The 125,191-nt window shown below is 34.6% G+C and overlaps 9 protein-coding genes and 2 long non-coding RNA genes across 19 annotated transcripts; 7 read left to right on the top strand and 4 right to left on the bottom strand.

Moving 5' to 3' along the window:
• Positions 1-11,227: 11,227 nt before the first annotated feature.
• LOC113732013 (uncharacterized) lies at positions 11,228-15,676 on the top strand. Its single transcript, XM_027257594.2, has 5 exons — positions 11,228-11,769; positions 12,678-13,118; positions 13,327-13,419; positions 14,718-14,857; positions 15,126-15,676. The coding sequence occupies exons 1-5, from the start codon at positions 11,365-11,367 to the stop codon at positions 15,565-15,567; spliced, it is 1,521 nt and encodes a 506-aa protein (XP_027113395.1). The 5' UTR covers positions 11,228-11,364; the 3' UTR covers positions 15,568-15,676.
• A 187-nt stretch (positions 15,677-15,863) lies between these two features.
• LOC113732014 (mavicyanin) lies at positions 15,864-17,017 on the bottom strand. The gene is made up of 2 exons (XM_027257596.2): positions 16,724-17,017; positions 15,864-16,385 (listed from the first exon to the last, which is right to left on the bottom strand). Exons 1-2 carry the CDS (start codon positions 16,878-16,880, stop codon positions 15,979-15,981), a joined length of 564 nt encoding a protein of 187 aa, XP_027113397.1. The 5' UTR covers positions 16,881-17,017; the 3' UTR covers positions 15,864-15,978.
• A 7,635-nt stretch (positions 17,018-24,652) lies between these two features.
• LOC140036912 (uncharacterized) lies at positions 24,653-28,654 on the bottom strand. Its single transcript, XR_011840506.1, has 4 exons — positions 28,281-28,654; positions 25,981-26,356; positions 25,230-25,766; positions 24,653-25,130 (listed from the first exon to the last, which is right to left on the bottom strand). It is a non-coding gene; the product is annotated as an uncharacterized lncRNA (long non-coding RNA).
• Positions 24,817-26,634, top strand: LOC113722755 (flavanone 3-dioxygenase 3-like). The gene is made up of 3 exons (XM_027245998.2): positions 24,817-25,071; positions 25,525-25,772; positions 25,883-26,634. Exons 1-3 carry the CDS (start codon positions 24,817-24,819, stop codon positions 26,451-26,453), a joined length of 1,074 nt encoding a protein of 357 aa, XP_027101799.2. The 3' UTR covers positions 26,454-26,634.
• Positions 28,655-35,450: 6,796 nt separating the features above from the next.
• LOC113732012 (ras-related protein RABD2a) lies at positions 35,451-40,464 on the top strand. Its single transcript, XM_027257593.2, has 8 exons — positions 35,451-35,636; positions 36,481-36,553; positions 38,644-38,691; positions 38,791-38,838; positions 39,194-39,265; positions 39,358-39,513; positions 39,616-39,719; positions 40,178-40,464. Exons 1-8 carry the CDS (start codon positions 35,623-35,625, stop codon positions 40,272-40,274), a joined length of 612 nt encoding a protein of 203 aa, XP_027113394.1. The 5' UTR covers positions 35,451-35,622; the 3' UTR covers positions 40,275-40,464.
• Positions 40,465-43,624: 3,160 nt separating this feature from the next.
• On the bottom strand, positions 43,625-48,170 carry LOC113732011 (RGG repeats nuclear RNA binding protein A). Its single transcript, XM_027257592.2, has 7 exons — positions 47,739-48,170; positions 46,535-46,850; positions 46,355-46,420; positions 46,086-46,218; positions 44,677-44,832; positions 44,509-44,565; positions 43,625-44,103 (listed from the first exon to the last, which is right to left on the bottom strand). The coding sequence occupies exons 1-7, from the start codon at positions 47,923-47,925 to the stop codon at positions 43,924-43,926; spliced, it is 1,095 nt and encodes a 364-aa protein (XP_027113393.1). The 5' UTR covers positions 47,926-48,170; the 3' UTR covers positions 43,625-43,923.
• Positions 48,171-54,120: 5,950 nt separating this feature from the next.
• LOC113732010 (glycine--tRNA ligase, chloroplastic/mitochondrial 2-like) lies at positions 54,121-80,190 on the top strand. 3 transcript variants are annotated; one of them, XM_027257590.2, is made up of 36 exons: positions 54,121-54,559; positions 56,166-56,216; positions 56,724-56,791; positions 57,491-57,572; positions 57,691-57,754; positions 58,131-58,186; positions 58,455-58,532; positions 58,698-58,772; positions 58,848-58,918; positions 61,016-61,132; positions 61,234-61,335; positions 61,652-61,778; positions 62,014-62,097; positions 62,402-62,488; positions 64,372-64,473; positions 64,960-65,023; positions 65,310-65,365; positions 66,075-66,146; positions 67,031-67,113; positions 67,858-67,906; positions 68,032-68,094; positions 68,204-68,293; positions 68,380-68,466; positions 69,089-69,160; positions 69,270-69,328; positions 69,480-69,573; positions 70,043-70,261; positions 71,053-71,147; positions 71,373-71,463; positions 71,537-71,641; positions 71,844-71,882; positions 75,792-75,881; positions 76,821-76,922; positions 77,739-77,820; positions 78,012-78,097; positions 79,820-80,190. In XM_027257590.2, the coding sequence occupies exons 1-36, from the start codon at positions 54,263-54,265 to the stop codon at positions 79,916-79,918; spliced, it is 3,258 nt and encodes a 1,085-aa protein (XP_027113391.2). In that variant the 5' UTR covers positions 54,121-54,262; the 3' UTR covers positions 79,919-80,190. The 3 variants fall into 3 exon arrangements, 2 of the variants coding, with proteins under 2 accessions (XP_027113391.2, XP_027113392.2); XM_027257591.2 differs by lacking the exon at positions 62,402-62,488; XR_011840505.1 differs by lacking the exons at positions 76,821-76,922; positions 77,739-77,820; positions 78,012-78,097; positions 79,820-80,190 and adding an exon at positions 73,649-74,166.
• A 1,835-nt stretch (positions 80,191-82,025) lies between these two features.
• Positions 82,026-86,644, top strand: LOC113732009 (uncharacterized). Of its 2 annotated transcripts, none has more exons than XM_027257589.2 (7): positions 82,026-82,311; positions 82,599-82,637; positions 82,741-82,878; positions 83,146-83,285; positions 83,407-83,513; positions 84,297-84,409; positions 85,978-86,644. In XM_027257589.2, the coding sequence occupies exons 1-7, from the start codon at positions 82,168-82,170 to the stop codon at positions 86,362-86,364; spliced, it is 1,068 nt and encodes a 355-aa protein (XP_027113390.2). In that variant the 5' UTR covers positions 82,026-82,167; the 3' UTR covers positions 86,365-86,644. The 2 variants fall into 2 exon arrangements, with proteins under 2 accessions (XP_027113390.2, XP_071936139.1); XM_072080038.1 differs by having other exon boundaries at positions 82,174-82,311; positions 82,585-82,637.
• A 13,706-nt stretch (positions 86,645-100,350) lies between these two features.
• LOC113728781 (phospholipase A(1) DAD1, chloroplastic-like) lies at positions 100,351-102,104 on the top strand. Its single transcript, XM_027253146.2, has one exon. It carries the CDS (start codon positions 100,467-100,469, stop codon positions 101,886-101,888), a length of 1,422 nt encoding a protein of 473 aa, XP_027108947.2. The 5' UTR covers positions 100,351-100,466; the 3' UTR covers positions 101,889-102,104.
• A 9,910-nt stretch (positions 102,105-112,014) lies between these two features.
• Positions 112,015-119,623, bottom strand: LOC140036911 (uncharacterized). 6 transcript variants are annotated; one of them, XR_011840501.1, is made up of 5 exons: positions 119,481-119,623; positions 115,519-119,021; positions 115,208-115,343; positions 112,812-112,885; positions 112,015-112,313 (listed from the first exon to the last, which is right to left on the bottom strand). It is a non-coding gene; the product is annotated as an uncharacterized lncRNA (long non-coding RNA). The 6 variants fall into 6 exon arrangements; XR_011840500.1 differs by having other exon boundaries at positions 115,208-115,574; positions 118,923-119,021; XR_011840502.1 differs by having other exon boundaries at positions 118,923-119,021.
• Positions 119,624-121,569: 1,946 nt separating this feature from the next.
• LOC113728780 (glutathione S-transferase T3-like) lies at positions 121,570-122,565 on the top strand. The gene has a single exon (XM_027253145.2). It carries the CDS (start codon positions 121,570-121,572, stop codon positions 122,563-122,565), a length of 996 nt encoding a protein of 331 aa, XP_027108946.1.
• Positions 122,566-125,191: the final 2,626 nt, after the last annotated feature.

Genomic DNA, 125,191 nt, shown 5'->3' with positions numbered 1-125,191 from the left:
GCTTCCTCCCAAATCGGAAAGAAATGGGAAGAAAGTTTGGAGAAAGCTTGATATTTTTTATAAAACGCCTATTTTGTTCTTAAAAAGGTTTTGAACAAATATTTAATGACTTCTATGTCCAAAATCATTCCACTAATTCTCAAAACTCCCAAACAACATAACAATCTCTTCCCTTCTCTTCTCTTCTTTCATAACTTAAGCTTTCCGTTCTTTTCTTTTCTATCCTAAACTCCCAAACTAAGCCTAAAGGTTCTTCAAATGAAGAGCCATAATTCATTAATTTGGCCATTTTTATTTCTTTTCCCTATCTCAAAGTATTGAAATACTAACCTTTTATTTTAAAAATTAGAATTTGTATAGCGAATTGGGAGTCCGGCACTCGTGGCACATTGGCAACTGTGAAGGAAGACGGCAGTATCTGTGGCGAAAGCTACGGAGCTACAAGGTTCTTGGAGGCTCTTAAAAGTGTCAATATCATTGCGTTGAAATCAAGGGCCTCTGCAGCTGACCAACACTTTGGCCCCCACCAGTATACCACATTTAATAAAAAGGGGAAGAAAATGGAAAAACCAAAATCCCCTTTTCTTCTCCTCCTATTTACTGTTCCCATATACTATCTTCAATTTTGGTATAGTATTGTCGGGTATTGATCAATAGGTCCTCCAGCCTTTGAAATTTTTTGTTCATGATTTTGTTTATCAAAATAGGCAAACATCTTTTATTGTGTATATTTACCTATATAGAAACGTTTACAATTGAAAAGGGACAAAGTTTCAAAATAATTCGAGAAACAAATCAACATCATATATGTATAATAATTTTACGTCTCTTACAAAATCAAGTTAATAAAATTTGATTTCAACCTAAATTTTTGACAATTTTTTTTATCTTGAATTCATCACTTGACCAACAAATGATCATTTTTTTTTCAGGGGCAAAACAGTTTGATCCTATTTATTTGGTCTTACTTTTAATATCAGTACATGACAACTGTACGATAGAATTAATAATTATTTTTGAGAAATATAATTGTTATCTCATATCCAAAATAAGATTTCACTTAGAAAACAAGTGCAGAGCACCTTGCAATGCAGGGCCGCTTGGTAAGGCATTTTGCATATAGACTGAAATAATTAACAGGAAAGTCCTTGTAAAAACACATCGAATGCTTTGAATCCACAACCACAAAGGGTCAGAAAAGCATTATTGTATTTTCATGTAGGCTTTTGTAGACTGTTACACGGTATAAATCACAGGTGAAAAAAAAATTGCCAATGCATGTAATATGTCTTGGAGTTGTTCATGAGAGATTGTACTAATGTGTTAAAAATATTCCTTAAGAGTTTCAAGTACAAGAGGCGAACAACTTGTGCCATTTAAACTTTAAGGGTACGTTTGATAAATTGAAATTTGAAAATTGAAATTTAAAATCTAAAATCTGATTCTATTAAATTATTGAATTATTAAGTACTAAATCTAATATATTTGAGTGTATATCACATTAAATGATAAATAAATAACTTATCGCTTATTTAGAGAAAATTTAGTGTCATTTATGAATTCAGATATTCAATTTTTGGTTATCAAACGTTTAAACAGTTAAGATATGAATCAATTAAGTTTAAATATTAAATTAGATTATCAAACAAGATCTAAATCTTACTTTTCTTTAAGTACAAGGTCTTGTTTGGCGCCCAAGTTTTTTGCCATGTTTTTGATAGGTAAGTTTTTTTTTTTTTTAAAATATAATTGTGTTTACAATAACCTTCTAAAAACACTCCAAAATTTTTAATATACACACTCCAAATTTTAAAAATACACACAATTTTTTTCTTTCTTTTTCTTCTTTTCTTCCTCCCCCACCTCAATCCACCGCTGGCCGACACTCCGAATGGGGCCTAAGATTTATCTTAGACAAATATTAAGATTTTTTAGCGTCTAAGAAAATAGGTGTTAAGTGTTAACCCCGCACGATGTTACTTTTTTCCTTAAACCATTATGATTCTAAATCTTTTTTTTTTTTTGATCTATTAATACTTAGTCCGACAAAAAAAAGACTATGTAATAGACAGCGATAATGTATTGTGTAGTTTCAATCGTAAAAAATCCAGCATGACCGTTATATCCACTTTTAGTTTTACCAAACTAACTTTAAAGCAGCCTATTTTTCTAGTACTTCTTTTGGATCAACAGTTTGCATCAACTTTCCAAAAAGATTTAACAATAGGCATCACATCACTACTTTTCCAGTTTTCCTTGAAGAGACCAAACAATTGGGTACATCTAATTTCCATATATATATATATCATGAGATCTCACCAGAAATATATTCTTCCTATAGGGTGGTATAAACCAAAATTAGGGGGATTACATAATAATTAATTGGCTACAGATCTCGTCGTAGTAATCGAGTCTGATGAATTAAACAAAGCACTTCGTGGATTCTTGGATCCTAGTATGATCCCTAGCAAGCTAAGAGTGAGATTTAAAATTTTGGAAAAAGGTAGGAGAATTAAAACTCAAAACTTTTAATTTCTGGCCTAAGTACTTGAATTGAACGCTCTTAGTAAACATTTCTTCACATTCTCTCTATTCATGCACATTAGCTAATCAATCGAGTGCCGACACTCTTAAAGATAAAACGTCTCATGGGAGAGTCACATCAAATAGTGACACCTCAAAGTATTAAGAATTCCAAGTACTACAATTCTTCAAATACATTCGCAAATTTATGAATCGGGTTACAATTCCAAAACCCCCTAATTTAGCTTACAAGATCATATTAATGATAAGTTTTTAGTTAACTCCGAAACCTTTTCTTTCCCCCCCCCCCCTTTTCTTTCCATTTGTAATATTTGAAATATCTCATGAATAAATTTTTTTAAAAAAAAGATCGACATAGCTGAATTAAAGGACGTGATATTTCAAACCCAAATTAAAAAAAAAAAAACTTTTTCGCTACTGTTTGGATTGTAAGTTATTTGGGATTATTTGGGATATTTTTACTGTAGCACTTTTTGTGATGTGATGTATGTGAGATAAAAAGATATTGGGAAGATAAAAAGGTGTATTGGAAATTGTAAAGATGATGTAAGTAAATAAAATTGGGGAAATATGAAGCAATCCAAACAAACCACTAGAGCAGATATTGAGAAAATAAAAAGGTGTATTGGAAATATGCTCTATTTGGTTATAGAGCAGCTTATGAGCATCCAAGAGTATCCAGGCTTTTGGGGGAAAGTAGGCTAGTTTTTGGGTACAAGTACAACCATTTATATCTAACTGGCAAAATACGACACAGTTTAAGAAAAACATATATAAGCTTTTGAATCTGGATTAGGTATTTAGATTCAGTCAAACTGATGAGATTAATTAGATGTGCCCCTCATGTTTGCTTGCACCTACTACCAACAATTGAGGTCTTGGGATTTTCCATTCTATATATATTCTGTTGCTTTGGACAGTGAGAAATGCACCTGGTGGCCAACATTTAACGTGGTGAAGTGGAGATCATCAATTCATTCCTTAAAAAATTCTCAGTTTTCTTTTCTAGTAGTTAGTTTTGAGTCAGATGAAGAATGTCCAACACAAAGCACTAGAATTTTGTAAGAAGAGATGAGTTTTAATACCAATGACCTAATTTAGATGTCCAAGTCCACCACATATCTGTCAAACTATTTGACCACGTACAAGAACAGCGGAGAAAATGAACCGGATTCACAGTCTTCTATGAACTAGAATTAGCTAAATTAAGGTTCCATTGATCTAGTATAGGAATTAGCTATCCAATCTCAAATCCTCTAAACTCCATAATCTTTTGTAAATTCGTTTAAAAACAAAACTAGCTACAACGATCCCTTTTTCTTTTTTTTCTTTTTTTTAAACTTCAAAATTATCATTCATGCTAGATACTAGTCTCCAAACCACTTGATAACAAAATTCTCTCTTTCCCTTTGCACGAAATCAAAACCTTAGCTAGAAAAATTCGTAAAGGAACTATAACAAATTGGATTATCCCTTCCTATACCATCTATGCAAAAGTTTTTATATTAATAGGGGCAGATGTAGGATAAATAAAATTCATTTAATTTTCAAAATTTATTTTTATATATATACCATGCACCCAATATTACTTATATATTTATAAAAAAATGTTATATTGACAGTGTAAGAAAAGATTTTTTTTAATAGAAGAAATCATTTCATTCAATAAATCTGTACCAATGGCAGAAATCCAAATAAAGATCTGAAAAATCAATTACAAATAAAGACGCGTTCCAACATATCTTCCATTTAGATGAATCATTGTAACCCCGTAAATCTGTGTAAGAGTAATACATGTGTATTTTGGTTACAACTTGGCACTTGTTAAACAATCGCCATTTGATTCAAAACTCGTTGCAATCGAATCTAATTTCCCTTCCTTTATGTATAACACAATATTTTCTTTTCACTCTTGTCCACTTCCAGACAAAGGAAAATTACTTCATTCTCTTTTTCCTCCAAAACTCTCAAATAACACAGAAAGATATTAAAATCCTTTCTATTCTACTCTTTTCTTTTCTAACTTAAGGTTTCTATTCTTTTCTTCTTTTTTTCTTTCATAAACTCCCAAACCAGGGGCAGATTTAAGGTGGGGGCACGAGCCCCCACTGCCCTTAAATTTCTATGATACTTGTACAATTTTGACATAATTTTAAGTGTGCCCCTATAGTTTTTTTAGAAAAGATGTGAAAGAATTGGTCACAAAATTTAGTTTAGTTATTTATATTGAGAAAAATATACTTCGTGAAATTCAAAATGAGAAAGTTATAAACCATTATCAAAATACGAAAACTCGTCGTGAGCAATTGTAAATAGTTTAGTTTATTTTTGAAATAAAATTATTATTACATTAATAATTTTAAGTTTGTCTTTTTATATTTTTCATGGAATATACGTATCATTTGTACTTGTTGGTGAATTTATTTATTTTTTTGCTTAAAAAACTAGAAAAAGAATAGATAAAAAATTTTATTATTATTTTTGCCCCTACTAAGATTTTTTTCTAACTCCAACCATTAGTTTAGGCAACTTTTGAAGCCTAAAAAGAAATATGGGCCCCGATCATTAAAAATAAAGAAATTGTTGCCGGGCGGAGAGAAATGAGTGAAATTCATGTCAATTCCTGTTAACAGATGTCGCCTATAATCCGGGTATCAACAATCAAGCTGACAAGGCAGAAGACGACGACCGAGCGACCTATAAGGCCCTACTTCTGAGGATTTTGGGCATTAATGGATGTCGTGGACTCTTTCGATTCTTATGCAACTTTAACGGAGACTTGAGCCTTAAAGGGGATTCTTCTACCGTGGATCAAAGAAAAGGTGTCTCACTTTTCTAGATTACAAAATCGTTGGCTGATAATTATTAAAATTTAGAAAAAAAGGTTTGGCATGGGAATCTATGCCAAACACCTTTTGGAAGCTTATCAGAAATTCCAAGATAGGTTTCTGGACCAATCAACTTCACCTCTTTTCCTCATTTCCTTTTCTTTTCCACTGCCTGGAATCAGTGTCCTCGCAAAATCAAGCGCTTAAAATACTAACTTTATGTTCTTTATAAAATCAAGTTTTTAAAATTTAATTCCAATCTAAATTTTCAACGTGTGAAAGACGTTTTAAAAGAAAAAATGCATGCAACATATCAATCTACGTGCTTGCGCGAAGCTACTGACCGTACCTCTATGCGCTTGGAGCGAAGCTAACATGTTAATGAACCACTTACATATTGTCATCTACGCAACATGCTCTTATTAGGATGATTGTATACTTGTGTTGTATACCTTGTTAGGAAAATCCATAAAATTGATACAAAGATCGTTTATGCTACAAGTGATTGAATTTATAGAATTGTTAGTTTTTTTTTTTTTGCCCCTTTTTGCTCAAATGAAAAAGTACCCCATCAATTCTACTGGCTGGGCTTTCGAGGGAGCTCTCCACCTTCCCATTTTGGGCTTGGATTGAAATATCAATCATGCAGTCAATAATTTGGGCCGAGCTTGAATAAAGTCTATAGGAGCTACAGGAGAAGAAAATAAAAGCGGCAATTCTTTTCTGCACCAAAAAACTAGTGAACAGGAAAAGATCCACGTTTCACAACAAATAAGAACGAACGAACCAAACTACTTGCTAATTATTTAAGTTAAATTTGAACAGCGTTTTGATGTTCAATAATATTCAAATTCGATAGAAATCTCGTATAATCTCAATTCGAAAAATAAACAAATTAAATTTGAACAAAATTTCGAACTCGTTAAAATAATTAAACAAATTTGAACACTTGCGTGTTCCATTTGATTAACCTTGTTTACACGCCTAACAACAAATATGTTAACAGTGTTGCATGCAAGCTATTAGCATTTGCATGAAGCATGTCAAGTGATATCGACAGTTATAAGCGCTTCAAGAATGAATGTGGACAGAATTGTTTCATGAAGAATCAATGGCTTCAACTTGTCGAGTTCCTCAAGGCTATTTTTATGAAAGACTTCAAATTTCTTCTATGAGAGGAGGCGCATCCTGTCACCACAATGGAATAGGACTGTCAATGGGGCTGGGCCAGCCCGAGCTCGGCTCATTCGGCCCGACAGAAATTCCGATAGGCCCGATCATTTAGTGAGCTGGTCTGAACTTGAGCCTAAAAAGTAGGCCCGAATTAAATATGAGTCGAGTTTGGGCCTTATTAAGCTCAAACCCGATATAGGCCCGACCCTTTAATTACCTATATATATATATAATATTTATATTTTGATATTATGTATAATTATATATCCAAATATATTATTACTAAATACTAAATATATATATATAAATTATAAAACACAAAAATACATCTAAAGACTCTTTCATGAGCTTTCTTGAGAGCCAATATTAGTAATGCATAACTAAATCTCTAACTTTTCTTATTGGTTGAGTAAATTTTTATATTAGCATAATATTGGTTGATTTCTTTTTGGTCTACAAACACAAAAATCATCAAGCATATTTGGATTTAAATCACAAGATTATAAAAAAAGTTTCAACTTTTAAAGATATATTGGCTTATGATCACATGTTTTATTACTATTTTTCATGCATTTTGAACGAATTAAATATAAATATTGTTGAAAAAAATTTTGGTTTATATACTTGTTAAGAACTATTATTTGTTCATGTTTAGTTTTAATATTATAGTCTTGTAAATGTTAAATTAGTTTTACAACTTAATAGTTATAGTAATTATATTAAGAAAATTAAGGAGTAATAAGTGAGCTTGGGCTAAGCCCGATTAAGACTCACAACCCGAATATTATGTGAGTTGAGTATGAGTTTCACATTTATGAACCCGAAACTCATAGCCCGAAACCCGACAATGTATCAAATTAAATGAGTTGAGTTTGAACTCATCAAAACCCGACTCATTAGGCCGATTGACAGGCCTACAATGGAATAAGCTCCTCAGCTGCAACATATAACGCCACAAGACGTTTGCTATTTCCGTTAATGAGTGAAGTTACTGAAAAACTACAAATGCTCACCAAGATGAGAACCGAATGACAAAGAGCAGCAGAAAAAGTCGAGGAAAATTAATTATAACTGGATGACTGTGAGCCGTCCAATTATTCTTGGCAGAATGCTACTGCATACGACATCAATATGCTGCAGATGCCCCTACATTCCTACAATAGGTCTGCTAAGAATGACATAGTGTTTACTATGATTGACCATTACTAGAATCAATTGCAGCAAGACAGACATATACTATGATTGACGGAAAGGTCTGAGTCGTTTTCCTTGTGAGATATCCAAAGAGTGGAAATTTTGTTTTCCTTGTGACATATCCAAACAATGAAAAATTTGGAAAAGCAACATATTGTCTTAGAAATTTTTTTTAATGCAAGACATTTTAAAGTTCTAATTACCAGTAGATATGACATGATGTCATGCATTAATCACTACTTAGAAAATCTCAATACTTAATTCGGAGAGATTTTTTATGTCGATCCGTAGCAATTACTTGACACATGCATGGTAGTTGGTTCAGAATCAATGAGAAAGTTCCACATGATATGTGTATAAATATCTCACTTGCAAGTTCATATGCTAAGTGGAATCTATTTGATACGTTAAATGGAACTATGTGAAACCCTTACATATTCACGTAGAACTCTTGCATTGGTTTTAGAGCAACTACTCCGAACCAATATAAAATTTTCCACTTAACATGAAACAATATAGTGAAGTATATATGAGCTCCTGAATCTGTTTCAGTCTTGGTATCTGCATTCTGCGGCTGACTTTGTACGTAGCGGCATATAGCCAGGACATGGTTGTCCGTAACTGTAAGGATGGCAACCATTCACCACATCCTTTCAGCTTTTACACCGATTTTCTTTCCATTATTTACCTGTTGTCTTGCTGCTGGTGAGCATGTCTTCTTCTTTTTTTTTTTTTTACTTCTATTACTGTCAACCAAATCTAACAAACTAGCTGTATAATTAATCTAGGTACTACCATTTGTTGCACGTGACGAGGTTATTCAGCCATATATGATGGTGAAGGGGTGCATCACGGTGTACCTTGACTTTTGTTCTACTGCCATGGCTCTATAGTGTGGTTTTGGAGAGCTCAGATAGCACCAGTTTTTAGCATTTGAATCAATTTTTCCAAGAATTGTTTAGCACCACTCGAAGAAGCTGTAAACACGAATCACAAGCATGGTAAAATTGCTGATAAGTTTGCAAACAAATTGTCCTTTCTTTGAACTGTTGATGCACCTTTGGATACGATAAACAAATTTGTAGTGCTTTTTGTGTATTTCTCATACTCCCTCCGTCCCATTTTAATAGTCATGTTTTCCTTTTCGTCTGTCCCAAATTGTAATCCATCTTCCAATTGAAGAATGTAGGTGTCTTTTAATTTCTCTAAAATACCCTTATTCAATGTAAGTTGTTATTACTATAAACTACCTTATTTAATATAGATTGTTAATATTGAATATAACCTACCCCATTTAATGCATTTAGATTTTTCAAAACATGTTGATATATGAAAAGCCAACTTTATTTAATGTAAGAGTATTTTAGAAAAATAGCAATCTAAATTTGTTTTTCCTACAAAATTAATTACTTTTTCTTAAACTGTGTGAAAAAAAACGAGAACTATCAAAATAGAACAGAGGGTGTATATGTTATGCCCGAATGCCTGACTGTTTCTAGGATCGGGCCATGTCGTTTCTTTAGGTTTTCTTGTTCAACTTCATCCATTCAGATTGTTCATGAGAGGGTTGCTCGACTCACCATACCCATTTGTATTTAGCAGCCTAGTTCCTTTTGAATATCATATACTCAAGTTAAAATTTATATCATTTGATTTTCATAGCGAAATAAAATGTTTTTAAACCTTACATTTGTAACAACTTCAATCATTTAACTTATAGGCCATTATCATTATTGAATACATTTCAACCAGCTACTGGATATAAATTCTGAAAATGATTATCTAATGGGATTATAAAATATTTTAAAAAAGAAAAAAAATCTGAAAATCTTTTTTGGTGATATATATATATATTCTTCTCATGATTAATGCAGACACGTACATAGGCACAATGTGGTCGTGTCGCTAATTTACGGCATTAACATTTTCTTAGAAGACATAATTAAATAGTAAGGAGGGAAAAGTTTGAGATTAGGGATGCGTCTGATTATATTAACTGAAACCTTGTAATTTTAAGCAGTAATTAGCATCAACAGCCTGCAAATTCTTGCACCCCTAGCCCGCCGAAAGTGGCCAATACTGAAACCAACCGTTGTGTCCTCTCCAGGAAGAGGCACCAACTACATAAATAATCACAGGGTACCAATCAACCATTTCATACATTAACATCCATCTGATTAATTAGCAGCAGCTAGTCGGCAACCAATATGGGGAGAGCAGTGGAGCAGCGGCATGGTTGGGGGATGGGCTCCGTCGTGATTATGCTGCTGGTGGTGATGTGCCTGGTGTTTGTGCCGTTGATGATGGCTCCCGGTCCGCCACAACCGCCTCCGTCCGTTGTCTTTCTCGTCTTCCCGGTGTTGATGGCCGCCATTCTCTTTTACCTTTCTCATGCCTCCTCCTAATAGCATTAGCGGTTTTAACTTGCAATCATCCTTTCTGGGCTAGAGACAGTGGCTGTAACCTGGTTAATTTATATCTAGATATAGATAGGCAGCAATGTATTCAGGTATGTTCTATTAAGAAAGTAAAATAATTTTATCAAGTCTACGTGAAATGTGTTTGGTTGATGAAGTAGACTGTCGATTTTGAGATGTATCGAGATGGTGTTGGCATTCTTAACACCTTGTGATGGCAATGGCATGGAGAGGACAGTTTTCATGGCTTGTACTTTTACGATTTTCAATTGAAACTTGACTTGCGATGGACCATTTATTGGCTATTGCATGATGCAAATGCAAGTTCGCATGATGGCAATGGCATGATTGGTGCAATTTTTCATGGTTTTTGCAACATTTTCTCGAGTTTCTGTTTTCGTAGTTAAAGACATGTCTATCTTTCTACTTCTAAGTTGAAGGTTCAGGATTTGAATCCCGAGTCTGATAGTTAAAAGTGTTACAAATAATTATTACCTACACTTTTCCCTGATTTGAACAAAACAAAAATCTGTTCTTGTGCAATATACGTAGAATTAAAATAAAAGATACTACTATTTGGTTATTCTCATGTTATCCCAAAAAAAGAATTTTTTTTGGGTACTATTGTAGTATATTTTATTTTAAAATGGAATTGAGAAACATATATTTAAGCCAGCCCGCAGATCATTTGGGTTACTCCATAATGTAATTGTAGGATAATGAGAAATATGTGATCATTGTGTATTTTAATTCATGTAGAAAAGTATAAAACATAAGAGATATTATTGTCACTTGAATTGTAAAGAAACTGGATTTATTCCTCAAAAAAAAAAAAAGGAAGAAACTGGATTTAACTAAAGACATTAAAATTGAAAATTTTGTTTCACAATAATAGGCTCTTACTCTTTTTTTTTTTTTCTCTTTTGGATCATAAATAAATTTCAAATTACGCCAGTATTACTTGTGAATCCAGATAAACCTGTGGTCCCCATCACACACCTGCACCAGCGAAGACTGCAGAAAACTCATTTTTCCCTTTTTTTTTTTTTTTCGTTTTCTTCATTCCTTTTGTTTTTTTTTTTTTTTGTCAATTTTTCCCTTCAATGACAGTTCGAGAGAAGTCTCGCCACAACAAATTGAATTCAACTTTCCCAAAATCCTAAAACCCTAGAAACCAATTCAATCAATCCGATTAAATTCCTTGAGAAATGCAATCTCCTTGTATAAATGCCTGCAAAACCATCACTGGCTTCACACATCAACACCACGCTTTCTACCCTTCTTCCTCTCCTTCTTCAACATCATTTTCATCAGCTCGTAAATTCAATTCTTACCCCTCAATGTCGTGCAATTTTGATGGCAATGATCGGAAATTGAATGATAGGGGAAGATTGATATTAGTGAAGCAGGCGGCGGCGGGGGGGAAGGAGAATGTATGGAGTGTGGATAACGAAATGGCAGAAGCAGAGAAAGAAAAGGGAAAAATGAAGCGCAGGAAGAAGAAAAGAGGAGGGGTTGCTGATGGTAGGAAAAGAAATGTGGGTAACAGAAATAGTAGGTTTATGGTTTCTGGTGCTATGTTAGTGGAGGTTGAAACTGTTTTACAAACTCAGGTATATTCTACAAAACTAGCAGTATTTTATTATATCTCAATTACTGTGAATTACCTGCAGTGCACCAATAGATTTATCGATGATACAACAATTGGAATATTCATATGTTTTGATCGATATGTATGCAAGAATGTGGCTTGTGAGGGTGTCTCCATAAGTACCATATGATATATATGTGAGGTGGGGTTCCCTAGGTTTCTATTGATGGTATAGAATAGGTCATTTAGATTTGAATGACCCTGGTTTCCTTTTTTTCCACATTTCTGAATGTTTGCTGAATGGTTTGAAATGAACAATGGGCTGATGTACATTGTGTTTATGAAGGGTTTAAAGGGGTTATCTGAGCTTTGTGATGGTGAACGAATGTGTATGATAATTTGGTAATTTTAAAGGTCATATATCCTAGGTCCTTTAAATTTATAGTGGAGCGTGTTTTCATATGGTATTGTAGTGCATGTAGATTGCTAATGGTGGGACCTAAAGAAAGATTCTAAATTTTTATCTCCTCACCATTTTTACCAATTGTCTATAATCATTTATGGAGTAATCCAAGTACATTGTTAATTTTACATTGATTGGCAAAGTCTATTTTGCTGTTGGAGTTTGAGAGACAAAACTAGAACCAAACTTTCAAATGAATGGATTTCAGGCTATGACAACGAGGTGGAAGTATTGGTTGTCTCTGTTTCTCTAATTACAATCCAAGTTCGAAGCGATATTTAGTATGACACCATAACAAATGGGAATTCAGGTGATGTTCAAGATGTACTATAAGAAAATCACCTAATGGAATTTATGAAATTGGAGTTCTGAAGTCATGTGACAAAACGTGTAGCTGAAGGACCTAACTACTGAAATTTTGTTAGAATGTAGTGCAATATGCATCTTGATTGGTGTTCTTTTTTCAGGAACCTGTGATTCGCCCAGCATGGCATACATTTGCAAGTAGTCTCAGTGGGATATGGAAGGGAGTGGGAGCTGTTTTTTCTCCCTTCACTGCAGAGATGGAGCCAATTGACATTGGGAACAAGAATGAGAACCTATTTGACTGTTATACTTTGTCTCGTGTGGAAGCAGTCCCATCTGCTTCTGGGGAACAGACTACTCAAATCAAAAGGCGAATAAATTGGGTCACACTGAATCCTTATGGTGAAATTCCACAGTTAAATGAAGGTGAATATATGCGTCATGCGAGGTCTGACAATGGGCAGGCTTCTTTGTCCAGGAAAGAGACATCCAATAGATTTTCAACTCACAATTTGCCAAAATTTGAGGCTTTCAATTTTGGAAGGAGTGACATTATGGAAGAAGATGTCATGGGAATAGAACCTGGTCTTGTTATCTTTGAGGTGCAAATACCTTGGTTTTCTGCACTCCATTTCCTTCCCCTGTAAGAGCAAAAGAATTATGAAGTCCTCTAATAACATGAGAATAAACAAAAACTTCATTTTCTTTTCCTAATAGTGTATCAAACTGTAGTTGAATATTTAAGTTCTCGCTGTACAACTCTGTGATTTACTAATATTTCTGCGAAATTCTATGATGGTACATTGGCAGGATGGATCATATTCAAGAGGCCCGGTTGACATCCGGGTTGGCGAATTTGATGAGTCCAAATATTTCCTTTCTCCAACTTACAAATTTGAACAAGTAAGGCTGTCTAACATTCTTTTTGGATGTCTTGCTTGCTCAAACTTCTGTTAAATTATTACCTATAATGAGCTTCATCACTGTTACTCAAATAATAGTCTATCCAAACTCCATGCTTCAGTAAAACTAGTAAAGTCCTTTGATGTCCACAATTTTAATGCCAGAGGATTAAGAGATGTCAGTGTGGTTCCTTTGTCATAACAGAGAATAAGTTAAATCTGAAATTTGGTACTCATTGATAGTGTTGAAATGGTTGGGTGGCAACAGAAATAAATGACTGAACTCATAGAATGAACCACAAAGCCCATAACACATGGAGGAGGCATGTTTCCTGGTTTATGAAGCAAATATTGTGTAATGCTTCCTGGTTTTATAGAAATAAAATAATTCTCCTAACTAGTTTGGGATTAGCTTTCCTGCAGAAGACTTCCAGTTGCTTTGTTGGTTTAGATCTATCAGAGATTACTTTAAGTTCTGTTATAATTCTGGTTAGTCGAAGAAAAGCTAAAGAAGGTCAGCACAGGTCCTTTCTTTTTACCTAAGAATGATTTTTATAAATTCCAATCAGGGATTTGTAAATGAGCTTCTTAGATTTCATTGAAAATTCGGTGCACAAAAGATGATTTTTACCTGTGCTTTATGTGAGTGCCTGAATTTTGTTCGTCAAGGATGAAAATGATGCATTGGATGTTAATGGACTTCAAGAAGAAATAGGTTTATTGTGTAGGCTTGCAGCCAGAAAGACTTCTCCTAAACTCCGTAATATTTGCACGAAGTGGCGATTCTGTGCATGTTGTCACCAGTTGTATATCTACATTAGAAATGCTTGATGTTCTCTCTGAAGAGTAGGCTAATGCCCCTGCAAGGTTAAAGTGGATTCTGGTATCTACGTGGCTTAAATTGGCAGGTAATTCAATGTCAGATAGGCTCTTAGCTGGTGGTGAGATTGTTGGTTTTCAGTATATGATGGGATAATAACAGCTGCCTCACGGTGCAGGTCATATAATTGATCTTGTAGAGAATGATATATTTATGCTTCATCATTTTGCCTAAATTTTGTGTGCATCTTGTTTGAATTATGTACTTTCTGCTTTAGTGCCCTTGAAAAAAAAAAAGGAATGGTGTTCATTTTAGTTATTTTGAGAACGGATTATGAAACTCATTTTGCAGTATAGCATTATATCTCCTGTCTTCTGGGGAACTTTCAGCAGTCAATTCCATACACAACTTCTCTTTTTAGATTACTCTGCCACTAAGAAGTATGTTGATGTATTTTCTCTTTCCCTGCTTTCTTGTAGTGTTTGGTTAAAGGTTCCCATAAAAGATTGCGGATTGTTCATACAATAGAATTTGGTAATGGGGGTTCAGACATCCAAATAATGAGGGTTGCTGTTTATGAAGAACAGTGGGATAGTCCTGCTAGTATCCCTGATGAAAGGTAGCTTATATTCCACTTCTTTCCAGTTGTATTGAATTCTTAGTTGCACTTCTTTTAAGTGCTTTCTTGTTTTTGGGTTGTTCTGTTCCTATAATTACCGTTTGTCTTTTTTTCCCCCAAACTAAAGAATCTTTTGTAATCATAGCATAAGCCCTTTGACGCCCATTTCCACTTCTATGATCTTTATACATTTTTCCAAAAGGAGTCCATATTATGAATAAGAAATAGTGCTTTTTATGCCTTGTAATTTTTGAGTTCTGATTGGCAGTGAGCTGGAGGTAGACTTGCAGCCATTTTCTCAGAGGGAAAGAGTTCAACCATCAGAATTAATTGGCTCATGGAAAGTGTTTGAGGTGAGCGCCACACCTATCTATGGTGAAGACATCATGTTAGAGGAATGCCATGGTGCACCTTACGTGTACCTCTGCACAGAAACCCTAAAGAAGAGAAGCCTGCCTGAACATTCAGTTTACTTTGGGGAGGAAGAGATGCTAGACATGCAGGATGTTACCATCCTCTGGCTGCCAGGAGGCGTCACAGGCTATGTTGATGTGAATAAGGATGGCATCCTTTGTGTTGGAGTTGGGTGGTATTCTGACGAGGGGATAAATCTTGTGATGGAAAGGGATTACGGAACAGATGGGAAACTCAAGGAGGTCAGGTGGAAATCTGAAATGAAGAGACGGTGGTCTAATCCACCCCCCATGTAATTAATTCTATCTAATTTCAGTTTGGTGGGGGTGGCAATACTTGTATATATTTGAATCCACGATAATTCGATCCTCGTTTTATGTTGAATAAATTGAGGTGTTAATGTCAGATGATCATGGCAGTAATTTACTTTTTACAATTTGTAGACTCTATAGTTTCTGCGTTTTGGTCAAAGTTCAAAATATGCTCTAAAGGGCAAGAAATGTAGACATTGACATGGAACTGATCAACAATAGAATCTACAACAATCTCATGTGGTCCATACATGGCGCACTACCATGAAGATTAAGGAACATGAAAAGCAATCTTGACCGTGTCATTTATTGCCTAAATCATTACAATTACAAAATCAACAGAGATAATTTCACAATAAATTAACAGAGATAAAAGCACTGCCTCTTGCCTAGCCCTTAAACGCGAACGAACAGGGCTCCCAAGACAAGCGAAAGTCCGAGCATCAAATGATTTAAGCTGTCAAGACCACTGACAGCTCCATTGGACCCAGATGGTGAGCTTTTAGCACTTGGTGAAGATGTTGTTGGTGAAGTACTTGGTGCAGTTGAACCAGAAGGAGTTGAGGGGGTGGTGGGGGTGGAGCTAGAAGGAGGACTGCTGCTACCCTGGACATTGACAGCCAATTGCATACCCTGTCCGCAGTGCCCCAGTATTGGACAAATAAAGTACATTGAACCAGGTTTGGATAAAGTAACGCTGCTTTTGCCTCCAGTATAAGATTGAAGGGCATTTCCAGTATTGCAGTTGTCATAATCATCCTTGCTTACTTCGATAACGCCATGAGAGGTATCATAGTTGAAAACTGATAATTGAAGTAAAATGTCAGATTAGTTGAAATGCCTTATAACTGGTCCCTTGTGTTATGGGCTCAAAAACTGAATTTTACAAGACAGTTCTCCATAAGAACAAGTCATCTAATTCCTGTCCCTCTAAAGAACCTTTCAACATGAGTTTATGGATGTGTACATTAATAACGTTAATGACAAAAACAACAATAAACTACAAAAGTGAAGATTCTAACCCTGAGACAGATCAAACAACAACTACATGCAAAAAATTTTAATTTGTGGTACTAATTAGTGTAAAATTCATGCATAGCTGGCAACCTATTCAGACTGGAAAGCCGCGTAGGTAACTTACGGAGTGTATCACCAACATTAAAGGTTTCTCCAGCAGCCCAAGTGCTGTAACCTCCGGCAGTACTCCAGCTCCCGCCGGGGCCTCCCACAACATGTTGGACAGCATAAACTGCGGGGGTTGAAAGCAGGAGGAAAAGGGCTGCAACCCTTAAGGCCATTTCTTAGGTTTGATGATTGCTGTGTGCTTGGAATTTGGACAAGGATTAGAAGAAGCACAAATGCAGGGATTGATGAGGGAAAACCAATTATCTACATGTATATATATATAGCCGGCTCATAGTTGTGAAAATGGAGGAATATGGCATAATTCAAGGAAGGGAAAATCAAATTATTCGGTAGTAACTAATTTAGTCTCTTGTTTTTCCGTGCGTCTCTACAACTCCTACCTAACCTATTTCTTAAGGACATTGCCACCCAACGTCCCTCTCCGCTGACTTATGCTTAAAGTTTTGGAATTTACCCTCCTCCCTGTCTTAATTCTCAACTACTACTACTTTGAATCTTCACCCCCTTGGTACAGTTAAATTACTATTATTTTGCATGCTTAACTTTCTTGAATGTTGCTAAACATGTTCATAACTTCGAATTTAAAAATCCTATACGAAATGATATACGATCGAAATGACAGAAACAAACTAAAGAATGATGACACGTATTCTTGATTTTTAGAAAATTTCGTATTTGTGTCTATCGTTTAGAAATGTTGTATTTTATAGTTGCTCTTTATAGGTGGACTCTTTGAAATTAATCTATACTGCTGGCATGTAGAAGTGTAGGACCATATTTGAACAGGGCTGATAATTACCTGGATTCAATTGCAGTAATCAAAGATTGAAAGTACAAAGAGTTTTTAGTCTATTAATCAATCATATTCTCTTTTGCATGGTGTATATTTTCAGAAACATACCTTCCTGAAAAAATTGACGGTTGTATTGCCAACCGATAGGAAGCATGCCAAGCCAGCAAGGCTAGAGAGAATATGTTTGAACATGCAAGTATAGGTATAGCAATCGAGATGTTCATTTCAACGAATCTTTCATATTCTACAAATATTCTAATCTCAGTTTCTTGCCACCTAACACTGGGATTCGGAGCATGCATCTACATGCAATGATGCAGAGACAGAGAGAAGCGTTAGTTGGTAAGCACAATAGTATTTTTTTTTTCCGTGGTTATTATTATTGTCACTATTATCAATCATTGTATTCGAACTCTCTGAGAAATTGAGTGTCATGTATGGACTTTCAGAGTTTTAAAAATGGACGTGTTTGGTTAAGTTGTTGTGTCGTGCGTAACTTGATCTCCAACTAAAATGGCACGAGGCAATTTTAGGCCATTTTAGTCAAGGAACAGTTTGGATTTCTTGTTAAAAATTTAGGAAAAGGAAATGTTCCTTGATTGGTTTCTGCGTTGTTATAGTCAAGGTTTTGTAACAAACCTTACCAGAAAATTAATTTTTTTTTTAAATCATTCATACAACTAATCTTTGATTTTAGATTAGACTTGAGGGATTCGAACTAGTTGAAGATCAGCACGTACCTGTATTTGATCATGGACAACTCCAGAAGAAATGCATCTTTCAACTACTTTTGTGTTGAATTTTAATGCTTGAACATCATATCAAAGTCAATTAACACCCTACTCATAAGGGTCAAATACTTGAAGCTTATCTTGGCCAGGTATATTCAATAACATCAAGCAAATTGTCTTTCACGCTTTTCCATTGAGTGAATTTTTAGTATTATTCTAACTCGTTTTACCTCAAATTTTGAGAATCTAATGGCCTCAATTTAGACTCTATTCAGATCATAAGCTTCATAAATTTCATTTCAAACCAATTTGTCCCCGAGTTGTAAATAAGTTTAAGTAGAGTATAAACGATTGGGATTATAGTGTAAAACAATTACTAATAGCTATCCTACCCTCAAATCGGTTTAAAATGAAACTTGTGAGACCTGTGAGAGTGAATGATGCTCGCAAAGAGGGGGGCTATTCCAAAAAATAGAAAGCAAGAAGTGGGGAAAAAATAAAAAGCAAAAAAAAGAACCAGCAGAGGAAGTTCTTCAGCTGGACTAGTTAGCCGGTAAGCCCGCTAGGCTCTATAGCAAGCCGCTCCATGGCAAGTGTCTATATGATGGCCTGGGCCCATTTGTACTCGGAGAACGCGGATTGGGCTTGTAACTTGCATAGCCTGTGGTTAAATTTCTGATTATTGCAAACCGAATCCAACAAGAGGTGTATATTCCCCTTGAACTGGTGAACTAACAGTCCACTTCCTCTCCAAATCATTAAGGGTTAATATCAATTTAGCCCTTCAAAGTATGCAGAAATGTCCTTTGGCACTTTAAATTGAAAAAGTTTGAGCATGGCCCTTCAAAAAACATCCAACTCAATCCAAATTTTAACATTTGGTTAATCATGAGGGGTTTAATTCCGTACCAAAAGATACAAATGTGTACTTTTCTAATTTTGTTTTCTCAAACATTTAAATTGCTTTATTTTTCATCTCTTTCTAACACTAGAGTAATAACAATAGGAACCATTTTTTTCTTTTTCAGTTTTGTGTAACTACCATTTGATTTGCACAATATGTCACCAAAAATGTCACCTTGATCGTTGCTAAAATCATGTTGTACCTAGAAAATTTAATCTACAGCATGCATTTTGCTAAAAAAATAATAATCACTTAAATTGGCAGTGACCATGTCATATTGCCAACTTCCATACCCGTAATTGTTGTTCTTGTTCTTTTTTTTTCTCTTGTTCTTTTTCTTTATAGGGAAACAATGAAAAAAGAAATTGAAGAGTTTGCAGAAGTAAAATTGTAACGTACGAATTTACATCTTTTAATATTCAATTAGGTCCCTTATTGAGTAGTTACACGTTAGAATTTGTATGGAACACTTTTTAAGTTTGAGGGAACAAATAGAACCTTTTTTCAGTTTGGAGGGTCTAATTGAGATTTTGACCTCCTTTTGTGGGCCAAATTGGCATAAACCCCAATTGAATTTTTGGTGAACTACTACGAGGACTGAAAGTTTAGTTCTTGATTGCCTAAGGTCACCTGATTAGGGATAACTTTAGTTGTAAGATCTCAAGTCCCAACAACCAAAATGCATGAAATAGCTAATTAATCGAATAAGACCTTCGTCCATATAATTTCCATCTGCAAAAACACAGTTTTATCTGTCTTTTTGGATACAAAGATTTAAAACTAGGAAATGGTGTTTATTCAGGCATAAGAATAAATACCTTGATCCTAATTAATAAATATTCTACTTTTAATTTCTGCTTCTGAGTGTAATTAAGTGTCTAACAGCTCAAGCTCTTAGAGCTCGTTATCAAAGCCAGATGAGTACAACCATCAAATGCATAGATGCATCCATCAAATTCTATTTCTGATCGCATATATCTCCAAATGCCAGTCCCGATAAAGAAATACGTACCTTGCGTCATCAGATGAAAGCCAACAACTACTTTGCAGAAAATTTGTTTCCAGAGGATGATGAAATTTGTGATTTGCTATATTCCTGAAAAGTACAAATAATGGATCAAGTGAGTTCAATTCTACATGAAAATTAACCAAGAAAGTTATGATTGAAGAGATAAGTAGTACAAAATTTTTCCTCTATGGATGCACTTGGTCTGATTAGCAGGCTAAAGAAGCATAGGGGAAATTAACATCTTTTTGTTAAAAGTAAATTGGCTACTTGGAGAGAATTAAAATTTATTTCTAAGATATAAAAATTTATTTCCCTGCTACTCACCGTTAAAAAAATTCATAGGGTGTTTTAAACGCACTCCTCTAATATAGATGGTTATTTGCCCTCTTATCCCTTATATAATATAATATATGCGTTGTTGCTTGTAAACCAAACAAGAAAAAACGAATTATAATCTTTTAATTGCCTTTTTTATGTGAAAAAAAAAAATTTATGTGTCATTTTGGCGTGGATTTTACAAAAAAAAAAAAAAGAATGCATCAACTTGCATTTATTGGCTCTCCCAACAAACCAAGATAAGTCGGTGACATAAACAACACCTTGCTTAGCAAATATAAATTAAAATGAGAAGACTTGTAATACCTTTTTAAGTTCCACTAGCAAATTTAGGCCTTGTTTCGTAGTACAACTCTTTAATATTAGCATTTGTTGGTGAAATACAGAAGCTAGGACCTGGTCCTGTACTCGTCACAAACTGCCCCCTCTCATATCAACTACTACTTAAACTATATATCCTTGGCTTACATCATACATGATGGGTCGAAATAAACTTTAATACATAGAAAAGACAAGTATATATAATAGTGTCTAACAATTTAAGAAAAATTGTACTTAATATCAATGCATGCAACATGGGAATCAATAAGATATTAGTATCTCTGAATACAAACATGATGCTAAGAGAGGCGAATGACAATCACTTTCGAGTGTCTATAGATGTATACGGCTCAATGGGCAGGCTTACATAAGAGAAACATAATATCTCATTGCTTAATTCAGGATGTGACCATTTTCATTTTTGTATATTTTTTTTGTTTTTTGCATCTTGTTTCTGTTAGGCATAGTTACAAAATGACAGGTCGTGAATTCAGCCACTATCCATCATATTCGTGTATGTATATAGCAAGAATTGAATGCCTAAATTTATCCATTAATTGCATGTTAGCTGGCCTTGGGGAAAGGTATACTTTGTCATTTGAGGAGAATATGTATTTGGTCCGAGGGGCAGACTAGAGAAGGGATGACAATGAGTACGATAAAAGCAATACCTACGGCTATTTGATCCGATAGTTAATTCGATTATATGATCGATGGGTTTATTCATTAAGGTATGGTAATCATTAGAAGTTACCGACGCGTAACTCGATAGGATTTGATAAGAGAAACTTAAAAATTCAATACCCAATATCTTTGTGTGTGTATATATATAATGTTATTAGTTTTATAACCCAATAATAGATAACTCTAACTTAACAGAAATGAAGATAATTATGATTAAAAACAGAAGTATATTTATTTAGCCTTTCATTTTTTAGTTTCATAGCCATTTTTGCATAAAACGCTAAAATTAACCTTCTCAAGTCCGAATACGATTTGGACTTAGAAGGAATAGTTTTGTCATTTCAATATGAAGTTGCTGTAGACATAAAAAAAAATGAGCTGTGGCATTTTCATTTACTATGACTTTGTCTGTTTTGTTTGTGACCGAAATAGTGAAGCAGAAAAGTCAATCTTGTATTCGTCATTATCTAACGTTTCATGATAAGACCGAAAGAACTTAAATGATGATCATTAGGTAAGCAGATCTTATAATACTCATATAGCAGAAAACAAGAGTGTTTTGCCAAAGCAGAACGATTCCAACGAAACAAATGATTCGGAATTTAACCAATCATTGCGGGAAGCAAATAATTAATCAGGTTAGAGGTTGATAGTATTACCTTTAATTAATTGGTCTTCCTTGCAAGTACGTTTACACGTGTCCTCTTGCATAGCTTTTGCTATGTCTGGAAAGTGAGGTTGTCAAAATCGAACTGCTTATTAATACGTTACCCGTCCAACCATTGGTCCATTGGGCTAGTAGCCCAATATAATACGGACAGGATCCATAATAGCAGAAGAGTATTCTCTTAAACGACGTGGTTTTGTTCAAATGTCATTCAATTAATTTTGAAATAAGAAGATATGAATCGCTTGCCCACAAAAACCAAGGCTTAGTTTGGGAGTTTAGGATAGAAAAGAAAAGAAGGGAAAGCTTAAGTTATGAGAGAAGAGAAGAGAAGCGATTGTTATGTTGTTTGGGAGTTTTGAGAATTAGTGGAATGATTTTGGACATAGAAATCATTAAATATTTGTTCAAAACCTTTTTAAGGACAAAATAGGCATTTTAAAAAAAATTATCAAGTTTTCTCCAAACTTTCTTCCCATTTCCTTTTGATTTGGGAGGAAGCATTTTGATAACTATTCATCCTTCCATTTCCTTTCTTTTCTTTCCTACTTAAAACTAACAAATGAAGCAAAAGTAAACTTTCTCTTCTTTCCCTTTCTTTTCTATCCAAATCCTCCACTCCCAAACGAACCCCAAGGGTTGGTACGGTTAGGGTAGAAAGCCAAGTTCAATATAAATATAATTAATTTTAGCTTTATATTTGGAACCCTACTTGTATGGTCTAAATGAGAAAATATAGTGCTTAAAATAGAGTCAAATCGAGTCATTTTTCCTTCTCGAGCTTGACTCAAATTTGAATTTGGCAGTAGTCGAATCACATAAGCTTTTGTTGAAGAAACTTGTTGTACAAGACATACAATTACTTTTAGGTTTCAATAAATATATATTTATGATTATTTTTGCGGCTTTAAAATAGAAATTTGTTTTTATTCGCATCCTTTCGCGTGTCTGCACATAGTCGTGAAAAAGATTGCGTGCGCCGATTATTCTTGGATTACATGTTTTTTTTTTTTTGTTTCTCTTGGAATTTTATGGTATATTAGACTGATGAAAAGGAGATTGCAATATCCCTAAGGATGACACGAAAGTTTTTTTTATTAATTAATAAAAACACGTCAAAAAGCTAAGCAAACCATCAAACATAAAACATATCTCGATATGTATTAAAGAAGAAAAGTATGTGTGGAAGACATAAATATCTTTGTTAATTTTGTTGATAGCTTTATACATAGTAAATAAGGGTAAATTAGTCAATTTAATTCTATGTTATAATGAAGTCCAAAAAACAAAAACAAACACTCACTTTATAGGTGAGAATTAGGGCCATTCTGCATGGACACGTATAATTTTTGCAAATTCAAAGAAGTTGAAGGGAGATCTAAGTAATTCCTATAAAGATAAGGAGATTCAATGCAATTTATCCATACGTGTTGAATTTAGTATCTGCCAAAGAAACACAGAGCCAGTCTTTCGTTCAAAATATTATTATTGTATAAGCTCCCAAGTCTAACGTATATTACATGCATGTCCTCTTTTGAAGTATTTTTCCAACGGCAACCAACCAACCCTCTTAATTAGGCTAGATACACTCTCAAGTTTGAAGATCTCTTTTTCCCTTTGAGGCTGTGAGAACACTTTGAAATGGAATCACTTGTTTAATTGTTGCTTAGAATCGATCGTCTAGATTTGAAAATGAAAGAACTTGGCTTCAAGTAACCAACCGTATATGAATGGTAAAAACCTAACAACGTTATTTGGCAGTATGAAATTCAGGGGAGACATGCACAGATTTGCCCCTAACAACGTCAAAGCTGCCGTGAATGTAGTAACGGGCTCCATTCTCTACAACAATTCGGCATGAGCAGACGCTAGAGCTGTCCCAATTAATGATAGACCAAGTTCACAATATTGCCATTGGTTAAGTTTTTCATTTGAGAAATGCTTTTCTTATGTATTTATGGTCCAAATTAAAAAACCACAATAGAATAACTTATTCCCACTTCTGTGACGTACGTGAATTGGTTTAATCAACTTGCACCCTCTCTCTAGCTAGTAAGTGCGTCCCTCTCGGACAAGAGGGAAATATGGTTTCGTTAATAAGATACCTCACCTATAACTAAGAGATTATGGATCTACTACTCTATTTATAATTGAGAGATAACGGGTTCGAATTATCAGAGAATAAGTAGGAAATCACTATTTATTTTTCTTCTTTTTTTTATATTTAAAGAAAAATAGCATCCCTCTTGAACCATAACAAGGTGGATTTACCAGGATTGGAATAACAATCCTCTTCAAACCAAGACTAGGTAAACGGCATTCTGCAACTCAAAAAGTATAGTATTTGTAATTAATGTCCTACCAAAAAGGTGCATCTTTAACTAGCGTACCATGACATAGAGAAACAAATATCATCTGCCATTAGTGGACTGATGGCTGACTCCAAAGTGGAGACCATTCGTGTTGTTTTATGTAGGCGTCAGCACAAATCATTTTTATATCAAAATTCATTGAAACTGTACAGGGGCTGTGCAAATTGTCAAGGAAATATAAAGTTAATTTCTGGATGTACTTTTAGCTGTATAAATAGCAAGTAGGCCGCCTAGTTGAGGCCATTCACAAAAATAGGAAAGGGACAGTGTCATGGAAGACAAACGAGAGAGTTCTGCTGCTCCCACTTCATTCACTAGCGTCTTGAAACTCTCCCAAATGGGGGCTGCTGCTTCTGTTCCCAAACGCTATGTTCTTCCTCCATCGCAGCGCCCTAATCTTGGCCTTTGTCCAAATCCTGCCATCGTCTCGCCCATTATAGACCTGTCCTCGTTACACCATCCAATTCATGGGCTTCGAATCAAGGAGGAAGTACGCCTGGCATGCAAGGACTCAGGATTTTTCCAGGTATACATTATAGGCCGTTAATCCTGTCTCTTGCATGCACAAGAATCGCATGATTTTTCCTGAAGAGAAAGACAAGAAGTTTCTGAGAACACCATGCATGTACGGACATATATTTCATATTTTCAGATTTTTGTTGATTTTGCTAATGATTTACCAACCTCAATGGTATAACGTATTGGAGTGGTCATGCAACGAACATGCAGGAATTCATGTTCCTTGTGACATGCATGAGTAGCACCATTCACTGCCATTAACTAAGATCCCGCATGATTTCTGTGTTTCATCGAAATATTTACCTGGTTTTTGCAATAATGCAAAAACCTGGAGCAAAAAGCTCGAAGCTGTTGAGCAACAAAAAGAAGCTAGGCAGAATAGCAATTTCCATTGGCATAGGATTGGCATGCATGCATATGCCACGGTAATGCAACAATTAATGACTCGTATGTTTTGCAGGTCATTAATCATGGGATACCTCTTTCAGTCATGAATGATGCCCTAGACGCTGCAACTGACTTCTTTGAGTTGCCACACGAAGAGAAGATGTCACTTGCATCAGCCAATATCCGCGAACCTGTTAGATATGGAACCAGTCTGAATCATGTTGAGGATAGGGTTCTCTTTTGGAGAGACTTCATCAAACATTACTCTCATCCGATTTCAACTTGGATCGACCAATGGCCATCAAATCCAAAAACCTACAAGTAAGTAGATTTAGGGCCACTTGAAAGAAGCTTTGCAAAGCATCAATAAAGCTAATTAAATACCTAATTCTTTAACCTATAACATAACATCATGTTTTGCCATTTTGTAGGGAAAAAATGGGAAACTATACGCAAGCCGTGCATGCATTGCATAGAAAGTTGATGGGAGTTGTATTTGAGAACTTAGGGCTAAGCCCTAAGTACTTACATGAGGGCATTGATGAAGGATCCCAAGTCATGGCTGTGAACTGCTATCCTACATGTCCTGAACCAGATCTCGTACTAGGCATGCCACCACACTCGGACTACGGTTATATGACTATAATACTTCAAAATCATCAGGGACTAGAAATCATGAGCCATGACAAGAAATGGTATCAAGTTCCAGTCAGGAAAGGAGCCCTGGTGATTCAGATAGGAGATCAAATGGAAATAATCAGCAATGGTCTATGTAAGAGCCTTGTCCACCGCGCTACGGTTAACTCGGACACTGATCGTATTTCCATTGCGAGCCTTCATAGTTTAGCCTTAGAGAGGAAGGTAGGACCTGCCCCGCTGCTTGTGGATGATCAACATCCTTTGTCCTACGCAGAAGGGAGCTTCAGTGGTTTTCTTGACTTCATTTCAAATAATGACATCATGGAAGTGAGGTATATAGACGCTCTGAAGAAGAATCCATGAAGACTAATTCTGCATGCACCATGCCAACTTCCAACTAGCTAGAACTAGGTGTTTTCTTGAATTACCAGTAATACAGTATCGACATTATTCTTTTTTGCAGGATGTGAGCCATATAATATTGATTTCACTCGTAATTTACTATAGTATTAAGAATTGAGAATGAGCTATCGATTTTATTCCAGCCCCCTTAGTTCTTTCCATAGTCATGTCTTTGTTGCATGCATGTGTGCATACATGTACACGAAGAGTTGAAGTACAAGTAAACGCCTCAAAGGGGAAAATAAGCATTAAAACAAATTAAGGTGGTACAAGAACAAACCTGAATCAGCTCCAAATATACAACTGTCACAGCTGAGGTTGCCCTTTTAATAATGATAAAAAAAAATTTAAAAAAAAAACCATAGTTGGGGTTTTTTTTCTTTTTGTTTATCCCTGGCCATCACTTGAGTTTCTTTGAGCAGCCAAAAAAGAGGAAAATCATCTCATTTTAGCTTCTTTATGCTCAATCAGTCCAAATTAGGTAGAAATGACACAGTAGAAAGATATGCGTGAGTCAAGAAAAAAAAAGAGATATCAATTAAAGAAATACTTTGACCATAATAAGAGGAGAAATGATAAAATGTATGTCAATCCCCAATCCCGGAAAAACAATCCTTTACCAGTCTAGGGACAGGGCCAAACCTCAAATTTTTAAGGGACTTTCTAAAACTGGCCCATTTATAGAATTTGTCACTTCTCCTACCTCAGGGATATATGCCAAATTGCCAATTACTTCTCCTTTTCAAAACACAAAGAAAATCACAAAATTTTTGAATGATTTTCCTTTTTATGACTCCAGAATCTGTCTGTTTCACTGAATTTAGTCCTGGTACCACAAACTAAAATGAATGCAACATTAGCTGTGACAAAATCAAGGATCTAAGGGATCATTTGAAACAAAAAAGGATATTGATCATAGATGGAAAAATCCCTTTTAGTCATTTTTCCACTTGATTTTGAAGATATTTTAAACCATAACAGTAAGATTTCCATGCAAATAAATAAACACATGAGAAATCAGCTGTTTACTGATTATTGTTCTTCCGCTAGTGACACCATATTGCATTGGTTATCTCCATATGTATTTTGAGTTGGTTTGAAGCAAATATTATGCTTACAATAGTAACAAGTACTTCTTGGACTTACTCTACATTGCCTTTTGGAAACTACATGCAATGTTTTTTTTCCTTCTTCAACCAATTTGAAAAGGAACATTTTGGTATATAGAGATTTCTTGACTAAAAAGTCCTGTGGCATGTAATATTTAGTGAAATGAAACTTTTGATGGATAAAGGGGAATGGGCTTTCACTTTCTAAGCGGAAGTATATATAGGTTCCAGATCAAGTGCCTGATCATGGGCTTCTGTGACTGGATGTTTCTTGATTTACCTTAACTTTTTCTTTTCAAAAAAAATTTTTTTTTTTACCTTAATCCGTTGATCATTTGTTCACAATTATAGCAACTAGATTCAAGACTATCCTACGTTTTTTTTTAATTATTTCTTCCAATCAGATTCGGCAATTCACTTCCAAATCATTAAAAGAGTTGCCATATAGCTGTTTGTTGATGCTCAATATCTTACTCACAACATATTAACAAATAATTAACTTGGAATACAGAAAAGGAAAGATAAAGGGAAATTCTTCAACTCTCATCATTGATGATAGATTAGTAACAACAGTGGATCAAGGAGTACAAATTTACATGACAAAAAAAATAAAAAAAGAACTAAAATACAATAATTTAAAAAAAATGAATAGAAAATAATTGTGAGGAAAGTGACTTACATTAGAGAATGTTTATCCTAATCAAAAACTAGCCCTCTCCTCTTACTCTATCCCTCAAGCTTTTGGCTGAAAAGGTGCTCTTTCCGTTTGTTGCCTTCTCTGTAAAGTTTAATCCCAAATCCTCCATTAAAGTAGCTCGTGAAGATTTGATCAGAAACCCCCAGAAGAGGGCTTTGGAGAAAATATGGCAAAAACTGTGGGGGGCTATTGTAATCCAATGGTGCTCAATGATCAGCTCATGAAATATTTCATCTCAACCACAAAAATAAATGAGGTGTCTATTGCAAATGTTGGAGGGCCTTCCCAATCCAATGGCGGTGAAACCATCAACCCCAAAAGATATCTCATCTCTGCCGCTCGTATTAAATAACCCTTATAACATAAGTGTGATAAATACGACTTCGAGTGGGGCTACAGATATGCTTGCGTTAGCAGTTTTTGTTTGCATAAAGCTGGAAGCTAGCAGCACACTAGGATTTTTAGGCCTTTTCTTCTTCTTCTTCTTTTATTTTATTTTTTTGTCTGTCTTTTTCTATTTTATTAATTTCTTTCACTCCGAAAACATAATGTATGGAGTACTATTCTTGTACAAAGATAAATCAGATCCTGTATTAAGGTAAAAAAAAAACTCAATATTGGAGAAAGAAACTGATCACATCAAATTGCCCCATAGCTTCCCATATGATCTCTTTTTTCTTTGTTTTTGACCACCTTTCCACTGATCTTCTTGCTGCAACAAATGGATACATACATACATACATTACAGTAGTAGGTTTTAATAAAACATTCCAGGCCAAAAAACAAAAGTTTAAACTAAAAAAACAAAAGTAAGGTGTTTAAAAAGTAGTGTACATAAATAAGGTGTTTAATGAACAAAAGTAAGACGAAAGCAGTTGATCTTCTACTCTTGTGCAAGTTCCTTTTCAAGAATATGAGCAACAATGCCAGACATCAGTTACAATATCCCTGTGTCATGTTCTAATGAAGCAAGGTAAAGCATCTATCAATTCGTGAAAATAATAATAAAGTTGCAAAATTAGATCTTCAACTTACATGCACTATTTAACTCATTAATCTACTTTTTCAATCTTTTAAATAACATTACTCTGTGTGTTATGTCGAAAATTTAAACATTAGTCATTCTTAGGTTTGTGTTGCTTATTGCATCTGTATTCTTGTGCTTTTTCGGTCGTTTTTTGTAGTTGAAGTATTGTATAAACAACTGACGTCTATGTCAAATCTCATGCGAGAGAAAAATAACATAATGTATAAATTCGTATGTGCTGTCCGTACTCTGCATGAGTTGCTATTACACAGCTATTCATTGATTATCAAACCCAAACATGAAGAAAAAGGAGCCAATCTGAATCTTAATGGCTTTGATGCACTAAGAGTCACGTTAGTAAAGTTGGTTAGCTGACGAAGACATTGAAGGATCACAGGATTCTCAACCCATAAAAGAAAGGATTAATATCCCGACAGTATATTCACTGTCAGTTTTAAATGAATGATAACTATGCAAAATTTGAATTTGAAATTCAATTTTTACACATGCATCATGAATTTAACAATAATAATGTATGCACTGTCTGTGTATATAAGATTTACTCTAAAAGAAAAGAAAGAAAAAAAAAATGTTTTGAAGCTTTAATTGATATTTAGGACAAATGGCACACAAGAAACAAACAAGAAAAATTACCATATTCGCCAAATAATTAACCTCACATTACCTTGTTTAGATAAAAATTTGCGTTTGACATCATTCGACCTCTGCACATGTCATTCAGCTGCTTAATTTCTAAGGAAAAAAATAACATTCATTCTTGCTTTTGCTCTAACTGGGGCAAAAATTAACAAGAAGTTACAAAACAAGAAAGTTAATTTGGACGGGAAACCAATGTACAAGAAAGTGAAGAAAAATAAAAATCATTTTTCCTGCTAATGACTCTGCAAAACCCTTTTGACTAAAAATAAGATGTTATGGTTATTTGAAGTTAGCTTCAAAATCCATGTGAGCACATAAGAATTATCTGCAAAATCCTACAATTTTTGCAAGATTCTCAACTTTCATTTAGGGGTGGGCACGAGTCGGATACCCGCCCCTAACAAGATTTGGCTGACCCGACTCTAAAATATCGGATCAGCCATTTTGCGATCCTAACCCGCTCTTAATGTTTTCGGGTACCCGCTATTCGAGTACCCGAAAAAAAAGGGGCGGGTCATAGGATACACGCCCCTAAAAAAAACTATTTTCCAATAAAAAAATATTTTTCACTTAATATCAACATATTTTCCAATAAAAAAAAGTATGCTTTTCAATTAACATTGGTAGAGATATTATAATCAAAATCCATACATCACCATTCTCACACATTTCATCCAATAATCAAACCTATTTCATAAATTTAGTACATATTAGAATTATAATATCTAATAGATAAAACTAAATTTTATGAAAATTTTGAGTACATCACCATTCTCACGCATTTCATCCTTCTACAACATAACAAACACAAGGATAATAAGTAGTATATGGCAACTTTTCCAACTTTTCCAAGTATAACAAACACAAGGATAAAACGAAATTTTATGATAATTTTGAGTACATCACCATTCTCACGCATTTCATCCTTTTACAACATAACAAACACAAGGATAATAAGTATATGACAACTTTTCCAACTTCCTTAAGGATATTATGGTACAAGATTGCATCCAAAATTAGTCGATTGTGGAATCAAGGCTGGAAAAGAATTGAACAGAACTAATAATTTTTGAAAAAAGTATAACCAAAATAATCTTGAAAAATTTTCCCCAACTTTCTTACATCTTTGGAATAGACCTTGTTGCATTAAAGGTGATGAAAAAGAAAAATAAATTTCTTGCACTAAAATAAAGGAGACAAATTTAAGCGACACAATTGCAATAAAATAAATAAATAAATGAAAGACACAAATGTTTTAATTATCTAGCTAACAGAAATTGGAACTCCAAACACAAATTTTTGATTGAATTGGTGAAAAATTTGCAGGAAAGATCGATGGAAGTAGAATAAAAATGAAAAAGGATGAAAGGGATAAACAATTTTTGTGATAGAGTTTCACAAATTTTTCTTTGTTTTATTCATTTGGTTCAAGTTTCACCAAGAATATTCATTTTTTTTAGACAAGATAAGGAGAGGTGGATCATATGAGATTAAAATATGAGGTTGTAAACCACTTTACTTACACTTAGGATTAAAAATTATAAAATTATATAATGAACCCTTATTTTTTTAATATTTATATAATATACCTTGCAGGTCGGGTACCAGCAGGTTTTATTTTGCTGATCCGTATCCGTATCCATATTCGTTTTTGCGGGTACCCAACCTGCATCTGCCCCGCTAAGAAAAATCGGATCTGATATCCTATTTTTCGGATCGGAACGAATCGGGTTAGTCGGGTTTCCGATCGAATCGGATTTTTTGCCCACCCCTGCTTTCATGTAAACCGAAGACAATTGTAGGACAAAAACTCCACTTCAACACTAAGGGAACAATCCTTTGCCGGCAATAAATTGAACAAGACGATTCTTTTTGGAAATTAATCACATTATTTGAAAAAAAAAACTATAAATATAAAATTCTAACTATGTTGTTTAATTAGCTTTTTACATTTTAAATATCTTTTTACCCCGCATATATCATATTACAAAAACTTTTCACATGTCTTTTGTTAACCAACAAAAAAAAAAAAAAACTATCTTTCACATTTACGTTTTTGTCCAACTCTTGGAAACAATAAAGTTCAATAAATCATCCGTCACATGGAAAGTTCTCACAGTCATTAATGCCTACTCAATTAATCTGCATAGAAGAAATCTATAGCATCTGAACAACATAAAAACCATACCCCAAAAAACACAAAAGAAACTTACCTGAACATGGAAGCAAGAAATCAAATAAAACGATCAAATCATGAATTGGGGTACCAAAACATCTCAAGAAGGTAACTGACTCAAACTTAGTTTGACTATAACCCTGATATTCCAAAAAGAAATATTAATCGACAACAAAACTGAAAGAACTAATTAACGTGAGAAAAAAAAATTGTCTAGAAATGGTCGACCGATATATGTGCTACTGTAACATTACCGTTATACATTGTACTTCTACGAAGGATTGTTGAAAATTCTTGAGAAAATATAGTAACATTTTTCCCTTTGTCCCATTTTCTGTCATAGCCATGCATGCAAATGAGCCCCAACGGAAATCTCTGATTCTACTTATAAATAGTTGGCAACATCGACCATTTTGATTCATGCACCGAGACAGTCCATGGCCAGCTTAATATTTGGTATATATATTTTTTATTTTTCCATCTAATAAATGTCCTAACTCGAAAGGGTCCCTCTTGATATATTATATTAAAAAATGCTACTTAACGACGAAGAATTGTTAAACATTTATAGTTTTTATAAAAAAAAAAATTTTAAAAAAAGGACTTCTGCAGAACCTCTGAGAGTTTGGGATGCTTGAATTAAGGTACATTGATAGATCATCATGGGATAGACAGATTCATGTAATGTCATCTCTCTTTGCAGGGCGGTTTACAACCATAAGGTCAAATACCAACAACAAAAGAAAAAACAAGAAGACTGAAACCGCTGGCTGCTGGGTGGCATACGGTTTACAGCTTTTAATAATATAATTTCTAAAATTCGTGCGAGTCATCCGTCGGTCATGCCGCTAGCTAGCAGCATACTTCGGGACACAGAGATCTTCTTTCTCGTGGCTCTGCGTCTGTCTCTCCCGTTCCAGTATTCCTACGTATGTACGTGGTCATGATGAGATGAATAATTTTGATATCATTCCAAGTTTCCGAGGTTGGTATTTAACTATCAATGCATATTAGCTAGATGGTCGGTTCACTAGGTTAACTGATTGAACACCCAGGTTCGATCAGGAGTAATAACTATGGAAAATTGGAAATATGAAGTCTAAAATCTAAAGTGTATAATTAAAATCTGAATCTCCAAATTTATAAAGTCAAACCTATTGGATAATTCGTTGACTTTGAACATTAATTGACGTATTATGTTTGATGGCCATTATATATTTTAATACCAAAATCTTGTTTTACCGTTGTGTCAAATTAGTTTTTTAAATAATACCTTTTTAATATTTGTTTAATTAATTACTAATATATAGGAAAAGTGAATTTGTGTGTGTGTGTGTGAGAGTGAGAAGGAGAGAGGGTATGATTTTATGCGTGAAAATGTGATTTTTTTTTTTTAAAGAAAGATGTATGACTTTATGTTGTAATAAACAAATTATGTTTGATAATGTATGGTACATATAAAAGACGCGTGTATGTGCATCTACGTGTATGGGTCTAAGTATAGATGTGTGTGTAAAAGAGAAAGCACTCCATCCCGCCATACCACCCAACCCATTCCAATCCCCTATGAATTAACCATACATACTATACCTTTCACATACATAATATACTTTCATATATGTCTCCCACAGAATGCAATTGTTCATATTTTTTATACATACACACACTCATACATAAATTAATACTCCTAAACACCACTTCTAAGGAGGGAGGGTTGGTTGGGGTGATAAAGTGGAAGGGATTGTGAGGAGGAGAGTTTAGATTCAAAACCTCTCACGTGTACCAAAAAAAAAAAAAGTTAACATAAACCCCGCCTCTAAATTGTTTTTATTACTCTCTCTCTCTTTCTCTCTCACACACACTCTTTTCTTTCTCTCCAAACGCAAATAATGGCAGATATTTTTAAAGATAAAAACATAATATTTGTGTGACATTTTCACTTAGTATTATTATTTAATCCTTATTATTATTTTCACTCAGTATAGAAAAGATTAATCTTTATTTAATTAGTTATCAAACAGGTATGACTTTATCGATTTAACAACTTAATACTTTTTCCCCAAATAGTGGATGGTGGGATTTAAGAAAGGGGGAGAGAGAAAAGGAATTTGAGCCACAATTAACATAATACTTTATGCACTTAATTTTTAAATTTTGGATTTCAATTTTATAAAATAGGCCTTAATATCATTACACTAGTTTAAACATTCAACAAATCGAGTAATAACAATAAGCGCTTATAGTTTAGAATAAAAATTAAGCCACTCTTGAAAAATTCAGATGTACGGACAAATTTAATAGAAAAAAATACTTAATTCATTAATTTTAAATATTTAATGGGGTAATCAAACATCATCATTGTCAAAGATACTTTATAATGGCAATAAAAGATAAGATTTTTGTTCCCTCAAATTTTTTGTAGAAGTTTATTAAGTTACAAGTGTTTTTTTTTTTTTTTATGCAATCAAGTTACAAGTGTTAATATACTTATTTACACATCTCGCCCCTCACCCCAAACTCCCAATCCGCAGTATTGGGCACTGGCTTTTGAAGAATACACCAATATATACAAGTGGGAATTGTGAACTCCTTATTCCTGATATATGGGAAGGATTTTCTTTTTATCTTTTTCATTCTTGAAGGAAAAGGGAATCGGAAGGTACATTGGAACTTGAATCATCGGAAAGAAATTAGATGCCAACGAGATCCTTTTCATCCACTTCTATGACTAGAACATAATTTGAGTGACTTGATACATAATTAATGACTAGAACGACATTTAAGTCAATGAAAGCTCATTCGAGGTTGGATTCGATGAGTAATTAAAAAAGATTGAGACATAATTAATGAATATTTATAAAGATTTTAGGTTCAACATAGATAGATAAATAAATTAACTTCAAATTACATGCAAATAATCAAATTATTCAAGTTCAGCTAAATAAGATATCCTTTAAACTTAATAATGTAGACAAGTTTAAACACAATAATGTTAGCCTTGTTAAAATAAAGCAAATCAAGCTTAAGTAGAACATCTATGCAGAATTTATAATTTTTCTTTTGGGAGAAAGAAAGTAAAGAATTAGCATGATTAATGCAGAATTTTGTGTTTACTACCAATTTGACTTTTTTTTTTTGGGTACGAATTTAACCTGTTTGCCTCGAATTCAATAGAATTCGTCAACCCGGGTAATCATTTTCAAAATTTTAATTTTTTTTCCTGGTTTTTAGTTTTTCTATCTTTCCTGCCTAATAAACGTTTTTACTTCATCACACGATTCTTTTGTCATCTGCGTTTACTTTGAAAGTTCCTCTTCAACGACCACCCTTCTCTCTCTCTCTCTCTCTCTGCATTTCTTTAATTTACATCCGAATTAGCCGACAGATAGTCGTCAGATACCGGTCGTTTCTAGCCGGGAAATCGATCAGATTCCGGCAATCTTCCCTCCTAGTCAACCTCAATGAATCCGGAATAGTACGTTTGATAAGTCATGCTTGTCAGATTTCAATAGTTTTTTCTCGTAATTTCTTATAATTACTTCGTTGAATTCTGATCGATAACTTTGTAGTTCAGTATCTGGATAATAAAGTTCGAATGTGGTCTTATTTAACCATAACTTAGTTAAATTATTGTTCATTTGTGCTTCAATTTTAGGTTCTGATTATTTATTTTATCCGTGAAGAAACCCTAATCGGCCAATCTTAACCGAATTTCCCTTTATATGTTCAAATTTGTCTTTTCTACTGAGGTCGGTAACAATCTTTTGTTGTTTGCCTTGTAAAATGTTGATTGCGTTCAAGCATACAGATGTTATTCAGGTTTCGCTTGTCAAGGTAGAACTTTTAGCAACAGAGCCCGTTAAAAATTCATACTGAACTAACTACTTTCAAATCTAATTGTGTTTTAGCCTGTCTTTGAATCGGCGGTTGAGGACAACGGGTGGGATTGGGGGTGGGGGAGGTGGGCCAAAGGTGTTCTTAAGACTCTGTAGGGCTGTAGTTTGTAGATTCAATGATGTCCTTTTCGTATTTCATGGTTGGGAGTAGGTTGAGTGAGCTTGGTTTGTAGCTCGTGTGTTTTCCTCAATGTGATCGATTGTGATTGTTCTCTGGACTTTCATGAACTAAAATGTGGAACGCACTTCAAAAATTGTTTTTGACTGTATAGAATCTAGCTTCTCAGTGATTTTATTTGATTGTCAAGTATAATGCCTTGAGCTGGTTACTCTACTACTTTTTGATTTCTTAACACATATGCTTTATGTTTGGCGGTTTCTATGGCCTGCAAAAGTTATTGTGTTTGTCAATCTTATTTTCAGCGATTATTTGTTCAAACTGTTGCTTATTGGAGATTCTGGTGTTGGAAAATCATGTCTTCTTCTGAGATTTGCGGTAAGTTGTTGTGTTGTTGAAGATATGAATAGTGGTTTCTTTTCCCTTTTTGATACTTGTTTGGGCACTTTATCATTTTACCTATCCTTTTTCAAGCTTGTTGAAATGTTAAAATCTTAGTGTACACTTGAGCATGCTTTATCACGTGGAGCAGTTTTCTTTTTTCTGTTCCTTTTTTTTGGGGTTTTTTGGGTCTTCCATCTCATTTGTTTTATTCGCAGAAAAATGTTAACAATCTTTACTTAATCGATGGGTCTCATTTAGGAAGTCTCAACGTGTGTAACACAGTAAACCGGTATTGTTGAAATGGAGATGACCTTAATGTTAAGATGTTTTGTGCTAAATGGTTGTCATCCAATATGAGGGGTGAGTGTATGGGGCAGATCGGATGGCCAATTCCTTTAATCTCCTGAGCTTTTTCCATTCAATAGCTCTTTTCTGTCTTTTGTAGTTACAATCTGTACATGTGATTTTTTTTAAGGTAATATGTATCTATGGGTTTGACTGGTATCCCTTACTTTGTTTCATCATGTAGGAGATAGTGATTGTTACCCCTTTTTTGATAGAGCAACATCCATTAACGAGTATGGAAAGTTGGCTACATTTCATGAATCGCTGATTTATTGTAAGCAATATGGTTGAATCTTGTGAGATTAGTGTAGATAGTATATAATGATATTTAGTTTTGGAATTGCAGCAGACCTTCTGTTTCTGTTTGACACTTTTTTGAATATATATCTGTCGTTTCCGTGATGTTTGAGTTCAATAGATGTTACTTTTTAGTATGCATGAGGTGCAAACATTGTGCAAATAATTTAAGGTACCCTCTCTAGAGCAGAGCAACTTTTCTAATGACTAAAGGGTCCAGGAGAGACTAGGTGTATAAAGTTAAATACTTTAAGCTACATCTATACCATATATAAAGGGAGAGGAGAGGGTTTTGGTGTAAACATTTTATGTCACTTTATGTACTTTCATTTTTGCCCTTGTAAACACTAATTTTACTTTAATTACCCGAGCACATGTTGTCAAGATAACTACCATAAGCATTTCTTAATTTACTATTTAAACATACTTTTTTTCAATGTCACCACCCCTAAGCAGTAACTACTAACATAGCAATCATTTTTTCAAAATAATTTGGAAGATTAGTATCTTCTTTAACAATAAACATATGTATGTAAAATTCATTCACTATATATATTATGCATTTCTTTATTGCACACACATTGAGTGTGCATTTATCACTAGTGTCTATTGATGGAGAAACCTATATTTTATTCTAGTACCACTTTTTCAGCTCTGGTATCAACTATTTCCTGATGACTAGCACTTACGGGGTAAATTAAGAGAAAAAAATTTCTTGGGATTTCTCAGTTAAGCTTTGTTGCTGGGATTGCGTACCGTTCCCAAAGAGCACTACTAACTATCCCTATATGCAAATAAGTGGAATATAGTCTAATTCAATCTTTTAACTTTTAAGTCACTGAGGATATGAAGCTGCTATAAATCGCGTATGTATTAATTCTTATTTGGTTTTGGGATTCATCTTTGGTCTGAGTGCATATATTTAGACATTAGTTTTCCCAAGAGCTTTTGTCATGATCATAGTTCTTATGCTTGTGAGGTTATGTTTCTACTTTATGCTTCGCCGATTCTTTCATCATGAATATGCATTCTTTCCTAATCATAAATATTCAATCATTTCAGTGCTTTGTGTATCTTGAGGAACACGCTGCACTAAAGTATCCTCAAATAGTGTGTTATATTGCCATGCATTGTTAAATCATTCTAGAATGATACTTCTTGTACATTAACAGAATATTTTGTGTTTAGATTGTTTTAATTTTTTACTGCATATTATTTAGTGAATCTGAGAATATTGTATTGATGATTCGGATTATAGAGGATATATTTGGCTTTTGTCTATTCAAGGATACTTGTTGGTCTTCCAGTATCGTGTGTTTGAGCATATGCATGCATCTTTTGATCTCTATGTCTTAACGATGATATCATTTAGTACATTAAAGTGATCTTTAGACTGCTTTAATTAAAATAGAATCTGTAAAGCTTACTCCTTCCAAATGCAGGATGATTCATATTCGGAAAGTTATATAAGCACCATTGGAGTTGATTTTGTGAGTGAATTGCTTAATAATTTATCATATATAGTAATTTTTTGTGTTATCAATAATTCAAATCAGAAATTCACTGTGCTTTTTCCTTTCCTTTTTCAGAAAATACGTACTGTGGAACAAGATGGAAAGACTATTAAACTTCAAATTGTATGATCTTCTTAGATCTCCTGCTTCCTCTTGCGTGTCTTTAACTGTTTCCCCTTTCCTCTTTATTCATTTATGGGGATACAATTACTGTATGTTCTGTTGATATGGGTTCTATAATTGTTCTAAAATCCTGAAAGGTTTAAAATTTGTAAGTTAGTGATGATATTTGGTCACTGTAAGAAACTAGTTCATGTTGTTGCAGATACTTTGCAGGGGGTTATCAATAACAAACTCCTGTTCTTTTGGGTGCTTATTGTTTCAAGTTTTGATTTTATGGGCCTTTTGTCATTTTTTTTTGGGGGTTGGTGGTGAATGTATTTCTGTCATCACTAATTTTTCTTTCTGGCATATCAAGTGGGACACTGCTGGACAAGAACGTTTTAGGACCATCACTAGCAGCTACTATCGTGGAGCACATGGTATCATTGTGAGTGATGTATCTCTACTTTTTGACTTTTCAGTTGTCAAGTCCCTAATCATCTCCATTCTGGTTTTTCTTTTGCTTGGAATTTGGTTTAGGTGGTTTATGATGTGACAGATCAAGAAAGCTTCAACAATGTTAAGCAGTGGCTTAATGAAATTGATCGCTATGCAAGTGAAAATGTTAATAAAATTCTAGTTGGAAATAAGTCCGATCTCACTGATAAGAAAGTTGTTTCCTATGAGACGGCTAAGGTGAAACTAGTTGTACAGATTGTTTTGTTTGTCCAAGTAATTTTTGCAAAATTATCTTATTGATCAGATATTGACACTTTTCCGTGTTTTAACAATCCATAGGCATTTGCTGATGAAATTGGTATTCCATTTTTGGAAACTAGTGCTAAAGATGCTACTAATGTGGAGCAAGCTTTCATGGCGATGTCTGCTGCCATAAAGAATAGGTATATACCTTCACTTGCTCACTAAGTACAACTAGAAGTAAGGGTCTTAGACTCCTCAAGGTGACAAAATATCATATTCATATGGTAGTTGCTTTAGATGCCCTCCTGAATTTGTTGGCAAATGTGGAAATGAATCATCTTGAGATTAATCTTGCAAGTTGAGCACAATATAAATTGAATTGGGTTCATAATTGCTGCTTTGTGTTTTTGTTGTGTTCAAATTCATGACTTTTGTACGAACAATCATTGTCATTTTGGAGAATGAATTGGTCGGGACCTGCTTTATCATATTTTGCCTTGTCCAACTGGTCCTCTCAAATTAATTTTGTTTTTTCTTCCACGCAAAATGGTGTAGATTGTGAAGAGTTAGTCTCTGCTATTCTGTGCAAGCACCTATTGCTGTATCTGCATTTTGTAATATTTTACTACAGCTTCACTGGTTATAATTGTTAATGTAGGATGGCAAGCCAACCAGCCATGAACAATGCTAAGCCTCCCACAGTTAATATGCGTGGGCAGCCTGTTGCACAGAATAGTGGCTGCTGCTCGTCATGAACACAATGGACAAACAACTTCTGGATCATTGACTCTACTGCTGCATGTGAAAGCACCTTTATGAAGACCAACTTAATCAAAAGACACTTGATAGTTTATTATCTTTTCCGACTTTATTCTTTTCTGAACGTTTGTTTCATGTACTGATTGTACAAATTTATTGTAGTGGATGATAGAACAATTGGTTGTATTCGCTGTTGTCCTGTAGATGCTTGCCAGCCCATATGCTAGCCAAATATATGTTAATTTGCTTGCAGCAGACTGTCAAGAAGCACAAACGTTACACGTCCTAATAAATATTAACAGTGATCCAGCCATAGATATGCATATAACTTGTTTGTTGGTTGAAGGGGTTGACTTCTAACTGTCGAGAGGTGTTATGGTTCAGGAGTTTTGCCCGCAAACGGGGAGCCGAATTTGGAGTAAAAGGAACAGATAACATATTCTGCTCCTGAGAAAACATCATTGGCTCGTTCCGTTGTTGCCAAAAATTAAAAAAGAAGAAGAAGAAGAAGCCTTTATTGTAGCGAAAAAACCAGCAGATACATTTGTCGCTAAGATGTATTGTGTGCCAGGTTGCTTCAAACGTCACCAATTACACTACAGGTAAGTATAATCACAGTTAAAAGCCTTTAGTGGAGCGAAAAAAGAAAATTCTTATTACTTCACATCAATTGAATGAAATGCTCCTCGAATACTCTAATTAATGGGTACAGATCCCAGCCTGTAAAGTTGAGAGAGCTAGCGCTACCTTATCTTAAATCTGTGATTGGTGATGGCTTCTTGTTTGATACGTGGCAGCCTCTTGCCTCCTGGCGCTGTCTGCCAAAATTTTATGAAAGTCTGCAATATAGTTTTGGATTCAAGCACAAGACTTCTTTTTCTTCTTTTATTGAAGATAAACAGTTGGAAGTGGCCCCAAGGCAGGAAGGTAACTGCCGAAGTCAAAAGACTACAGCAGGAAGCTCCACAAATGTTCGTTACTCTTAATAGTCATCCTGATGACGCATATTGAATTGCTAGTACTCGAGGCATTTTCACTGTCCAGTCAGAGGTAACTGCTATGGGAGTAAATGTCACATTCCCTGATTTGCTTTCGTACAAGTGTTTTTGGATAGGGATTATTTGTCAAAAAAATTATTTATTTAGTATCATAAACACATTAATCTTTTTATCATATTTTTAGTATCACAATATTTAGTATTATAAATATATTTTTTAATACATCTTTTTATCTTCTCAATAATTTTCTTAATCTCACGCAACATTATATTGTAAAAAATACTACAGTAATTATTTTAAATAACTTTCCAAATAATCTATTATCCAACCACACATTGGTTGTTATGTAAAAGGAAGTTAGCAACTAAGGGTTGGCTGAAGAATTGGGGGGTTCCTGTTGAATTTGATCATCGAATGTTGTGTCACATTGCTGTTGAATATATTGAACAAAGGGATAATTTCAGAAACCTCCCTTGAGGTTTCTGACAATTTCACTCGGCTCCCCCGAAGTTTTAATAATTTCACAGACTTCCCTTGGTCCAATCAAATGACTAAAATGTCCTCCACTTAATAGTTAATTCATAAAGGGACATTTAAATTTGAAAAATATTTCTTATTATTCTACTTGCAATTTCCTAATCTCAAAGAACACTTTCCATTAATTTTCTAATTTTCATCTCTTCCTCCCTCCCTCCATCCCTCTTTCATACTCTTCTCTCTTTTTCTCCTGCAACCACTTCTCTCTCTCACCAAATGCCACACTCCATTGTTACCAACCACACCACTTTCAAGTTTTACCATCTCTGAAATTTATCTGTATTTTTTTTATCTTCCTATCTCTTTCTTACTCTAAAAATTTTAGACCTTTCTTTCTTTCTTTTTTTCCAATAGTTTTACTCTTTACAAATGTTAACCAATTGAAGTTACCAAATTAACAAGGTGCAGACTGTAAATTTTAGTCAAATTAAGGGAAAATGAAAAAAGTGGCAGTGATATAGGGAAAAAATGAAATTAAGAATTGGAAGATAAAGAAGTGACTAATATATTTGTTAAGCAAAAAAGTCTAGCAATTAAAAAACTCATTGATTCTCTCTTTTATGAAAATAGAATTTTATCTCTATTTTTAAGAGTGCTAGAGTAATGATGAATTATATTCTTAGGTACAAAGGGACATTTTTTGGTTTAGTATTGGTAGTGAGTTACATTAGGTAAGAATTAGCAAGTAATTAATTATGAGATGAGTTGAAATCACCGAACTCTTTGTTTTAGTGAGTATGCCGCATACAAGAAGTTAAAGATTAAAATCTTATTTTATTTTGTCTTGTTCTTTAAAAGAAGGATACTTTAAGATATTTGTGAAAAAGCAAGGAAGGTAGGTGTAATTTTTAAAACTTGAGTGAAGTTCTCTGTAATTGCTGAAAACCTCAAGGGAGGTTTCTAAATTTATCCCTCGAACAAAATGTTCACCTGTGTTATATCTACAGCTGTGTTACAAAAGATGCAGGGATTGTGTCGTACGTACGTACAGAGGACAGTACCCATTGCTGAAAAAAATAGCTGGCTATGTCGACATTGGAAGCTAGATCTGCTCTCTCTTAGAGCTATTGGTCTTTACTCTGGAGGGCTCGTAATCAGGCTCTTTTTATTAGGATAACTGTTTCTACTCTATATTTCGTGAAATGTTGCTGCTCTGCCTAATTCAGTACGTGAAGCTACTGCTAGTTGGAGCAAGGTTCCACGCAGCCAGACAATCCCAGCATACTTATGTGATAGCCTGTTTTTCACCCAGAAAGCAATAGGGGCGTAGATTGGTTGCCGTCCACAGGCCTCCATTCTAGTCACATTTTTAAAATACTCCAGTTCTAGAAAGCTTGAATCAAATTTGAAATTTTGAATCCAAAGTATGTTGTTTCCGTGGCAAATAGACAACCCTGAACCCATACTGACGATCCCTGTCAATTTCCCTTTATAACCAGGCAGCCTCCCAGCAATTGTCAACTGCTGCAACCTTATGAAAAGAGAGATGCAATCTCCAAGAAGCAAAATGCAAGGTTCATTTTTCATCACAAGCTGACGCATCTGTGCCCAACCCAATTAAAAACAGGCGCGGCCTTTTTCCACAATATAGTGACACAGCAATACTGACCTCGACTAAAACTGTTCTAGAAATGCGTGTGATCAACTCCAAAAGTTATATCCTAAGTCTGCTTCTCGAGTCCTAGGTGAATAATGGAATACAACACGTCAATAGACAATTATAAGCTAGCTTGTTCATCTACCCATTCAAGTGTGAAAAAGATGAATTATATCCCCCGTCTATTCCATCAATTTCAAGGCAAAACTGAGAATGATTCAGGTCATAGATCAGCTGTTTTCATAAGTTAAAAGAATTCAACAGTAGCAAACAGAAGACAATCAGGAAAATAAGTAAAGGGGCAGTTTTTAAAAAAAAATTTTATTTTTCGGGGGAAGAGAGAGAAAGGAGGGGGGGGGGGGCTGATGAAGAGGGGTGAGGGAAGAAATTTACATTCAAGAAAAAGACTCTTGATACAGAAATCTTATTTAGTCAACTTCCTGCCTCTTGCATATTAAAGGAAGATCACTTTAACAAGCAATCCCTGAGATTGATGGCAGGAAGGACAGCGCCTCACTTGCTGCCCAAGCTTGGGAATAGCACTAGATCTTCAATGGATGGGGTTTCCACATTGCCATATGAGTTGCCTCCACCATATCCTCTAGAGCCACGCCCACGACCCCGACCACGTCCACCAGGGTTGTAAAACTTCTCGCCTTCCGCAGGCTTAAGGAATTCATTAATACTGAGAGACTACAACCACCAAAAATAAAGAGAACAACATAGTTAAACATTTAGTCCAAAAACCTAGCACTTAGTGTAATATTCACATATTAGCAGACACAAGCTACTGGCACAGGCGACCCCCAGTTTCTTGCTCCATATATTATTACACACGTTCCAGATTGCTGAGCTCTTAACAACTTCATATACCATACATAAATGACATCAAGAAACTTATCCTTTTGTCACTAAGGTCAACAAGACTAAATGTTCTCCAGAAAGACCACATGATTCATAGTAAAAACAACAGAAGACGGTTAAGCTCCTCAAGATTCTCAGCCAAACAACTAATACAGGTACATTTCAACATGAGACTAGATGAACAATTTTGTGCACACACCCAAATTGACATATTTCAGGTAGAAGTTGCAATACCTTTTTGGCCTTCTCTTCTTTCTCGTTAGCCTCTTTCTTTTTGTCCTTATCGGAGCCCTGTTGACACCAATTTAAAACTATGGTTAGTCTACCGCATTTTAGCATATCTCAAATAGATTTACAACAGTAAGAGCAACTAGTTACATAGCAAATCCATAGGCATCTCACCAATTTGATGAAGACATCTTCATTTGCTTTCTTGTTTGCAAGCTGTTGCATGGATGCAAATGCTTTAGCATCAACCTTCCTCTCCTCAGTTTTAAGAGTCTGCAGGGCCTTTCTCTTTTCTTCCAGCACCTTCTCATATTCTTCAAGTGTCATCTCCTAATTTTCATAAATATGATCAACACCAGCAAAAAGAAGATTCAGCATGCAACTTCCTAATCCTTGTGCTTAAGGGTTTGGAAATAAGACTCAGTACCATACCTATTAGTTACCAAAATGCTCTCCTCCTCCATCCCAAAAACAATTCCATACTGTTCACTGTTTATACAGAGCACTTGTTTGCCTTTATTTGGGTAAAGCGTTTTCAACTCTATTGGCCATTGACTTTCAAATGAGATTTAATAAACAATACGGGCAGAAATTTTTGGAAAAGCAAACTGGATAAATGTCGAAAAAATATAGAATATATGTTTAGCTTTCAAACAAACAGCAATTTACAATTAATAAGATCCCGATTAACTACAGAGGCAAGATTTGTAGTCATGCTTTAGTAGAAAGATAATGATCAAATGCAGAAGCTACAACAAATGTGCAATATAAAAGTAAAGAAACAAATTATGGATTTGAGATAAGGGTGATAATAAAACTCTTTTCACATGGCGCACCTCAGCTATAGTGATCTGAGAGTTCCAGATATTAAGGTGTGGTAAGAATGGGGGACCTGAAGCATGTCTTAGACAAAACTATTACAACACAGGAATGTTTAAACTTGATAAACCCATACTGAGTACTAAACCATTATAAAGTCAAAGAACATTATTATGTACAATGGTCAAGTTCTTAGAGTCACTTTAAGAAACAAACACTGAGAAAATCTCATGGATGAAAGCACCAAGGACTTCAAAATCACAAGTAAATAAACAAAAGGTGTCTCTTATAAAATTAGAAGGCTACATGAACGTTCTCCATTCTGCCCTCCATTAAAAGTAACCTGCCATCCTTGTTTTGATACTTCATCCTCACACATTCTTTCCGTCCCATGACTACATTGTTATAATTTTTTTCCTTTTCCTTATATAAAAAAATGCTTTCCATGTCATTTTATTAAAGTACCACATCAGCTTATCTTTTAAGGAGGTGTCCAAACAAACCAAGCTGCATCTTTCTTAGTCTAGCCTATTGTGGCAAAGCAAAGCTCAATGAATAAAAACTCTAAACAATCAAGAATTGAAAAGCTCTTGCCCTAAGGCAAGTTACATAGGGCAACTAAACAGATTTATCAAAACAAAAAGCCATGATTCCACCAGCAATAAAGAATACAACTGGAAACAGCAAAGAAAATATTAAAAAAAGATTATCATCAAAAACCCAACCAAGTAAAACGCGCCATACATTCTACTGAAGGTACACACCTTATTCTCCGGCTCTTTCTCTTCAGATTCATTAGCCGGAGTTTCTTTACTGCCATCTGCAGTATCCTCCTCTCCTGGGGGTTGTTTCTCAGCATTTGGATTTTTCTCACCTTCATTAACTTCTTCAGCAGCCCTGGATAGGATAACAACAGGGTTGAAATTTTAGACTACAAAATTAAACAAGTAACATTTTCAAACAGACTATAAGATTAGCACTTTTATCCTAAAAAAAAATGCCACATGGCCAAAGGTAATGGGGAAATACTCACTGAGCAACTTCATCAGTCTCAGTTCCCCAGTTCCCTTGTCCAGCTCCTTCACGTTTGATCTCATTCCTGCACATAAATTGCAGCTCAGATACAAAAAGGATCCATCAAAGCATCGTAACAAGAAAATACAGAAAATAACATAGTATCTCATCTCGTCAACAGATAAAACAAAATGATTACCCTCGCCCTGTCCCACTGCGACGCTCAAAAACCCGACGTGGTCGTTCTCCATCACCCACTTCTCCATTGCTAAAACCACCTCGGCGACCACCGCGGAAAGGACCACGAGGTCCACCATAGCCACCTTGCCTTTCAGTAAATTTTCCAGCATCTGCATCTTCAGGTGCACCTTGACCACCAGAAAGCTCCCTATTCCGAAACACATTCTCATTGTTGGCTGAGTCCCTGTCAAATCCACGTCCCCCACGACCACGCCCATAACTGCGTCCACCACCACGGCCTCCTCCGCGTGCAGCTTCTACTTTTGCCTCTCTCACTATAAAAAGAAGCATACCGGCAGATATATTTTAAGTACATTTTCAAACACTAGAAAAGAATGCAATGAATAAATACCAACTCAAGATACCAACTACTATTTCCCATTAAGAAATAATGTTTTTGTGCACCTAAACTAAAAAAGATTTTTGCAACAACAAGCTTTAATGAGTTCCCATATGCAAATCAGACATTAATAAAATTAAGGTCAAACTATCGACAAAGCATGCATGTTCTTCTGTTCAGCGCAATCATCATTATTTCCTATTCTTGAGAAGTATTGCGTATGGTTCTATACAAAAAATGAAAATTTCCCATCCAAATGGCACAAAGATTAATCTATTGTAATGCCAACAATTCTAACACAGCACTAACTAAAAAAATTGCTTACTTGCACGAACCAGTTGGAACTAACCAACTAGGAAAAGTTAAGCTTAACTCAAGTGTAGAGAAATTGTATCCCATTCCTACTAGAAATGATGTTAAACAAGACAAAAACTTGTGCTAAAACAAATACTAGCGGGCATCTCCTGGAGCACAAATGCTCAATTTTGAAAAAAGTAAATAAAAAAGAAGAGAAAAAAAATCAACGGTAGCCAAAAATAACGTGTACAAATTAGAGCAAAATTCAAAATTTTATCTGTTCCTTTGCATTTCATATCAACTCAACGGCCAACAATTATCTTCTAAGAAAAAAAAAAGCTCTTCCATTTCAAATTCTAAAGAGAACTGTTATCATTCTTCCTTGTTGCTTTCTCACTAAATACCATTGAAGTACAAAAACCCCTAAGCCCATTAAAGCTTCAATACAATAGTGCGCAAAACAAATAAGATACTCAAAAGAGTTAAAAAAAAAAAAAAGATGAAGAAACGAAAAAGGAAAGCAAACCAGCTTGAGTTGGAGGGAGCGGCTTCGAAGGAAGCTTAGCCGCCGGCTTGGATTGCTGCTGCTGAGCAGCTGCAGGAGCCGGGGTTTTCTTAGCTGCGGCCACAGGAGCCTTCTGAGCAGCAATCAGCTGTGATGGGTCTTCAGTGTCATCATCTCCCAGTAAATCAAATGGGTTTAAAGTCGCCATTTTCAACTATCAAAACCAACCCACAAAAATCCCTCGACTTCCTTTTCAACCGGACCTTTTTCAAGAAAGATTAATGAACAGTATATCCATTGTGTATCAATATATTATCGATCTATACTATCGAAGAAGAGAAACCAGAGAAACAGAGGGAGAGCAGGGTTTGGTGAAACCCTAGCCGCAATACAGTGACTGTTTGTAGAGAGAGAGTGAAGAAGGGGAGCGAACCTAATCCCAATGTCCCGAATTTATTGTTGCTGTTATATGGAGTGGAGCTCGTGTGCTCCTGCTCCCCTGACTTTTTTCTTTTTCCCCTTTATTACCATTAAGTATTAAGTATTATTGACGCTGTCCTTTCTGTAACATTGGGCTCCACTGTAACAAAAACAGTAAAATTGCGTAGTGTCTGCTGTCAAACTGTACTCCGATTGATAACTGGCCATCATATGATTAATTATGCATGTAAATCTTTTCTTTTTGTTTTTTTTAATGCATTCCATCTTTATCCTTTTCATTCACAATGTGTTTGGATGATAATTTATTTGAAATAATTACTATAATATTTTTATGATGTGATGTACGTGAAATAAAAAAAATAATTAAAAAAATAAAAAAAGTGTATCAAATTTTGTATTTATGACACAAGTAAATTATTTTTTTCTCAAATCATCTATATCCAAACACAAACGGGACTTATATATCTTATTTGATATCTCTACAAATTAGCATGCAAATCACCTCGACCTCGTAGATCTTATTAATCGTTAGATAGCAAAATATATGTATAGTCTCAATTTAAACTATTGCAGTGAAATAATGGCCTTATTTGGATTTTAATTTTCTAGAAAAAAAACAATTTTACATTTTTCATAATTTTTTTTACATATTTCTCAATTATTTTTTGACCTAATATACATCACACCTTAACAATTGTCATAATAATTTTTTTTCAAAAACTCTTGAAAATTCGTAATCCAAATATCACGTAAATTATTTATGACCATTAAACTTAAATTTTATAGTAATCTATAAGGAGCGTTGTGTAAATTGCTACCGGTGGAAACTCTAGTGATTTTCCTCATCTTTCGGCATAAAGATAAGACTAGCAATTTTTTTTTAAAAATGTTTTAAGGTGTTGCAGATTCATTGTACATGGCTAGTTTCTTATCTTAGATGCATCTACAGGACCATGCGTGCTTCTATGAGATATCCACTAAAGAACGGTCTGTTGTGCAGCTTGGCCCCTCTCTCTCTCTCTCTCTCTCTTTTTTTTTTTGTCTTGAATCAGATTGTCAAAGTAATTATTGGCGGAGTACAAGGATATATTTTACCCACTTTGTCGAATAATTTTTCTTAGACAAACGAAATAGATTGTGGAAAGATTAATTATAACTAATGATGTGTTTGATAAAATTGAAGTATAAAATTTGAAATGTGAAATCTAAATTTATTAAATTATTGAATTGTTAATTATTAATTTTAATATATTTGAGTGCATATCACATTTAGTAATAAATGAATAGCTTATCACTTAATTTTAGGAACAAGTTTTGTCTAGAAAATTCAGTACCACTTAATTAATTCATATATTTAATTTTTTGTTATTAAACGGTCTAAAGGTCTGTTTGATAATATAAAAAAGTGTTGAATCTGAACTTTTTCAGACATTCAGATGTTTTGAGTGTTTGATAAATGAAAATCCATTTGCTGATTTTGTTAAGTAGTATTGAACTTGTATGTATTTTTTTCAGCACAATAATTCTAACTGAATGCTTAATTCTGATAAGAATCAATAGAATTATTTCAACTACCTTATTTTATCTACCAAATCTACCCTTGTTTGTTAATTATGTTCAAAATTTTTATCTAATTAAACAATTTAATATTCTCTATCTAATGATTTTCTATTTCTTTTTTTCCCTTTTGAATGACTTTCATAACTTTTCCATACTTCTCATATAATATATTTCATCTTTTATATTAATTTAATTTAAAAATAAATATTGTCATTTTCATACCTAACATTTTTAGCTAATTAAATCATAGGTTCTATTTCTTTTTTGGATGAAATGATATAAGGGCAAAATTGTCAAATTTAACTTATTAAGCATTCAATTATAAATATTTATTAAACAGTATAAATATATTTAGTATTAAAATTCAGACATTCATATATTTCTTTTCAGTGCTTAAAATTCAGTAAATTAATTGTTTCAATATTCAGATTTCAGAATTCAGACTTCAGAATTCAGATTCAATTTTATCAAACGGAACCTAAGTATGTTAATATCTAAGGGTATGTTTGATAACATAAAAAAATGTTGAATCTGAATTTTTTCAGACATTCAGATGTTTTGCGTGTTTGATAAATGAAAATCTATTTGCTGAACTTGTTAAGCAGTGCTGAACCTGTGTGTATTTTTTTCAGCACAAGAATCCTAACTGAATGCTTAATTCTGATAAAAATCAATAGAATTACTTCAACTACCTTGTCTTATCTACCAAATCTACCCTTATTTGTTAATTATGTTCAAAATTCATATCTAATTAAACAATCTAATATTTTCTATCTAATGATTTTTAGTTTCTCTTTTCTCCCTTTTTAATGACTTTTACATCTTCTCCATACTTCTCATATAATATATTTCATCTTTTATATTAATTTGATTTAAAAATAAATATTGTCATTTTCATACCTAACAATTTTAAACTAATTAAATCATAGATTCTATTTGTTTTTTTGAATGAAAGGAAATAAGGACAAAATTGTCAAATTAAACTTATTAAGCATTCAGCTATAAATATTTATCAAACAGTATAAATAGGTTTAGCATTAAAATTCAGATATTCATATATTTTTTTCAGTACTTAAAATTCAGCAAATTAATTGTTTCAGTATTCAGATTTCAGATTTCAGAATTCAGACTTCAGAATTCAAATTCAGTTTTATCAAACAGAACCTAAATCTGTTAAATTTAAATACTGAACTGAATTATCAAACAGGGTTTAAGAAACAGAAAGAAGCTTATAAGGGAAAAAAAAAAGAGAAAAGAAACCATAAAGAATATTTTTATTTGTTATGTAATGCTTTTACTCGAACAAATTGATTCAAATTTTGCTATGTAATTACTGTGGTCGATCCGGTAATCAGAGAATGCTCTTAGTGTATTTAATTTGCCATGCAAAAGGGTAGAAAGGGAGTTAAAGGTAAAAGCAAAAAAAAAAAAAACTCCAGGAACCTTCACACATATGACATTTGATTACGCGAGTGATGTATAGTGTTTTTTTTTTTTTTGTCAATACAGTGGGGTATCCGGGATTCACCCCGACTAATCCCCACTGCACCCCGAGACCGCGCCCCCCAAGAGCCTCGAAGCGGTAGTGAGCAAGATTCGACCACACGACCCAGGCCCCAAATGGGGTTGTCCCGAAGCGAGTGATGTATAGTGTTTGTTGCTATGCCTTTCTATGCTCAACTTATTTTGCATTTTTTGGTAGTAATACTACGAGTATAGGATTCCAAGCACAAGAAGTCTCAAAACAAGAATTACCGAGTTTTTTGGGGCTCTTAAGAATATAAAAGCTTTTAAATTGCCATATTAGTTTAAGATCGACCAGCTATTACAACTTCAAAGCTTTTCATTTTCATATGTATGAACGATAATATTTATATAATCTAACATCTCTTGTTTTACACGAAGGGGAAGGAAAAGTTTAAAAAGACTGTGACTTCATTTGTCAAGCAAGTTTTTGGCTAAGTTTGCCTACTACAAGTTTTTGACAACTTTAATTACAATAATCTCAAAAAATTTCTCAAAAATTTTAAACTGTACATTTCAAAATATCAAAAAAATTACACTTTTCAAATATGTTTTCTATAACTTCTACAGTAAAATTTTAGACAAACATTCAAAAAACTCACTTGTCAAACGACGCCTGTATAAGGAGCTAGCGGTTCTACGAATCCGACTAAATCAAATGGACGTTCTGTCACATCTTTTAATTTTTTTTTTCACTACAATAGAGTTCGAATTCCTAATTTATAACCCAAAAAAGAATTTAATCTTTTTTGGGTGACCCTCGGTGATTTCTTCCTTTTTGGTAGGAAGGAAACTTCTATTTGACATAGACAGGTAGGAGCATTTCATTGTAGAATCAAATTGTTCAAAAGGCACAGCATTAATAGTAGTCAAACTTGTGGAGACTGAATGATTAGGAATTCACACCTGTATCTTTAAATGTGTGAAAGTCAAAACCAAATCACGGGAGGACAAATTTAGTGAAAGGACCATATGGGTAGATAATGCTCTTTTAGTGGTAACAGCATCGGGATTGGATCACAATGCACACAGACAAGCAGATCCACTATTTTTGTTCTCATGTTGTGAGCATTGCATATTCTTGATCTTTAAATGACCCAAAAGATCAAGTCCAAATCTGCAAGTAAAGTATCCAGAGAACTAAAAATGGAAATGTAGGGTGGATTGGAGAAAATATAGACACGTAAACCTTCAACTGTTGTCAGCCTCGAGCAGCCTAAGCCACACTGCAGAAAAATGGCTAGCCTTCATTACTGCTTCGATTTTTCTGATAGACGATAGAATGGGCATCCATGCACGAAAAGAAAAGAGTGACTCTACCTGTTTTGCTATTCAGTCAGACTATTCGTACCCGTCTGGAGAAAAAAAAAAGTTTGTTTTATACAACTTTTATTGAAACCAAACATTCATGATGTAAGTCCAATTTTATATTTTAGGGATAATTTCAGAAACCTCCCATGAGGTTTCTGACTATTTCACTAGCCTCCCTCTAGGTTTCAAAAATTACACTAACCTCCATTGAGGTTAATTATCTTGTAATATTTAGACCCAATCAATAATTAAAAAGTGATATTAGGAGAGAAAAGATAACATGATTCCATCATTACCTTTGATCTACTATATTATTTAATTAATTTAATAGAAACCCATACATTTAAAAAAATACTAAAATTTGTTGTTTATCGTCAGGGATTTAATCATTTGTGGCATCAAAAAATAGTATATCATTCTATATATTTCACTTAATGTAAGATCAAAATTGCGCTTTTCAGTCACAAAATCTATTGTAGATTTGTCAAACAAGAACAATAACAAACAACCAATACAACATGTAACCAAAATATTATAAAAAGCGAGCTTTAATATTGTAAAAATTTTAGTAACTAGTCTTAATACGTTGATAAGAATATTTACGATATTAAAATTTGTTCTTTGTTGTATTTTGGTTGCAAATTTTTTGATTAGTTATTGTTGATCGTATTTGGTAATGGGCATATAACTGAAAAAAGTAATTTGAATCTTATACTAAGTGAAAAATATAAAATAATATACTATTTTTTGATGATATGTGTGATTTGATTTCTAATGGCAAACAGCAAATTTTAGTGTTTTTCTTTAATGTATGGGTTAGTATTAAATTAATTAAATAATGTAGCAGATGAGGTGAATGATGGAATTATATCATTTTTTCTCTTCTAATATCACTATTTAATTATTGATCGAGTCTAAATATTACAAAATAATTAATTTCAATGGAGGTTAGTGTAATTTTGAAATCTAGAGGGAAGCTAGTGAAATAATCAGAAATCTCAGGGAAAATTTATGAAATTATCTCTATATTTTAATGTATGCTCTTTGTAGTTAATCTATGGTTTTCTCAAACAAGCTGTCAAGAAATTTGTTTACAAAATAAAAAAAAAACTTCTTATAATAATGTTATGTCGTATCAAATTTGGATAAAAACAAAAAAAATATGATATGACACAGCATAGTAAAAAAAAATTGTAACACATAATGTGAGTGAGAGCCTTAACAACTAAATACAAATAAGTAAACAACACATAATATGAGTGAGAGCCTTTGTTATAATATTTATTTTCACCTTTTTACCTCTAGTCATCTAGACATGTTCAAAAACCTAAGCAACCTTGGGGAATTTCATACATAAAAGTGACTTTTCAATTTTTTTTTAAAAAATTAGATCCATATAAGTATTTATGCAGCTCTTAATTTTAAATTCAATTAACATGATATATATATGTAATTACCACTAAAAAAAGAGCATGAATTAGACCAAAGTAGATATTCACCACAATCCGAAGGGTTAAATTGAAAAGAACATCTAGAGGCTCCTTTTGACTGCAACGCCCCTCTTCTGTCGACATATCTTAAGATGAACCCGAAAATGCTTCCAGCCCCTTACCCTGCGGACCCTGCTGCCAGACCCCTTCTTCTCCCCCACTGCCCTCTCCCACCTCATCCTTTCAAGTTCGGTTACAGTTTCCCATAGAAAGGCAAGCATGGCTGTTCTGGCACTGCCCCTGGTAACCTGCATTCTCAAAGCCTATCGCAAACCTCACCTCTCTTTTCTTCTTACCAGAGCAAGCCCAAGTCGTTTTTTCACTAGCATCAGGCAGCAGCAGCAGTTCCTTTTCTTCAAGAGAACCATAGCTTCTTCTTCTGCGGCGTTAAGCAGCACCAATTATTCTTCCGTGTCTCAAGATTCCCCATCAACAGAACCTCCGAACGATTCACAAAACCATCCCAAGAAATCATCATCTGTTCCCACTTTTCAACAAGCCATTCAGCGCCTTCAGGTCAGCTTTACTTATTCTAACTAACAATGCCTATTATGATTCAGCATTTTCTTAATTGCAGTTTTATTGTCATTCTTTTGAATTTTAGGCAACTGGGATAGGAGGAGAAAGTTAAATCTTTTTTCCTTTCTTTGATCTTCTTATTTGCCGGCATTTTGCTGCATTGGGTTTTGGATTTTCAGGACAAAGGGGATAGGAGGGGAAATTTCTACTGTTTCATGCTTGCTTGATTTTTGCAGTAGTAGTGGAGGTTCAAGAAAAATGGGATAAGAGGAGAAATCGTGGTACTTTCGCATTTCTTCTCCTAAGAACAACTGGCATTCTAAAACCCCACAACCTTACCTTAGCTTCCTCCTGTGTACTGTTCGTTAGCTACTTCTTTTTAGTATCATTCTTTTAAAGCTCTAGAATAGTTCAGAATTTTCAAGAAACTAGGATCGAAGGATAAAGTCATCTTTTTTGCTCGTTTTTTATTTTTCAGTGTTTCAATTTTTCTTATTTTGATTCTTTTAAGAAAAGGCAGAGAATTTGATGGAAGAAAAAGTGCATTGGATTATATTCATTGCAATCTCTCGTTAACTATTTTGAAATCTGTCTTTTCTTTGACGGGATTCCAAGGAAGAAAGCTGGAAAATTTTCAGTCATTGAGAAATCTTTGATTATGGATTTATAATTGTTTATCTTTGGGTCTATGGTATTCTGAAGTCTGTTAATTAATTTTTTTTGGTTATTTTTGGTTATTTTTTCCTGATTTTGTATGAAGAGCAGTATGGATCAGCTAGAAGAGAGACTTTAATATTGCTGACCCAGGATTGAGTAGCAAATGCTTTCTTGGCGGGTTTCAAGTGGTTGCTTTGTTATTTTTTATTATGTTTCTCTACTTAAAGCTCCAAGTTGATGAGCTTTACACATAAGCCACAAGAGTTGAATGTGAATGCACACTTGATATTTGAGTGTAAAATGCTATGCGTTATCTGATTTGGTTATGTTAATGGTCAGTTCCTATGGTTGCTAAATGTAGACATAAAGATCAGAACAATGAGAGACACATTAGGATGATCAACATAAGCTGCTGATATGACTGACTAGTCAAATTTTGTCCCCTACCAGATTCAGCTTATTGTGAGCTTGCAACCAAAAAAGCTTAAACTATCAAATGGATATTAGTGGCAGTTTCCCTAAGATGGTAATTGATTATCACTTATGCTTTCTAAATATAAAGCCTGAAATGGAGATCACAGGTAGATGATTCTGGTAGGGATTCTGATGAATGGAAACAGATAAATTTTGGTTGTTGACACACTTAATGCTTTAAATAGGAATAGAGTCCTTTTTAATTTATGAGTTTAATATAAGGGATGAGGACATAAGGGACCTGTTTAGATTTCAAAAAATATATTGGAATTGGTAATTACACCCATCAATAGAACGATAATCATTCTTGAAAATGGATCTGGTGTCTGTTTATGTTTACTAGGTGAAAGTTTTTTTTTTTAATATTGAATATCTGATTTTGGTTTAGCATTTGCAGTGATGTAGTTGTTTGATTCCTCCTCTTTTTAGATCATTCATTTTTCTGGGTCCTCTTTTCTGTATACTCTTGCAGGAATACTGGGCTTCAGTTGGATGTGCTGTAATGCAATGCAGTAACACTGAGGTGACTATTTCAAATTTTCCGGGTTATTTAGCTTCTTCAACTTTTCTCAACTGTGAAAGTTTCTATCTTTTGATTCTTTTTGGAGTGGTTGTTAAATCTGTCTTTTGTTTGGGTCACTTTAATGGGTTTCAAATGCGATAGTCAGAGTTACCTGGCAGTTAATGTTGGGTTGGACATTATTTAGAATTACATTAGCGCAATAGTTGCCCGTATTTTTATCCACCTCAACTCCACTATTGTTAAATGACACAATACCCCCTTTTGGCTGATACTTCTTGGCATTCCTGACTACCATTTTACCGTAAGCAGCCAGCAAAAGTGCATTCTTGAATGTTATATATGTTAAACATACATTTTGCTTCTGTTGTAGATTTCTGAAAATGGGGATATAATTTTTGGTTCGGCACTTGAGAAGGGGGGTGTGGCAATGGGGAATGGGGCAAGTGATGTTTTTGTATAGCTCCTTGATTGGCACTTATCTTATTTATTTTTGGATGTATTGAGCAGGTTGGAGCTGGGACTATGAATCCTCTGACATTTCTAAGGGTTTTGGGTCCTGAACCATGGAATGTTGCGTAAGTGATCTTGTCTATTTTAGAAGTGAAAAGAGAAGCATGAGTTCATGATATCATGTTCTATGTACAAATGTTGGTTATTTCTGAGGAATGTGATTGACCTGCTTACACAATTGCTAATGAATCTGGAATTTTAACCCATAAAAGGTATAATCTAACACATAAGATGCAGATGTTCTGCCTTGCCATTTAGAGGCTCTTTTATCAAGTTAAGCGAATTGCATGCTTCTTCCAGTCTTTGCTCTGGGCTCTGATTATAAGTCATTTTTTGCATATTATGCATTTAGAGATAATTTCTTGGGCAAAGTGCCAGAAACTCATCTAATCAGAAGAAAGGCAAAAGCTAGGACTTTGAACTATCTTTATCTGATATAAAATTCAAGACTAAGCAGTTGGGGTTTTTGAGATTCAGGCTAGAGAGACTTCGAGCCACAAAACGTTGCATGATTGACACACGTTCACTCCTGGACTCAAAAATATGCTACTACCTTGATTTAAATTGAATCAGATTGGCTCGTGTGATTGTGCTCCTTCGGATGTACTTGTTTTTAACTTCTCTCTTAAACCTGAAATTGGATTGTCTGGAAATCTTTGCATGTTTTTCTACCTTTAAGCCTTTAATGTTGTCTATGATACAAATCTGTTGCTTCCTTTTCAGTTTGTTCTTCTGAGTACTGATGTTGTAGTTTCTGATGGAAGGTATATGGAACCTAGCATCCGGCCTGATGATAGTCGTTATGGTGAAAACCCAAATAGACTTCAACGCCATACTCAATTTCAGGCTAGTTGCCATTTACCTTACTAGATTAATATTGGATATGAGTTGGTTGCTTATACAAATTGCATGTTGTGGATTTCTTTTGGTTGACTCTGTAGTTTTTGGTTTTACTTGATATCAGGTTATACTGAAGCCTGATCCTGGGAATTCACAGGACCTGTTTATACGGAGCTTGTCTGCCTTAGGTTGTGATGTTAGTTGCAGTCATCATCATATTTCATGCTGATTCTTTGTGTACTTACCATTCCGGACATTTCTGGGTCTCTTTTGTTTCTTATGCTGACTTATTAATTGTCATGAAGATGTCCTATCATTTGCAGTCAAAATTCTTAATTCCTTGTTTGGGTCATGTAAGATACTTGTATGAAATTGGATTCTGCATGTCACTTGTATACCTAGTGGGTAATATCGAAAAGTGGAGAATGAAAAAGTTATGTTTTACTTTTCCTCTGCATTCAATAAATCTGCATCATACCTTGAACTTTCATGTACCATATACATTCTTGATGCTTCCTCAAATTCCCTAATTTGATTACGGCTTTGCTATTTTACACTCGGCAGGTATTGATGTTAATCAACATGATATTCGTTTTGTTGAGGACAACTGGGAGAGCCCGGTAGGTCTAATTCTTTCCAGTTTATTGGCTGTGATTTGATGCACATGTATATTAACTTCATATAAGTGCAGTTGTGCTTATTGCTGTTTGAGTGAATTTTTTTTATTTTTTAAACTTTGTATCTCGTTTTGGATTCCCTGACTTTGGTGGGACTGCATTTTGTTGGTCCTCACCGGAAGTGGCTCATGATGGATGTAACATCATACTTGATTTTGCCTTAACTATGGACTTTAGCTAACATATCTGCCTTATGTTGCACTACAATTAGGTGCTTGGCGCATGGGGATTGGGATGGGAAATTTGGATGGATGGGATGGAGATCACACAATTCACTTACTTCCAGCAGGTTCTTTTTCTTACTTATGTCGGGCAAGAGAGAATCAGTTGGTATTTTGATAACAATTTTCTATGCTTAATCACTAATAAGCTTCAAACAGTTATTCCATGTCTTATATTCGGCTTGACTGATAAGAATCCACTCTGTCCTTTGTTGTTTTTGCTGTGCTTCTAGGCTGGAAGTCTTCAGTTGATGCCCACATCTGTTGAGATAACATATGGTCTTGAACGCATCCTTATGTTACTTCAGGTCACACTTATGCCATACCTTATGTTTTATTATTCCCTTTCAAAATTTTATTGTATGTTTGCTATCTGTTTGCAGGGAGTTGATCATTTCAAGAAGATTCAGTATGCAGATGGGATCACATATGGAGAGCTTTTTTCAGAAAATGAGTAAATGCTACTTGACATAATTAAGTCTTCTAACAAGTAGTGCTAGAAAATCTGTGTAATACCAACTTTAATTTGTATTTTTTGAGTTTTAAATTGAAAGGGCACACTAACTGCAGAGGATGTAGAAGGTAGGAAGAAAAGAAGTTAAAAGTTAGCTTTGATTTTAATTAAGGTCAAGTATTCTTGTGAAACATTTTGAATTTTTAGTGGAGAAAGAAATCTATGTGATGTCTGTGATAGAATGTGCTATCAAATACATGCTTAATCCATTTTCTTTATTGAGATTTTTCACATCATTTTGGATTGATTCTTGGACTTTGGAATGTTCACCTCTTGGGCTTTTGTTTTCTAGACTCATAGCTTGAATTCAATGTGTAGTGTATGATGATATGTTTATGATAAATATTTTGGTATATAATTACATTTTAGGGCCTTTACTTTAGAATTCTCACTTTCTCTTGTTTTTATATAGAAGATGTTAACTTGGAATGGGGCTCGTACATGATAATGCAAATACATGTTATCATGACAAAATAACAGGGTGTTGTTGTCATCATGCTACTTTATGTCAATGTCAATATAAATCCAGTATCTAGAGTGTCTAACTAGTTTGGCGCATAAAGCAATGAAGAAGGTTTTTGCTGGGGATGAGATAAATATTATGTGACTTCCATAGTGGCAAGTATTCAATGCAGAATGGATAGATGGAATGCTGGAAAATTATTATATCTAACATAAAAGGTCACTATTACTTTGTGTTAGGATTATTAACTTTGTAAGGAAGTATGGGTTATTCTTTTAGAAGTTTTTAGTTGGGGTGTATTAGTCTTCTGTGGATACTACAGTGGAGTATCCTGTAGGTTTGCTCTTTATTAGAGCTTATTTAAACCCTCAAATTTGCCTATGTTGGTCATCATGATATTAATCGTATTTTGTGGCTGTGGAGTATATGGCTTTATATTCTAGTATTTTGTTCCTAATTAATTGAAAGTGTTGTGTTATTTTTAAGGCACAAAATGCTGTTACGCCTTTCGGACTGCTTTAGTCCTTCGCTATTCCTTTCGACTGATTAGCTTCAGCTGTGCTATTTTGACATACACAGAATATGCTGGAAACCAACTTAACCTCTAGGACCTCTTAGCATTCTATTCATTTTAGGCCTCAATTGGGTAGTAAGCCTTTTAGTTCTGCCAGCTGGTTAAATTATTGCAGAGTGCTTTGCTTTATGTAACTTTAGCAACAGGGTTTAAAATGATCTTGGTACATCATGGAACAAGTTCGATCCAAAATTCTTGAACCAAATTGATAGTTTATTACTTCTAGCTGTCATGAATTTTCTGGCATTTGAAGCAATTGACTGTAATATGTATGCTTAAAATGTTTAACTTTTCTTTATAATGGAATTTATGGTCGAAGAAGCATCTAGAAACATATTAACTTGATCAGAAATTTCACAAGGCTCGTAGGTGGGAGTTTCTGTTGGTTTTTGGGATAATTGGGCTGACTGCTTTCTGTATAAATTAGCCTTGAGTACCATATAGAGGGATATGGAAGATCAAAGCAGAGAATATTGATGTGAGATCTAAAAAAGAATAAACTATTGGCTGCGCGTGAAGTTTCTATATGGTATTGGTCAAGGAAGCTCTTTGAATGGTTGCATGAAATTGTTAGCAGTTTCTAACTTTGCAATTAATTTATGCTCTCTTCCAAGTATAATATTTAACAAAGAAAGGAGAGTAGAAGCCATAAAAAGTTAGATGGTAATCACCTTTAATTTGTTTAGCTTTGGGTTCTTTTAATCCATTGGACCATATATCAGGAAATTGACTGGTATTATCTTTAGGTATCTTAACTATGCTTCATGAATTACAACCTTTTGAAGCTCCAAATTTCTAAAAAACTTGTATCCAAAATTTTTCCTTTGCGCATTATGGTTGTGATCCAAGTATGTGGTATTTAGTGCTTTTATGTGTCAGAATATATTGTCTATTTTCTTTATGTTGAGGAGATTACCTTCCTTAACCCTAATTTGCATCCTATTCAGTCTTGACTTTCATAAGAAATAACAAAGCTGACGACCACTGAATTCTGCTTTAGGAAGGAAATGAGCGCCTATTATTTAGAGCATGCCAGTGTTGATCATATTCAAAAGCACTTTGACTTTTTTGAAGCAGAAGCACATTCTCTGCTTGACTTGGGCCTTGCAATACCTGCGTAGGTTTTCATTTTTTGCAATTTACTTTTCTTAAGTAAATGGAAATGTGTTATTTATATTGAATTCTCGCTGTGATTAACATCTGCTCATGACATGCTAGGTATGATCAGCTGTTGAAGACATCTCACGCTTTTAACATTTTGGACTCTAGAGGTTTTGTAGGGGTTACAGAACGTGCTCGTTATTTCGGTCGGATGCGCAGGTGAGAGTTGAATTCTTGGGCTCTGCTGATAAAGGACATGTGCAAGCTCTGACTATTGCACTATCTAGTTTGTTGTATGGTATTCATCAAATAAATGTTGTCTCTTGTAATTATATGCTTGATCTTTGAGTGCAAGTGTTAGACATGTAAATCTCCTGCCCTCGCTTCTGAAAGATCCGTTTTGTATCGGTGTTTCTGCTTTCTGCTGGTTATAATTTTTCTTTATTGTTGACTAGACTGAAAATGTTACTTCTAAATTGGACTCTGCTAATTTGGGGAATTTCGTGCTCAACGTTTGTCTTGGCTTGTCTTCCAGTTTAGCTCGTCAATGTGCACAACTCTGGTTAAAAACTAGGGAGTCTCTTGGCCACCCTTTGGGTGTCATTTCTCAATCTGGTAATTCCACCATTCCGAGGGAAGTCATGGAGGAAGCAATCACGAAGGTTTGTGTTTCAGATGCTATATGTAATTTCTGCTCTTTTTGTCACATTTTACATCAGATCTGTGTTTGTCCTTGTTTCTGTTACTCTTTTCTGTAATTTTAACTGTGGATTAATGTTCACATCTTAGTTTATGATTGGTGCTGAAACTCTTTGAGTTTGCAGGGAACTTATGGTTTAGCATCTAATGCAGTTCACTCTCATTGGTTGCTTCTCTTATGTTTTTTGTGTCAGCCAGGTTCCTGCAGAGCCACGGACTTTTGTTCTTGAAATTGGAACAGAAGAATTACCACCACATGATGTTGTCGATGTGTGCAAGCAAGTAAATATGCTTTGCTTTATTATAGTAGATTTAGAGATTTAGTTTCTGATTAGCACATATCTTTCTGTTGCAATGTTGTTTGCTGTCTTTAACCATCTCATTTTTTCCCCTAATGTCTATCTTGTTTTAAGATTATTCTGAATGAAGTGGCTTTCTGTTGACCTCTTTTTCTTTTCCTCCATTTTTCCATATAAAAGTTCATGTTTAACTTGCCTAAGGGGAAAAAAATTTACACCCGGAGAATGTCAAATGTCTTCTTAGTGAATTCTTCAAATGCTATGTTTATGGAGTCTTTTCATTGCAGCTCCAAGATCTCGTAGTGCAATTACTGGAAAAACAGAGGCTAAGACATGGGGAAGTGAAAATGTATGGGACACCCCGTCGACTAGTGGTATGTTCTCAACATGATTTATGATTTCCATTTAACTCGGAGCTTTTCAGGTCTTGATGTTGTCATGCCACACTGGATTAAAATTGTCCTTCATTTTGTTCCACTACTCCCTTCTACCAATTCTGCAAACCCTTGGGGGGGGGGGAGAAATAGAAAGGGGGAAAGGGGAAAAGGTTCAAAAGGTGACTCCAAAAAGGCGAAAAATAAGAAGCAGCAGCTGGGAATGACAGCTAAGGTGTCATGTCAAAAAAGTATGCTAGGTTTATGTGATATCAGTCGGTTTCGGGTAATAAATTGGAAGTTTAATAGGCATGAAGTCTCTCTCATGTCCGATTGAACAAGTGCTATTGCCGTTTTTTTCTTATGATTTGCGCTTTATGTTGTATTTTTCCCAAAATGCTTCCATCCATATCGAGTTGATCAAGACTTGTGAGTTTTTCTGTTGCCTTTTCATTAATGTTTCCTTACGGGAAGCTGAACAAAGAAAGGCATGAGAGAAAAGTATTTCCTGAAACTGCTCATAGGTGTGAATATGGAAACCTAAGAGATCTATGTGGAGCTGTAATCGTTGCATGATTCTATGTGGAGCTGTGATCGTTGCATGATTTTGTGTTACTATGTTAAAAATGTATTTCTAACCTTTTCAGTTGCGTGAAAGTTTCCCCATGCTTTCCCTTACCATTTGTGTTTGTCTTTTTCTTTTTGGCTTTCCATAAACTCTTATCTTTTTGACTGGTCTTTTCTGGATGAGATGCGCTTGATGAATAATAAGCCTGAGGATCTTTTAGAAGGGACAATACTTCTTGTGTTCGCATGGTTCATGTTGTATTGAAATGACGTGCCATGCTTTCAATTTGGGAAGGCTGTAGATGCTGGTAGGCTTTGCCTTAAGAATCTTTTGCTTGATGATGGTAGAAAATTGTTCTATGACCATTTTCATAAGCTATAAAGCTAATAAATTTGTTTGAGCGTTTCCAGGATTTTTAATTTGTGCAATCTTTAGGAAATTGTTATTTTTAGGGTATGAGTAAGGTTAAATATGTGTGAGTGTTGATTCATATTGCTTCATGTTTGGTCATCATAGCTTAATGTTGACTAGAGTTGATTCACTTGTTGAAAAGCAATGTGTTAGTTTGTTATGAAACGTATAACACCTTTATTTATGACTCTATTAACTTTTTGTAGCAAATGGGTTGTTATGAAAGATAATTGTGGTGGTGTTAGATATGTTACTATAATACAATCAAGCACTGTTTAGAACAGATCAGACATCACTACTGCTAACAAAGTTGGCTGTATTTTGTCTTTTTCTTGTACTAGGCTGGTCTGAAACACAGTTTTGGAAGAGATTAGTGGTATATCATCACATAATAGTTGCAAGAAAAATAAGTGCTGCACTATCTTTGTGCTAGAGCTGTTTTATTTCTGAGCCAATAGGTCCTATGTGCCAGTTAGAAGAATCTTTAATGCCGTAGCACTCCTTGTAATCATTTTGCAGTGCTAAGCTTCCCACATTAGATGAGCTTTCTCCAGTCTTAGAGATAAATTGGTGGCACCGATTTTTCGGCCACCAAGTACCTCTTTCCTATTTGAATCTTGGTTTCAGATGAGGACAAGCAAGGATAGGGATGCTTTTGATGACCAGAAAATGAAGATTTATATTATTTCTAACTACTATTGTATTTTGAGAGTGTTTTTTCGTATCCCTCTCTTCTAAACTTCTCTAGCCTATTCTTTGCTGACTCGAGGTTAAACCTTCTGATTACTTTCCTGCGTACATAGTTTCTTATATATCCATCTTACATGTTCTGGTTTAACTTGTTCCTTGACAATGTATATTTGCTTATCATATCTTTGAGCTGTATAGATATTGCAATTTGCAGGTGCATGTTGAGAACCTATGGGCTAAGCAAGTTGAGAACGAGGTGGAGGTTCGAGGACCTCCAGTTTCCAAAGCATTTGACCAGCAAGGAAATCCTACAAAGGTCTTACCTCCTTTAGGTTTACACTGTCTTTCTTAGAAGATCAATAACTTTCTGAAGAAGGTGACAGTAAAAGCTTTTAAATGCTTCTATCTGAGATAATGATTTGTCTAGTATCTGAAACCGACTGGGTTCAGTTAAAGAGCAGTATTAGGTTGGTTCATGCCCTTGATAGCTTCTGAAAGTGAATCTTGCCCATGCCAATCTTGTTGCTGTCTCTGATCATGTATTTTATTAGCTTTTGGCATAAAGTAGACCATGTGGTTGAGCATATTGTTGGCGTGAGGGTGCCTGGGATTTTGTTTATCCTTCTCTTTTGGGTTTCTTCATTGGAGTTTTGTATTGGATAGATGTAATGTTTATTGAGTAAATTTTTAAAAATGTTCCCAGTCTCTAGTTTGGTGTTAAATTCCTTGTGATGAATTCTGTATCTTCTAATCAGTTGTTACTTTGATAAAAAATGGTTATTGACCTCTTTTTCCTTTTCAGGCCGCCGAAGGATTTTGTCGCCGAAACTCTGTACCTTTGGATAGTATGTATAGACGAGTTGAAGGTATGCTAGTGCAGATGCTTGTTTTGATGATGCTTTTTGCTGTTTTCAGTGTTCATGTTAGCTTAGCAAGGTAACCATAAATTGGAGGTTGAAATTTTGTTGTACGCAGAGATGAAAAGACCTTGTTCAGCTGTTTCTGTTTTGGCATATTCTTAAGATGCTTGAATTTGGTGTCAAAATTTACTGCATAAAATCCAAACTTGTATAGACTCATTTGTGAGCATGATTTCTTCCTAAAGAAAAAAGGCTTAGGATATTAATGCATTATTTCTGGTTATCACTGCAGGAAAAACAGAATATGTTTTTGTTCGTGTAATTGAGACTGCAAAACCTGCTTTGGAGGTACATCATTAAGTTTTTCTGCTTCATAAATTCTAGCATTAACCACTGTGGGGTCTATTCACCCAAAAATAAAAAAGATAATTAAAGAAACTTTTGCTGTTTTTCTTTCTCATTCATTTCTAGTGTTACCATTTTGACATGAGAAATGCACATTTATATTTCAAGTAGAAAAGTTTTTTTTTTTTTTTAAATTTTTTTCTGCAAGCATGAGACTCAACTGAGGTGCTATTCTTAATTTGATTGCTTTTTACTTTTTTAAAAAAATGGCATGGATCATGTGGGAAAAAAAAGGCAAGAACCAACATCAAGTTATCCTAAGTTTCCAACATAATGCAAATGACTTTTCCCATTACATCTTATCGTGTAATTTTTGTGCTCATGATATTTATCATTCTCCAGCATTTTATCCTATAAAGAGAAGGTAATATGCGAAACAGAGTATAAAGTCTTTGCATGTCTGGTATCAGTCTACCAATGGATAGCATGTGCCAATATTCTGATGCTTATTGCTGTAGCACTGTTATTTATGCTTCAGTAACACAGGCTGATCAGGGTTTGTTTTATTTTTCTCTTGGTTGCTTCTGGATATTGTTCTTCAGGTGTTATTCATGTATGTTCTTCAATGATAATTATGATTTTACATCATTTGAAGTTTCTACTTTGTCAATTGCTCATCTTCTAGGCCCTATGTTGATGATTATCTTTACAGGTTCTATCAGAAGAGTTACCAGGGATGATTGCAAAAATATCATTTTCAAAGTCAATGAGATGGAACTCTGAGGTGTGTGCTAGTGTTACCAGATCTCTTTAATATCATATACCTAATTAATCTTCTTTTGGTTTTTTCATTTTGAAAAGCCTTTTTAACTTTGGATTAAATTCTTGAGCGAGTTTCAATCATGTTCAGTGACTACGATAGAATTTGTTGTGGAGCTGTATTTGTGTTGGGTCATAGACAGATGAAACTGGAGCAAATGACCAATGCAGGTTCAAAGTAAATGAGCTGAAGCTAGTAAATTGGTTTTATGACCGTTAGGCTTGATATACTAGTCAACTTGTCATCCTGCTTTCTGATGTCCTAAGATCAATATCTCATTTCCTTATTCCTCTGGGTCAAGCTCACAATTCGTCCTTCAATTAAGAAAAAAAAATGTTCATGCCTCAGAGCCTTATTGGGCGGATCTTAAGTTTATGGTGTAAACAGCGTAACATAATTGTGGTTGATTATGGACTTGTTTATTCAGGATTAATTAACTCATGTCCATATAGGTTTTCAGCAAGTTCCTTTTATGCAATCCTGGTGTTGATTTTTGTGCTTCCTATGCTGTTTTCAATTAATTAGTCAGTTCTTTGTCCATGCATCTCTGCTCCTAAAAGGTAGTTTTGTCTGGTGAGCTGATTTTTATTCATTTTTATTTTTACTTTTAATTTTTTTGGGGGGATGGGTGCTTTTAGGAATATATGCCAAATTGTGTAAAGAAAGAAAGCTAGATCATGTCTTACCTGATTGGATTCAAAAAACTTTTGACATTTTAGAATCACTTTGGAGGGAAAAAGGGTTAATCATGTCCTACCTGATTTGATTTACCTGTTTGACTTTGTTACAGTCTACTTGTCCTTGTACTCAAAATCTGATTACAATTTTTGCTGTTCTGTTGTGCAAAGATTATGTTCAGCAGACCTATCCGCTGGATTTTGGCTCTTCATGGAGACAGTATCGTTCCTTTTAGTTATGCTGGTGTTCTAAGGTGAGGTTTCATATCTTTCCTCGTGTATTTTCGCAGAGGGTTTTCTTGACTTTTGTTTTATGGAGTATATGATATATTTCCTGATGTTGTAAATGTTGAGATTACGAAAACATGGTGCAATAGTGATGTTCTCATGGGATGGGGATGGTAGGGGTTTAAAATTGTTTAATGTGTCTTCCTCCTAGTCAGGGGAGGCCATAAATACCTACCCGTCACTGATCACACAATATTAGAAGTCTGCATTGGCTTTGCCTTTTACTTCAGTTGTGGACTTGCTGTGCTGTGGTTTATGCTAGAAACATAGTGCCTGGCTCTGCATAAACCTTGAAGGTCATTGCTTATCTTGAGCATAGTACACAGAAAACAAGTTTCAATTTAGATCGTGATGCCTTTACCAAGGCCTGTAGTTATGATTGTCAGCCTCATAACTTTGGACCTTGGATGAACTGTTAGTCATAGCTGGGCAATTGCTTTCTGATATGAACAATGAAACGGAGGAGAACTTGAAAATAGTTTTGTTCATAAACCCTCTAGCCCCTGTTGGCCTTGGAGGAAGGCATGCTGCAGATACTTCTTGATAGTTCTGCTGCATCTGATTTATTTTATTTCATTATTTTAGTATTATTTTTTTAGTGTATACATGCCTTTTAACTTGTATTTTTCTTTGATTCAAAATCTTATTTTTTTGACTTGTATTTGAGTCCATTTGATGCTAATGCTCTTGTTTATCTACTTTTTTCATAGTGGAAATTTTTCTCATGGTCTTAGAAACACTGCATCAGCTACCGTAGAGGTATTTGCATGATGCTTTTTTCCCTGTTAAATTGCCAAAATGAAGATTCATTTTTTCAATACAGGGAAAGCTGATGAGTTGTTTCTTTTGTTGCCTAAATGGTATATATCCTTGTATGCATTTAGGTAGAGAATGCAGAGAATTATGCTAAATTGATGCAGCACAGTGGAATTACTGTTGATATTGAGGTGATTCTGTCTCTGAATATTCCACTGTTTAAGTGCGTGCTATTAATTACGAACTACGACAAGGGAAAAGAACATTACTGAGTTATTATTTTTTCCATTTTTTTGGCAGCAAAGGAAGAAGATTATTATAGAAAAGTCTAATGCTCTGGCAGCAAGTGTCAATGGCTGTGTCGTTATGCAGAATGATTTACTAGATGAGGTAAAAAAGGATGAGATGTCTTACTTCTTTATCCATTTTCATAAGCATGAGTAACATCTAGGTGTATTTCCATCCCCGGTCATTAGGTTGTGAATCTTGTTGAAGCACCTGTTCCAGTACTTGGGGAATTTAAAGATAGCTTTTTAAAGCTTCCGAAGGAACTATTGATAATGGTATGCATTTCTTTGCACAAGAACAACTTTCACTTTGACTGTTCTAATTGACCAAGGAATAGATGTAGTATTTTGTGCATGCATAGACAGATGGTGGGGAGTAGTAGCCACTGCCACTCCTTAGATTCAAAAAATTTGGTTTGAAATTGTTAAAGATTTTGCACTGTTCCTTTTTAAGAACTATCTAGATGAGTATAACTTGCACCTTCTTTTGCCTGGATCCCATCTTCCTCAACACAGTAGAATAAAACAATGTGAGTTGGAACTTTCTCTTGGCTGCAGGATGAAGATTGTTGGTTAATCAAAAGAATATGGTAAATTTACAAATTTGTTGTAATTGTATGAATTTGGGATGCTCCTTATGCGGCTGATACAAAATTTGTTGTTTTTAATTTCCATGAAGAAGCTATTCCCCCTATATGCTGGTGCCCCTACACCAAAAAAAAAAAAGGAAAAGCAAATGTATTTAGAAACAAAAGTATAAAAATATGTCTATAGTGTATAATGTTCTAGAAGTAATGACCTTCTTACCAGGGGGATGTTCAATTCATCTGTTGTTTCTTTCTTGGCCTTGCGGTAGGGGTATTTTGTTATCACTGGCTGATTTTCTTAAATCATTCAGGTCATGCAGAAGCACCAAAAATACTTTGCAATAACTGATGAGAATGGGGAAATGTTACCATACTTCATAAATGTGAGATATTCAAACCTTCCTACCTGCTATGGTTTTTAGGTATTAAATATTCTCGAAACTGAAAGGATTTAGTTTTCAGTTAATCATATGCTACTGGATTCTATTGCAGGTTGCTAACGGAGCAATTGATGATGTTGTGGTAAGGAAAGGAAATGAAGCTGTTTTAAGGTTGGTATTCACCTTAGTTCTGCTGCTGTCATGTTGACATTTGTTATTACAATCTAAATGGACTATTTGTTTGGCTATAATAGTGTATCTTACGTTTTTATTTTCCTTTTTATATTTCAAAACTGAACTAAGTTAAGTATGCAATTTGCAGAGCTCGTTACGAAGATGCAAAGTTTTTCTATGAGATGGATACAAGTAAAAGATTTTCCGAATTCCGAAGTCAACTTAAAGGCATTCTTTTTCATGTAAGTTTCACTCTGTGCCTATGATGTTCTTGTTTTTGTTCTTTTTATTTTATTTCTTTCTGATTTTTTTTTGGGGGGGGGGGTAGACTACCATGGAGGAGAATGGTGTAGTCATTTGCTTTCTTAGTTGTACAATGAAAGTGTGCTTATCTACTCTGTCATCAAATAGTATTGTAGCCAAACTTTTAGTTCAAAATCTTCACTATGTAGAGCTGAATGTAGTAACTAAAATTTATGGAATCGTTATTTTTTGTTTTTATAGTTTTCGGAAGGAATGAACTTGATTGTGATCTTCCTAGCGTATTGTGTTGTGCAAAATGGTGATGGCCACTATTAATCAAGTTCTTTGGTGCTAATCCTCAAAGATACTTGGTTTACAGAAAGGACTGATGGGCTTAGTATCATCGCTTCGTGTATAATCTTTTTTAAGCTGTGCACTTTTTTCCTTATTATTGATGTAAATAATCAGGAAAAGCTGGGGACAATGCTAGACAAGGTGAATCGTATCCAACGTACAGCTGCCGAAGTAGGCTTGTTTCTTGGAGTAAGTAAAGAAGTGCTCCAAATTATTCAAGAGGCTGCATCATTGGCTATGTCAGATCTTGCCACAGCAGTTGTTATGGAGTTTACTGGTCTTTCAGGCACTATGGCTCATCATTATGCTCTTAGAGATGGCTATTCAAAGGAGGTTCGTGAAATTATCTATATTTGGTTTCAGATGGTTTTCTTTTTGCTTGTGTTTCTTGCCATTGAACGATTTTAGCTTTGGACAGAATGACATTTGTCTTAATTTTGCTGATAGTTAATCTATTTTAATTCTTTTGTCTTCCATTTTTAAATGCACGGTTGATGGAATTTGTGAATGTGGTTAATCTTCTTTGAAACTCTTTCCTTATTGATAGGTGGCTTGGTGTAGCATCATTTTTTTTTCAAGTCTTCAGTTACTTTTGAGACACATAAATTTTAATGAATTGTTTGCCATTATATGTATGGATTTATGAAGACTTAGACAAGCCATCCGTTTTGCAACTCAATGCAGTTGTTTATATTCTGAAAGCTTGCACAAAGAGACTTTCTCACTGCAGCAACAATTAATTTGTCCTGAATGTGTACTACATTTAGCACTAGAGTTGTATCTACATTCTCTTTTAATTTTTGAAGTGATCATTCACTCAAATGAAGGATGGCTCTTAGGAAGCACTTCTGGTATGAAATAATGCTGAGATCATGTTTCACTATTCCAAACATGATACGCTACTGCCTCTTTTAGCACTTTCATTTTGCTGATTAGTCATAAATAGGATGAATTTGGTTTAACAAGAGGACATAATGGATTTCAGAAGATTCTTTTTTTTTTTCACTTTAATGTCTTGTGGCTCTTGTTGATTATGGTCACTCTTGGTTAAATCACTTTTTGTTTGCTGTAGTATTTTCCTCTTTGTGGCATTGAGAATTGTCTTCGTCTTTGTATTATAACAGATAGCAGAGGCAGTGTTTGAGATTACACTACCGCGATTTTCAGGAGATAAACTGCCTAAAACTGATGCTGGGACTGTACTGGCTATTGCTGACAGGTTAACCCACAAGTAGCTCCTTTGATATTTATAGCTATCCCAATTTTTTTTTTTTTTTGAGAAATCATGCTTAGACTTCAATATTATCTTCTGTGGTTAATGTGCTATTTACATATGCCACTTCTAAAACAACAGGATGTTCAACTTTAGGAATATAAAAACCCAAAAGCAAATATTTTTTCTGTTATAATCGTAAGCTCCATTGTATCTTGCCATATCCTGCAGGCTGGATAGCCTTGTTGGCTTGTTTGCTGCTGGTTGTCAGCCAAGTTCCAGTAATGATCCATTTGGTTTGCGGAGAATCTCTTATGGTCTTGTATGTCTAAGAATCTCAATGAACTTTGGATTTTCCTGTAGCATATAGCTTATGTCATGTTTGTTTGGTATAGGTGCAACTATTGGTTGAAAACAACAAAAATCTGGATTTAAGTCATTCTTTAGAATTTGCAGCTGCAGTTCAACCCATAAAAGTAGTTAGCAGCACAATTGATGAGGTAAGTCAATGTCATCATATTCATCATGAAAGTTGGGACTTATGAAAGCAACTGAATGAGGCTTCTGTCAAGGTTGCAGGAGCCATTTAAAAATCTTTACTTTTATGCTGACTAGAATTGTTTTCTCCAGCTATACCGTCATTCTTATATTTGTGATTTGGAGCATAAGTTCCTCCTGTTAATCATTTTCTTTTAATTTTAGGTGCATCACTTTGTAAACCGAAGGCTGGAACAATTCCTGGTATGTAAATTTATTACTTGTAAGCAATGGTTGTGTTTGCAAATTTTTCTATTTATCTCCTTGTTTTTCTCATACTGAATTGACCCAATAACGTTGCATGCTTTTCACCTGTAAGTTTTTTAGGCTTTCTTAAGTCATGTGAAGTCTATAAGGACTGCTAATAATGCTGCAAAAGTTTGCAACCTTCATATGTCACTGAATTATGTCTTTGATGTGATTTGACATTGTGGCCACGAAAGTATCTAGAAAAAGTGATTCTTGAAAAGCATGAGACTGTCTCACTAGTCTTAGAAATATGTTGATAAATTTCCAAAGGTGGTTCTCTGAAACAGCTTTTCAGCTTAAGATAAGTTGAAAATCAAAGTAAAAAGGAAATGAAAGCGCTTCAAAACAAATTATAGATCAGAAATACATAATGGACTTATTTTAAGCAAGTTAGGATATCTACCCTGATTCATGAAGCAGAGAGGAATGTCAAGCTTTGAGCTGGTGAATAGGAAGCTTGAGTGGCGTACTCGGGCTTTTCTATTGATTTCTATAGCCATTTCAAGAGCCCATCTACAGTTCTTTCCCATCTTACTAGCTATATGTGTCCAAAATTCAAGTTCTCCTTTGTCGTTTTTGTAAACGCATCTTGGGATTAAAGAGAAATGATTCGCTGGTTTTGGCGCCTGAGAGTTTGAATACCTAGTTTGAAGATCTCTTGGATGAAGAATGGTTCAGTAGAAGATGGATGGTCTTTATTCTATCCTTCTACACATTAGGCAGCTGTCGAGGTAGCAGCTTCCCAACCTACATCAATATCCTTTTCCTGGAGTCACTAGATTTTCCTGCTTTCTGTGAATTTCAGAGGAAGAGAATAAATTCCCCATATTTTTATTCATCAATCGTAAGGGTATATATACAGGTATAGACATCCTATAATAGGAAGATATCCTATTACAATAAATCAGTCCTCTAATTCCTATAATTTAGGCTACAAACTAGCCTACATTTGTTAGCTATCTAATCCCTACAAATCAGCCTATATCAATCTGTGACAGCTATCTAATCCCTACAAATCAGCCTACATATAATCTGTAACAGCTATCTAATCCCTACAAATCAGCCTGCATATAATCTGTAACACTCCCCCTCAAGCTGGAGCATAGATATTAATCATGCCCAGCTTGTTACATAGATAATCAATCCGGACCCCGTTAAGAGCTTTTGTGAATATATCACCTAATTGTTCTCCAGTCTTCACATAACCTGTAGTGATCAAACCTTGTTGGATCTTTTCACGAACGAAGTGACAATCAATCTCAATGTGTTTCGTTCGTTCATGAAAGACTGGATTGGAAGCAATGTGAAGTGCAGCTTGATTATCACACCATAGCTTGGCAGGTACTGAGACCTTAATTCCTACTTCACTAAGGAGCTGATATACCCATATGACTTCACACACAGACTTGGCCATAGCTCTATATTCAGCTTCCGCACTGGATCGTGAGACGACATTCTGTTTCTTACTCTTCCATGAGACCAAATTTCCCCCAACAAAAACACAATATCCTGAAGTAGATCTCCTATCTTCCTTACACCCTGCCCAATCTGAATCTGAAAAACATTCATGTGATCAGTAGCACCAGAATCAATGACCCATTTTGGAGAAGAGGAAACAAGACATGCATTGGGTTTACCTGTCTCGACAGGAGCAGTAACATGACCGGATGGCTGTTTCACTGTTTCTTGAAACTGAGTCAATCTAGCATACTCATCCGCAGATATTGTAACATGCTTGTCAGAGGTCGCACAACTAGATGCAATATGGGCAGAGTGAGCCTTCTTATACTGCAGCTTCCGACAGTCTCGCTTGATATGACCTGGTTTATGACAGTAGTGACATACAATCTCTCCTTGCTCCTGTCCATGGTTGCTAGTATTCTTATCAGAGTGGTTGGGCCCACACCCCATGCTCGTACTGTTGCCATTACTCCTGTAGTGTTGTCTTCCTGAATCAGCTGTGGTAGTTCGGCTAAGAAGAACACTGTTAGGCTGAGTAGATAGAACAGGTAACGTATTCTCTGTACGGAGAACCCTTCGAAAAGCATCTTCTAGACTGGAAATTTCTGAACCGGAAAGAATTTGAGATTTAGCAGTCTCAAATTCAGACGGAAGACCGGTTAGAAAACTCATAACCGCCATCTTCTCTCGCTGATTTCGTTGTTCCTCCACATCACAACTGAAGGGAAGCAGCATATTGAGCTCTTCATATGTTTTCTTGAAGTCCATAAAATAACTGGTGAGAGACTTGTCTCCTTTATCTGCCCTGTAAAAATCCTTGCAAACATCATAGATACGAGAGAAATTTCCTTTTCCAGAATATAAGAACTGTAAATAGTTCATTAATTGTTTTACTGTCTTACAATGAGTAACCAGACCAACCACCTCACTATCAATAGAATTACGGATCTGTATATACAAGCGAGCATCCTCTCTCATCCAAGACAATTTAGAGTCATCCGTAGGTGGATCATCAGTCAGATGGCCATCCATAGAAATACTGAGCAGATATAATTCAATAGTATTGTTCCAATCAAGAAAATTAATTCCATTTAACTTATGTTCCGTGATTTTTGAAACCAGCGGAACTATATCAGAAACAACTCCAGGCTTTTTGTCAGACATAATTGCTAAGAAAATTCAACAAGATAACAGATTACCCACAAGAAAAACCTGTTGTAGCCAAGTCCCACACCTAGATCGATGTTGACCCACAAACAGGTATGCAAATAGCGTCGAGAGACAGAGGAGAGGTGCTGGGTTCTGACCAATCGGTACTACGTACCTCCCTGAGTTGGCGGTGTCTATAAAGGAACCTCTAAAGCCTGTACCTTGAATATGGCAGCAGCTTCCCTCACACCAAACAACCCAGAAAAAAAAAATTTATGAACAAACCTTGCTCTGATACCATGTGAATTTCAGAGGAAGAGAATAAATTCCCCATATTTTTATTCATCAATCGTAAGGGTATATATACAGGTATAGACATCCTATAATAGGAAGATATCCTATTACAATAAATCAGTCCTCTAATTCCTATAATTTAGGCTACAAACTAGCCTACATTTGTTAGCTATCTAATCCCTACAAATCAGCCTATATCAATCTGTGACAGCTATCTAATCCCTACAAATCAGCCTACATATAATCTGTAACAGCTATCTAATCCCTACAAATCAGCCTGCATATAATCTGTAACACAAACTATAAAATTAAGACTTTTGAGGGAGGTATCATTTGCAGTTCCTCGATTCTATCCACTTCACTTTCTGCAAATTGTGTCTTCCAACTTAGATAGGCCCTTTCTTTCTACTGTTTTCTTGCTTGTGCAGTAATTGATGTCAAATTTAAAGTGCAAAAAAGCTTGTTTCAGGCCTCTCTTCTTCGATAGTCGTGTAATCCTTTTCAAACACTCAGGTTACTAGGTTATCATGTATTTAAGTCAGGATGTGCTCAGTCAAATTTTTGTCTAAATATTGCAATCTACGAAGTTAGTTACATGTAGGAGAAAAGTTTTTAGTCTGTTACCAATGAATCATTTCTTTAACACTCGTGCTTTTAAATCTGCTGCTGATGCTTTCCACCTAACAGCATTATGATCAAGTAACATGCTAAAATACAATTCAATTACTCATTTTCTTTTGTCATTGCTTGGCTTTTCTTAGTTTTGCAACTGTCTTGAAGTTCTTGCTTGTAAAGTTCAGTTGTCAAGCAGTCCAGGTTACGAGCTGGTTGTTTCTCTTTCTTGCTGTGAATGCAGTGATTTGTGAGCTAGTATTCTGAATTTGCTCTGCAGTCTGAGGCTTTTCATAAATTAAATATTGGCTGGAGATTTGATCCATAATTATTGCGGTCTTATAACAGGTGGACCAGGGAGTTAATCCAGAGGTGGTTCGGTCAATTTTGGCAGAGCAGGGAAATTTGCCTTGCCTTGCTGCCAAGTCTTCACATAAAGTAAGTATTTGATGGTCATCTACATGAATGACTCTGAATATGTTTTGTGGAAATAGATAATTCTATTAAATTATTAACTTGCTAATCATCTATCACCAAATAGCAGCGCTAATTAGATGTTTTATCTTTTAGGTTGTGCCTTTCTTCTTCTTTATTAATTACCTTATCAAAAACAGATGCTTCAATTGCATTTCTTTCTTGGTTTCATCCCGGTAACGGATAAGAGTCATGCTTGCATTCTCATGTTGTTAAAACTTTAATCAAGTCCTTTATCAAGTCTTGTAATCAAAAACTGCTTAAAACTTTAATCAAGTCCTTATATCGCCTTTTCATTCTCATGTTGTTGCATGTTTAGCTGCTTTGTCTGCTTGGTGATTGTTAATTTGTCACTATGTCCAATATTCTATGTACTCCCTTCTGATCTGATTTTTCATTTTTGTCACTATGTCCAATATATATCAGTATATCCTGTGTACTCCCTCCTGATCTTATTTTCGTTTTTGTCCACCCACGGTTGTCTTGTAATAAAGCTTGAATTCTTCCTGCTCCAAAATCGATCATCATGCAAGTCTTGAAATATTCTACTCTTCACATCACAATTACATGCTATGTGTTTTGTTGTGGGAACTTTCTGCTCTTTCTCATGTCCCACTCCTACAGTAATGCCAATGGGGTTGCTAGTCCTAATTCTTCATTTCTAATGCGATTGATTACTGATTAAGCTTGTATCAAGAGAGAGAAACACAAAACACGGCCACATAGAACAAAACTAATAAAACAAAACTAATAAACAAAACAAACAAAGGTTTTTTACTCGTGGTGAAGTTTGAGGAGAGTGAGGGTGCCTTTTGCCATTTGATAACACAAATGGTTCCTCTGGTTGTCCTTTTCCTTTGCCCACTTTCAAACAATATGGTACCATTGATTTATTACTTTTAGATGGAAACCTTGTCAAGGGGTGAGTCTCTGTCGAAGGTTGTTGAGGCATATTCTCGTCCAACAAGAATTGTTCGTGGAAAGGATATAAATGCTTATCTGGAGGTACTTTTCATTCTTATTATGTAAATTATTCTATATTTGCTTTCTTCAGAGTATTCTCTGTGCTAGGTTTATGTCAAGCCCTCTTTTTCCTTTTTGGCATATTTTCTTTTGAACTATTTGATGCTTTGAATGTCACTATATGTTGATGTTCTTGAATTGATCAGCAAACATTAGATTACAAAGAAATATAGCCAATAAGCAACTTGAGGAGCATGAGTTTTTGTAAAAGGTGAACTAAGTTTTTGCTGTTGTATCATTGGATCTTGTCTGTTTATGGAGCAGGGCTCTAAACTTTGGAATGTTGAATGTGGTGAGGACAATATGTTAGATTGATGTTTTTAATTTGTTTTACGTCATGTTATCATTAGGTCAGCTATTTTACTACTGTAACTAGATCTTGTGGCTTTTGTGAATCTTCGGTTGGTATTTTTGTAGTTGTTGGAAGAACTTGACTTATAATTGCTTAAACTAGGATAATTCCTTCCCATTTAATCCCATCTCCAAATAAAGTGAACCTAACCTGTCATGGACAGATGCAATAAAATAAATAAGAAGATGTACCATATTAGATACAACATGGACGCAAATTTAACCTGCTCATCTCAGAGTTGATATTTGTGATCCTGACATAGGATTCTCTTTCATCCATCCCAAATCAGAATTCACGATAGTGAAATTGGGACAGAGGAAGCATCTAACTAATCAATTGCTTTGATTGTTTGCTAAACTTGTACCGAACAGCATATAATCTGTTGATATCTATCAGTGCACATTTAATGCTATTACATCTATTCTCATACCTTTTTCCCCTTCTAGGTGGATGAAACAGCATTTGAAACAAATGAAGAAAGAGCTTTGTGGAGCACTTACTTGTCATTGAGAAACAACATCCATCCCGGTATGCTTTTCATTTCCACTAACTGATCCGCTTCGAGTTGTATCTCATCTATTCAAGCAACTTATTCCGTTGACTTTGAGGAAAATTGGTTCGAGTAAATAATCACCTTAGTTTTGTTTGTTTAGTACTGACTTATTCTTGGCAACAGTTGCAACCTAACTATTCTATCCATGTTTTTGTCCATTGTATAGGTATGGAAGTGGATGATTTTGTTGAAACATCTCACAAACTATTACAGCCACTGGAAGATTTCTTCAATAATGTGTTTGTGATGGTGGTACGTTGTATTTGGTTTTCCTTACTGCTTAATAGAAGTACATTCATATCTGCTATGTCTATTGCTGAATTTTTCTTATTAAGCATCATGATATTGCTTATGTTTATGCATGGCCGAACCTTACTTGTGCTCGAGTGGATGTAGTTCTTGATTTAGAGGTTACAGCATGACGAATTACTTTGTAAGATGGTCTCTTGGAATTTGACAGCCTGCTTGCCTTTGTTGTTTAGTCTGTTACTTGAGAGCAAAGTAGTACATATGTTGCTATATTTTTATCTTAGAATGTCTTTATTGGAATTTCACCTTGATAAAACATCTTTTGACTCAAGTTCTTGAGTGTGTCTTTCAAGTTTGTTATGGATAGTTTCACCATTTTGTTCTTTGAATCTCATAAACATGGCTACCTCTCTATAGATATTTCAGAATTTAAGACTGGTAAGGCCTTTTTAATAACTCTATTTGCTGGTCTAATGATTTTGTAGATGGCTTATAATACATGTGTATCTCTATATGTTCAGTCACATTTGGTTCACCGATTGGGTTACATTGGATTAATTGCACCGGGCTTAAGGATTCAGAGATTCAAAGTCTGGGCACAGCAGATATACTTTAGAAAGTTTCTTATTCTGCAATGTAGATGAACAAGTTGAAAAGTTATACCAATAGCTTTAAAAATCATGAAGAAAATATTTGAGGGAAGAAAGAAAGCTCAATCAAGAAACTCAAACATGGATATCTATTTAACGGGGCTGAGGAGTTGGTTTTTGCACTGGAAAATCACACTTCTTCTTCATTATTATTATTATTATTTACAAGACTTGTTTTCTAGTGGAAGTGCTACTAAAATCTGTAGCCTTTTTGCTCCCCTGGCACTTGCTTTATTTTCCTTGGTAACATAATTATGAACTGGAAACAGTGCATTTCCAGCAAAGAAGTGGTTTGCCAATTCTTGCCATCTTCTTAGCATACTTTAGGGATGGCGGAAGACCTGTTTCATTTCCTTGAATCTGCAACTTTGCTTGCTTTTGAGAAAACATCATTTGTCAGAAAATTCAACTTAACAAATCTGTCCTTTTGGGTCTGCACTTATTATCATGGAAAATGTACTGACTATTTATTTATTTATATTTATATTTTATTTTTTTAATGTATCTGGCTCTTTCCAGTCATCTATCTTTCCCTGTGTCTACCATTCCTTGTCCTTCGGATCCATTGTCACCAACTTGTATTCTTGTTTTGCAAGTTGCTCTGCTTACTGTTGCAACCGAATTACTAGGAATGAAAAAGTGAGCAGGAGTGCTTGTCTATAGTGAAACCTAATGGTCTATCAATTTGTTTAAAAAGTTCAATATCCGTGAGTGACAAACTCATCCACCAGGATTTTACTATTGGAACCAAATTGCTTTCGCACATAAAGGTTGCCTTTGTGACTTGAGATGCTTGGAGTAATGTTCTATGCTTTGCACTCACAATTAAAAAAGATGACTTGAGGACTTTTTACTTCCATCTTCATACAAGTTGTCCAAACAAAATCGATGGTGCGTTGCTGCAGATCAGAGAAATAACATTTTAGTATGTCGAGTATCTTTATCATTTTTCAACCATGCCCTTTTTTCTGCCTACTGGTTGCTATGGTATTGGATTTCACAACTGTAATATATCCATTTCTTTAGCATTATTCTCTTAATTATGCACACCATGTTCACTCCATTTATGCTGCAGGAAGATGAGAAGATCAGAAAGAACAGGCTTGCACTACTACAAAAGATTGCTGAGCTTCCGAAAGGGATAGCTGACCTCTCAGTTTTGCCAGGATTTTGAGACTTTGTTTTGCTTTGATGTATACAAAATTAGGAACCGTAGTCATACTTTTAAGAGGCAAAAGGCAGATGATGAGAATATTGGACAGAAATGCTGCAGTAATACAATTTTTTCCCCTCAGAAGGCGTTATTGTTAGATTGAGATATTGGAAACAGAAAGTATATGTGATTTGGTACGCATTTTGTAAATATCCCACCTGATACCATTTTACTGATACAAGCTGAATCCCAATTGAAAAGATAGGATGGATGAACTGTCTTCATTGTTTCTAGACTGCTGTAAACATCTACTGTGGTTTGTTCAAGCGCATGATCTTGAAATCATTGTGTGTGTGTGTGTGTTTCTTTTTCCCTCACATTGTCAATCATTTTTTTAATTGCCTGACTAGCGCTAACTTGAGGAAAATGGTACTCTCTTACCACAGTTACGGGCCGGGCTGTGCGGTTCAACTGGTCAATCTAATGAACCGACAATTGAACCGAGTTGGGTCTTTAATTGGATGGTTTAAGTAATAAATTCGTTGACTTGTCAACGAATCGACAGTTCAATCGATCAACTAGGTGAACTAGCTAGTGTTGTAAGGAACCTAGGTTTAGCATGTTTTTATGGGAAAATTTTTGATAAGATGTTGGAGTGATGCATTCAACACAAGATCTCATGTGTGCAAGCAAAGTGCAATCATTACTGAACCAATGGCTTATCTATTGGTTGTTAGTCCTTCCCATATTATATATATTAGATTTTTATTCTTATTTTATTTCTTAAAAAAATATTTGGAATCTTCTAATAAAATTTTACCCAAACTCTATTAGTAATGAAATAGATTTCAAAAAAACATATTACATAATTCATTTTAAAGGTAGATATCATTCCTATTAACCTTTTGCATTTAAAATTTGTAAATAAACTAGATAATGACATTATATATAGATAAAATTTTATACTTGAAACTTGGTGGATTACTAATTAAATTTAGTTTTTGTTGATTTTTATAAGAATTAATGATTTTATAATGAATTAGACTAACTGAACATTTACTATGACATAGTTTATTATGGTTTGAACCATATCAAAAATTATGAGACATAATATTTAAGTATATTTAGTAATTCATCGGTTCAACTACTCATCTACTAGTTCAACTAGTAACTCGTTGATCAATCTCCTTCATCGGATTCCTCCCCAAGCCAAATTTAATAACTTCGAGTTTTTTGGCCACGCAAGTCGTTGGGAATACTTGGTTTGCAAATTGTATATTTATCCTGAAAAAAACATTTAAAAAGTTTCCGTATACTCAATCCAAGGTGTATTATTTTTTGCTGGGTCCAAAGGTACACAACTTTAAATATTGGAGGAATTCTTGGTTTGCAAATTGTATATTTATCCTGAAAAAAAAATTTAAAAAGTTTCCGTATACTCAATCCAAGGTGTATTATTTTTTGCTGGGTCCAAAGGTACACAACTTTAAATATTGGAGGAATTCTATTTTAAAAAACTAAACCTCAAATTGGCTTTTGCAATTTTCATGTAACAGTCTCAGATGAAATGAGTCTAGTCCCAAAAAAAAAAAAAAAAAAACAAAGGGATCGAATTTTATGTCGACTCAATTTTGCCACTTCTGACTTATTAAAAAAAAAATTAGTCATTTATGATGCAATCAGTTTGCCAATTAACCCCACTTTTCGAAGAAAGAGATGCAAATGAAAAAGCTTGATTAAATTCTTAAAGTCTCATTGTTTTGGCTGATCGATATCTGATTAGGATTTTCACTTGTGTACTTGGGATGACATTCAAATGGTGAATTTTCTTAACATGTCAAATAGATGAACCCTAGTGAGATGGCTTGACAATGAATGGATGAAATTTCGAAAATATAAGCAAATCAAACATAAATTCAACTTAGATTAAAAAAAGTTTGGAAATTAAAATAATTTAATTCAACTTAGATGTCTGAAAAAATAAAATGAATTTCGCACATTATTAATTTAGGATACTAAAATGTCCACTGTAGTTTGGGCGGTGGCATTGAACGAAGACTATTCTGCAGTCCGGTGAAAGTACGAGGATCAAAACTTCTCTATAATTCAGACGAATCTTTTGCTTTTCCATAACCAAAGGAGAAAAAATAAGAATAAAGAAATTACAGGCACTTGACAGATTCTTGGCTTCGGGCCAACCTCAATCAAACCTCTTTCTCCAAACCAAGAAAAGCTAACGGAGATTGCCTGCCTTCTGCAAACACAAATAAATGGCTGCTTCAGAAGAAGAAGTGGCCGCAGAATTGGAAGCTGTGGAAGCAGTTTATAGTCAAGACTCCTATATTCTTCAAAACTACCCTCCCCACCTCCACATCCAGGTTAAACCCCGCACTGCCGATGTCTCTTCTCAACAGGTAATACAATCCCCTTCAACCTATCCCGTCCCACAAATAAAGGAAAAAATCCCATCTTTTAAGATGTTAGTTGTGCTTTGTATGGTACTGGGAATGATTGCAAATACATAATTGCCCAAATTTTGAATTTCTCTGATTGATTTTCAGCTGGTTCTTTGTTTTTCATGCCAAAGCTACCATCTTTATCTGATAATGATTGTCGGTCTGATTCCTTTTCTTTTTCTTTTTGGGGAATCCATGCTATTTTCTGTTCAATTTTTGATCTTGACAAAGAAAAAATGTTGCAGTTTGTGGAAGCAATTATTGGGATTCAAGCAACGTCTAAGGTACTTTATCAGTAAAAACAAAAATTTAGATTGCCCACTTAGTTATCATTTTCTTTTATGCGTATTGGAGGATCAGTAATTATTGATTTTTTGTGGTTGCCAGTATCCGGATGAACCGCCAATTATTAGCATTGTTGATTCAAAGGGTTTAGATGATGTGAGGCAAAATCAATTAATAGCTAGTATAAGGGACAAGGCCATTGCACTCTCCTCGTGTTTGATGCTTGTTGCACTATGTGAGGTAATCTTTTGTTTTACTGCTCGTAAAAGATTGCCTTGTTTTGCTCAAATTGTAGTTATCATTTAATTAATTAAGTTTTCGTTGAAAGACAGAAATTTTAGTGATGGATGTATGCTTATTATTCTTGGGCCACTGATCAAACGGTCAAATAGTGTTTTTGTTGGTTTAGAGTAGTTATATAGCACATTGATGGTGCATATGAAATTTTCATAGCAATTAATAATTAACACATTTTCAAGCTATTGATGAACTTGGATGTATTGTTAGGAAGCAGTGGAGAAGCTCTCTAGTATGAATCATCCAGATGGCGATTGCCCATTATGCTTGAATCCATTACTCGATGAGAAAGATGGCAATGACTCATTGCCATTTATGAAGTTGATGTCCTGTTTTCATTGCTTTCACTGGTAAGTAGAGTTCCCGGTGAAATAGCCTCGTGCATTTTGTTGTAATGGGAATTGTTATCTTTTTCAGGTAACATTAAACTTTTGTACTGGGATTTCCTGATGTGCTTTATAATGATTGCAGTGAATGCATCATCAGATGGTGGAACTGGCTTCAAGCTCAAAAAGAATTGGATCATGCAAATACTTCTAGTTCTGTCACATCTATCAAGGACATGGAAGACCAAGAAGGTGCTTCATAATAGGAACCATTTGCAATACTCTTCTTATTACATTTATCTAGCTATTCAACCAAAAAACGAATAGTAAATAAAAAACAAGATAACAATCTTCTGTTTGAAGTAAAGCAAAAAGACAAATTTATGCTGCCTTATCTGCAGCAATTTAGCTGCAGGTCACAGTGTAGGCACCTGTGGGACTGAGGTTGAGGGTTTCCTACCCTCTCTTTGTCTGGTTTTTGCTCCTCAAATTTATATGTTTATATAACCTATTCTCGTGTGATTCATTTTTTCTTTTGGTTACATTTTCACTGATTTAACTTACTCTTGAAGCTCTTATTCTCAACCACTTGGGAAAACCCAACTGATTATTGTCATTGTTTTGGGAGAAGTTAGCATATGAAAGCTAGCGCAATTATAGCATATATAACAGTAGTGGAAAAGTGATATCAAACCAAAAAATGTTCCTGACTGCCACAAACATTGATATAGTTTTATAAAAATAGTCCTCAAACTATCGCCATCTAGTATAGACAGTTAACTCAGGTTATGGTATTTGACTTGTAAACTCAAAGTCGCTGGAGAATATTGCTCATTGCCCAGCTATCTCATAGTGTAAAAGAGGGTAGGAAATGTATTTATGAACCAAGCAGTTGAACCTGCTTAAAAATTACTTGCAAATATAGAAACCATCAAGTGCTGGTAGTTTTAGTAGTGGATGCTCTAGTTCAGCATTATTCTCTAGCTTGTGATATCTGCTGAACCTGGGTTATTACTGACTTATTGTTGTGCGCAGGTATGTGCGAAATTACTGAAGAAAGGATGGGAGAGTGTCCTGTTTGTCGTAAAGTTTTTCTTGCAAAGGATATTGAACATGTACTTGACTTGGTCGGAACTGACTATCATTTGGTATGTCAACAAACTCCTTCAACCTGCTAAACCATTATGATTTCATGTGGTTTACATGCTGAATAAACTGAATTATCTACTTATTGGCTAGCTCTAATTTAAAAGCATATTGCATATGAATAGTCATGGCATATTAAGGCTTACGACAGATACCGTCTATAAGTTTTGGTGACACAATCATTGCCTGATCTTCTCAAGGATGAAAAATATTAGAACTCCCCCTCCAACTTACAATTAATGAAATTAGCTTCACAATGTCAGACAACTGTTTCAGGGAGCATTTTGTAAAGGCTTGGAACAGGTTTACTTACTTAAAAGTATTGTTTAAGACCAAAATCTAATTTGTCTATATATAGGTTGTCACTAAGTGGGGTTAGCTGATTGAGTTTCAAACCAAGTGGCAGCTTGTTTACACTGCAACGAAACATGTGCTAGTAACAAGTAGAAATAATTGACAATTTTGAGGAGGAATGTTAGTTTCAATTTCAAAGAGTATTTATCTAACAATAAATGTTGTCAACCTTTTCCAAATTTCTGCAAATGTAATACTCCCTCCATCCCATTGTTATTGTGATGTTTCACCGTTTTCACTACCCCAAAATTTGAGTCATTCTACAATTCTTCTATCAAACATTTCATTGTTACCCTTACGAATAGGGTATTGATAAAAGAGTTATTGGGACCCACAAATGGATGCATTTGGAAGAAAGGAGTGGTGTGTGAGAGGCACCACAAATATATGTGGTCAACTTTGGTGTGTGGTTCTTACAGTCTATAAAATGGATTTGAAATGCCGTAGGACCAACGGCATCTTTTGTCATAACAATTCTGACGCTATGAGTTTTTGCACTTATGAATGGGGGCAAAGATGGCACAAACAGCTCAAATTCAAATCTGCTTCATTTGTTCTTGAAAATTTATAATTTTGGAAAGCATCCCTTTTATTGGGACAGAGGGAGTATCATTTAAGACATTGGCTCAAAATCATAGTTGTTAGTCATCCATAGCGCATCATAGCCTAAAGATCCTGCTTTAGATATAGCTGATAGAGCCGGCTATTTTAAAGTGAAAGGAACATAGAGCATAAAAATTTTAATCTGTTAAAAGGATGAACTCCCACTGTTCTGAGCCTAAAGCAATTGAAAAGCAAGTATAAGTATGAAATAGGAAAATTTTATAAATGGCTAAGAGAGAAGACTAACCAAGTGCGATCATTAAAAAGGCCCAGAAGAAGAGCGAAGAAAGAAGAGCAACAAGAGAGGGGATGAGGAGAAGAAAAATAAAAGAGGGCAGGAGAAGAAGAGGCGGGGATGGTAGACTCTGATTTTCCTTTATCTAAGTGGATGCTCAGATGTGCCATTTCTTTTCTTTCTAACAGCAGTGATTTTAGTAATGCCTGAAATTAGGTTTGGAATACTCTTTTAACATAGAATTAGGTTAGGAATATTCTAAACTGGTTGCCTAGGCAATTTATATTGCTTTTACATATGGCGTGGGGAATTTCTTATCCTGACTCCATCTTATGTCAATCTTTTCTCACGATATTAATCCTCCTTGATGAAAAATAGAGTTCGAGTGGAACTGAATCCTTAGACGAGGACAATCTTCTTCAGTCTTATCCAGAGAAAAGTAGAAGGCAGAAATATGAGGCCATATTGAAACTTCAGAAAGAGAATGATGGCTTAATTGAACCCAAAAAGCACGAAGTACTGTTGCCTGGTATGTTTCTACCTCGGTCGGCTCCACCATCTTCAATTTCCTTGGAGAAAGAAACCGATGGGCAACAAAGTGAAGATGGAGTTGTGGGATCAGGAGCAACACCAAGTGTTCCATCAAATAGGCCTAGCACCAGCAAGCATAGAAACTTCAGTGGCAGGAAGCATTCACACAGAGGACGAAGTTCTGGAAAACATGCAAGGCGGTGGATTCAGAAAGAGAATGGAGCTGCTAATTGATGCATGTGTTACTTAAAAAAGAAAGAAGAATAACTACTAAAGGAAATCCTTAGATTCTTAGGTGCATAGTTTGCATAAAACTTTTGAGATATTATTTTTATCCGGAAAAAAATTGTAGTTTGATAGGTCAAAGAAAGATTGGTCGCTTTGTATCAATTGTAAATTTCTGTACTGTTGGAATTGGAGATATACAAGGTTCTCTTCTTTGAGCATGAAGAGATGCATGTATTGAAGATATAGTATATCAATTGAGGTTTAATTCGACCAGACATTTTTGAAATCTTGATCATCCCGTAATTGAATTATACAACTGTTAGAAAGTTAATGCTGCTGATTTCTGATGATGAGAATTGATTTCATTGATGTTAATTATTATTCTTTAGCTTATCTGCAACCATAAGTTTCAGTTCAGGGCATTTCCAAATATGGTTCTACCGTTACATTGTTGACTTTATAACTAAAACCATTTAAAAGAGAAGATGGTTTGGCTATCAAATGGCCATCCTTTGTGCACAATTATCATAACAAGTTGCATGATTAGCTATGCAGTGTCCTGCTGTCTCCCTTCTTCTGCTTATGGGTGTCAACGTTGGAAGGATTTCATACAGAACAAACAAATAATTGTGGGATGATGAGCACATTGCCAGTTTGACACCATCGAGAGAGAAGTTCTAATGCAGTATATATGCATATATAGCTTTCCATGGAAGACTAGTTCTATGCTTTTATGTATATGAGCATTGAGGAGCATCCGCTGATGTCCATGTACGGGAGGTACAGATCCCTCAAGCCTGGCTTGTCGCATCCTTCGTGTTTTTGCAGCAATAGCAGGAGGGGGGAAGGGAAGGGAAGGGAAAGTAAGGGGCAAAAGAAAAATGCAGTCCAACGTCAAAGTCACTAACGCATGCACCAATGGATCCAGGTAGCTAGTTGAGGGAACAAAATGTGAAGGCTAAATTCTCTTTCAGATTGAAAAGGAAGGCGATGGGCCTTTAGTCTTTAGTGGTTGAAAGAGCAGGAATAGCAACTCTTTCGGTATAGGAGAGACTCGAGATCATTTTCCTAGGCTGCTGTCTCACCATTTCCTCGCGGATTCTTAGATCTGGCTGACAAAATTAGAGGCCTATTTACTCTCTTTCGTCGGTGGGAGACTTCCAGTAGAGTAGAATTGAGAACACTGAAGGGGTTTACCTTTATTTTCTTTTCCTTTTTTGTTTTTGTTTTTGTTAATTTGGGGAGTTTTTTTTAACCACTTGTGAATTTTTCATAGAGAAGGATTGAGCTTGGGATCCTTGTGTATCAATATGGCAGCTCAATAGCTCTTGAAAAGAGAATAAAGAAGTCCCATAGAGAAGGATGCATCATATTCAAATCCATGCATTTGCATTTGTTCAAAATTTTGCTCTGGATTTCAGCAGAGTAAGTCCATCCATATAGAGAGTACTACTAGCATCTTTGCCAAAAAGATGAAAGGAAATCAATAATGTAAGCATGGAAGTTGATTTCTTTTTGCCATTCCATTAATAATGTGGCTTTCTTTTACTTTTGGTGTCATCATTTTCTAGCAACAAGGGAATGAAAACTTCCAACGGCAACAATTCATGTAATGTAATGACTAGTAGATATGGAAGAGAGTGGGAAGATCCTAAACCCGAAGTGCAGTGGAGCGAGAGATTGATCTCGTCATTTTTCACGGGATTGTGTTTCTTTAATATTTAATTTTTTTTTTGTTGATAAAGGAATCGCAACTGTTATCCGAGAGTGTGCTTACTCGTTACTCGAGAGTGTGCATTGAGTAAACTCAATCCCTGTACGACACGTGGAGGTCCCAAGAGCGAATCAAACTCGGATTGCAGAAGGCATGATACTAACTCTATCATTTCGACCAACTCAATATTTAATCCCGGCCCAACTCAATAGATAATGTTCTGATTGGGGTCGAAGCTAAAGACTCTATGGGCAGGATTTTACTTCCTTTGTTTCAACTGCGATTTTACCATTAGCACAAGAAACTTCAAATTTTCAAGAACTGTGTAAATTATGGAATTTAGACCAAAGTTAATCATTAAAATTTTGAGTTAATTGCACCGACAACCTCTCATACAACTCATAGTAGTGGACCAGTGGCTAGGGGGTAGACCGACCCCTGGCTAGAATGGCGAGGAAGCATTTCATGGAGCAGAGACAACCTGAATGAATTATTAAGCTGCACAAATTCCAGGTGTAAGTCAGTTATATATGCTGCATTTAAGGTGACCTTTGTCCAATTGGTCCGTTGATAGCAACCCATAGAGTCCATAACAACGACCCAACTGCAAACAATTTAAAATTGGGCCATACCTAATACTGTATAGTATACTAGTATACTATAGTATAGTGCAGCAAAGTTTTCTTTTTTTTTTTGAATAGCACCCAAAATTTTTTTTTTTTTTTTGCCCTTTTATTTTTGGGAAAATGACCTATTTCATCCCTTACATTTCGCAAAAATATTCTTTTCGTCCCTCACTTTTAAAATGAAGCAAATTCGTCCTTGACATTTAAAAATTAAAACTATTACATTCTTGAACCTAATTTTCAATCAAACCATCTAATAACACAGCAATAAATTTTGAAAATAGAATTGATAGATCATTCGGTCAACTTCATCATATTCACATGACATTTATTAAAGCAAAAAAATAAATATGATAACATAAAAGGCCATTCTTTGTCTTGGAATAGTAGAATTTTTTTTTTTTTGATAAATCTTTTCATGCACCATTAGTATATCCCCTTGCGAATCTAAATGTGTATCATAAATATAAAATTTGGTGTTTAAATTTAAATTTAAATGATATGACGGTACATAAAACCGTCAGTGTATACAATGATAATGTAGAAAAGATTAATCTTTCTTTTTTATGTTATAATTTTTTCTTTTTTCTTTTTAAGTTCATTAAATTTCACATGAATATCAAGTTGAGTTAACCAAGTGATCTTCCAATTACACCCCCAAAATTTGTAATCAGGTTGATTGGTGGTTTGATTCAGACTGAAATTTAGGTTTAGGGATGTAATAATTTCAGTTTTTAAATGTCAAGGATGAAATTGCTTCATTTCAAAAGTGAGGGACGAAAAGAATATTTTTGTGAAATGTGAAGGATGAAACCGATCATTTTCCCTTTATTTTTCTATACGTGCTGTTGCCATATAATTAGAAAGCACTAACTTACTTTTGCACTCTTAACATAGTCCTCCAGCTTTTTAATAACTGAAAACACTAAAAAGTGGGAAATGAATATAATAACAAGCTAACCGCAGAGCCAAAATCTCAGTGGCCACCAAAAATTCGGGAATTCAAATCTTACTTGCAATGAAAAAAATTCAAAGGAAGTGTCAGAGTATCCAAAGTAGCCTCTTTAAGCTCCTTTCCTGTACATTAGAATAGATTAAATTATAAAAAAATTATTGTTGCCGTAAAAAAAGTATATAATAACAATCTAACAATGTGTGCAAAAGTTTTGTGTGTGTGTGTGTAGGTAATTCACATCCAAAAGAAAATCTGACAGTTTTTTGTCCCAGTTCTAATTACAGATCTGATCTGACAAATGAACAAAATAATTAATGGTATTAAATCCACTCAAGACTTGTTCAGTAACCTATTTTAAAACTTTAATTAGTTCTAGCATTAATTTTTACTGCTACGTTTTCTTTCATCAGAAAGCTTCAGAATTTCCACAGAAGATGAAGTTCTAATCTGAGAAACCAATGCATAGATAGATATAGAGGCTAATCATGCAAGAGAAAGTAGTGACCACCAACTTTTTGGATGAAAAGCATCTGTAGACATTTAATGCTGCTGGAACTTGCTTCCATGTCGTATCCCCCAACAAATCAGCATTGCATATCGACAAATGATATATGTGTTGATCTCTCGGACAGGGAAATAGCCTTCAAAACAGTTTTTGTAATTAATAAAAAGGAACAGGCCGTTCTTGAATCTTGTCAACTACATCCAAATCTGCTTAATGGCAAGTATTTAAAGCAGAATTTCCCACAATTAATTAGGTGGCTCAATTATGTATGTTGACATAAATTTTTATGATGGTCAGATTTTATCATGTACAAAGAGGATCTTGAAATATAGAGTAAAATCTAAGCAAAATTTTTTCCCCTGCATAATCTTGAAATGTACAATAAAAAAAAAAAATCTGTGTACGGTTGTTGTTGGATGCAATCAGGGCCACAAGAAGCCGCAGCAGCCCTGATCTGTTTTCCCCACCAGACATGCAAGCATCAGAGCCGATGGAAGACTAGTATTTTTTGAAGTGTGAAAACCTAGCCACTTGAGGCCATTCAACTTCGGATATGGCCATTTTCAACACATAGTCCATATTTGGGCAAGATCACTCTAACATCTTCTAAAGTTGTTTAGTGCTCATCGCCGAATCAAATTTCTCTCGATCTTTCGATCGCCATCTGTTGCTGCGGCATAAATAATTGGGGCTAATCGTTAGCTGAAGTATCTACATCTAAAGCTGCATCCTGACAATTGAGATCTCCAAGTAGGGTCCTTGCAGTGTCTATGAGCGATTTAGTTTTTAAGCTAGATTTGTATTGATTGTTCAAGAAGGGAAGTCGTATGAATTCACCAAACATCCCAAAAAAAAAAATCTCTTTCCAACAGAAAGGAAAAAAAAAAAATTCATCCTTGACCAAAACAAGTTTCCTAACATTGCCAAAATTTGGTACACTAGCACTGACATGCAGAGATACTTCTTCTCCCAAAAACACTCCTTAGATTATTTGAATTTTTTGTGGTGATGATGTATTATATGAGATGGCAATATGGTTGGAAATATATCTCTTTGGTGGCCCTCAGCATTGGCATGTGAAGCAATGGATTTTAAGCAAGTCAAAGATCACACAATGTTGATGGCAATGCATTCAGATGTATTTATTTTTCCTTTGATGAGACGTTATCAACAATTATCAGGAAATATGAAGGCGACATTTAAGTCATATAGCAGCAATACATAACCAATTTACATCATTTTAAACGTCACGTCATGTATAGGACCTGTCAAAATTTGTTCTTATTTACTTTATGTTCAAAATGAGTTACACATTCAAGAAATGAATATACATCTTGTGGAATTGGACACAATTGACATAAATGATTGACCTGAACTAATGATTGAAGATTTTTTTGGTAGAAAGTAAATGAAGGAAGATTTTCGGGTTTGTTTGGATAGAGTATTATTTGAAATACTATTTAAAATAATTACTGTATCACTTTCTGTGATGTGATGTATGTGAAATAAAAAGGTGATTGGAAATATAAAAAGGTAGGTTGGAAAATGTATTTATGATGTAAAGGCTTTATGCAGATAATTTGATTTTTCTTCAAAAAATCGATGGAAATGGCCCGTGCAATAGATCCAAATCGAGATAGTCATTGGTTTAATGCGAAAAAGGGAGCGAACATTAAAAAGAACATCAATAAGAGCTCAACCCAGCTTGTGATCTCCAATATATCTTTTTCAGCTAATATATATAAATATATATCCTATGATGCTTTAATCAAATTCCCAAAAAAGCCCTAACTTGGGGAGCGCAATGAACCAAGTTTGATATCTGGGAGATCATTTATATCGCCTATCAACCCACCCTTATTGGTCTATTTGGCTATTTTCTTTATTGTCGTTCTCTTTCTGCTGATGTGCAGAAATTGAGATTAGCACTTGCGTTTGCATATGCATCAATGATTTCTTTTCTTTCATTTGCATCAATGATTGATGCATTTTTCAGGCAACCAAACAGTTTCTTCTACAACGGCCACTAGATTAATACGTTAAAGCCACTTATGAATTCCAGAGAAAATTTGTTACTACATCCCTCACCATAAGCTGGAATTCTTGGAAGGCATGAACCGAAGGAGACGAACTCTAATGGCTATTAATATGGTCGTGTGATAATGTGAGGGAAAACGTACGTATCATTAACGTTGAAAAAAGAAAACGACAATGTTAGGGAAATATCTAGAGACAAAATGTACGCATAACATTAATTGACGCAGATTCGGGTGCATTTTAATTTTCACAGTACGTATCATTTGATGCCAAATTACATGAGAACTTGAGAAGAGTCCAAAAAAAATCAATTTTCCCAGAAGGTTGACTATGGATATTGATTTTCTGAGGAAAACAAGACCAATTCGCGCTGGCAAATATCCCCCAGCAATTCCATCATATGACAGGAGAAATTTGAAAAAAAGAATAAAACAAAGAAATTTCTAGTAAGCGATGCGGTTGGAGGCATGCACGCATGATCATGGGACAATAAGCGTTTTATCTTTTAAATATTCTTCGAGTTTTATACTGTAATATTCTCTTGACTTTTAGATTGTAGTATCTAGTTCTGTTCTTCACAGCTGTGTTTGTATCCATGTATGATTGATGTAATTTCTATTATTAATATAAATTTAATGAATGATGCTGTTTTTATCCAAAAGATATACATATATATATATATATATCATAGCCTGCGAGTTGTTATTCAACAATCGTTTGGATTGTTGGCAATCACCAATGATTTAAAATCTTGGTGGTATAAAAAGTTAAGAGTTAAATCTTACCTGATTTTATCACAATATGATTTCTCCAAATTCATACGGATGCATAATATATCGGTCAATAATATTTTTCCAAATTCATATAGATGCGTAATACATCGGTTTGATTCCCATTGGGTATGTCCCCTAGATAAAACAAATGGTGTCAATTGACAAAAAAAAAAAAAAAAAAGGGAAAAAAGGTTGCAAGTTGTCCAAATTTAACTTGCCCATCAATTCCTGCCCTCGTGTGCATGTCCCCCAGATAAAACAAGTTGCATCTACCCATACCATGTCGGATATCTACATGATCTTAATTCTCAATTATCAGTGATGCAGTTATCATTTTTGTGGCCCTTCCTTGCTTGAACATTATTTCTCTCGAGCAAAAATTGTTAAAAATGTCCTTTATATGTTACAAAGTGAATTTTTTCATCCTTTACTTTTTAAATATTAACTTTACAACCAACCTAAGTTTTCGATTACTTTTTAATTTGAAATCACCACGTGACCCACATACACTTATTTTTTATGTACAAAAAAAAGGTCAAATTTCATTTTTTTTGTAGTAAAAATGAATATAAATTGGATCAGATTTCATTTTCTTAAGGAAAAAATGAATATGATCTAGGTCAAATCTTATTTTTTGGAACAAAAATGAATATAAAAATGGATCATTTGTTTAACTATAAATGAGATCTAACTTTTTTACTCCTAAAAAATTATTGATCATGTGTGAGTCACGTGATGGATTTAGGATAAAAAATAATTGAAAACTTAGGACGTAAAGTTACTATTTTAAAAGTGAATGACAAAAAAATTCATATGATTTAATAAAATGTGAATAACATTTTCAATGACGTTCTCTTCTCTTAATAAGTCAGTTATTTATTCGACCTTGAATATGTACTTTGTAAAGAAGGTATGACTAAGTTTGACTTTTACTGTTGCCAAGGGGGCATTCTTTATGTTCCTTTCTTTGGCGACCCATTCTGCTGTTTGAAAACTCTCATGTTTCGTGCAGCAGTGGATAGCAAACATGGCGTCCGGAAGAAGAAGGAAAACTGGGAACTGAGCATAGCATGGAAATTTGACCAGTCCATCTTCATATAGCCTAGTGTATAGCATTGACTCATATGTATAGCTCACGTAGTTTGTAGCAACAACATGATTGGTGCTTCTGGCTTATCCAACATGATTGCAAGAACAACAAATCCGTATGTGATTCAATAAAAAAAAAAGTTGACTCTTTTTTGTTATATATTCCCTATTGCTGCATAGAACATAAATATATTTGATTACCAAAAAGACGTTGTTAATGAAGAAGTAGCGAGTTGCTGGTGGTATAGTTTCATTGAGCATTGCAGTAGTGCGACCATTTCATGAATGTGCATGGATGGATCTACTCAATGCAATCGGTAGAAACTAGAAACCAACTTTCAAAGAAATCTATATATAGTCCACAGACTCAATTCATTATCCCGATTGGAAACCAATTGTTGGCTTTTCAAGAAACACACTCTGTTCCTCACCGGAAGGCACAATTCTCACAAAATAGTTTTTGCATAATTTGTTTGATGATTAATTCGTTTAACTTTTTTAGCCCATCGAATCTCACCTTGCCGTCAGGGAATCTGAGGACAGTGTATCGGATTATTCATCAAACATGGAGCTACGCGATCTTGCTATCTGCATCACCAAATAAGGCTGAGCTTTTATAAACGAAAGAAGATGAAAAGAATAGGATTAATTCCATTTTGCACACCCGAATTTATACCACTTTCTTATTTTGCATCTTAAATTTTAATTTTAAATACTTTACATTCTAAACCCTCAATTTTAAACACTTTAAACCCTAAATTTTCAAGTTTGTCCCATTGATGCCCAACAATGATAATATTTACAAAAATTAACAAGACAAAGGACTACGAAAATTAATAAAAATGTATCATTTTGTTCTAACTATGGTCCATTGACTCCTTTGGACTGCTTTTAACATATTGTCATTGATTTATGTAGTCGCAAATCGCTAATATTATTAGCAAAATTAACAAGATAAAAGACGGTGTAAATTAATGACAATATATATATACCACTTTGTCATAGCTGTGATACCTTGGTTTCTTTTGACCATTTTCAGTAAATTATCATTTATTTGTAGAGTCCTTTATGCAATTGATTTTGCTAATGTTCTCATTGATTGGACTTATATGCGATAAATTTAAAAGTTTAGGGCGCAGAATATTTAAAATTAAGAGTTTAAGGTATAAAGTATTCAAAATTGAAATTTAGATTATAAAGTGAAAAAATGATACAAATTTAAGGTGCAAAGTGAAGTTAAGCCCAAAAAAGTATAATACATGGAGCTAAGATTGTCTTCTTTTTTTTTTTATTCTTGAACTCAATACAAGAGGAGGGAAATCGTATCCTTTTATTTTATGTTGTCATTAGTGGAGATGAATGGAAAACACAATTTAATCTTAAACTAAACTATTCGAAAATACTGGACATACGAAGGCCTCGTTAAAGAATTTTTAATTGCTTGCCCTTTTTTACCTTTTTATTGCCATCTAATTTGGCATCAAGGCCAATAATTATGGCTCTCTTTAGCGCAGAAAAGAATATGTTGATCAGTTTGTTTTAAGTTGTTATCATCCAAAGATCACTATGTTTATAAAATCTTGTCCATTAGTGAAAGTCAAAAGTAATCGAAATCACCTATTTCACAAAAGTTATATATATATATATATATGTGTGTGTGTGTGTAGGGGTGGGTGCGGGTCGGGTACCCGCTCCATTCACCATTTGGATGACCCGACCCGCACCTTGTGGGTCAGTCATTTTCTGACCCTTACCCGCCCCGCATATCAGCTGGTACCTATAACGGATACCCGCTGAGATAGGGTCGGATCAGCGGGTACCCGCCCCGCCCCGTTTATCATTTAATTTTTTTTAAAAAAATGATTTATACCAATTTAATTTTATATTTTATACATTCATCTAAGATTTAATATTTTTTTTTTCTAAAAAAAGGTTTCCCACCAAGAAACAAGCATATGAAGAGAATATAAGATAAAGGAAAAAAATTAAAAAAATTCAAAATCAATAAAAGTTTGAAATAAGTAGCACAATTTTTAATATATATGTTCCACATTAATAAAACTTTTTTCTATAAAATATAAGATCATGGCCTTTACAAATGAATCTTGTAAATAAACTATAGTCTCTCATATTTGTAATGCAATTTGTTCAATAAAATTACTTATTTAGTTCTAACTTATTATTTTATAGTGTGTGTATAAAAAAAAAAAAAAAATATATATATATATATATATATATGCGGGGCGGATCGGGTACCCGTGAGTTTTTAATTATGTGACTCTAACCCGCCCCGCATCTTAGCGGATACCCGACCCTCTTTTTACCCGATCAAATAATAAAAATCGGATATCCTAATTTTCGGATCGGATCAGATCGGATATGATGGGTTTTCGGGTTAGCGGATAATTTTGCCCACCCCTTTGTGTGTGTGTGTGTATTATGAAATGTGATATGTTCACTTCTATATTGGCCTCGTTGAATTACTTCCATCTTGTTGATCTAATTTAGTAATGTCGAATAAGCTCCCACCATTTTCTTCATGATTTTCAATTCTATAATTGTTTTCAAAGTATGAGGGCTTTTTAGTTATTTAAATTACAAAAGTATTGGAAGAGAGTGAATTAGGCTAAAATAGTAGGCGAATTTCTACCTCTCTTTCTCAAAAACTTTTTTTTTTTAAAAAAAAAATTTGTTATAGATCAAGTTAGCTTGAAAATAATATGTAATTTTAAGTTCTTTCAAGGAAGGATAGATCAGGATTGCTATAAAAAGCACTACATTTAAACCTCTCAAATTGTGCACGTAGCAGAAAAGACCAACAAAAATACAAAGACCAACAGAATACAATATGTGGTGGAGTAATCGTTCCTGATGCTTTATTGTATTTAGTCTAAAATAACATCATCTCATGGGACACTAATAAGATTGTACTTTCGATTCCATAATGCACTGTGGGTTACATAACATTGAGTAAAACGCATGCACGTTGGAATGCCAATAAGATGGTGCGTTGTTTAGCTGTTTATGCAAAATCAACCACCAGTTTGGAATCCTTAATAGAAAGCCGCCCATCATATATTTTGTTCATTCATTCGTGTTGGAAGATTTTCATCAAGTTTCAAAATAAAAATGATACAGGATTAATTACTATTGTTATCAAACAATAGTAAAAGGCATGCACTTATTAGCAGCTCAGGAGGATGAGACAATAATTAAACGATGATTATTTTCATAACTACATGCATGAGTAATTTTATGAAACTTTGAAACGTGACAGTAGTGTTATCTGTTATTGGTTTTTCAGATTTGAAGAAAATCCCTTTATCTGTTGCATGTTTTTCATGTATTTACTATCATTAGTGTAGCTTTCTTGAATAAGTAGAATTCTCTTGTTCATAATAAATAAACAAAAATTTAAAGCATGCATCAGACAATTGCCCATGCATGGTTTAAATCTTCGTGTTTGTGCGTTTGATCCTCAAGCATACGATCGACCGGAAACATAGAAATGACTACTCATTCATGCAATCAAAACATGACAGAATTAGAAATCCAGTTTTGAAAAAACCAGCTGTATAAGTCCATTGACATCATTCCCAGAAACCCTAAATGTAGAAATCGCAACTTTAGCACATGCACATTCGAGACATGAAATTCGCGTGTAAAATCAGGATCAGTTCATCATCTTTTGCTTTTCCTGTGGAAATTGGATTCTATGTCTTCTAAGAATGTATATTGCATTAATCCTGCGAATTAGCCATCTTACATGGTACATATTTGAGGAGGACACCGGGGTCCCAATATAAAAGTGCCAGTTATATTGCATGAGGAAGCACAAAAAGACAATTAATTAGCACTCAGTACCATATGTTCTTCCTGTTGTAATGCAGAGAAAACTACTGTTTGCCTCACATTGCTTGTTAACAACTTGTTTTACCTTCTCTGGCCTCCTATATGAATAGTGTTTTTGGAAGAGATAAGGCATTTGCCCCAAAAACAGAAGTTCAAAATACAAAACGTGGAGTAAAAGCACATGCACAATTTGGCACGAGGCATTTAGCCTCGTTTATCTTTGCATTATATATTACGTTAAATAACTTTAAACCCCATGAGAAAGAGGGATGTTTCATAACCTTGTTCGTCCCAACCAGTCTCGTGCCCATCTCAGCATTAATTTCATCGTTTCCTTCATATGATATTAGTGCCCAAAGATCGACCCATAGTTTGAATTTGTGGCCATGTGTGGAAATGCAAATCCACATGTGTGCATCGATTGCCAATTTGGCACGAGGCATTTGTGTCCAATTTACTTTTCTTTCTTTGTATCGATTGCCCTTTGCTTGAAAAAAATGTCCAATTAAGGCCGTGTCTTGCCAAAACTCTATACATACCGTTTGATTAAAAATAATTCTTTTGCGTCCATCACCCAGTCGAAGCCATATGGTTTGAATTTTCCAATAAAAAAAGAGCTTTTTCGAACCCTAGAATGTATGTGTGTGTGTGTGTGTTTTACTTTACCAAATACCTTTCCTACTCTATTGTATGCTATTTATACATACCAAGTGGTATAATGAGAACTGTTTTCATAAAATGATGAACATTGTTTGGAAATAGAACATTGAGCTTCTAGCGTGAACCTTGGGGAAGCTTTTACTTAAAAGTATTTTATGCATAAACGAGGGAAGAGGCTGACAATAATCAAAGATGTCGTCATCTAAGCTTTCACGATTGACTAAGTGCACACAAGTTGAACTAAAACCCTCGAGTCGATCTTATAGCACATACTTACAGTATATACACTTTTACGGTTAGGTGCATGTGTGTTATGCATCCAACGGTAAAAATATATACACTATCAATGCATAAAAAATTAATCTGAAACCCTTTTACATTTTAAAAGCACGTTCGCTCCGTGAAACTTGAGCAATATCATTTTAGACATAAACTTTTATTCCAAATAAAAATTCACACGTCAAATCAAACTTGTATCTTTCTCTAATTTATTTTTTTGAGACAAACCAAAATTATGTCTTAAAATGTAGTTTGGTGTATTAAAATCTATGCACTACATAAATAAACACAAAAAATATATATATATATATACTAATAATACTCCCTGCATCCCATTCAAAGTGACATACTTTTCATTTTGAATTATCTCAAAATGTTTGTCATCTTTTCAAAATCAAAGTTACTTTTGATATTTTTTTCCAATGTTATCCACATTTTTATCTATATTCCATATTAAATTCACATTTGAATTTTGAATTTTGAATTTTTGAGGGTAACTTTGAAAATAAATCTATTAACATTACTATCAAGTCACTATTTTAAAAAATTGGAATCTTGAAATGTGATAAATAATTTCAGATGGAGAGTGGTTAATTAGGTAGACACGAAGCCTAGTTCCATATTTTGCGGAATCTGAACTACTTCACTGACTTGGAAAAACGGCTGGAAATATTACGCGTCACTCCTCTCTGGTGCTTGGCCCAGTCGGTTGTGGTCTGCTGGTTACTACAATGAATTAACCAATCAAACATTTTGCCTCATCAAAATTTTTGCGGCTAAGTCAAAAGTCAAAGCTCTCCGGCCTAGATAGCGGATTCGATGTAGACCGTCCGATGTGACTCAGGCTGCACAACGGCAATTCGTTTTTTGATTTGAAGTTGTTTAATTCTATTTTACTTTAAGCCCTACATGAACTCTGATTTGGATCCCCACTACCCATAATGCAGTTTTTCTCTTCTTTTTTTTTTGAAAAAAAAATTGAATGAATTCGACTTCAATCACCACCATGAATCAGTCAAAACACATCTTCAAAATTATAGATTATGCACATGAGTTTTATAAATCAGTTATCAATACAATCGTCATATCGATTCGAGAACACATAATCTTTTGTGAGAAAGTGATCCGTCCATAGCAACTAAAACAACTCTGTGTTGATGCAATCTTTCTAGTTGAGTTATAAAATTCATAACATTTATGGACACAAAAATCTTTTGTCTCCATCAACCGTACATTATACATCTTTTCTTCCCTCCTCTCCATTCCTACCATTCCTTCCGTTCCTTTGCCTGATAATCCTACAACATACAAAATTAGATACAAATACTCTGGCCTTTCATCTGACTGTATTAATGAATACTATTCACCAATACCATAACTAGATTAAATGCCATGTCATATACATACGACAATGCCCTTCTCCATGTCTATACTTTTTCCAGTTATAAAAGCCCCCTTAATAGAGTGAAAAGAATGCACCAACATCACCTAGTGAACTTTGCCACCCTTAGCATTTAGTCTCCCTAGCCTCTAGCAATCCTCCTACAGCTTGGGAAAGAATCAATGAATCCCACACAGCTTATTTTCTTATCATAATTCCTTTACTACAGTTCACTACATGGTACCAAGTCCTTTTTTTCAATTCAATCAAAAAATTAAAAGAAAAATGAGGCTCTCATCCCCACTTGAGCCAGTAACAACCCCATGCATTTCCAAACCAAGTCCAAAATTATCGTTTCCATGCAACAGTAGCCTTGCCACTCTACCTTCTAGATCAATTACCAAAAGCCTGAGCATGGACAACGTCCAAGCTTCAAACTACATAGAACTCGACAGTGGCTCAGCCTCAACATCAGCATCGTCTTCATCATCTTGGACGTTGCCCACAAGACCGGGCAGCATCGGCGCAAGTTGGATGGATATACAAGGAATGAAGAACTGGGAAGGTTTGTTAGACCCTCTTGACAATAATTTGCGAGGTGAAATCATTCGATATGGCCATTTTGTCGAAGCTGCCTATCGATCATGCGAGTTTGAGCCCTCATCACCTTCCTATTCCAAGTGCCGATTCTCCAAGAGAAAGTTACTAGTCCAATCTGGGTTTTCTGAGACTGGCTACAGAATTACTGAGAATCTACATGCCACATCAGGAATCCAGCTGCCGGGGTGGATTGAGAAGGCGCCCAGTTGGATTTCAATGCGGTCTAGTTGGATCGGCTACGTCGCGGTTTGCCAGGACAAGAGAGTAATTTCCAAGCTTGGCCGGAGAGACGTGGTGATAGCCCTTCGCGGGACTGTCACGTGTCTCGAGTGGCTTGAGAATCTAAGAGCAACTCTAACTCCTCTCTCCAATGATAATGCAGCCTCAGAAGTCGGCGCAAATGATTACTCCTCTTGCCCAATGGTGGAAAGCGGTTTCTTGAGTCTATATACTTCAAGAGTGGGAACATCCCCAAGCCTGCAAGATTTGGTGAGGCAAGAAAGCGGCAGGATTCTTGAAACTTATGGCGATGAACCCTTAAGTTTCACCATCACCGGCCATTCTTTAGGGGCAGCACTTGCAACCCTTGCGGCCTATGATATCAAAGAAACCTTCAAATGTGAACCCCTTGTGACGGTTATCTCCTTTGGTGGTCCAAGAGTTGGGAACCAAAGCTTCAGATGTCACCTTGAAGAACAAGGCACTAAAGTCTTACGTATAGTAAATTCAGACGATCTAATAACTAAGATGCCTGGTTTTGTGATCGATAATAATGAAGATAATTTGACTAAACATAATAATGAATCTGCACCGGCAGGCCAGATGGTAAAACTCTTGAGTTGGATCCAAAAAATTGTGGAAGATAGCCAATGGGTGTATGCTGATGTGGGATGCGAGCTCCGCCTAAGCAGCCGTGATTCACCTTATGTGAATGGCTTCGACTTTGCATCATGCCACGAGCTCAAGACATATCTACACTTGGTTAATGGATTTGTCAGCTCAAATTGTCCAATAAGAGCCACGGCCAGAAAATTGATCAACAAATCTCTTGTACCATGATCTGTTAAAACCAATGGGAATATTCCTTTTTTTTTTAAAAGGATAGAAAGCAGACATTGAGGGAGATAACATTTAAAGAAAATCTCTTTCAGCATGGAAATGCATGAGCTGGGGACCTTGGGGTAGTTGTACGGAAGGTCCAAAAGTCTCTGGGTACTTAACATAAGTACTACTTTTTCTGGATTAATGGAAGGACTGACAAAGTCTCATTTACTACTTGTGGGGTGGCAAAATTAAGTTTCTTTAGCGGAGAAAGAGTGGAGACTTGAAACCTAGTTGCAAAGTTTTGGATTTACAACCGCAGAAATATATATATATATATATATATATATATATATATATATATATATATATATATATATATATATATATATATATATATATATATATAAATGTACTTCTTGGAAGAAAAAAAAAAAGAAATTTACATTCATATGTAAATCAAATTCTGTTGACTAGATCATGGAGTTGTAGGTTGTTTTGCTAGATTTAATGGATTCAAAGATGTTTTACCAGTGTAATTGCACAAACCAATTCCCTTATTTTTCTGTGTTCAAGAATGAAGTGCAGGGGAAACCTAAAAAAAATCTGGTTGCCGGACTTAAAATGCACCAGTTTGTTTTACATGGGAAAGAAGATAATCTTTGAAATACATTCAATCATGCAGCCTAGTTAATGTTGGAGGGGGGATCCAAATGCCAATTCAAAGATGTCCTTCACTGGCATTCCTACTTTCTTTCTACTTAAAATGGTGAGGCCGCACAACCACACAACATCTACTTTGGTGACTGTGATCGAGTTCACAAACCACCGAAAGTTAGGTGGCTTAATTTCATGGTTTAGTTACAAAGCCCGGAGAAAGAGTGTAAAGAGTGCGAATTTCTGAATGGTCTTTTAGTTGATCCTAGGCCTTGGATAAAAGGCACATATTCAACCACCCACCAAAAATTATTTATGAGATCTTTCCATTTTCCCCTAAATATTGATCTTCTAGGTGAGAATTGTGACTTGGTCTCCTCAAATAGGGCAAAAATTGGTCAACAATTTATGGGGAACCTATTCTATGGGGTGGCCCAATTGAGTCGGGGGATCTGAAGGGACTAAACCACCATCAGATTAAACGGGTGCACCACATACCCGTATGGATTTAGAACAAATCTCATATTGAGGCACCTTGATGGAAGGCAAGATTTGAACCCTTGACCTCCCATCCCACAATTAATGTGGTAGCCAATCCTTGATGGAAGGCAAGATTTACACATTTTTATAGTGCACCAATCTAGAGGATGATGTATACATATGCTAAGAAAGTGGTTGTAGTTGTATCCATTTTTTTTTCAGTAATTAGACACATGCAAGTGTTTTTTGTAGTTTCCATCTATGTTTTCAGCATTTTCTCACACTTTCTGTCTTACCATCTATTATATTGTCATGTGTCCTTCGAAAGAATCTCATTTTAACTCAAAATTTTTTTTTTCGAAAGTTCCAATTACTATTAAGAGAGTAAAAAACTTTTGTTCATGGAAGCAACAGTGGATGCCAGCTGAAGCCCCTCCGCATCATGGGAGAGGGGAAAAATAGTATTCTGCTTTAGACATAAAGACATACTAGAATGTGAAACAGGATAGAGAATCCATATCTGTCGTCTGCTGATAGGATGCATAAATTAAATTGAGAACCAATGAATCATTTATACCATGAATATTCCCAGAAATGATTGATATCATTACTTGCAAAGACTAGAGCATGAAGTTCACGGCCTGGCAGCTTTATTTGGGTTGAAAGCTTGCTGGATGCCTGGCTTCATCCTGAGGTAAATGATCTACCCAGCCAATATCATTTTCTTCCAGTGGTTTGATTGATATGTGCCAATATCATTTTCGTTACAGTCCCACGCATGATTGCACTTTCATGGTTATCTACTTATTATCTGTTCTTTTGATATGTTCGACTTTTCACAGCATCCAAATCATTCATTTCTACCTCCGATAAACAAAAAGAAAACAGAGGTCACAGACCAACGTCATGTATGATCCAACCAACGTAAGCTAAAATCAATTATCTTTCCAATCAAGCAACACAAAGATTTAGCCATGGCACCGCTTCGAAACGTTCAACGAACTTTGTTTGGGTTGCAAGCTTTTGAAATTTTCGTAGAAAAAATATTTGATAGGGATATGATATGTGTAAAATAAAAAGGTAATTGAAAAATGTTTCAAGAGAATTTTTCTCACAATCCAAATAAGGGAGCCACCAATTTTGAAGTCTGACCAATAATTTTAAGTGTCAGTTTGGGGTTGATGGGTGAGATTTAAAAAGCACGGAGAAGGAAGGGGGATTTGAACCCGAAAACTTTTTTAAGTCTTGGGATCTCTAATTTAACCACTAGACCAATGTTTCTTCATTCAATAATTAAGTGTTTATAATATTGAATAATGTGTAATTTTTAAATATTTTAGATATGTTTATCTCTTTATTAAGTTCATAATATAGAATAAAATAATTAAATTAAATTTTTTATTTTTTTAAAACATAAAAGTTATTCTAAAAATACCAAATCTAAACTTTTGCTAGAGGTGCTTCTAACACCAAAAATTCTACTTCCAATGAGATGATGTTTAACAAAAATCTCAAAAGTAATTTCATCACCAAAAGTACTTTTTTTTTTTTTTGAAGACAAGCACCACACTCAAGCAATTGTGCTGATATGTAAATATCAAATGGAACACTATAACTACCAACAAGAGTAATTATGAGAAGAGTTGATATCCCAAAGTTAAATCAACCAAGCTTCTTATAACATAAGAACCAATTACACAGATAAATAAATCAACCAAGTGTCTTACATCAAAGTCCAAATTCGACAGATATTATAGGACGATTTGCACAAAGAAAATGCACTTCCTGTCAAAACTAGGGCCATATATGGATAAGCTTTGAAGCGCCCATCAGTCCCTTCATAACTAAGTGGTCGATACTTTTGCTTTCTCGGTGCTGTGTTCATAGTACTATTGGTCGGAAGCCACAAGCTCCATTGTAGCATGCAGATCTGGCTGATATATAGGTCGTATCCATGGTCGTGATATTCATGGTCGGTTACTTGTCAAGGACAGTCGTAAAACATGAACTGCATTATTGTCAAGAATCACGACCCAAATTGATCACTATTTCTTCTTAAGTATGATCTTTCTTTTCGTTCAACCCAACAAGATCAATCTAAATGTCCTATAAATCCGAGTCGTATTAAGGTGGAAAAGTTGAGACGTCAAGATGCCAACCCCACTGGGACGCTACCATGCAAAGAACATTGAAAAAGGATGAAGGGTCATGAAACTGACTACAAACTCATCATTTGGATCCTAAGAACGTGCTGACGTACAATTCTTTTCAAGGTTTACTAGTGGAAATGGAAAAAACAAGTTACAAAATTCCCATAGCCAAGAACCCCATACTAGTACGGGTTGTAATTTTAGAACATTAGAAAAGAAAAACCATTATCCTCATTTTCGGAGAAAAAAAGAAAGAAAGGGACAACTAGCCTTGATAACACCCATTGACATGGTGAATATTTAACCTTGGGTAAAAAATTTTTTTTTTTTCACTAGAGAATTTAAATCTTGCATGAGGAAATGAGGAAAATAGTGGGTCAGGGAGATGTATCAAGAAACTCCGGTAACCTAATTAACAAGGGATAATTTCAGAAATCTCTCCTGAGGTTCTTAACAATTTCACTAGCCTTCCTTGAGATTTGTAAAATTACTCTAACATCCACTGAGGTTAAGGTTTTGGCAACAAAATTAGTGCAAATCAGAAAAAGTATCATTAAAAAAGTGCTTTAAGGAGAAATATGAAACTTTTATTCCACAGATACCTCTTATGCATATGTATAAGTTGTACTAGTAAAAAAACAAATGAAAACAATTAAAACTTGAAAATATTTAACACATATTTCACTATTCAAAAAGTTTACATTTAATACATTAGACAATACAAATAAGTAACAAAGTTACTCTAATGATCACAATATTCAACAAAATAGGCACACTCATCTTTCTTACATGAGGTTTGCTATGATTTTTGTGATTTTGAACAGAAAAAAATTTTGAACTTTGCCTTTCGTGTCTCTCCTTTCTCTTTCACTTCCACAAAACTACTTTACAACTATCATAACTTGGCACCATTTGGTATATCAAATTGTAAAGTTCTATCAATCACAAAAATTTCCGTTAATTGGTGCCCTAATTACTCAATCATCAAATATTAGTTTCCAATAAGACATATAATGTCTTAAGGTATATGAGTAATTTCTCTCCATGTGATATAAGCAATTGGGTTCACAATTCTATCAGGGGAGATTAATGTAAATTTGTAAACTTCAGGGGAGGTTTTTGAAATTATCCCAATTAATAATTCTACTGGCTGAGGGGGATTTTAGGGACTTGATATTTGATGTATAAATAGTAAACTCGTCACCCTATGCAGCAAATGTCAAATTAACTTAATTGGGCTTCAATGGAGGATAAATTTGTCACTGAACCAGTTAACACTTGTGGGCTAAAGTTATCGACGTAACTATCACATAAGTCATAGTCAGTCGAGCTATCGCCAGCGTGGTTACTAACTTCAATCTTCTTAGATTTCTTCTTGGAAGTTTATTCTATTGGTCAAAAACCACGGAGATGAATCACGGGTCAGCTAAGTCTCGTATCACTGGGGATTGAAATTCATTCATGCCGGAGAAGGAAGTGAAGTTGATGGTCAGAATGTCAAATCTCAAAACGATCAAAATGGTTGGCTCCCAGTCCAAATGCCATATTGCCATGTACTCGTGAACTGTTGCATGTACGGCCCCGGCCGCAACAAGCCTTTTCACACTGCCCCGGATTAGAATTTGCGTACGGCGATAGCGATTCCCATTAACAGAACAAAACTGGCCAAATTTCAATTGATCCATGGACGGTGGCCGTCTATGCACAATTTCATCACAATCTATAACTCCGACGATATTCCAACTGAAGGATGAAGCTGTAAATCATTGAGTGGGGACTTCTTATAATGTGCTTTCAGTTTCAGTTGGGGATTAATCTACGTTGAGGTACAATAGTCATAATCAGAATCGCTTTACATTTTGTGGCTCGATCTACGTTGAGGTACAATGGTCACAATCATGTCACTTTCGATTCTGGGGCTAAACAATTGTGTGTGCCGAGGACAAAACGGCCCCAAACAGATATATCATGAATCCCAACAAAAAGGAAAGAGTAACTAGAACAACTTGACCATGAATGGTTACAAAAGTGTTCATGCATCTTTGGGGATATTGACGTTCTTGGACTATCTCAATTGTTACTTTCCATTGCGTGAGATTTGGAAAAAAAAAAATAAAAAAATCGCATGTGTGTCTGAAAAAGAAGAGGTGGAGATACCTAAAATTTAGGAATAACAAGAAAAAATAGCGATAGGTTTGAGAAAATTAATCGTTAAAGATAGTTTGATAATTTCAAAAATATCATAGCCTCTGAAATTTTCTCATTTTCCTTTTGCTAAACCTTCATGGTCTATCATCCCCCTCTCAGAAACTATTATACAACCTACATGATAGCTACATCTGAAGTTAAACGATATACACAAGTCATGCAATTTGGTTTTTGGTTAGCTTACTACATAATAATTATATCTCGATTTTAGAAGTTTTCATAGTCGTCAATTGCTACGATTTTCTTTCTTTTTGTTTCAGTTTTGTTTTTTGATTGAATATCCGATCATAGATTACCAGTCTTAGTTGACGCAAATATGAGGTGAGATGTAAGTAGAAATATCTATGTCCGACGAAGATATGAACAATTAAAGCATCATGATAAGTGTAAATGTAATAGAAAACAAAGTAAATTGAAATTTGGAATACTCTCTCTTACACCATCACTATTACCAAGATTTTTCCTTTTTTATCTGAGTAAGGTTAGATACAATGCATATGTTCAAAAATAGAATTTAAAATTTAAACAAAGGATATGTTTTATACATTTGCACCTATTAATGTAAACAATTTTTTTGTATGATAAACTAAGGAAAAATCATTCAAAATGTTCCGCATATTTTATCAAATGAATTTTTTTGTCATTTACTTTTAAAAAATTAACTTTACATTATCCCATACAAATTCAAATTACAGTTATTTGTAATGTACAAAAAAGTCAGATCTCACATTTTTAGGAAAAAATAAATATGATTGGAGTCAGATCTTATTATTTTTAGAGGCAAAACGAGTCATTTGTTTAACTGCAAATGGGATTTAACATTTTTGCCCCTAAAAAAGGGATCTAACTTTTTTACTCCTAAAAAATGACCATGTGTGGATTACATGATGAATTCATTCAGAATAAAAAGTGGTCAAAAGTTTAGATTGGAACTGAATTTTACCTACTTGATTTTGTAAGGAACGTAAAATTATCATTTCAAAAGTGAGGTATAAAAAAATTCATTTAACAAAAATATCAAGAACAGTTTTTCTAAAAACTGCTATAACGTGCTAGCCTCTATAGCCTCCAATATAGAAGTTCGAGGACCCTCAAGTTCAAAATTCAAATGGTCCATTCAAAGCATACAAATAACTTGTTTGTGGACATATTTTCCCCAAGGATTTGAGACTTGAACCGTCAAAATCTTACTCTATAAAAGGATGAAAATGATTAATGATATAAAATTGCATGCGTGTATATTCCACAGTAACCGTCCAAACTGTTCCTTTTGATCAGAAGAACCTATTTGATGGTGCGCATGATAGTCTATTTTCATATTTTTTTCAAGCAACGTGCAATAGTTATCCTTCCACCTTTGATACTTACTATACCATAAACTACACTTTCATGATCTTCTTTAGAAATCTTCAATGACTAAAGATCAATGAGAGCGATGTTAAAAATCATAATAATAATGAAAGTGATGTTTAGGCGGTACAATATTACCTTTTTCCTTTTGGCATTGACGGATGAAGCACGAATTTAAGAGGTTTTGTGACAGTGCCAAATACAGATATGAACTTCTTGACAAAAGATAGAAAAATTAAGCCAAACTTGTTTCCTCGTCAACGTGACTTGTACGATTAAATAGTTGGTAGAATAGAGAAATGTGGGACTGGGATTGGAAAGCTGAACATTTTTGTCAAAACTAGAATCTTTTTTACCGGTAAGTAGTGGTGCTGGAAGAGAAATTTAGGGACCATATGATGGAGACAATGAGTCAGTAGTCTTATTTCATTAACAGTGATTTCGTCTGCAGCACAGTTAGCTACCGACAGCGCTACTTAGTATCGTCATTCTTCCTCGAGTTAGGTTTGATTTTGTTAACGGAGATAACTTTCCTCTACTCCCGTGGTGGTGGAAAGCAAAAAGATTTGCAAGTTGGAAATAAGCAACATATATTTCTTTTTCATTTTTTTCCATCTCTTTTTGGTAGTGAATATATATATACTCTCTCTTAAATATTATTGTACTCTACAGAAAAATTTTCACAAGTTTTTCTGATATATTAGTTAAAAGTTTTCTCTTTCTTTCTTCACCTCTTTTTCTCTGTCTTTTTTTTTTAAATAAATTTCCCCTCCATTTCGAAGAAAATATCAAGAATAATGGGCGATACGGAGACCAGAAAAATCCTATTGCGCTGAGAATAGCTAAAGATGACATGCAACTGCGCAAGTTTGTGCAAACAGATCTGAGATGAATTGCTAAATCCCAATTATATGGGACGCTGAAATTGATATGAATCATTGAAGCAGAAAAAAGAAATCCAATCTTAGGAGTGGCAGAAAAATTTGCCTTCAACCTAGTTAGAAGTCATTTGCATCTTTTTTTTTTCGTGGTACTTTTTGCTAATCTAAAAGAAAATTGGTCGTTGTAATCTGCTAGCTAGGGAGAGATGTTCTGACTATTTATTGCATTTATTTTCAAATGCCATGCCATAGACTCTACTAGCAATATAATTCGAACAATCGAATTTTTAGGGCATGCAAGACCTAAAAATTCCTGTTTTACACCTTTTCTTTGGTAATATTTTTTATACATAGTTAGTGTATAAAAATAGATTTAGATCATAACACATAAAAATAAACTCAAATTTGGAATTTAAATCACTGTCAGTGTATAAAAGGTTAATCTTTTTTTTGTATTTTTTAAATCTCCTCCAGCCAAACAGCCTTTTTTTTTTTTTTTGGCCTTTGTAATACTTGAAGTTTATATATATTTTTTATAAATATCTTTTGTTTCTATTAGTTGCACAAGTCGGTGTGCCCTAGAATAATTGATCTCCGGACCGCCTTCTAGTATCCTATTCTCCAACAACACTCGTCTCCTAATCGGAGGTCAGAATTAGGAAGTTTCCCCCACCAAATGTGGCACCTCCTTCAAATATTCTAGAATGACATGCTTGGAATTAAAAAAACAAGCCGCACATTCTACAGGGAAGCCCCCAAAAGAATAAGTTGAATCGGTAAAACAGGCATGCTTGATAGTTGGCAGTACAGATAATTTGAGATCAATCAATGCTGGAATCACAAAGATTGCCGAAGAAAGTTGAAAACGACTCGCAACAATACTGCCATCTACACGAGTCCATGGCCTTTTTTTCCTCTCTCTATTTTTTTTTCTTTGGTTTGGCTAATGGTTAAGATATGCCATATTTTGCAAATGTGAAACTAAAGTGAGGAAATGTCTAAATGAAGGGATGCAACAAATCTGTACATTCACATAGTATATTAGGTATATACTGAGTACACTAATGAATGCTCCCTGAACACTCATTAAAAATTTTATTTTATTTTTTCATCTCCTATTTTTGGATGCAGTTCCAAGCACTTCAAAGACCACCTTCTGATCTTTGAAGCCATATTCATAGGAATGGCAATGGGGCGGAAACATTCCACCCACCCGGCCTCACTTTACCTGCGGGTGCCGGTAGTGTATAATTAGTAAAAAGTGTAATTAGTAATTTGGTATAAATATATAATTAGTAATTTATTATAGATGTATTAGTATAACTAATCAATAATTTATATTAGTATAAATATATAATTATGAGTATAATTAATAATATTAATTATATTACTAATACATAATCTAATACTTATAACTAATAATATTAAATATTTATGTGTGTGTGTGTATATTAGGCGGGTGACGGGGTAGGTATACCATCGCCCTCCGCCTCGTTTTTTAATAGGAGGAGAAATGACCTCCCGTCACGCCCTATTAACCCTCTGTGGACACTCGTCCCAATTGTCATCCCTACGTATTCATTGGCCCATCAACAAACTCTCTCATTAAAGGTCATGATGAAAATGCATCTATTGTTGGGAGAGTTTTATGGTCCCTTTTGGATACTGTACTAATGAGATAAAACTCACCATTGAATGTAAAATAACAGTTATCAACCCTCAAATGATTTCAAAAGTTTAAATCATTAAATGATATGGCAAAATATAACCATACTAGAATCATGGATATTGTATCCAAAAGGGCCAACATTTTTCTATATTGTTATCTCTACTTTGGCCTGATACAGTTTTTTTTGGGAAGTTCTGCAGTACCTTTTGGATACCATAACATTACGTATCAATTCATCGTTCAGTGTATAAAAAGAGATATCAACCCTTAGACCATTTTTAAAATTTAAATTGTTGAATGATATGACAAGAGTTTATTCCCAAAAGGGATGGTAGCTAGAAGCCCTCCCTCCCTTTTTTCTATGCTATCCACAGCAAGGAAAGGGCAAAAAGTGTTCACCATTTCCTTTTCTTTTAATATTTATTTATTTATTTTGTTACCTTGTTCATTTCCATGAGCATTAGCAACAAGGGCATTTGGTGACAGAAAATAGGGATAATCAGACGGTATAAATGCAGACTCAAAATCGACCAAAATATACAAGTTAAGAAGTAGATTTAATCCCTACGTTTGCTTTCAGGTACAGGATCCAAAAATTCTCATTTCGTTAGAATTTGAAGTTTTTCGTAATTACAGAATCTTCCTTTGATATTCTCAATTGATGTGCTTGGGGACACCTTAGGGAAATTGGGAGGATAATCTTGTTCAAGAAGGTGGTAGTATATGCTAATTTTGATAAAGGGGGCCAATGCGATGTCTAAAAATTCACTCAAATGAAGTCCAGTTACCAGTATTTGTTGATATATCACAAACATTTCGCATGCAAAAATGACCTATAAGCAGATCCCAAAATTAGTCCCATCACTACTCACCTCTTCACAACCTACACATTTACGTTATGCAGAGTTAAATACCGGTGGTACTCTATTTCTTTCTTTCCAAACCAAAAAGAAAAGGGTCAGCCAATTCGCTGTGTAATTCGACACAAAGCCTTGTATAACATGTTCAAAGCCCCATCACCTGATCTGCAAACCAAACACTAGTGGAGCTGAAAAGATAAGATTAAAAACAATATGGTCAACGCTTTTAGACATGGAAGAAATCAAAATTTTTTTTGTTTTGTTTTAATTAACACACTAAACTTTTCGATTTTAGTTTTATAAAATTTGAAAAACTTTATGGTTCCAGTAAGGAAACATCCCCTTATTTTGTTTGTATCAATGATGATATGTACGAGTCTACGTTTAGAATAATAACTGAAATTTTACGATCGAAATTTTAGAAATACTTGTTTCATCATGCAACAATAATGTCAACCTGAGGATGTAATAACAAATAGGAATTGCAGAATCTGCCTAAAATATTACATGGACCCAGATTACCCAAACCAAGATTAACACACTCAACTACTAGACCGTCTATACTGCAATTTTAGGACAGGGCAGTCTCGACTTCAGTGATAAACATTCCTTCTTAGTACATCTATGTAGCTGCATGAAAATTGAAAGAAAATCAAGCAACAGGAAAATGGAAACAATAATGTTACCTCAATTGCCTCATTTGTTCCTTGGTAGCCAATTCCTTCTTCCTAAAGATCCCAACATAAAGGTATCTGCAGATCTGTACAAAATCTAAATTAATAAGCTACATGGCTCGATGGGGTGTGGTGGGGTGGGGGTTCAATAACTCTGTGGAAACTGGATGATCAACTGTCTCAGTAAGCGTTCCAGTCTAGAAATATGAATAGTTAGTCGGATCATTCATAGTCCCAAGGGTCACCATTTATGGGTTAACATCCTACTTCTAGTTCACAATAGACAAATAATTATTTTTATTCGGAATTCATAACTTCTTGGTAAGAGTGCAAGGCCCACTTTAGGAGACAAGCCTTAAACACATGATAGGCCCTGTCCCCTGCAGTTAGAGTTGTAGCAGACAAAAGTTTATGCATGTTCAAAGGTGCATTACATTAAACCACAGGAGAGATTCTGACGAATTTCCTGGGAACCACTTGTGGTTGTGAAGGCTTCTCTGTTGCAGTGTTGTTAGACCAGATCGAATTGGCTGGTTCAATCGATCCGATTTTTTCAAACTGATTTGTAGTATAATCGGTTTTGGTTAAAAACCAGTTAAAACCATCAAAAACTAAATAAACTAGTAACCTGATTCGACTAGTTGACTCGATTCTCAAACTTTTCTTTTTTCTTTTCTCCAAATATAATTTGAGTTACCTATATTGTAAAACTTTCATTTATTAATGGGAATAAGAAAACGTCACCCATTTAGTGTAAATATCAAAATTATTTGCTTTCCTAAATGATCTCTAAATCAAGATGTTTTCATCCTTATGATCTCCTTAATTTAGCATCAGTGATTCCAACTTGCATTAATTTGTTTTAATTTAGTTTTTTAATTAGTTTTGGAGAATAGACATATTTTAACCATGAATTTACATTTTTGTATATAATTATTAGGTGTATATTTGATTGCAACTCTAATATATTTGGAACATTTTTCATGATTAGTCAAATATAACCAAGAACTTAATTTCAATATTTCTGAATCTTATAAAAATATAAAAAAATTATAACATCATGCTAGCGTTAGCGGGTTTTTGAAAACAGTCTGACCGATCCAAGCAGTTGATCCTTGACCGAGTAGTTTAATTGAGTCGCTATTCAGTCTGAGTTTAACAACATTGCAGTCTATTCTATTGATGACAATTAGACATTTAAGGGGTCAATCCAAGAAAATTGAACTAATCTCAAATGGGTCAAGGGACTTCTCCTAATTATTCGCATGTGACGGCCCAGTCCCTGGGACAACTCTGGATGACAAGCTAATTATTCTAGGTTGTCAAGGTGCATTACCCCTACAAATGACTATCTCAATTACTCAGGACACACTTCCTCATGATATACTAGCAGAAAATGTGGCGTCTTGGCATCCCAGGAACCAGTTGTTAACCTTTTAGCACTCATAGTACCCATAAGGTTTCCCCATTCAATCAGGTCTCAGTAGGGAGACATTTGCCAAAGAAATTTCTATATAATGGCGAAGGACAATATATTGACTGGGAGCTGTAAGTCTTGCTTTCAAAATCCCAACAATAAGATGGTCGAAATTTAGCTATATGTCAGTTGATTTTCCAGGTACAGAACTAGCTACATTGGTCTAAACAACAACAACAAGAAAGTAGTCTTGTAGCAGCAATTTCCAAGAATGCTTTTCAATTGATCTTAAATTGGCTGCACGAAATTGTGTAATCGAGAGATTTATTGCTTAGGATTCAGATCAGGATCACCCTTTTTATCTTAAAAATCGAAAGTTCTAAACCTGCTCCAATTTCAAGTAGAAATGTCAACAAAAATAACAAGAAAGGATTCTAAACAGCCAGTCACCCGAAAATCACAAGATCCAGAGCCCCAGAACAGTATCAAAGAGGGCAATGTACAAGGGCAAAAACAAAAAAGAACATAAACGATTCAGTAAACTGGCAATTAACAGGTAAGCCTATGACAACATGGACGAATATCACATTAAGCCTCTAAAACAGTAAACTTCCACATTTGATTGTTTAGTATTCAAATTAACAGCTAGAAAAATTGCAACCTAAACTTTTTTTCTGAGTTTCAATTACATTTACCACCTTTATTTAATTAGTCCTGCCATAATTTCGCACTTTAAGCCACTACGAGTAACATTTAACTAATTTTGAGAACAATGATTCATAGTGATCTTACAAGTTACGACACGAATGTCGAATGAAAGCAGAGAGCATCTTCCTTGAAGATAGGGTTCAATTTATAACTTTGTGGTTAAAATTGTTTTCTGCAACCTACTTACAACTAGACAAGTCTGATTTAAAAAAAAAAGAAAAAGAAAAGAGAAGCGCTCAGATTGCAAACACCAAAGATAAGAAGATGACTGGCTAATACTCACCGTTCTCAGTTCCGCCTCCTGCAATTAAAGTAGGGCATCTCTGTTTGCTTTTGAAGCACATTCCTTCACAGAGGGCTGATCTTAGATTAGCAGGATGAAGAGCTGAGCAGCATACAGTTACAGTTGATATTTATTCCTATTTTAAGGTACCACAAAACACTAATTTAAAAACAGGAGTTTGGTTAAATTAGCTACAGAAAATTTATTCAGAATGAGGAGTGCCAAAAACAGTCCTAGAGGAGCTGAACAGCTGCAGGTAATCTTTGTTCAGACTTGAGCGAAGATTTTTAAAGCAAAATAACTGTGCGTACTTTTGACTTGACTAGAGGATGCAACAAGTCGCACGTATCGGCCATTGAACTATACCCTGTAGATATCAAAAGCATAACATCTGGTACAAATTAACTGTTAATCATATAACATCCTAACACTATTTTCCTTATATCTTAGCTAGGATCTAGAACATAATGGTCCTGTTGCTAGTAAGCATGATTACCATTTTAGTGAATTATAAATAGTTTAACTGTACAGAGCAAATTCCCTGTGTATAGAAAGCCTATTGATTGGGAAATAAGGCCCCTGTCGACAATCAAGCATTGTTCTCAGGACCGTTTTATTAGTCATGAGAGAACAAATGCATATGCAGCAACTGTACACCACTCGTGGTGCACCAGGAGCAAGCAGATTCTTATCAAGAATCTCTACTCTCCTGAGATGATTGTTCGGCTGATCCTTAGAGATTTAAGAGGGATTGTATCTGGTCCGATGAGAACTGGAAGAGAAAAAGAAACTCTGCTGCTGTATGTGGAACTGGGATTCCCCTTAACGTTCTTAATGAATGAGACTAATAACCCGTTTGGGAGGACGTATTTGGTGAGAAAAGAAAAGATTAAGAAAGAAAGTGAAATCTTTCTCGCATTTGGGAGTTTTAATTGGAAAGAGCATTTGGGAGTTCTAATGGGAAAGAAATGGAAAGAAAAGAAGGGATTCCACACCTCTTTCGAGCTACGAGAAAACCGTCAGCCCAAAATTAGGCGGAAAGTGCGAGAAAGGAAAGTGAGTTAAGTAAATATTTTAATATATCAATTTTGCCCTTATAAAGATTATAAAATAACGTTTTCTTATGTCATGTGAATTTCAAGTTTCAAGGGTACTTATGAAAAATAAAATCTTTTCTTTTACTTCTCTTTATTTTCAAATAAAGGAAAATTGCTTCATTATCTTTCTCTCCAAAAACTCCCAAACAACATGAAGAGATATCACAATCTCTTCTTCTATTTTCTTTTCTTTTCTAACCTAAACTCTCTTCTTTTCTTTTGTGTCCCAAACTCCCAAACTAGCTATAATTGTTTACCGGGTTAATTCTTAAATATCTTGTTAAACCTTAAAAATATGGCTGCAAAGTAATTTGCTGCTGGATGTTCAATTGAATAGATCTCCCCCCTTTGTGTTATCTCAATTGATCTAGATAGATCACCCTTTTGACAAAATACATCATAATTTCATTAATGACATCTGTACTAATGGTGGAAGTTACATTACACATAAATAGGTACAACAAATCTAAGAACAACAACAAAAACTGCAAATTTGAAAATTTAATAAAAAATTTTACCATAAAAACCCAAACATATTCAAACATCAATGTAACCCCTAGAATAGATTTCCTCCTTTTGGCACATACATCTGTAGTACATAATTTTTTCAACTGAATATAATTAGTATATAAGTTTCAACTTCTCTTGAGTTTGCTAACATAACATGAAATGCACATGCCATTGATAAAAAGCCTAAATAACCCCAAATATTTGAAGCCTGATTTTGTTTTCAAAATCACCATTATAGGTAACATATTTCTATGGACACAACTCTTAATTAGACTTCTTTTTTTTTTTTTTTGGTGAGACATAATGAAGAACTATTGGTAGAACTCTGTTACAAACGGTTATTTTTGGTCTTTTCACTATTGGCATGTGTAGTTCATATTACAAATGAAAAAGGGACTGAAACTTATTTGCTAATTGATTTTGATTAAAGAAATTTAAGTACCAAAATTTTGACATTGATGCAATTGAATGTTCAAATATGACAAAGTGATATAACTTTGGCTCAGTATGGAATATGGATTAGGTTTTTTTAGGGGTGTTTTTGAGAATGTATTTTGGGATTTTTTTAGAATTTAAATTTTTTTTGGGATATCTTTTGAAAATTGGAACTAATACCACCCTCCACCCCCTCACTCCTCCTCTCCCCTCCTTCCTCCTCCTCTCCCCTCCTTCCTCCTCCTCTACCACTCCTTCCCCTACTTCCTCCTCGTCTCTCCTCCCACACTTCGTCACCCCCTTCATCCTTAATCACAGCTTTTGGCTACAATAAGAAAGTCATGGCTAGAGATTGCATCAAAGGGAAGGATGGTGGCAGGGGAGAAAAGGAGGGTGGCAAGGGAGAAAAGGAGAATGAAGGAGAGGAGAGAATGAAGAAGAAGTTGAAAGGAAAGGGAGTCGTGGCTTCTGGCTGAGATAAGAAAGTCGCATCCTCAGAGGGAGGGGAGTGGCTGGGGAGAAGAGGAGAGAGGGAGAGAGAGGAGGAGAAAGGAAAGGAAGAGAAGAAGAGGAAGAAGGAAGAAGAAGGAAGGGAAGGTGAAGGATGGGAGAGGGCCAATAATGACAATGGAGGAATAAGGAGAGGAGGGATGGTGGTAGGTGGAAGTAGAAAAGGTGGGGGAATTTTTTTTAATATTTTTTGTTTTTGTAAAGTGTATTTGAAATGGTATTTTTAGAATTATTTTAGGAATTATTGTTAGAGTTGTTACTATATTACAAAAATATTTTTTTTTTTAAAAAAAGAATGAATATCCATACAGAGCTTGGAGAAAATTATTTGTTTCCCTATTTTTAGATTTAAAACCTAGTTTTGACCGTTGCTTGATAGAATTTACAAGTCTTAGTTTCCGTTTTGGGTGTATTTCATAAGAGGAATGCTCTTAACTTGTGTACATATCTAGGAAATAATCGATGAAAAGATATTATTGAGTTTTAAAGAAAAATTTGTGTAGTTTTTTCTAATAGGGGTTGAATGAAAACTTGTTCTTCGTGTAATATAGTGGACTTTCTATGGATCCAACAAATCATGTAGAACTGACTTTTTTTCAGCAAGCAGACACTAACAGGTCTGAATACATGCTACACATGCATAAAATTTAGAGGTCAAATTCAAAGTGAGTGATAAGTTATTCACCCAAAATCACTAGTGTATAAAATATAATGGTCTCTATAGTCAAGATTAATTCTTTAATATATATGTACGTGAGCTGCTTCCTGCTTTAGATACCTTCATAATTTAAGTTCACCCACTGTTTTTTCATTCAAAAAATAATTAAGCCCCCGTCTAACTATTTTGCACAACCACGAAGTATCCTTTCCACATTTCCAAAACCTAATTCAAGAAACTTCAGTGGTCAGTGGTCAGCGTATCTCTCTAACCTTCTCCTTTTCCATCCTCTTTCCCCTCTTCCGTTAAGATTTGAAGTTTCCCTCTAACCAAAACAAGTAAATAAATAAATACCCTTTCCATAATTCTTGGGATAATCAATCACATCTAATCCAAATGTCGAACCAAAGGACAACTAGCTTATCAAATAACAGCTATTCCATGATTGTCAGCTTATAGTTGTTTGCTTAGTGTCTGGGATAACCGCCATAGATGTATGACTAACCTGTACATTTTGCAAACTCCCAAGTCGTGACTCCTGACTAAGTGGCCTTGCCCTAACACGCTCCGTGGGCGGTAAGCACGAGCTATGGCCGCCAAACATCTGATATACACTTCGCCAAGAAAGACAACAATGAGAATTTTTCGCATGCAGCAGCAGCTATTTGAACTGGTAACTGAACTTGTAAGTTGCGGGCAACAAGTAGACCTCAGTTTCCCTTGCTTTTCCCTTAATCAAGGCATGTTACCAATTTTCATTTTATGGTTCTGGGTGCATGCTGCTTGATCATGTATTCTGTTAATTTTTCAGGAAAAACACTGGTGATATCCAAGGAAAACCAACAGATCCCAATGAAACGGCACCCACTGACCAATAGAACTCCCCGCCACCATGCATATATCATTCATCAAAAATTCAATCTAGAGGAACAGCTAAACTCATGTTTTAGTTTTTGCTAGATTTTTTACAGCAATAAGTGCAGGGAAACCGAAGAAATAATCCAATAGAGTTTAGATAAGGAAGAAAAAGGGGAAATGAATGGAGCGAAAAGAATATACATACCCGGGCTTTGAACGTTTTTGGTTTTCTTCTTCTGCGTTCTTGATAGATCTTCTTGACGGGCTCCCTCTCCTCGTAGAACTATCGCAAGTGGTTGGCCTTTATCTACGAGGTATGATCACCCTATCTGTAATTGTGGCAATGGTTTCTATTTAGAGACGTCAAAAGGTAGTCCTTGGTCTTGTTTCTTGTCTTTATTTTATGATTGCGCGTTAATATTATTTTATTATTATAAATAAAATATTATTTATTTAATACATTAAAAAATATATTTATGATACAAATTAAATATTATTTAACAAAATTTAGCTATTCAAACAATTGGTCACCTTTTCACCTTTTTAAATAGTTTTGATTAACTTTTTATTTAACGTACATCACATCATAAAAATATTATAATAATTATTTTAAATAATATTTCAAATAATCCTCTATCCAAACACTCAATATTATGATAGATATGAACACTACATAGTAAATACAGACATTAATGTAACTAGATGATGAAATTCAATAAATTTTTTAACATAATTTTAATATAAAATAAATTTTGTTATATTTTTAGCTACATCTACTATTTTAATTATTTTTAGAATGTCTACATAATTTTATGCCCTGCCGTCACCAGGTCACCACTGGCGACAGATCCTTCACACACTACCCGACGTTGCCAAATGCCAGCTAAAAGTCTTAGGTAGCTGACGTTGCCATCAGACTTCCAGAGGAATTCTGCACCACTAGTAGTCCTTTCACCTAGATATCCAATTTGCAAGTTTGGCAATCATGATGAGAGGCCTCTTGGTCAGGACTTTGGAGATTTTTTTTTTTCTTTAAGTGAAAATACTCCGATCAGGATTTGCACTCTTGACCTTTTCCAACTCGTTCAACTTGATCCTTTTTTTGAATCATCCAACTCGTCCCTCCTCTCACAGGATTTCAAAGTGTCGAAATGAGAGCGGGAATACTAAAGAATAATTTTTTATACATTATCAATATACACCCTAGCAGGTCTTTGGAGTGTAGAGTAGATTAAATTTTTATTCATTATTAGTATAGTGAATTTTTTATACTAACAAGTATAGATGTGTACCGCCTATGCAAAAAGTGAATTTCAATTTTAAAATTAGATTACATATCATGTTTCTAAACCTGCTGGTGTATAAATTGACAATGCATAAATGAAATTATTCATAATAAATTGCTACATTTTTTATTTAAGAATTGGAATGAACTTATTAATATAAATAAGTTAATCAAATTGAAGCTTAAACCAAAAAGGAAATAAAGAACATTTTTGACGATTATATGTGCTTAAAATGGCTTATTATTTATTCTAATCGCATATTATTATTTTTCCTCACCAATCGTGAGGTTAGTTTAATCAGTTATAATATCTTGTTTTGATCTTATAAAAAATGATTGACATGAAACTGAAAACAAATCTGAATATTATAAGAGCATCTCCAATGAAGTATAATAAGGAGTGCAACGCCTGACAAAATATAGGTCCATTACATGGCCACCCATTGTGGCCGTGTAATGCCCATTACACACATCATTCCGATGATGCATGTAATTGATGGGTTAGTCAGGGTCAAAATTTAGCAGTCTGACAAAATTTTGCCCAGAAATCTTGAAGGTTTCAACGTTCATTTTTTGCAACGGTTATGTTTTTGCAACGTTCATTTTTTTTCAACGGTCATATTTTAATTCTCTATATAAACACACAACACACTCTTTTTTTTTCATATCCTACTATTCTACTCTATTATTTCTTTTACTCTCTCACTCATTTTCCTCAACCTCTGTGCACAATTTTTTAAAATTTCAATATTTTGTGATTATGGATGAAAATTTTAGTAGTTTTACAAATATGTTAAATGCTCCAAATATAGAAAATTCATCATCCTCACAAAATCAATATCCCCAAAATTTTCCAAATTACCCATTTTCTGGTATTCCTGCAAATGTGCAAAATTATGCATATCCCCTAAATTTATCCACTTCCAATCATCCATCAAATTTCCAAAATCTACCAAATTTTTCATATCCAATTCCCATGTATCCTCCACCTACTTATTTTAATTCAAATATGGAAAATCACTACGCATCGGGTAATTATAACTTTGGTATGGGTTGTGTAGGCTCAAAAACTCCGTCAGAGATAAGGAAGGATTTTGACTTCGCCGGCCAACAAGAAAATGTTGCATCAACGGAATCAATGTCAGACTCTCAATTTCCACCGTATTCAACACAACGTGGGGTGGATAACATTACTCTCACCAATGAGGCGATGGAAGAATCTGATTATAAACGCGTTCCATGGAGTGTGGATGATGACAAGATGCTTGCAAGTGTTTGGCTTACAATTTCTAATTGTAGCATTGTGGGTAATTCTCAAAATAATGAGAGTTTCTGGAAACGAGTCACGGACTGCTTTAACGAGAATCGGCAATTTGGACCGCCAAGAAAATATAAAGCTGTGAAATCACATTGGCATTGGTTGAGTCGAATGGTCAATGAATTCAACCAATACTACAACAAATTGGTTGGAGAACATCATAGCGGATGGAATGATGATCAGATCAAACAATATGCACGAGAGCTTTTTCACCAGAATAAGAATAAGCATTTTTTACATGAACATGTATGGGTGTTGTTGAAAAATGATCCGAAATGGAAAGCAAATACTCCTATGCAGCGTTCTTCAAAAAAGGTAAGGATTGATGAAAGCGGGGCATACACTTCTTCATCCAATGCGGATTCAAGTTTCGACATCGATGACAGTGAAGTACGTGAAGTTCGTCCACTTGGTCAAAAAACAGCAAAGAAGGGAAAGAGAAAGGGAAAATCAAAAAAGAATGAGCAAGACGTAGGTGGAGAACTTAGTCAAATCCGGATCATGTTGAAAGAGCACAAAGAAGAAAAATTGCAAGCTATGGAAAACTTAGCAAATAAGTTAGACAATTATAATTTCCGAAGTGATTATGAAATCCTATTGAAGGATACCACAGGCATGTCCGAGCAGCAGCTTAAAATTCATGAGCATATGTGTTCCATCCTAAAAGCCAAGTATAATATTTCTTAGTTTAGCTTTAATTTCATGGTTAGAAATGTAATTTTTTAATTTTCCATTTTGCATTTGAGTGCTTAATAATTTGTTTGCATTTGAGGTATCACATATTTGTTTAATGTTCTGCATAATTATTTTTTAAAAAATAACAATATATTATTTTTGAGAGATAGAAAAAGATATATTGTTCAAACTTAGAAATTAATAATATTATTTTTAGAAAATAAAAAATTCAAAAGGTAAAAAATTTAATGAAAGTTAATACTTTATTTTTTAAAAATAACAAAATTATTTTTAAATATTACTTTATTTATTTATGGGATATGAGTTATGCATTATTAAAATAAATGTTTGATTTAATTGTGGATCCATGCTATTACACCTTGTGAAGTGTAATCTATTGTAATTGGAAATGTAATAAAAAAATGAGAAAGTGAAATGCTAACGTGGCATGTGGATTATATTCTAAAGAGTATAAACTATTGTGGATGCTCTACTAGTAATTCCAAACACACTCCATTATGAGATCTAGCATTGACTCTTGACCACCACTTTTGAACTTTTTTTAATAAATCTTTTTTTTCTAATAAAAAATGAAATTTAAAAAGCAAAAAGAGAGAAGAGAAATTTGAATCCAAAATTTTTAAGTTCTAGGTTTCAAAACCGCCACCCTTCAACTAAACATATAGTAATAATTGTCTTAAGGTTTAAGACTAATTTATCAAAAATTTGGAAGGAAATTGATTTTTTTTTTTTTTTAACTTTTGGGAAGTTTGTCTCTCTTCGCCAACTTACATGTGTTTTCTACGAGTCTAGGTTCAACTATCAATGTCATGGCTTTGGTTGGCAGCCAAGTTTGTCTGCTATAAGTTTTTTAAAAACTTTAACTACAGTAACCTAAAAAAACTTCTTAAAGTTTTTAAACTATACATTTCAAAATTTTCAAAAAAACACACACTTCAAAACTTTTTTAAAAAACTTCTACAGTAAGTTACAATAAAATTTTAGACAAATATTCAAAAAACTCACTTGCCAAACGGGACCATCGTCTGTCTACCAGCTACTTTAAGATGAGAGACAACTCACTTCACATTCTCCACTCTTCTATGACACAAATAAAGGAAAATAAAATCATCAAATCAAAGTTTTTCTGTTCTAAAGAATATCTTCAAGATTAATGGAGATTGGATCTATGATTGATATCCATCATTAACAAGAAATGCTACATTGATTCTGGAAATTATCTGAGAAAATGTTGACCCTCAGATTACGGAGTTCATTATTATAACCTCTCATAGTTTAAAATGATATATATTGGACCCTAAAGAATTAACTAAACAATGAATTTTTTTTTTATCTCAAATTGCATTTCTGAGCAAAAATTGGCTGCACATTGTTTGCTAATTATTAAAGTAAAACAAATGAAATCACACAAATTCCCTCCCAAAATATAGGCATATTGCGTGCCTTAATGTGCATTCTTGAATCCAGTAAATGCTAAATGAACACACACACACAGAGAAAATTAGGGATGGCAATGGGGCGGGGATCCCTTCCCCGCCCCTCTCTTCCCCCGCCCCGCCCCTCTTTTTCAGCGAGACTAATAAAAATTTGTTATATAATTTTATTATAGTTAAATTTTAGCAAATAATCAAGTACTAAAATATTAACACATCACCAAGTTATTATTCATTGTAATTTTATAATTGAAACTCATAAAAATAATCAAACAAAAGTTATTCGAATACAATCCAACATGATGAAATAAATACAATTAAAGTAGTCAAGTTTTCACTTTTGGCACAAATATAATCACTAATTCATTATTGTGCTTGTACTTTTTTTTTTTTTTTTGAGAAAAGAGTGTTATTGTATTAAGTGTAATTAGGAATTTAGTAGGAATTTATATTAGTAAATTTAGTATAACTAATTAATAATTTATATAATTATTAGTATAATTGATAATATTAATTATATTACATATACTAATACACATTATATAATACATATAACTAATAATATCATTATCATAAGTTTGTAACTAATTAAATTAAATATTAAATATATAATTATATACATATATATTTATTTATTTATTTGTATATTTATTTTTTTTAGCGGGTGGCGGGCCGGGGGATGGGCGGGGGTATACTCCCCCGCCCCCCCCCGCCCCATTTTAAATGGGGAGAAAAAATTCCCCCTTGCCCCGCCCCATTAGCCCCCGGCGGGGCGAGTGACCATTCCTAGAGAAAATGTGTGTGTCTGCGCGAGCGTGTGTTTTTTTCTTCACACACACATATTTTCTGGTCAAATAAAATGGTTAGAATCCTTTGTTGCCCTTTAATTTGATATCAAAGTGGATTGGCAAGATTAGGAATAAAATACTTAGCTGTTGAATACTGTAGAACCCAGGATTAGAAGAATTACAAAATTAATTTCAGACATAAATTTATAAGGAATGCTAATTTACACATATAAAAATATGTGTTGGAGAAAAAGAATAAATAAACAATATAACCTTAATTACACATAATAACTATATTTGGCAAAATACTATCAAATTTTCACACTTTTCAAGAGACATAATGATAAGAATCCCCAGTTATAGGTTAGATAACTTGATAAATGAGTCTTAACAACT

Source organism: Coffea arabica, chromosome 2e (assembly GCF_036785885.1).
Source record: "Coffea arabica cultivar ET-39 chromosome 2e, Coffea Arabica ET-39 HiFi, whole genome shotgun sequence".
Lineage (NCBI taxonomy): Eukaryota > Viridiplantae > Streptophyta > Magnoliopsida > Gentianales > Rubiaceae > Coffea > Coffea arabica.
Note: the sequence above shows the minus strand (reverse complement) of the source record. Positions and strands in the feature narration are given on the sequence as shown.

What these genes read in the sequence shown, in the direction of transcription:
- LOC113728780 (XM_027253145.2), top strand. Translation starts at nt 121,570, where the DNA reads ATGGAAAATCACTACGCATCGGGTAATTATAACTTTGGTATGGGTTGT.
- LOC113732012 (XM_027257593.2), top strand. An exon ending in GTCTTCTTCTGAGATTTGCG is followed by an intron (nt 36,554 to 38,643) that starts GTAAGTTGTTGT and finishes TTCCAAATGCAG; the next exon opens with GATGATTCATATTCGGAAAG. An exon ending in GCACCATTGGAGTTGATTTT is followed by an intron (nt 38,692 to 38,790) that starts GTGAGTGAATTG and finishes TTCCTTTTTCAG; the next exon opens with AAAATACGTACTGTGGAACA.
- LOC113732010 (XM_027257590.2), top strand. Translation starts at nt 54,263, where the DNA reads ATGGCTGTTCTGGCACTGCCCCTGGTAACCTGCATTCTCAAAGCCTAT. An exon ending in TGCAATGCAGTAACACTGAG is followed by an intron (nt 56,217 to 56,723) that starts GTGACTATTTCA and finishes TGTATTGAGCAG; the next exon opens with GTTGGAGCTGGGACTATGAA. An exon ending in AGAATGATTTACTAGATGAG is followed by an intron (nt 68,294 to 68,379) that starts GTAAAAAAGGAT and finishes CCCGGTCATTAG; the next exon opens with GTTGTGAATCTTGTTGAAGC.
- LOC113732013 (XM_027257594.2), top strand. Translation starts at nt 11,365, where the DNA reads ATGCAATCTCCTTGTATAAATGCCTGCAAAACCATCACTGGCTTCACA. An exon ending in CTGGTCTTGTTATCTTTGAG is followed by an intron (nt 13,119 to 13,326) that starts GTGCAAATACCT and finishes GTACATTGGCAG; the next exon opens with GATGGATCATATTCAAGAGG. An exon ending in CAACTTACAAATTTGAACAA is followed by an intron (nt 13,420 to 14,717) that starts GTAAGGCTGTCT and finishes GCTTTCTTGTAG; the next exon opens with TGTTTGGTTAAAGGTTCCCA.
- LOC113732011 (XM_027257592.2), bottom strand. Translation starts at nt 47,925, where the DNA reads ATGGCGACTTTAAACCCATTTGATTTACTGGGAGATGATGACACTGAA. An exon ending in CGCAGTGGGACAGGGCGAGG is followed by an intron (nt 46,421 to 46,534) that starts GTAATCATTTTG and finishes ATTTATGTGCAG; the next exon opens with GAATGAGATCAAACGTGAAG. An exon ending in AAGAAGAGAAGGCCAAAAAG is followed by an intron (nt 44,104 to 44,508) that starts GTATTGCAACTT and finishes TGGTGGTTGTAG; the next exon opens with TCTCTCAGTATTAATGAATT.
- LOC113732014 (XM_027257596.2), bottom strand. Translation starts at nt 16,880, where the DNA reads ATGGCCTTAAGGGTTGCAGCCCTTTTCCTCCTGCTTTCAACCCCCGCA. An exon ending in TAATGTTGGTGATACACTCC is followed by an intron (nt 16,386 to 16,723) that starts GTAAGTTACCTA and finishes TTCAATTATCAG; the next exon opens with TTTTCAACTATGATACCTCT.
- LOC113728781 (XM_027253146.2), top strand. Translation starts at nt 100,467, where the DNA reads ATGGTACCAAGTCCTTTTTTTCAATTCAATCAAAAAATTAAAAGAAAA.
- LOC113722755 (XM_027245998.2), top strand. Translation starts at nt 24,817, where the DNA reads ATGGAAGACAAACGAGAGAGTTCTGCTGCTCCCACTTCATTCACTAGC. An exon ending in AGGACTCAGGATTTTTCCAG is followed by an intron (nt 25,072 to 25,524) that starts GTATACATTATA and finishes TATGTTTTGCAG; the next exon opens with GTCATTAATCATGGGATACC. An exon ending in TCAAATCCAAAAACCTACAA is followed by an intron (nt 25,773 to 25,882) that starts GTAAGTAGATTT and finishes GCCATTTTGTAG; the next exon opens with GGAAAAAATGGGAAACTATA.
- LOC113732009 (XM_027257589.2), top strand. Translation starts at nt 82,168, where the DNA reads ATGGCTGCTTCAGAAGAAGAAGTGGCCGCAGAATTGGAAGCTGTGGAA. An exon ending in GGACATGGAAGACCAAGAAG is followed by an intron (nt 83,514 to 84,296) that starts GTGCTTCATAAT and finishes TGTTGTGCGCAG; the next exon opens with GTATGTGCGAAATTACTGAA. An exon ending in TCGGAACTGACTATCATTTG is followed by an intron (nt 84,410 to 85,977) that starts GTATGTCAACAA and finishes GATGAAAAATAG; the next exon opens with AGTTCGAGTGGAACTGAATC.